Source organism: Lissotriton vulgaris, unplaced genomic scaffold (genome assembly GCF_964263255.1).
Source record: "Lissotriton vulgaris unplaced genomic scaffold, aLisVul1.2 SCAFFOLD_2339, whole genome shotgun sequence".
Classification (NCBI taxonomy): domain Eukaryota; kingdom Metazoa; phylum Chordata; class Amphibia; order Caudata; family Salamandridae; genus Lissotriton; species Lissotriton vulgaris.
Window position 1 is genome coordinate 44024 of NW_028241512.1, and position 144179 is coordinate 188202.

The window sequence follows — 144179 nt, forward strand, 5'->3', positions numbered from 1 at the left end:
TCTGAAATACATAATTTTCAAGTGCTGCTGTAGTTTGACTGACATCCCCAGAGGGCTACACGCCTTCACTGACTGACACAAAATAAACCTATCCATTTTAAACCACACATTATTCACAGCATTTCGCTGTGAGCGTGAATAACAATTTTGCTCACGCCTTTTCTTTAATATTTTATTCGGCATCTTTTCCACTTCGTTCGCAGTCTTGTTTCGCCCCGAAGTTTACGAGGTGAAGGATTAGCACCTGTGTAGGACAACATGTTAAAAACTTCACCCCATATACAAAAAAAGTAATTATGTTCAAAATAATTGGGCACAAAGAACCAGTAATGACAGCAACCAAGTGATGTAAACAGGTATGGGGGGTGTGGCTCGAGAACTTGGCTGGGCTGATTTTATCCCCGAGTCAAAGAAGGATTAGTGGCAAAGAAAAACTTGTATTAATTGCTCAGGGAGAGAGAGCGCGTGCACACCAAGCAACCGAGCGCTCCTGAATCCTGTTAACCAATCCCTGCTTTGTCTGGCCTTGGTGCGCCCTTATAATGTCTAACTCTAAGAGGGTTCAGATATGGCTGTAAGGTGCAATAAAAATAAGGCTAGCGTGAAGGAGGGTGAGAATGTGGCTTAACGGCTAGAGCGGCCGATCTTGAAGCTGGGAAACCAGGTTTGAGCCTGGCAGGAAGCTCTCAAGCATTGTGTGATTCTGGGCAAGTCACTTGATCTCTCCGTGCCTAGAAATGAATGTGTCCGTCTGTAATGCAACTGGTGCTCATGTAAAGCTCTCTGATAGGAGTACAGGGCCCAGCGCTTGGCCTTCTGTCCTCGTTTCTAGCTCTAAGAGAGCAGAGGGTCAAGCTTGGAGAGTTCCTCTCCCCTGCCAAACCAGTGCAATGTGGGGTGCCGCAAGGGTCGGCGTTAAGGCCGACCCTGTTTAACATCTATGTGGCCCCACTTGCTAGGTTAGTAAAATCGCAGGGGATGGAGGTGGTATCATATGCAGATGATACTCGGATCATGGTGTCCTTGGCTCATTCGGTCGATACCGTTGCATTCAGCTTCAGGAACTGCATGCAAGCAGTTTCTGAATGGATGATTCAAAATTCATTAAAGCTAAACGGTGATAAAACCGAGGTGCTGATCTTTGGCAAGGACCGGGATGTGTGGTCTAGTGAGTGGTGGCCCCCTTCATTGGGAGCCTGTCCTACTCCATCGCACTCAGCCAGGAACTTTGGTTTTCATATAGACACTTCGTTGTCTATGAACCTTCAGGTAGATAGAACTGTGGCCACATGCTGGGGAGTCATTAGGATTCTTAAAAGAATCGCTCACTATCTGTCCCCCCAGGCTCGAAAACGGACCGTGGTCGCCCTGGTCTCTTCCCGGGTAGATTATTGCAACGCTTTGTAGGCAAATATCAATAAGGCCCTAATCCAACGCCTGCAGAGTGTTCAGAACGCGGCTGCCAGATTTGTTCTGGACATTCCCATCTCTTCCTCTGCCACGCTAGCCAGGAAGGACCTTCATTGGCTTCCGATCCAGTTTAGAATTTCGTTTAAAATCCATTGTCTGGTTTTCGGAGCCTTATTTACGGGCCCCTCGGAAGCCTTAGGCTCCTTGCTAACGTGTTATATTCCCAGCAGGAACCTCCGCTCCTCCAACATGAATCTTCTGTGCATTCCTCGTATTAGGAAGGTCAGATGGGGAGGAAGGGCTTTTGTTACTGTGGCTCCTCGATTGTGGAATTCCCTGCCTGCGGAGATTAAGGCGCAACCGTCGTTGTCCCTCTTTAAAAAGGCTTTAGAAACTTGGTATTTCGAAGAGGCCTATTAGTAAGCTTTCACCGGGCATAAGACAGGTATTTGGATTAGGCGCCTTGACGCCCATTGGGCTAAGTAGCGCATTATAAAACGCTGTTCATTCATTCATTCATTCATACCTTCGGGTGGAGTTTGTGCTATATAAAACTCCAAGAACAAAAAAAGTGCAGCATCCACAATGGCGAGCTAATGCTGTGAAGTGACTGCGAAGTGACACTTGGCACCCTACAAAAAAATGAGCAAAGGTCAATAAATAAAAGGAAATGGGGTTATTGTTCTTGTCTCCCTGTGTTTAACCGCTTGTTGATGGTATCTTATCTTCAGCTCTGTGGTCCTCCTGGGTGCCAAGTCTGTATTCTGGTTGGTGTGGAACTCCAAAAACCTTCCATTTATCGGGAGCAGGTGGGTTACTCCTTCTTACTTAGCTCCTCGTGGTCATACTACTGTTTCTTGATTTTTATAGACAAAGGGCTCCATTACGATGTCGGGTGGAAGGCCATCCGACAACATCTCGGTGGCGTTCTGCCCGACATTTGAGGTATCAGTCCAACCGCCGTATTGGGATACAGGTAGTCCAACCGATGCCTGCGGGGGGGAATCCGGTCCGCCTACGACCGGCTCAAGGAGCTTGTCGGGCGGATCATAATCCCCAAAATGGAGGTGGTGCCTGCTTGGGCATGACTGTGGGGATTACAAAGCTCGTTTCCTACAGCCTTTCTATGGCGGTCTGGCTGCCATGTAAAGCCTGTCAGAAATTGACTTTGGGGGCCCCTAGCTGGGCCCCGTCTCCCTGCAGCCTTAACTATGAAGCCTGGGACAACTAAACATCCATGCATCAAATTGCAGGCACCGCATGATGCCTGCCACATGGTGCATGGATGCCTAAAAAGTGTAATTTTCCTATTGCGGCGTGTGGTGCAGCCCCCAGCACAAGCCCCAATAGGAAATATGCACCTTACGAACGCTGTGAAGGCAGTCGCATCCTAATTAGGGTAGCGAGACCGCAGACTCCTTGATAGTGGTCCCGTTTCCGGCATGATACCGGTTGGATGCTCGTCCGACTGGCATCGTAATTTGGCCCTAAGTCTTATTTTCCGTTTTGGGAAATGTGTCCATGGATTCCACAACTGTGAAACCGGAAGAGGAGGAGTGCTGTACAGACTTCTGAGATCGACACTTGTCATTAGAGCCAAAAGGCTAAAACTAACTGTTTAATCTCTTTTTAAATTAACCATGAAATGATTCTTTTTAAATCTTTTTAAAAGAAAAAACTGTTTGCATATAAATTCTTGTTTCTTGTACATACCTGCCTTTGTTTTAATTGTACTTATGTATTTCATGTAAAGCTTTTATGATAACTTTTTTATCGAAATAAAGCCTTTTTGACTTTGACACTTGTCTCGCTCTCTTTTTCTCACTTACCATGTTTCACCAAACCCTGGAACCGGAGTGTTACCTTCCATTAAATTTGGGGGTAGGGGCTGGCAGGCGATACCGGCTGGTCCACTCCCTGGTTTTGTAAGCCTCTGACAAGAGCAGAAGGTTGTAGGACAAGTTATCATGGTTGAAATATTGATCTACAGCTATACAGAGCTCATGATATTGATTGAGAAATATTGTCATGGCATATGTGTGCTTCCTATTGTTAACCTTCCTGTGACAGTTCTGAGGTGACATTATTGTTATGATATACATGTAGGTGTTACTTTCGGTGCAACATGAGAGCTGTGGGGCATCCTGACAAACCCAGCCAGCAGTGTTGTGTGATGTCTTCATCCACAGAGTGCTGTGCTCTCCTCCACATATTGCAACATGTTCCACCTCATTTCCCTCAAAACTGTGCAACCTCGTCTTATCTCCCTCAGCCTCTCCCAGTGTGATGAGTTACTGCTCATGCCTGTTTGTCACAACTTCCCAGATACAGTAATTAGTTATAAATAGGAAACCACCGTGTGAGGGAGTGTAGGCTTGTGGGATCAGTATGAAAAAACTTTGCATAGATTGTTTATTAACATGCACCGAGGCAGTGCGTGATGACGTAAGGGAGGGGATAAACGAATGTGTGGGATGTTGCAAACCATGTTAAAATATAGTGGGAGGTACCCTTTTATAGGAAAAGGAATGGGTGGATAAGTTCAAACAACAAAAATTTCCTTTTCCAATCTTTTCTTTAAGGAAGGACGAAAGCTCCTATCTGTATTCAAACAAAGGGGTAAAGACTCGCACAAGTTACCACATTTACAAAACTACTTGTTCAAACATTGAGAGTTCTACTTAAAATTAGCAAGCAGCAGAAGGTGTTGTGTACCTTTTTTTATTGTTCTTGTTATTCAATCACCAGTACATTGAAAAAAATCATCATGTCAATTTAAAAACACATTAATCACATTATTTGTAAAAAAAAAACCTCTGTATATCAGGTCTCACATTAAAAATAATTGCTTGAAGATATATAACAGAAAAAACAATGATATTCTCAAAGAATATCATTGTTTTTTCTGTTATATATCTTCAAGAAATTATTTTTAATGTGAGACCTGATATACAGATTTTTTTTACAAATAATGTGATTAATGTGTTTTTAAAGTGACATGATGATTTTTATTTTTGATTTTAAAGAAAAGATTGGAAAAGGACTTTTTTGTTGTTTAAATGTTGCAAACAAGGCCACTACGCCTGGTCTAAGATACAACATCCATAACTGCCCATATACACAACACTGATTCCTTCCATCCACTGCTTCTCCTGCAAGTTTTTGCAGAGCTTTGCTGCCCTGCCCTTCTATGTTTCTGGACACCCCTATGTATTTTTACACGGTGAGCTCAACGCTCATGTGTGCGGCACAATTATTCTCCCATTTAAAACAACCTTGAGACATCAAAGCAGGGCTTTGATGCCAGGGAATGCCTAAAGTGTCCCAAAGGTATACCTACACCCTACTGCTCCCCTCCCTTATCCAGGGTATTTGTGAGTGACTACCGTGATGAAAGCATATTTTGCATGCAGGGACTCAGAGCTTTTTACCTATACCATTTCGGAGAGTAGGCGATAGACAAAAGTTCTGTTTAGTCATCCGTAACTGGGTCAATTTTCTTTCCCCATGTCCTGGACGACTGTAGCAGGGAATACTGAATCTGCTTTATTGAAGAGTCACAATATCGAGACCACAATATCAAGGGACAAAATGTCGAATAGGTCAGTGCACAGAGGGAGGCAAAAATTTGCTATTTTTACCTCCACAACAGAGTACCTTAAAGATATATATCACCAAAGTGCGTACAAGTGGAGTTAAGTATGGAAAATGTATAGAATTGTACCTTTCGATAGTCTGTCCCTCAATAGTGTGGTCACGATATTGTGACTTGTCGCTATTTCAAATTCGATATTCTCAGCCTGCTGGGTCTTGGTCTGCTATAAAGGGTACCTGCGTTGAATGTTGAGTGTATGAGTTTTCTCTGTGTTTGAGACTAGAGTGCTGAGAGCTATGTTTGCTTGGACTCCTCCTGGGATTTAGAAATGTTCACTGATGGAAGTCCACAGACAAACGCAACCCTCCATTGTCATTCTCACTGTGAAATCCCCTTCTATGATTTCGTTTTTAATTGTTTGCCTGCCCTCCTCACTCCTTTAGTATCTCTCTCTGCTTTTTTTAGGTGACGTCCTTTTCTGGACCTCTTCAGACTGGCCTTTGAAGAGTGACATTTTCTGATGGCTGAATGCGGGCAGATAAAGACCCGGAAACAAATTTGTGATTAGCTTCCGCAGCCAAAACCCATACTGCAAACCACATTTATAATCATTTTGATTTTTTTTCTTTTATGTAAAGGGTGGACACTAACTTTTGATCATTTTTATTTGGTGGGTGCTGTGTATCTTTACTGTTTTTTTTGCTGTTCTCCCTCCCTACACCTCTTGTGCCACATGATGCAATTCCACACAACAGTACAACAACGATATGTCGTGAAGTCAGTGCCTGCAAATCAATATACTCTCCCTATGTGTGTTCTGCACAAGCATCATGTACTCGCCTTCACTGCTATCTTTGGTACTATGGAGAAATCTGGACCTTGACACCTGCAATGGAGTTCTATCTTTTTGGCGGGAGGTCTCCCTGATTCTGGAATTGTTTGAATGCACTTCTTCCCCACTCCGGGTCTGGAGATATTGACGGTTGAAGCTCTAGTTAAGACCTCCTTTGACCAAGCCAATTGCCAGTGTCCAGACCTGAGAATTTCCCTTCCACTGGAGAACCATTATTGAGACCGATGGGTCACAAGGTATAGTCGTCTAGCTCTAAAACACAACATACGGTTTACCTGGAGTATACTGGCCCACTAGCTAGCTACAATCGCCACCTCAGGGCCTAGCTGGGCAACTATAGTCTGAACCACATAGATTTAAGCATCCCTACCCAACCAGCCACTGGTGAATAGATACTATCATGCTTACACCACCCTAAGAATCCGACAATAGTACCTCAAAGAAAACCTGTATATATATATATATATGACACTGCTGGTTTAAGTAGTGGATTTATGGCCACAAAGGAGGCAGTATTCCTCAAAATCCTAAAACAATCATTTCCCACAATCTCTGCCACGGATTAAGAGGGCCCGATCAATCTTGCAACACTGTCACTCAATAGATTGAATTGTGACATCCTTCCTCAGCACCTCTGGACTTTTAAAGATTTTACTCTTTTTGAGTGATGACTATTTTACTTACATGCAATAAAGCCTTTTTTTAAATTTCATAACGTAGTAGAGTTCTGCTGTGCATATACTAAAAGTTATCTAACGTGGTATACTGTTTCTGAATGTCTAACCCCAGACCACCTCCTAGGGCAAGCCTTGACCACTTGACTACTCTACCATGAGTGAGTCAAGTACTAAAATTGAGAGCTTGGCCTTTCGTCTTGAGTGCAAGCATACTGTGGCAAATCAGAATAACCCTAAACATTACTGCTGAGTAACTTTTCATTACCATGGGACCCCGAGAAAGTGCCCCATACTGCAGAACACAGCACAGCCCCTACTACAGCTTCTAACAAGCATTGGTAATGCCAGTAGCTCTGGCTTTAAAGGAATGTTATATAGTAATGTGAAGCATTACAAGTAAATATCATGGGAATTGATACGTATTTGTGTGGAAGCAAAGAACTATAGAAGAATTTAGGAGTAAGTTCAAAGGTCAGATGTCAGTTGCACTGTCAAGTCAGGCCTACAAATTCTTGTGGGTTAATGACTATCCTTCTCCCATCCATGCTGCCGCCAGAGAAAAACAACATCAATGATCTAGTTTTCAAAGACACTTGAATAGGATTGCAATGTTATGTGTGTGCCCCTGAAAGTTCAAGCTCAGCCAACTAGCTAAATAAACAAAATGAACACAATGTGTGGAGGACAGGCACTTTTTTGTGGAAGAACACAACCTCTGCAAAATCAAATCATGTACTCCTGGCACCCAACATGTGTGAAAAGTTAAAGCCCCTCCCCTGGTGATTCTCACATAACTGTCTGGCGGCAGCTGTGCTGTCAAGCCAGACCCTTAAAAGTCCACTGGCGACCGCACATAAAAATGACCTTAGAGCAGTGTTTACGAGTGTCCATGGACACAGAAGCCACCACTGCTACAGAATAAGGCCTAACACTGCATCTAGTGCAGCTCCCGATACTGTCCCTGGGAACAGCACCCAACAGCAATAGAACATTATTCATGAAGAAGGGAAGTAGCTTGGCCCACGGGCATTAGGGCAACAGCAAACAAACAAACTCCAATGTTTCAGGAATGAGGTGTTTTTACATTCCTGCACTTGTTTCAGCTTTTATCACCCCTAGGAGTCACCCCATCTTGTTTTTAACACACACACCCCCCAGGAAAAATAACCTGGTCCATGCACGATGTGCTGCTACATTCCATATTATTTTCTTTGAATTCTGGGAACTGTAGTTTTGTTTATTCCATTATAAAACAGGACTAAAGTCTCAAAATTCAAAGTAAAAAAAAATCGGACTGGTCCAGCACATCACGAATGCACCTGAAAAACTTGGAATCTATGCACTTACCTAATTTACCTGTTTTAAATGAGTTTCTATGCAATAAGTACTAATAAGTGACTGCTCCTGTGCATAGTGATTTGTGTGCAGGAAGCCTACAGGTATAGATAGCAGGTAAAAAGGTCCTAGTTTTTTTTCATAATCAACTTTATTGGCATTTTGTATAAAACAAAATACAACAGTTATAAAAAAAACACTTGTAGCATTGTGACATATGTGACATTTCATTGCATATTAATTTATTATCTCCCCAGCAATAAACCAAAGATTGAAAAAGAAAGAGTCCTTCCTTAGCACAAAGAGCAATCAGTCCAATGTTCCCATCCATTTACCCCACACTCGTTCATATTTATTTGGGCACCCTCTTGCCTTATAAACTGCTTTTTCTTGGATAGCACACCAATCAACTCCCCGCTGCCATTTCAAAATAGAAGGAGACTTTGAATCCTTCCAGGCCACTGCAATGTCTCTTTTAACAATCAGGATGGCTGTACCTAGGAACAACTTGTCGGCTTGGAAGCCATACATTCCTTTCATCACCTCCAGAAGAAGAGCCAGTGGAGAAGAGGGCACATCCCATCCCAACATGCCACTCAGTTCCATTGTGACTGATGCCCAGTAGTTAGCGAAGACAGCTCAGGACCAGACAAAAAGGTTCTGTTTTAACCTGATAACACCACAAGACAGTTTTCAAAGTACAGTAAATATTCTTTGAATGTTTCACAAGTTTGTGGTGGAGAAGATTTAGCGAAATCGCTTTGCTGTTGAAATGAAGGTAGCGTACACAGAATCACACATCCATAAGTTCTTTCCATGCAAGAGTAAGACTAACTAATCCAGTAACATATTTTTCTTTGCACTCTATAACTTGTAGCTCTGGTTTTGTAATAAGTAAACAAGACTGCAAGTCCCAGAATGCACAGAAAAAACCTGGACTTCAGCAACTGCTCGCACATCCCCCAGGGAAACATGGGAGGGTTGCACAGTGGTTCACTCACTGAAGAGTGTGGACAACTACTTTATTGCATTGGAATTGAGAGTGAAGGTTCATAACGTTAGAAAGGAAGCCACAGAAATCCCCTTTACCAGAGCTCGCAGGTTTTAAAGGTCCATGCATGAAGAGCTCATCTAGGTCAGGATTTTACTTTGAATTCTGTGACTTGTAATCCTTAATTCCAATATGAAATTCAGGAAAAGAAGTCCCATGCAAAACACGGGCTGGATGAGCAATTCATGCATGGCCTTGGACTCACCAAAACCAAGCATAGTTTATATTTATATTGCAAACGTTTGCCAAGTGGTATTCCATCATGACGCTTTGTTGTACATTGCTGAACAGTTCCACTTTTCGTTTAACTGGTTGAGGCTATCTACTGATTTAAAACGCATGTCACTACCGCTTAACGGACAACCCGCTGATGTAGTCCCAAAAACTTGCTCATTGTGTTACGTTTCATAACATACCAGCACTTTTTAAAAGGAAAAAAAACAAATAGTAAAATATATCTTTAATAAAAGGTGAACTGTAACACAAAAGAGAGACAAACTGTGTTCTAGGCAATGAATACATAAGCGTAGATTGGGCTTTTGCAATTCCGAGGGAGCCCGAAAACCCTTGGGGTAGGGTGACCTGGTGTCCTGGCTTAGCTCAGAGAGCCCCGGTTTTTCTCCAGTTATCCCGGTAGATTTTGTCAAATTTGACTCATGTCCTGGTTTTCAGTGCGGGTCAGCTCAAAACATTGGGGGGGGGGCAACTTTTTATGTGTTCTAGGGCAAGTAAGCAGTTGTTATTGGACAGCAATTTAATTAAAAGGTAAGATACTTGGTGGCCTTAAAATCTTCATTTCATTTCTTTAGTACCTCATTGTATGCGTTTCTGTTTAAATGAGCGCTGTTATTCTGTACAAGAGGAAAATAGCCGCCAATTAGTTGTTTTTTTAGAGTCTACATAAGCCCGGACGTGCTACTAAGTAGGGCTTTAAACAAAATCTAAAGTATTTATTTGTAACATGACTTTTCAGCCCATGTTTACTTTAATTATTAGTAAGGAATAGCTAACACATCTCTAGAACACATTTACAAGTGTTTTCTATTTGTATTTGTTGTTTGAAGTATGTACAAATAAGGGCTAAAACTACCTCTTTAGGTGATTTTGCTTACTTTTGTGCTGGCTGGGACATTAAAATACCGGTGATGCCTGCAGAAAACTGGCCAGGTGGCAACCCTGCCCTCAACTAGTATAACATCCTAATATTTTTGCAGATGTCCTGGTTTTTGGCTTTCAAAATCTAGTCACCCTTACCATTCGCTTGCCGTGCTCTGATGTAAACTTCTCATTTGCCTAGCTATTCGAATTACGTATGTATTTCTTCATCCATTTATGCGGCAGGACCTGCTCTTTGTGCAGCTGGAGCGCGTGCTCCAGGCACACCTGTAGAACCTGCGCAGGTACGGGGCGTGCCTGCCCTCGCGGGCATTTCTGGATGACGTCATGTCCTGGACGGAATCCTGTGACAGGCGCGAGAACGCACAACAATCTTCCCTACAAGGACGCGCGCGGTCATGCAGCTGCAAGCTTCTGGAACATTCTGCAAGCCTGTGCGCGAGAACTGGGCCCCGGCCAACAAGCAGCAGCAGCTTGGAGTCAGTTGCATCAGTGAACCTTGGAAAAGGATGAAAGGAAAGAGACTGCGAATCCCTTATGCTTCACGTTGAAATTAAAACATTTTCGACAGGATAACGCCATCAGGGGACATACTTGTACTTAGTGCAGCAGGCGCAGTGGCACCGGGGCCTAGTGGGTGACGCGGGCATGGGCCATAGCACTCCCCGGGGGACCAGACTCCCCTCCTAACCTGCACTTAACACCCAAACCCTCCTGCAGCACCCCCTACCGATAATTACCACCTGCAGGGAAATATCAGCGGATTTATCCTTCATTCTTCGAAAATAGGGAACAATGAAATGGCATTTAAGGGTTTACAAGGTTATCCTTATTTTCTGGGGAGAGAATCTTGTAATGGCCTAGTTTCTGGCCTGACAGTCCTTTCTGTCTGGGGACGTGGAGGGGAGTCTCCTGCAATGGAATGGTTAGCTAGGATAAGGGTAATCTGTTTTGAATATCTTTGCACATTTAGTAGAAGCAGAACCATTAGAGAGACCTTTATTTTGGGAAGTGTAGGTGCTGAAACTTAGCGCATCATAAAAATGGGTGCCTTTCGTGAGGCCCAAAGTAAAGTAAGAGGTGGGCCAAAGAGTGGGGCAGGCACCTGTGGAGAAAACAGGAAGGGCAAGAAAGGGTTAAGCATTGGGTTACCAGGAAGAAGGTGGAATTACAATAGGATCGGGTGGAAGCTATTCCCAGACAAACAAGCATTTACAAATGAAGGGGAGTTTGCCTTCATGGATTTTGCAGAGAGGGTTGGGCAAACAGGTACACTTAAATGCATGTTATGTATGTTCACTTGCTCTGGTTAATATCTTTTCGGTGCCTGATTAAACTGGTACGTATTTACAATTGTTTACATTTGTACCTTGTTGTCATTATATGATGGCTACCCCCAATATTCTAGAGATTATCACCAGTAAGCTAGGGCAAGCATTGTTCCAAGCTAGGCAACGTCATCCCACGAATGCGCAAAATATGGCAAGATTACCGCACTGCCAGACCCTCCAATGTACCGCGGAGGCCCAGGTGTTTCTGAAATTACCGCTTTTGTGCCAGGGTGAATATTAGGCCATGAGTGAGTACTGTTGTGCAGCGGATGCCCAGGATATTCCAAAAATCTCCCCCACGCTGCCATGGCTATCATTCTGCAATTGGTGGGACCAACCTTGTTATGGGTGTGCACGTCAAAAATAACCTCTATCCTGTTAGGACGAGCATTATGCTAAAGTTAATAGAAAAAACCTACAAAAAAGGAAAGCATCTTGCATCAAAGGGCCATCAAAAAGTAATTTATAAGCATGCTAACACAGAAAGAAAAATAATTCTTCATATGATTTGTTTCTATTCACAAAAACTATATTTTTGAGTAAATGATCCTAATTTTTAAAAAAGTGATCAAATTCCATATTTACATTGAGGAACTCTTTTAACAAGTCTCATTATTTCTGCAACATCTTAGACATATGCAGTTTGATGTATGTCCATATATATTGAAAATATACTCCAGAAAAGAATTCCTTAGAGTCAACATAAGTAATAAAAAAAAGTGTTCTTGTTATAATATTTCTTTAGGTCAACACAAATTCACAAGTTTGATTATCAAGAAAACATGCTCATAATAGTCATGACACAAATGTAAATAATTCTAAGGAATTCTTGGATGGAGAATATTTTCAGCATATATGGATATACAACAAACTAGAGACACCTAATATGTTGTTGAAAGAATGTGCTTTGTAAATAGAAACCCTAAATGTGAATAACAAAATTGATACGTTTTTGATAAAAATGTAATTGGGATTGTTTGATTTTTTCTTTTTTTAACACATTGGCTGCGGCGCGAATTCTGCCACTGTGCTGGACATTCCATTCTTGGGCGTGGTTCGGATGGCCCCAGGCCGTCGTGCGCACACGCCCACTTTGACTCATGATGACCGGGGGCCGCCATGAGCACGGAAGGGGTTAATATATATTGTGAATAAAAACAAATATTCATAATTATTTTTCTTTCGGTTTTAGCATGCTTATTGATTACCTTTTTGATGGCTTTTTAATACTAGATGCTGCCCCTTTGGAAGTGTTTTCTGTTTGCTATATAAGTCAGCAGGGTTACTGACTTTTAAGGGTCTGGAGCTGAGCACAGGCCTAAGAGGCTTATTAACCCTGAATTGGTGACAACTTGATTATGCTATAGTAAGGCATCATGGCTCAAGGGATAACCACAGTATGGCAGAAATGACCGCTCAGCGTTTTACCACGTATGGGCTTTATGTCATGGATGACCTCAAGCTGCAAAGAATTACCTTCATTGTTCTAAGGCATGTGCTCTGTCAGTGGTGAGATCGTCCCAAAGGCGGCCACAAGCTGTTGAGAATACCACAATTATGGAGAGGCCAGCAATTTACCGGCAGTAGGCCGCATGCCATGGAGACTCACAAGCTGGCAAGATTCACCACCATTGTGCAAGGACCAGAATTTCACCCGGGTGGGGAGGTGTCTATGGACATATTCATACATATGCGTACACATACTGCAGTCAGATTTGTTTTAGCAATATGACCCTTCCTTTGTCAAGCTCCATCTTTACCTCTGTTGGTGCTTGGGACCTTCTCCATTGTCCCTCAGATGGACAGCTGGTGCTCCCCAACCAGCCCTTGAAGTAAGAGATAGACAGGATTGCCTCAGCTATGTGAATGGTGTACGCGGGAGTGCCTTGGGGAAGGATGCAATCAGAAGTGGCTGAGTGGGCAAGCAGGAGTTCTTTATGTGAACTGGAAGGTATGTGGATCAATGTGTCTGGATGTCTAAGGGGATGAAGAAAGTGGACTATAAAGCGGTCGTGGGCTTGTTCAGCAAGGGCTTACGTAGATTTTACTGAGAGAATCTACTCTGACAGCAGCTGCACCCCTGGCATAGGGATCACCTTTTTATCTTCCATGTGGAAAGGCTAGCAGGAGTACTCTTATTTTATTATTTTATTTACGTTTTGCTATTCAGATGTAAGGTGTCAGACAACTGACTGGCAGAGTGGAATTAGCTTTCCACTAGTGGCTTGCTGAAGAGGCCTTTTTCAGGAACATCATTGGATCACTGTGCCACTATTGAGGCTAAACCCAAAAAGGATGGTAGGAAGCTTGAGAATGGTCAATTGAACATGGTAAAGTACAGGAGTGGTGAGTTAGTGCTTGGAAGAGAAAACAAAGGGGAACAAGCTGTACCTAGAGGTCCCTAGTGAGCATCATAAACTTTGACGATATGGTAAATCTACCCTACCCATAATGCATTGCATGCAAGACAGTACCACGAGGACATTGAAATAGCTATGTCCACGTATACAAATAGTAGCTTTGAAATGTGTCAAAATTATTATTATATTAATTCCAGATTAGGTTGTACTCTATGTGGAGCTGATGAAGGAACATTTATAGAAGGTCTAATATAAATGTGAGATTTGCTAGAAAGTAAAATAAGCACTGCCAATCTAGTTTGGGACTAAGTGAGTGTCCTGTCTGAAGGCCTTTAAGAAAGTAGTGCCTTGAGGCTGTAATTAAAACCTAGGGCATAATAACACATGTAACTGGGAGTCCTCACGGAGGTTACAAGAAGAGACAAGGAGGTACTAAGGAGGGACTACAAAGCCTAATGACCAATAAAAAGCCACCATTTACAAAGGACAGGGACATGAGCCATTTAAAAAGATGGGTGGCAAGTAAGTGTAGCTTTAGCCACATATCCTAAATACAGCATGTCTCAAAGAGACAGGGTAAGCGCTGCCTAGGCGAGAACTTAAAAGTGTATTGGCTAAGGTTGGTAGAACTCAGGATTGGGAGAAGAAAGTATGCTATGAGACAAAGAAAGATGTGAACAGCAACTCCAAAAGGTAGGGAACCAGGGGTGTGGAGGACAGAGCAAGACGTTAAGGGAGGGGGGAATTGTAATGTGAAAGGACGCATGTAGGCTCCCGGGGCCAGATGTACGACCATTCAGTTTTACGGGTGGCGAATTGTGATTTTTGCGACTCACAAAACAGAATGTACTAATGTGTCTCAGAGACATTTAGCGATTCCCAATGGGGTCGCAAAGGGCCTGCCTCATCAATATTCAAGAGGCAGGTCGCAATTTGCGACTCACTGGGAATGGGCAATAACACGGGGAATGTGGCCTGCTTGGGACACCAGACCACCAAGCCTGTGTTTGCTTTTTGAAAAAAGCTACTTTTTTTTCAAATGCCGCCCTTTTTCCTTAAAGGAAAGTGGTATGGGTTTAAAAGAAAAAATAAATATACGTTTTCTGTTCATTTTTTAAGGGACCACTGCCTGCTCTCAAAAAATGTTTTTGCTGCCAAACACAAAGGGCATGGGGTCCCCTGTGGACCTCCTTGCGACTGGCTTACCACCAATTTGAAATTAATGGTAACTGCGATTGTTTTGCGGCCTCATTTGTGGTAACAAAACAATCAAACATCCCCCTGCAACTTGCTATTAGGAAGGGATGCCCTTGGTACGCCCCTTTCTAATAGTGTATTGTAATCCCTATTTTGCAAGTTGGTAATAGGTAACCAACTCGCAAAATAGGGTTTGTGCTTGCCACATCTCTTGTTAGCAGTCGCAAACAGCCCAATTTTCCGCTTGCAACCACTAAAAAAGGTCGTACATCAGGCCCCTAGGTCTGATGAGGGTACAACAATGAAGTTGTCATACATGGGAATTACCAAATTGTTAGGTCACAGCAGCTGGGGTAGTGAAAGCTAAATATGCAAAAGATAGTTTAATTATACTTACAAAGGATTTCACAGGGCATTGAAGACAGATGAGAAGTGTCAAAACAAGAGGAATATAAATTAGCGAAGAAGAAGGTGCCAGGCTATGAAGGCTCGGACTTCGTATTTTATCATTTATTCTGGAGTTTTTTGTGAACATTACCACAAATTGTGCATTTTTTAGGTACGTTGATGCCATTTGTAAATAGCAGGTTCATTTTGTTGCCATAGTTGGGTCATGTATGATGAACTCTGGGCCTGGATGACCGAGGAAATGAAAATATGTTGAAGATCATTGGATAGGGACTTTTGGTTTCAGTGGATGGGTCTAACTTTAGCGACTCCCATGACTCACAGAGCAAACAGGTTTTCTGATCAGTATCGCCTCTTTCTAGGGTGTTCCATCTATTTTGGGTGTGGGAGTCGCATCAGGACAACAGTTTCATCCCAGAGGGGCGTGATCATCTTTCAGGAGGGGATATATTAATAGATATTTTATTAAATTTAGACGTAGGTGTTCAAAATGTTTGGCTAAGTAACATGTCACTCAAAATATTGTGGCGTTGAGGGTGGAAGAAATACAGGGGAAACAGGTATAGTGCACCATAGGGCTTCGGTATAAAGCGCAAAAGCCAATTAGACTGGAGGTATTTGCACATTAGATGTCATTTTACCACTTTAAAGAAACAGCAGAAAATTGGTTGAGGGATTTAGACTTGGGTATGTGGGTCCCAGACACAGGTGGGTAGAGAACTTGAAATGATAATCCACAATATTCAGGGCCAAACTAAAGAAGGAAATACCATAAACATTTTAATTGTTGGCAACAGATCACCTGGTGAGGTGCCAAAAAAAAGGCGGATGCAGAGTATCACCTGATTCATCACCTGTCTTGGCAATCAATTACTTATTTTATACTTCATGACAGCCGATTTCCATATTCTGGGGTTGACTAAGCAGTCAGTATTGTGTGGCAGTGAGGGCAGGGTGCAGAGAAGATGAAATGCGACATGAAGTGGATTTTAGACTTCTGCCAGTCCATCCAGATGACTTTTATTAGCTGGGTTCACAGCTCGCTGGTTACATTTTTGCAGAATTAGTATAATGGATGGATTGCTTGAGGTCCTGTGTGTTGTTTGGAAAGATCCACTTGTTTTTGCAGTGGGTTTTCACTACTTCAACAGGCAGTGGTATGGTGACTCACTATCTGGATGTTTTTTTGTGGTTTACAAGCATTGAAATGGCTTTAGAGAGCTTTTCAGAGGTGGGTGGAGGCTTTCGAACGGCTTTGATACCCGAAAAGACACACAGGCCTGGCAGGCAGTCAACCTTCTTGGGCACAGAATCTGATTTTCAAAAGCGAGACGCAAAGTTTCCAAAGGTTAAGTTTGAAGCTTTGATTAAGCTGGCTGACAAAGCACTCACAGTGCAGAAAATGGAGACGAAGAAAGTCTAAGTCCTTTTGCAAAATTTGAATTTTGCTTGTTGGGTTGTATGAGCCGGTAAGACATTCTGTTGCCGGTGGAGTCTCTAGATGGGCAGAAAAGTTTTGCTACCCAGCTGGGGCAATGAAGGTGGATTTGAGAGTATGGGCAGTGCTTTTGAGAAGATTTGCCAATATGACCATGTGGTCACTGGGGAATGAAACAGAGACACATTTTGATTTTTGACAAATACTCTAGGTGCATGGTAATTGATTTTATTTAGACAGGGCAAGTGGTGAGCAAAGAAGTGGTTGGCATAGTGGATAGAGAAGGCAGAACTTTTACGTTGTTGAAATTCTTCACAATGGCAGTGGTTTTGCTGGAGTGGGGACAGGAGATTTTGCCAATAAGATTAAGGTTAATGACGATAATGGAACTGTGGTGGCGATAGTGAATTGGCGGTCAGCAAGCGATGAAAGAATGTTATGCTATGTTAAAAGTTATTGTGTTCAGATGTGTAACACATAATATAATTTTCAGTGCTAGTCCTCAGCCAGGAATAGACACTGTTATTGCTGTTGCTACGTCCCATTCTCAGTGGCACAGAGGTCGCACAGGCCGGCACAGCATACAGACTCAGTTACGGCAACATTGCTGCTGGAACTGTGGGAACTAGGACGATACATGAGGTTTACATTAATAGAGGGATCTGTAATACTTTCCATTACAAACAGGTGAGTTAGACTTTGTAGAGAGTGGGGTGATGAGACGGGTGCTAGGGAGAGGGTAACAGAACAGGAAATCATGGAAATATACATATTGGGATCATTTATAGGGGTTTATCACATATAATGTCAGCAGGGATGGCCTTTATGAGAAACACTGGTTAGGGTACCACACTTCTGGATAAGAGGTGGGGCATAGGATGGTTGAGGGGACAGTCAATAGGCTTTGGAGGGGGCTGGGATGTACCTTTCCCTACTAGATAGGGAACCTTGTTTATTTCTGTACATTGGGGGTTGAGGATTTTTACTCCTCATGCCCCTGAGTTAGACCCACTGTAGATCCTGAGTAACTAGACCAAGTACTGCACCTTTCAGCGCTTGACTCTTAGTGTTCATATGGACTGAGCAGTCCAAAGCTCTTAGAGGGGGCAGTAGGCTCAAGATTCAAAGCACACACAGTAACAGCAATAATATGCAGCCATATAGTTGCTTTTATGAAAAAAGGATGATTTTAATATGATAGCACAAAGCATAGTATCGACACACTATATCATCCTCCCAGCTTCCTACAGCCAGTGTGCTCGCCTGGCTCCTGCAGCTTTTGATAAGTTCCTCTTGTCTCCCTCAGCACAAAGAGACAACCAAGGCAGGCCAAGGGGTGATGTAAGGACACAGTCACTGAACTTTACAAGTTCAGGTAACAAGGCCTGTTCAAGCTACTCGCACTAGGATGCTACCCCCACAGTGCTTGTGTCACTTAACTCCAGGCAAGGGCAGCAGCCCTCTGTGACCATGAGGGTATCGCTTGGAGCCCCGCTGCCGGTCCAACAAGGCCGCATTACCATGAGACAGGCTTAGGTCATGACGCATGTGGCTATTACCAGGGGTCCAGATATCCATGGAGCAGGTGTACACCGGGCATGGGTGCACTTCTGTCATCATGCAGGGGACTTTTCTCCCCCAACAAGGTTATAGTAAGAGGAATTTCAGGTTGGTGGAGGAAATCAAGGTATATCAAACACAGCAATGGTAGGCTTTCTTTTTATGTTGGCGGTGTATAGGCTCATTTGCCTACTTCACACCTGGGGTAATTGTTACAGCTACAGGTTGAAGCTTAAAAAGGTCTTTCTACACACAGAATTTTACAGGTTTCAGGCCCAGAGTGTGTTGTGGTTAGCACTGGCAAGTTGGGCCTTTTGGGATGTCAATATCAAAGGAGGGGCAGAGTTGGGAAATTAGGATAAGGAGATCAGAGTGCAGCAGAGGTGGCTCTGTAGTTGAAGTGTTAAAACGTGTGTATTTCACAGCACACTTTTTTCTCACCCCTTAACTTCACTGGTGCTGAATGCATCTTAGAACCGTCATAAGGGAGAAACCTGGCTATGGATATGTGGGCATTCTGCTGTTGAATATGGGACCAAGGAGGCAGAACTGAGACTTTCAGGGGATAGCTGGGTTTTCATGCAGTTAGTATTCAAGAGCAGTAGTGGGATAAAGGGGTGTGTGGGATAGTGACCGCTTTGGCCGACATTTGCAGGATTACACCAGGGGAAGTGATTGTCCAAACACCGTAATGATTAATTTAGGGGAGAATGACTTGATGATGGGTGGGGGAGAGGGATGATTTTCAAAGAAATTAAAAGAGGCTTGAAATAAATTAAGAGTTTATGGGTTCAGACGTATTATTTGAACAGAGTTAGTTCAAAAGAGGATATGGAGAATACCGATCAACAGAGCCAAAAGGAAAGCAAACAGGGAGAAGGGGATTTTGTGCAATGGATGGTTTTGAAAAAATACAATATAAACAAAATGTAAGGCAAATGAGGCCCGAAGTATTAAAGAATTGTACCCATTCTGTGTGTATGAGAAAATGTGTTCGTAATTATGGCCCATGGTTTATTGGGGGAAGACAGAGTGCATTTATCTTTACCTTTTTGTATCAATACTATGTGATGGACCTAAGAACATGGTGTCACAGATGTGAGGAGAGACTTTATGAGTTTAACACGAGACATAGGATGAGCAATTATAATATAAAACAATACCATAGGATGGGGCAGGAAATGCCAGTGTGTGGGCATCATAGAGGGCCACAAGAGGATTGGCTTCACCGCTGACTGGAAAACACAGCTTGGTGAAAAGAAGCAGTTGCAGATCTGTGACGATTATAGAGGAGTGGGAACTAGAGAGGAGTAAAATGGAGCAAGCAAAATGGGGCAGTGAGGAATAAAGGTGAGGATCGTAGGACAAGTAGATTGAAAAATGGGGTAAAAAGATGGGAAAACATGTATGGATGGGTAGATGGGTGATTACGAAGGCTGATATTAAAAGTGGGGTTGTTCGTTAGTTGTGTGTACTGTTTTAGGGAGGTGGCTGTGATTAGGAGGTAAGGTGTAGCCAAGGATTGTTATGGTCACTGCAAACCTGCCTCTGCTGGTCTGTAGTTACCGGTGTTCCTACCTGGAGGGTACCAAGCCTGGTAGTTCAAGCTGGACTATTAATATTGAAGCAGGACCAAAATTGATTTGCATATCACTCGGCTCTCTCAAGAAGGCTTAATTGGTGAAAAAGAATGGACTACAACGCAGCCACTGGCAGGGATGAATTCGAGCATTTATTCCAACGCTTTTTACAGTGGATGCTCAAAGTGTGCGTCCCCTCCTCACTGTGCGACAGGACTCGCGGTACGCCTCGCTGCTGAGGCCTAAGTGGCCAGACCTGGCTTGGAGCTGCTTATGTTCTCATCTGGGCTGGACATGATTTGGCAGCTTGGATTGGACTGTCACTGTTGGAGCAGGACCCAGATTGATTTGCCTGTGGCAGGTCTCTCTCTAGAGTGGCACAGTGAAAGAACATTCTTGCACTGGGACGACGCCCGAGTGACTGCCAGAGGCCCATATTAATGCAAGAACTGTTGTTGAATAAAGATATACTTCAGTTGTTTGACTAGGTGGAGCAGGTGTTGGACTCCTTTATATTTAATATGTGCAGTCGTGTAGCAATTTATCATCCAGAAGAAAAAACTGTGATTTTAATTTTGATAGTGACTCGGAGAGTGCTAAATGCCTTTAGAATGTCCAGCTCGTCTTGGATGTAGAGAGTGAAAAGCTATCTGCCCGGTTGTTTTTTGCATGGATGTTTACACTTTGAATTGGACGAGATATCTTCTCAGAAATACTGATTGTGTAAATGAAAATGACAGGCTGCAGGCTTCTTCACAGAGCCGGAGATAGTGAAGCGTGTATTTCAGACTCGTCAAACTTAACTTCTGGCATATTCATTCATCATGGGTAGATTTTCGCACACTTTCAGTGACTTTCCTTCCAGTTAAAATACAATCTTTATGGGATGAGAACAGCAACGGGCTGCAACATTGTAAACCAGTGAGTGTTCAATCTTGTCCTTAAACACATTCAAAAGGTCAGAGTCAGCCATGTGACACTTCTGTACATGCTACTTAAACCAAATGCTGCCCCCCATTGACCCCCAAGTCAAATATTACACAGATATAGATAGATTCTGAAACGTTGACCTCTGGACCAATGATACTTTCCATCCTTACCACCAACCTGCCTGCCCGTAGATCTTTTAGTTGGCAGTGAACTTATTTTTCTATGTTTGAATGAACAGTGCATTCAGTGTGTGCAGGAACCCAAGCACGGTTTGCCTCAAGAGATTCTTCAGGAGTAAGAGAGCACCACTCACCTTTAGAAGAAAATCATATGTCCCTCATATCATGTCCCATCATCTGGTTGGCGTTAGAAACATTGAATCCACGAATGCAAAATACACTCCTTAAATGAGTCCACTGTTAATTGGAATATGTCTCGCACATGTTTTGGTAAGTGCAGCCCAGAAAACCTTGACTCGTGTATCAGTGAAAACATGAACACACATACTCAGGTGATACACTAACCTCCACACACAGTTACACTCTCTTTTACGATCACTATCTCACACACACACTCATATTTGCTCTAGCTGACACCAACACTCTCTCACATATGCACTCAGTTACTATCTCTCAAACACACACATTCATACCTACCATAAGAAACTCATATTCACAGGTACATTCTTGTATACAACACACACATTCAACCAAGTAGTCACAGTAAATAACTCTCTCCTACAGTAACCCATAAACACATTAGCAGGGAGGATGTGGCCTTAAGGCCAGAGATGCTGACTTTGGAGCTGGGGAACCAGGTTCGAGTCTTGGCGTTGGCTCAACATCCTGTGATTCTGGGCAACTCACTTAATCCCCCCGTGCCAACCAGAAATGAATGTGTCCTTGTGTGATGTAACTGGTGCTCACGTAAAGCGCTCCAATACCTTCGTGTCGAGTTCGCAATATAAAAATCTGAAGAAAAAAAAACACACACACGTCTAGTATTTTTTTTCTTTCCTCATTCACTCATCCTACTACAGTGCTTTAGGCATCCCCTGTTCCTGCACTATCACCCAGCACATTTGGCTCCCCTATTCCTTTAAGTCTCTATTCAAAGTGTGAAAACAATAACGTGTCTGAGAGCACTGCAGGCCATCTGCGAGCCCTGTAATTTCTAGTGGTGGACTATAATTATAGGTGTTTTGCTTCAGCTATTCTTTGGTGAGAGAGTAATTGCAATGTTTGTGCAAGATTTTACTATTCGGATTATACAGAGATTCCAGCACAGGGTTTCAGCTGAGATGCTTTAATATCTGCTGCTTTCAAAGACAACAAACCTTGCTACACGCCCAGGTCGTGTGAGAGCCGTGGAGAAGGAAGCCTGGTCAGGATGCCATGGATAGTACCTGGGCGACATGAACCTCTGCAGCCTCTTTAGGCATTAAGTGGCCATTACTGGCAAATTCCTATTCCACACTGGCCAAGTGGCCAGGACAGGGCTAAGTGTTTTAGTACCAAGAACATTAAAATCTATTTTCTTAGAATTAGGATTTCCAGGTGCAAGAACATTAAACACTGTGTTTACAATGACCAGTAGTTAAAATAAGTTCTAAGGGACACACACCTAAAGAGTGACTTGTTAAATGTCTGGGATTAAAAGGGAGGGAGCTTTGACACAGACTCTTTTTTTTATTTTTATAGAAGGGCGGTCTCTACTTTTTGGCGAAATGTTGCCATTTCCATTTGCACTGGTTTGAAATCCTTTGCTTCCCATCCCTCACAGATCCGACCTACCACCTGATCTACACATGTGTTCCAAAATGTAAATTAAATTAACTTTTCAGTGAACTTTCTTCTCTTCAAGCCATAGTGGCTATTAAGAAAATTATAGATTTTGATTGTTCTGCTTAATCAAGATCAAGGCCTCATCAACTCCAACAAAAATGTATTTTCCTCAATCAGTTAAGTTTGAAAGTCAAGAATTAGAATTCCAGGGACAACATCACCTATTAGTGAATGGTAGAGCGGATGTCTATCTAGACCTAAGTTTACAGCAGCCCTGCCTGTCCAATTAGCACCCTACATATTGGCCAGGTTAAGGTGATAGGCAGAAATAGATTGGTATTTGAGGAATATGGGAAATCTCCTGGCAGATATGAGCCCATGAAAGGTGGAATTGGGCTTACTCTCCCATCGCCCATGTCAAATGCCACTCTTCCATTGCCCATGTCAAATGCAGGATAACATTTTGGTTGTCTGCATTTCCGACAGCACAGAGATGAAGATTGTTAGAACTGGCTATTTCTGGTAGGCTAAGGCTGACGCCAAAGCCAGGCAGAAACCACCATTCTAGTCAGGGCAAGGAAGTCACACGCCAAGATAACCCCTGCTCACCCCCTTGGTAGCTTGGCACAAGCAGTAAGGCTAAACTCGGAGGCAATGTGTAAAGCATTTGCGCCAGCGCACAACAGCAACAACATACTAGGCACACCACAAAAGGAACTCCACACAAGGTTTGTGTAGGAGAGTAGGGTCTGCTATCCTATGGTCACCCCATTTTTTTGCTTTTTGCTTCACTGGTTTTCGACTTACTGAGGCTGTGGGCCTGCTAATCAGACCACCAGCCTGCTGTTCTCTCTCTAAATTCAAAATACATGTGCTATAGATACCTACCACAATTGGAAATGGACTCCTTGTCAGCCCCTGTACCATGCACTATAGGTGCTCAGGGCATAGGTGCTACCAAGGCCTACCAGGGGCTGCAGCATATCTTTTGCCACCCCTGGCTGGTTCTTAAATTGACACAACTGGCTGATCACTCATCTGGGGCAAGTGGGTGTAATCACCCCTTGCTTAGATATAGTATACCTATATCTGGACACATATAAACCTGTGAGCCACTCCTATGGAAGGCCTTATCAATCCTGGAGGCAGAGTGCATGGTTTAATGTGAGATGGAGCTCTAGCATGAGCTGAGCCTGTCTGCAGCTGTCGGGAACCACTCCCTAAGCTGTTCCGGGATAATGCCATACCATATACTATTAAGTGCCTTATAATCCTCGCGGTTATATAGCAACTTTGGTTTGGCTTTATCAAAACATGTCGTGTAAGGTGTCATACGAATTGGAATACTACCCCCTCGCCAGTTCTGACTACGGGGGTAGCATTCCACCCCTCTAGAGGGAGAAGACATGTTACTTTACTGAAACGCGGTTGATTTTAAAAGAGCCTCAGATCCAAACAATGGATGCCTCTGCCACAGACACGGGTCAGACCTCCTGCTGCTGACCGAAACTCAGCAGAGGGGGCCTGGACAAAGGGTTTCCTGTCGCAGGGCGGTGTTACACTACCCCAGACAGGAGATAGTGGATTGTAGCAGGGAGGTTTGAAAGAAACCAGACACTGCCTGGGCAGCACAAGGCTGCCCCTTGCATAATCCGGCCAAACCGGTTCTGGGGAACACCAGCCCCTGTCCCAGTGCGGCCTGGATCAAAGGAAAGGGGTGTATCAACCCCCTTCCTGGGTCCCACCCATAGGAGGGGACTTAGCAGGTAATCCAGCCCACCAGATTCGAATAAGAGTGGGAGCAGTGCCAATGCAACTCAGATTATCCTGACGAAACATAAGAAACGAAACTCTGGACCCTTTGACATCCTACTCAACGTAGAAGACTGAAGAATCTACCTTGTGGCCAAGGAGTAACCACCCTGTGCAAACAGGCACCATCCAGCACCTCCACCCTTGCTTTGTTGCAGTTCCCGCCGGAACTCGAGCGACAGAGATCGACGAGATCAAGCTTGCCTGCCTTCCTACAGCCGGATCCACAGTCCCTGCAGAGCTGAGACCCGTGGAGGCGACCGGAAGCGCGGGACACGCCATCTTGAAAAGGCCACGAGACGCTGACCGTGCAGCCCACGAGTGACCCTCGAAGCTGTGCACCGGGGTTTGAGAAGCCCCAACCCTGAGCCACTCTTGCACCGAAGCTCACCCCTCTACACTCGACGAGTGCTGCGTGGGGCCCTTCTGCTTGTCTTGGCTCGACGCGTTGGCCCAGTCACTTGCCCGCTGGCTTGTGGCCCCTGTGCCAACGAAAACCTAACACCGACTTGCTTTTATTGTTGCTCCAGATTTGCACCAGCTCCTCTGAAAAGGAGCACCCGCTCTGACCCTCCTGGTCCGAGTGAGAAGCAATCTCCCAGTCCTGCGTGGATTGCTTTTGCCAAGTGTTGTTTGCTCCAATCTTGAAGTCGACTGCGCCGACGGCGAGAGCCTGCGTGGGACAGATTGTGACCTGCTCCTGGACATCGCAGATGCCCCAGAGCCCACATGACAGCGGAGAGAAGCTCCTCAATGACCATCTGATTGCGCCCAACATTGCCTGGTTCCGTCCTGGTTCCACCCTGGTCACTGCTGAGTGACCCAGACTCTGTCCCCTCTGCTTTCAGATACTTCTCGACTCCGATCCACCCTTGGATCACACCGGACACTTCTGCTTCCCATCGCCTGCAGCATCTTCAGCTTCAAGCACCAAGAGCCTGCGTGTCAAAACCCGACGCCACTTCGACCCTATGCACCCGCTTCCTGTGGGTGAGGTAACATTGCAACGCCAGTGTTCCCACACTGGTATACACCTCTAGGGCCTGTGTCTTAAGTTTTGTTCCTCTAGGTTCAGCGGAAGTATCCTTAAACTCTCTTTGTGTAACTTTTACGCACCATTGACATTGCATTGGTGCAAGCCGCACTTTACGTGCTGCACCCGAATCCCGTGGGCTTTTCCCGACTTCAGCATTGCTAGTCCCGACTGCTCCCAGCGATTCCTTAGGCCCTAGGCCTAACCACTGTTCGATTGGTATCTCTTATACCCCTTTTTTAATATATGGTTTGAGTGGCCACCCGCCCTCATCCATAATTGTGCAACTTTGTATGTTATACTGTGCTTTTGATTTAACGCTTGTGCCCCTTTGCTCATAAAGAGTACTGGGGATTATTTTAGAAATAAACACATATATTTTTATAATATATACTTGTGTGGTGTCCTTTCATTTGATATTACAGGATTGTATGTGGTAAAACAGCTCGCTTAACACAACCTCTTAAGTTAAGCCTTTAAGGCTGCTTAGTCCATGCTACCCCTAGGATAGCTTGTCTAACAAGGTTGACTTACAACCAGACACCATAAGGGTTGTTTGGACTGATACAAGGTGGTTCCAGAATTGGAAACATCATATATCAGGCCAACTTCTCACATTGGTGGCAGCGGTGGGATTTGAGCTTGCTGTTGTTTTACCATTGCAATCTTTTTATCAAATTGAAAGATCACATAAAGTACCCTAGGTACATATAAATCAAAAGCTTAGCATATTAAGTTCTACTGAACTTAGTAGTTGTAGATTAAAGGGATTAGCACACCCTGACTACAACTCACTAGCAAGGTACAGTAGGAAAACACTTAGTGTAGGTAAGTGCACCACTTACACCTCACTAGCAGTCATGTCTGACGCAGGTGGAGCTTCAGGCTCTGTCCCTGTGACAGTTGACCCTACCAAGGCAACTTACAGCTATGACAAACTTAGCCACAAAGACTTGAGTGCCTTGTGCACTGCAAGGGGGCTAAAAAGGGGCAGAGCCCCCACCATTCCTTCCCTGATAGCCATCCTGGAAAAGGATGACTTAGATAAAGAGAGTGTAGCTCCCTTAGATGTAGGCGATGGAATAAACCACCCTGAAGATGAGATCACTCCAGAGGATGAAGGAGAGGAGGAAGAGGAGGAGGGCTCAAAAGAAGATGAACCTGAGACTCAGGATCAGCAGGGTAACCAGGTTGTAGTTGCCAGGCTTAACCAGGCCAACTTAAACCTACTTGGGAATGGAGAGGGCCAGCACCTCCCCAGATCCCATCACCTAATTCTCCCAGGCAACAGAAGGGTGAGATCTCCATCTGGGGACTCTCATGTTTCTAGTGTCTCGAGAGGATCTCAAAGGGGAATGACTTCCCCCCAGAGGAAAGAGCATAGGGCCAGGATGAGGGCTGTCCAACTCTAGATAGAGAGGGAAGAGATAGCCTTGGCTCAAGCTAAACTTGCTTTAGCAAGAGAACAAACGTTGTGTGGCTTAGATGCCACTGGTGGCAGCAAAATTCCTAAAGAGAAAGACAGAAGCTATGATAATAGAACCTGACAAAAATTGTGCCCCCCTACAAGGAAGGGGATGACATCCACAAATGAATGACTGCTCTTGAGAGAGCCTGCATGGTACAGCAGGTTCCGCAGGATCAGTGGGCTGCAATTTTATGGTACTCCTTTTCAGAGAAAGGGAGGGATAGGCTCCTCACAGTTAGACCTGAGGATGCCAAAAACTACTCTGTCTTGAAGAGTGCTCTTATTGAAGGGTTTGGCCTAACCACTGAGCAATACAGGTTGTTGTTCAGAGACACCCAAAAAGCACAGACTCAGGACTGGACTGATTTTGTTGATTGTGCCACTAAGGCTCTGGAGGGTTGGCTGCAGGGACGTAAAGTCTCAGACTATACAGGATTGTACAATCTTATAATGAGAGAGCAGATCCTTAATAACTGTCAGAACCAGCTGTTGCATCAATACCTTATTGACTCTGATCTGACCTCTCCCCAAGAATTGGGAAAGAAGGCAGACAAGTGGGTCAGAACAAGGATTAAGCAGAAACCCCAGAACCATGGTGACTAGAAGAAAACAGACCAGAAGGGTGGGAATCAGAAAGATAAAGAAAAGGACCAGAAGTCTTCAGGCCCCCAATCTAGTAATAAGGAGGGTGGTTCCCAAAATGACAAAAAGAAAAAGAAGAATGATGGCCCAAAGAAACCTTGGTGTAATACCTGCAAATCAGTATCACACTGGGGCAGTGAATGCACTAAGAAAAATCCAGTTCCTGCCACTGCAGCTCCTAAAGCAACTGCAACCCCTAGTACAGTCAGCAGTGGTAGTGCACAACCTAAGGCAGAGGTCTTCAAACTTTTGAATGCCGAGACCCCCCTGTCAACATTTTCAGGCGTAAGGACCCCCTCCTGACAAAAATTTCTAAACCTGTAGGCAGGGCTACTGGAAGTATGAGGCAGGTGAGGACCAAATTAAGCGACAGACTTGACTTAATTGTGTGGGTAGAAAATGTAAATAATGTTCTGTGATGCCACGCATTTTGGGATAGCATTGCTTTATTATTTTGAAATTTTTTAAACACAGTAACACTGAGGAAAGATTTCACCCCATCAGTACCAGTTTATACCCAAAATACAGCAATTAACATCAGAAAGAGGTCTAGTCAACCTTTGTGAAGGGCCTACCACTCCGCACGAATACGCGCTGCCACACTAGAAGCTCCCCTGGCCGGGAGCAGTGTGAGTGCATGGTGATCAGTGTGAGTGCATGGTGATTGCTATGAGTGCAGGGTGAGTGGGTGAATGGTGTGAGTGCATGACGATCAGTGTGAGTGCATGACGATCAGTGTGAGTGCATGGTGATCAGTGTGAGTGCATGATGATCAGTGTGAGTGCATGGTGATCAGTGTGAGTGCATGTGATTGCTGTGAGTGCAGGATGGGTCTTGAGCTCAAATGTCCATGAACTCGATAATTCTCGCTTCGGTGCCTGACCTAATCATGGGTTCACACTCTGCAACTCTGGGCATTAAGCTTGCTTAATCTCCACAACGGCCCCCTCCCCCGCGGCGGGATGCCTGGCTTTCACCTTGGGGATGCCCTGTAGGGCCTATCTCACAGGGAAAAGCCAGGACGGGTTCCCAAGGCAAGCGCGGAGATACCCCTTCGGGGGTCGATTCTGGCGCTATATAAGAAACATAATAATAATAATAATAATAATGAATGGGTGAATGGTGTGAGTGCATGGTGATCAGTGTGAGTGCATGGTGATTGCTATGAGTGCATGGTGATCAGCGTGAGTGCATTGTGATCACTGGGAGTGCAGGGTGAGCGTGAAAGTGAAGGCGAGAATGATGAGGGAGTTGTCCGAATGCAGGGTGCATTCCCAGAAACTTGAAGCGTAGGGTTTCAGATAGAAGTTAAACTGTTGCTCTAATGGCATTAATCAGGGATCGAGGGTGGAGGAAATAAATAATGTGCTGATCCTGCAACAAACTTCCAGTCTTATGATTAGGGTTACTAGCTCATTATTTTGATGGCCCAGAAATAAGCAGTCACCTAAAGCTGTACTTTTAGCACTTATCTGTAAATACTTAGAACAGCAAATATAAATAAAAAGCACTTTTAATTGTGTTCTAGGGCTGCCTCAATGCTCCATGACTGAAAATTAAAGAGAACAACGACAGAAAAGTCACATAACTAATTAATACATACTTTTTTATTTATAACTCTATTTAGTGTCAAGAGCAGGTCTCTGCAGGCTCTTTAAACAACACACGGCAGGCATTTTCCTTTTGGCAACTCAACTTTATATTTCTTTTCATTAAATGCATTCTCACACCACAGCAGTAAGTGTAAAAAATCAAATGTAAGGAATAGGCAGAGTTGGGGCCCAGGGGGTACTTGAACCATAAAAAAACGAAGCCTCTGTAACCTTTTAACAAAGGCATGTAAATATGCAAATGGTCTTTAAAGACCTGTGAAAAACTCGGGCGTGTGGAGATAAGACTCCAGACACTGCCCAGCCGAGCCCCCAGCAGCGCGAGCTGCACTACAGCAGCCCGGGCTGAGACGGGAGGAGGGGGGCTGAAGCCCTGGAGGCCAGGGCAGAAGTGTGACTGTGAATGCGCGACCCCCTTAACATCACTCCACGGCCCCCCTGGGGGTCGCGCCCCACAGTTTGAAGACCCCTGACCTAAGGGGATAGTAGGGTTAACCTTGGGTAATGAGATGGAGTCTTGCCTAGTCAGAGTCCCTACTCAGGCTGTTCTGCTCTATGATGTGTGTAGGAGAGTAGGGTCTGCAATCCTATGATCACCCAGATTATTTTGCTTTTGTTTCACTGGTTTACGACTTTCTCTGGCTGTGGGCCTGCCAATCAGACCCACAGCCTAGCTGTTCTCTCGCTAAATTGACATGTGTACCTTAGGTGCATTACCCAATTGGAACTGGGCCACCTTGTCAGACCCTGTAACTCAGGGCATCGGTGTACCCAGGGCCTACCAGGGGCTGAAGCATGTATTATGCCACCCCTGGATGGCCATCTAAATCTGACACAACTGGCTGCACGACAGCTGGGGCCATGTGGCGTACTCGCCCGTTGCTTTAGATATAGTATACCTATATCTAACCCTAACATGGACACCCGCGTTCCTATCAGTCACTCCTATGGCAGGCCTTGACAATCCTGAAGGCAGAGTGCGTGGAATCGTGTGAATGGGCTCTGGCACGAGCCGAGCCCGGTTGCAGCTTGCGGAACCAAGACCCAATGGCTGTTCCATGATAACGCATACCATATTGGTAACTTCGGTATCGCGTTATCAAGACATGTCGAGTAAGGTGTCATACGAATCGGGATGCTGACCCCTCACCAATGCTGGCGACGGAGTTATCATTCCACCCTTCTAGAGGGACACGACATGTACGTAACTGTGAACCCCGGTTAAAGTTAACTGAAGCCTCAGCTCCACAAAATGGATGCTGCCACCACAGACACGAGTCTGACCTCCTGCTGCTGGGAGTCCTTCCAGTGAGGAGAGCTTGGACAAAGGGTTTCCTGTCCGGGGCGGTGCTCGCACCATCCCAGACAGGGTTTTGTGTATCCTGGGTAGGCAGGGCTTTACAGGAAGGTGACTGCGGAGTGGCACCCCGGTGCTCACTACGCATCTGCCGGCTAGAACCAGTTCCAGGGGCACACCAGCCCCTGACCTGGGGAAAGTCCGGCATGGGAGAGGGGTGTAACCACCCCCCTTCCTGGTCCCACCCTAGGGCAGGACCTAGTCGCGTACCCACCCCTTTCTTTAGGATAAAGGCAGGAGCGGGGACCCTTCCAAATCAGATCATCTTTGAATCAAGAATACTTTCTACGAAAGGAACTCTCGACTCTTCTCAAGATTTCTCCCTTGTGGCTAAGGAGTAGTCACCCTGCATCCGCAGGCACCAGCTAAGAACTCTGCGGTTTGCTGCAAGTCCTTCCTCAGGAATCCGACTGCCCAGCTCGACGAGAACCGGCTTCCCTGGCACCTCTGACCTCTACCCACATCGTCAGCTCAGCTGAGACCCGTGGGTGCGACGAGACCTCGAGGGACCGGCCATCTTCAAAACCTGCACGATTTCTTAAACAGCACGACCGCCGAGGGATCCTCTGGTGAGTGCTCTGGGGGCCGAGAAGCCCCCACCCTGAGCAGCTCCAGCACCGAAGTGCAGCCTCCCAGCATCTCCACGATCTGCGTGGGGCCCTTCTGCTCTTTGCTGTTCCGCACGTTGTCTGGTCACTAGCCGCTGGCTTGTGACCTTCTCGACGACGCCCGACAACCAACGCTGCTAGTCTGGTTGCTCCAGACTGGCCTTTGCTCCCTTCCAAGAGAGGAGCACCCCGGACCCTCCTGGTCCACTCAAGACGCCATTTTAGGCCCACCACGTGGCCCTGAAATTTGCCAAGGCTTGTTGCCCCAATCCCGGGCCCAGCGATGCCGACAGCATCAACCTTCGTGGGACAGCTCGCACCTCCATCCTGGTCGCCGACAACGCCTCCTGGTCCGTGAGACTGCAGAGCCTAGCGTCGCCCACTCACCTAGTCGAGGTGACGATCATCCGGTGCCCTCCTGGTACCCTCTGACTACTGGCTAGTAGTTACGAACTTGGTCCCCTCTGATTTCAGGTGTCATCCATCTCTGATCCAGGCTTGGATCTCTACGAACTATCTCCACTGGTCGCCGGCCAGCAACTCCTTCCTTCCGACTCCTGGTTCGTCAGCGAAGACTCCCGACGTCTGTAAAGACTCGTGCAGCCGCAGCCCCTGGGCTAGGTAACTTCGGCATTTCGGTGCCCGCATAACCTCCTTATTGAAGGGTCCCGAGTCCCTATCGCTTCCGACTTGCCTTATCGGGTCCGCCCGAGACCACTAAACTTTCCGTGCCCTCGGGCACTTGTATTGATTGTGCACTTGAAGTATTTTCCTAAGAGTTTCGTTGTGTGCTTAGTACCCTGTCCTCATAAAGAGTACAGGGCTGTTGTGATTCTAATAAATACACTGTTTATTTTCATAACACTTGTGTGGTGTCCTTTCACTTGGTGTTCAAGGGGTATGTCATGGTATAACAGCTGGCTTAACACGCCCTCTAGAGTTTAGCCCGAAGACTGCTCGTATCCACGCTACTAGGATAGCTGGTCTAAGGTTGACTTACAACCAATCACCATAAGGGTCGTTTGGACTGATGCATAGTGATCACTAGAATAGTGAGCACTGCATATCAGGCCAACTTCTCACAATGTGGACTTGACTTTGTCCACTACTGTGAGCCCCAGTAACCTGGGCAAGTATAGACAGACACCTTTAATCAATGAGAAACTGGCTCAGGCCTACAGGGACACTTGTGCCAGTGTCACTATGGTGACACCTGACTTTGTGGACCCTGGTCAGATTGTACTAGGTGAAAGTTACCTAGTGACCAATGCAAGCAACTCCACTACTTCACATAGTGTGGCTGTTGTGAACTTCTCCTGGGGAGGGGTAAATGGCCTAAAGAAAGTTGTGGTAAGTGCAGACCTCCCAGTAGACTGTCTGTTAGGCAATGATCTTGAAAGCTCAGTTTGGTCAGAAGTGGAGTACAGGACTCATGCAGAAATGCTAGGGATTTCAGCTCATGTCCTTGCAGTGACAAGGTCTCAGGCTAAGAAGTGCCTTCCTGAACCAGTGGTGGATCTTGAAACATTAGACCAACCACAACCCAAGAGAAGAAGCAAGAGGGTTAAGGCTGTGCCTTCCCACTTGCCCCAGGTTGAGGATCAGGTTTCACAGGAAACTGATACTGCAGTCCAAGAGGAGACTGTCTCTGAGGAACTTGAGCCTGATCAGGTTGAGTTTCTGGGGACAGGGGGACCCTCAAGGGCAGACCTGGGGCAGGCCCAATTAGATTGCCCTTCACTTGAACCCCTCAGACAGCTAGCTGCTGCTGAGGCTGCAGGGAATGCTCAAGGTGCCCATAAAGTTTATTGAGATGATGGACTCCTTTACTCAGAGGCTAGAGACCCCAAACCTGGTGCCACCAGGAGGTTTGTTATACCTTTGAAGTTTAGGGGTTTCCTTCTCACCTTGGCCCATGATATTTCCCTTGCAGGACACTTAGGCCAGAACAAGACTTGGGAAAGGCTTGTTCCTCACTTTCACTGGCCTCACATGTCAGAAAATGTCAAGGAGTTTTGTCGCTCCTGTGTCACTTGCCAAGCCAGTGGTAAGTCAGGTGGCACAACAAAGGCCCCCCTGATACCACTACCTGTGGTGGGGGTACCCTTTGAAAGAGTTGGAATAGACATTGTGGGTCCCATGGATCCTCAAACAGCATCTGGGCACAGATTTATACTGGTGGTAGTGGATCATGCCACCAGGTATCCAGAGGCAATTCCCCTGAGGACCACCACAGCACCTGTGGTGGCAAAAGCCCTCATTGCAGTTTTCTCAAGAGTGGGCTTTCCAAAGGAGGTTCTTTCAGACAGAGGTACCAACTTCATGTCTGGATACTTAAAAGCAATGTGGAAGGAGTGCGGAGTAAACTACAAGTTTACCACACCCTATCATCATCAGTGCAATGGGCTTGTGGAGAGATTCAACAAGACCCTCAAGGGAATGATAAAAGGATTACCAGAGAAGCTTAGGCGGAAATGGGACACCCTTTTGCCCTGCTTGCTCTTTGCTTACAGAGAGGTCCCACAGAAGGGGGTTGGCTACAGCCCTTTTGAACTTTTGTTTGGCCACCCTGTAAGGGGTCCCCTATGTTTGGTGAAGGAAGGATGGGGGTTACCTCTCAAAAAGCCTAAGCTAGATGTAGTGGACTATGTACTTGGTCTCCGCTCCAGGATGGCTGAGTATATGGAGAGAGTATACAAAAACCTGGAGGCCAGTCAAGAATTATAGAAAGCTTGGCATGACCAAAAGGCTGTTCTGGTTGAGTTCCAGCCAGGGCAGAAGGTGTGGGTGTTGGACCCAGTGGGCCCAGCAGCACTCCAGGACAAATGGACTGGACCCTACCCTATCATTGAGAAAAAGGGAGAAGTCACCTATGTGGTTGGCTTTGGAACCCCTAGGAGCCCCCACAGGGTGCTCCATGTAAACCGTTTGAAAGCATTTATTGACAGGGAGGACATGAGTCTCCTCATGGCCACAGATGGGGATCAGGAGGAAGAGACCTGCTTTCCCAGAACCCTGATGATGGTTCAGTTGATGGAGTAGCCTTGGCAGGCAGCCTCACTGAGCAGCAACAGGTGGACTGCAGACAAGTGTTGCAGGCCCACAGGCATATGTTTTCACTCACACCCAGCCAGACTAACTGGTGCACCCATGAGGTGGACACTGGTGACAGTCTGCCTGTGAAGAATAAGATCTACAGGCAACCTGACCATGTCGGGGATTGTATAAAGGCTGAGGTGCAAAAGATGTTGGAGCTTGGAGTGATTGAGCCATCTGAGAGCCCATGGACTAGCCAAGTGGTCCTTGTGCCAAAACCTCATACCCAAGATGGAAAGAGAAATGAGGTTTTGTGTGGACTACAGAGGTCTCAATGCTGTCACTAGGACAGATGCACATCCCATTCCAAGAGCAGATGAGCTCATTGATAAATTGGCTTCTGCCAAGTTTCTGAGCACATTTGATTTGACAGCTGGCTACTGGCAGATCAGGTTAGATGAAGATTCAAAAGCCAAAACAGCATTCTCTACCCCTAGTGGACATTATCAGTTTGTGGTAATGCCCTTTGGTTTGAAGAATGCACCTGCCACCTTCCAAAGGTTGGTGAATCAAGTCCTTGCTGGGTTGGATGACTTTTGTGCAGCATATCTAGATGATATTGCTGTCTTTAGCTTCACCTGGGAGGATCACCTGATCCACCTGAAGAAGGTTCTGGAGGCCCTGCAAAAAGCAGGCCTGACTATCAAGGCTACCAAGTGCCAGATAGGGCAGAGCAAGGTTGTGTACTTGGGCCACCTAGTAGGTGGGGGTCAAGTTCAACCATTGGAGGGCAAGATCCAGACCATACAGGACTGGGCTCCTCCAACTACCCAGACACAAGTCAGAGCCTTTTTGGGCCTGACTGGGTATTACAGGAAGTTTGTGAAAAACTATGGGTCCATTGTAACACCATTAAATGACTTGACATCTAAGAAGATGCCAAAAAAGGTTCAGTGGACAGTTAGCTGTCAAAAGGCATTTGATGACCTGAAGAAGGCCATGTGCTCTGCACCTATCCTGAAAAGTCCTGACTACTCCAAACAGTTCATTGTACAGACAGTTGCTTCTGAGTTGGGGGTGGGAGCTGTGCTTTCACAACTTAATCAAGATGGTCAAGACCAGCCCATTGCTTTTATTAGCAGAAGGTTGACCCCCAGGGAGAAACGATGGTCAGCTATTGAGAGGGAGGCCTTTGCTGTGGTTTGGGCCCTGAAGAAGTTGAGGCCATACTTGTTTGGTACTCACTTCCTAATTCAGACAGACCATAAGCCCCTCTTGTAGCTAAATCAGATGAAGGGTGAAAATCCCAAACTGCTCAGGTGGTCCATTTCCCTACAGCGGATGGACTTTACAGTGGAGCACCGTCCAGGGACTGACCATGGTAATGCAGATGGTCTTTCCAGGTACTTCCACTTAGAACATGAAGACTTATCTGTTCAAGGTTAAGTTTAATGTCCCTGCGTTTTGGGGGGGGGGGTTGTGTAGGAGAGTAGGGTCTGCTATCCTATGGTCACCCCATTTTTTCGCTTTTTGCTTCACTGGTTTTCGACTTACTGAGGCTGTGGGCCTGCTAATCAGACCCCCAGCCTTCTGTTCTCTCTCTAAATTCAAAATACATGTGCTATAGGTACCTACCACAATTGGAAATGGACTCCTTGTCAGCCCATGTACCATGCACTATAGGTGCTCAGGGCATAGGTGCCACCAAGGCCTACCAGGGGCTGCAGCATATCTTTTGCCACCCCTGGCTGGTTCTTAAATTGACACAACTGGCTGATCACTCAGCTGGGGCAAGTGGGTGTAATCACCCCTTGCTTAGATATAGTATACCTATATCTAAACCTATATCTGGACACATATAAACCTGTGAGCCACTCCTATGGAAGGCCTTATCAATCCTGGAGGCTGAGTGCGTGGTTTAATGTGAGATGGAGCTCTAGCATGAGCTGAGCCTGTCTGCAGCTGTCGGGAACCACTCCCTAAGCTGTTCCGGGCTAATGCCATACCATATACTATTAAGTGCCTTATAATCCTCACGGTTATATAGCAACTTTGGTTTGGCTTTATCAAAACATGTTGTGTAAGGTGTCATACGAATTGGAATGCTACCCCCTCGCCAGTTCTGGCGACGGGGGTAGCATTCCACCCCTCTAGAGGGAGAAGACATGTTACTTTACTGAAACGCGGTTGATTTTAAAAGAGCCTCAGATCCACAAAATGGATGCCTCTGCCACAGACACGGGTCTGACCTCCTGCTGCTGACCGAAACTCAGCAGAGGGGGCCTGGACAAAGAGTTTCCTGTCGCAGGGCGGTGTTACACCCCCCAGACAGGAGATAGTGGATTTGTAGCAGGGAGGTTTGAAAGAAACCAGACACTGCCTGGGGAGCACAAGGCTGCCCCTTGCATAATCCGGCCAAACCGGTTCTGGGGCACACCAGCCCCTGTCCCAGTGCGGCCTGGATCAAATGAAAGGGGTGTATCCACCCCCTTCCTGGGTCCCACCCATAGGAGGGGACCTAGCAGGTAATCCAGCCCACCAGATTCGAATAAGAGTGGGAGCAGTGCCGATGCAACTCAGATTATCCTGACGAAACATAAGAAACAAAACTCTGGACCCTTCGACATCCTACTCAACGTAGAAGACTGAAGAATCTACCTTGTGGCCAAGGAGTGACCACCCTGTGCAAACAGGCACCATCCAGCACCTCAACCCTTGCTTTGTTGCAGTTCCCGCCGGAACTCGAGCAACAGAGATCAACGAGATCAAGCTTGCCTGCCTTCCTACAGCTTGATCCACAGTCCCTGCAGAGCTGAGACCCGTGGAGGCGACCGGAAGCGTGGGGCACGCCATCTTGAAAAGGCCACGAGACGCTGACCGTGCAGCCCACGAGTGACCCGCGAAGCTGTGCACCGGGGTTTGAGAAGCCCCAACCCTGAGCCACTCTTGCACCGAAGCTCACCCCTCTACACTCGACGAGTGCTGCGTGGGGCCCTTCTGCTTGTCTTGGCTTGATGCGTTGGCCCGGTCACTTGCCCGCTGGCTTGTGGCCCCTGTGCCGACGAAAACCTAACACCAACTTGCTTTTCTGGTTGCTCCAGATTTGCATCAGCTCCTCTGAAAAGGAGCACCCGCTCTGACCCTCCTGGTCCGAGTGAGAAGCAATCTCCCAGTCCTGCGTGGATTGCTTTTGCCAAGTGTTGTTTGCTCCAATCTTGAAGCCGACTGCGCCGTCGGCGAGAGCCTGCGTGGGACAGATCGTGACCTGCTCCTGGACGTCGCAGATGCCCCAGAGCCCACGTGACAGCGGAGAGAAGTTCCTCGACGACCATCTGATTGTGCCCCACATTGCCTGGTTCCGTCCTGGTTCCACCCTGGTCACTGCCGAGTGACCCATACTCTGTCCCCTCTGCTTTCAGATACTTCTCGACTCCGATCCACCCTTGGATCACACCGTACACTTCTGCTTCCCATCGCCTGCAGCATCTTCAGCTTCAAGCACCAAGAGCCTGCGTGTCAAAACCCGACGCCACTTCGACCCTATGCACCCGCTTCCTGTGGGTGAGGTAACATTGCAACGCCGGTGTTCCCACACTGGTATACACCTCTAGGGCCTGTGTCTTAAGTTTTGTTCCTCTAGGTTCAGCGGAAGTATCCTTAAACTCTCTTTTTGTAACTTTTACGCACCATTGACATTGCATTGGTGCAAGCCGCACTTTACGTGCTGCACCCGAATCCCGCGGGCTTTTCCCGACTTCAGCATTGCTAGTCCCGACTGCTCCCAGCGATTCCCTAGGCCCTAGGCCTAACCACTGTTCGATTGGTATCTCTTATACCACTTTTTAGGGCTCGCCTGCTGATGCGCTTCTGCGCATCGCTGGCGAAGCTCTATTACGGCTTATCCAGTGTTGATCCACCACTGGCGATTCCAGTGGCGATTTCTTCAAGTGCATGTGCTTTTTAGGTCATTGCGCAAGCGCAAGCCCTAAAAAGTGCGTGCACAATGCCACCAGCCCCCTGCCTGCCTGCCTCGCATTACCAGATCAAAGGCAGCCCAGCCCCCCTCCCACAAGCTTCTCAGCGTGTGCTCTGCCTCAGGCCTGCATTTCTCCTCCCCTCGGGCAAACAGATAGCCGCAATAACACCCTCCCTGCTCAGCTTTTTTTTCTCAATTTCTCCCCGTCTACACTTCCCATTAGGAGCCCTTCCTCCCCCCAGATAATCTATCTCCATAAGAGATAAGCAGCTCTTCCACCATCTCAAACCCGTATTAGTGCTCCTCACTATGCATGTTTTTACTTAGAAAATCAGCACAATGCAGCAGTGTGACATCAAGCCAGGTTCATCGACATCACTGCAAAAGTAAAGTTTTTATTCCCCATTTCCTCTTCAAGAAAGTGACTGCGCATCAGCCTCTACGGATCAGAAAGCGGAGCCCCTCCACTGACCGGGCTGCGAGTCAAATGGCCATGTTTCACAAATTATGGTTTTCGTGGTCTTATTCTGGAGTAGCCCTGTTGGCAAGAGAGGAAAGAGCAAGGCTCTGACAGTCAGTCCTCCTCTGCTTCATAGTATGCCGCGCCACTATAGTAAGTTGAACAAGAGATATTATTTGACAGAAAGAGGCAACCTGCATCTATTCACGGAAATACATTGAGCAGTCTACATTTTTATTTTTTAAAGCTACATACAATGCACCATAACTATTCTAGGTCTACAAATGGAAATACATAACAAGCAATATTTTTATTTATTTTTTAAGAGGTGCATACTTAAAAAAATGATTACAAAAATTAAACATCAACTAGTAATTAAAAAACCTAGCAATTAAGATATGCCACGTCAAATAATAACTTTTGTCGCCAATTAATTATCAGTGTCTGGAATGGATATGGTCACACCCTCACTCACCCTCAACCCCTCACCCTCACTCACCCTCAACCCCTCACCCACACCCTCACTCACCCTCAACACCTCACCCTCAACCCCTCCCTCACGCTCACCCACACTCACCCTCACTCACCCTCAACACCTCACCCTCACTCACCCTCAACCCCTCACCCTCACTCACCCTCAACCCCTCACCCTCACCCTCACTCACCCTCAACCCCTCACCCTCACTCACCCTCAACTCCTCACCCTCAACACCTCACTCACCCCCACGCTCACCCTCACGCTCACCCACCCTCACCCTCAACACCTCACCCTCACTCACCCTCACTCACCCTCAACCCCTCACCCTCAACCCCTCACTCACCCTCACTCTCACTCATCCTCTATCACCCTCAACACCTCACCCTCAACCTCTCACCCTCACTCACCCTCAACCCCTCACCCTCACTCACCCTCAACCCCTCACCCTCAGCCCCTCACCCTCAACCCCTCACCCTCACTCACCCTCACCCTCACCCTCACTCACCCTCAACCCCTCACCCTCACTCACCCACCCTCACTCACCCTCAACACCTCACCCTCACCCTCACTCACCCTCACTCACCCTCAACACCTCACCCTCACTCACCCTCAACCCCTCACCCTCACCCACCCACACTCACCCTCAACCCCTCACCCTCAACCCCTCACCCACACCCTCACTCACCCTCAACACCTCACCCTCAACCCCTCCCTCACGCTCACCCACCCTCACCCTCACTCACCCTCAACACCTCACCCTCACTCACCCTCAACCCCTCACCCTCACTCACCCTCAACCCCTCACCCTCACCCTCACTCACCCTCAACCCCTCACCCTCACTCACCCTCAACCCCTCACCCTCACTCACCCTCAACCCCTCACCCTCAACCCCTCACTCACCCTCACTCTCACTCATCCTCTATCACCCTCAACCCCTCACCCTCAACCTCTCACCCTCACTCACCCTCAACCCCTCACCCTCACTCACCCTCAACCCCTCACCCTCACTCACCCTCAGCCCCTCACCCTCAACCCCTCACCCTCACCCTCACTCACCCTCACCCTCACCCTCACTCACCCTCAACCCCTCACCCTCACTCACCCTCAACACCTCACCCTCACCCTCACTCACCCTCACTCACCCTCAACACCTCACCCTCACTCACCCTCAACCCCTCACCCTCACCCACCCTCACTCACCCTCAACCCCTCACCCTCAACCCCTCACCCACACCCTCACTCACCCTCAACACCTCACCCTCAACCCCTCCCTCACGCTCACCCACCCTCACCCTCACTCACCCTCAACACCTCACCCTCAGTCACCCTCAACCCCTCACCCTCACTCACCCTCAACCCCTCACCCTCACCCTCACTCACCCTCAACCCCTCACCCTCACTCACCCTCAACCCCTCACCCTCACTCACCCTCAACCCCTCACCCTCAACCCCTCACTCACCCTCACTCTCACTCATCCTCTATCACCCTCAACCCCTCACCCTCACTCACCCTCAACCTCTCACCCTCACTCACCCTCAACCCCTCACCCTCACTCACCCTCAACCCCTCACCCTCACTCACCCTCAGCCCCTCACCCTCAACCCCTCACCCTCACTCACCCTCACCCTCACCCTCACTCACCCTCAACCCCTCACCCTCACTCACCCTCACTCACCCTCACCCACCCTCACTCGCCCTCACCCACCCTCACTCACCCTCAACACCTCACCCTCACCCTCACTCACCCTCAACCCCTCACCCTCACTCACCCTCAACTCCTCACCCTCAACACCTCACTCACCCCCACGCTCACCCTCACGCTCACCCACCCTCACCCTCAACACCTCACCCTCACTCACCCTCAACCCCTCACCCTCACTCACCCTCAACCCCTCACCCTCAACCCCTCACTCACCCTCACTCTCACTCATCCTCTATCACCCTCAACCCCTCACCCTCACTCACCCTCAACCCCTCACCCTCACTCACCCTCAACCCCTCACCCTCACTCACCCACAGCCCCTCACCCTCAACCCCTCACCCTCACTCACCCTCACCCTCACCCTCACTCACCCTCAACCCCTCACCCTCACTCACCCTCACTCACCCACCCTCACTCACCCTCAACACCTCACCCTCACTCACCCTCACTCACCCTCAACACCTCACCCTCACTCACCCTCAACCCCTCACCCTCACTCACCCTCAACCCCCTCACCCTCACTCACCCTCAACCCCTCACCCACACCATCACTCACCCTCACTCGCCCTCACTCGCCCTCACTCACCCTCACTCACCCTCACTCACCCTCACTCACCCTCACTCACCCTCACCCTCACTCACCCTCAACACCTCACCCCCACTCACCCTCAATGCCTCACCCTCACTCACCCTCAACACCTCACCCTCAACCCCTCACTCACCCTCACTCTAACTCACCCTCACTCACCCTCAACACCTCACCCACCCTCACCCACCCTCAACCCCTCACCCTAACTCACCCTCACCCACCCTCAACCCCTCACCCTCACTCACCCTCAACCCCTCACCCTCACTCACCCTCAACCCCTCATCCTCACCCTCACTCACCCTCACTCACACTCACCCTCACTCACCCTCACTCACCCTCACCCTCACTCACCCTCAACCTCACTCACCCTCAACCTCACTCACCCTCAACCTCACTCACCCTCACCCACCCTCAACCCCTCATCCTCACTCACCCTCACCCTCACTCACCCTCACTCACCCTCAACCCCTCACCCTCACTCACCCTCAACCCCTCACCCTCACTCACCCTCATCCTCACCCTCACTCACCCTCACTCACATTCACCCTCACCCTCACTCACCCTCACTCACCCTCACCCTCACTCACCCTCACTCACCCTCACCCTCACCCTCACTCACCCTCACTCACATTCACCCTCACCCTCACTCACCCTCACCCTCACCCTCACTCACCCTCACCCTCACCCTCACTCACCCTCACCCTCACTCACCCTCAACCCCTCATCCTCACTCACCCTCATCCTCACTCACCCTCAACCCCTCACCCTCACTCACCCTCAACACCTCACCCTCACTCACCCTCACCCTCACTCACCCTCAACCCCTCACCCTCAACCCCTCACCCTCAATCCCTCACCCTCACTCACCCTCACTCACCCTCACCCTCACTCACCCTCACTCACCCTCAACCCCTCACTCACCCTCACCCACCCTCACCCTCACTCACCCTCACTCACCCTCACTCACCCTCACCCTCTCACCCTCAACACCTCACCCTCACTCACCCTCAACCCCTCACTCACCCTCACTCACCCTCAACCCCTCACCCTCACTCACCCTCACTCACCCTCAACCCCTCAGCCTCACCCTCACCCTCACCCTCACTCACCCTCAACACCTCACCCTCACTCACCCTCACCCTCACTCTCAACCCCTCACCCTCACTCACCCTCACCCTCTCTCACCCTCAACACCTCACCCTCACTCACCCTCAACCCCTCACCCTCACTCACCCTCAACCCCTCACCCTCAACCCCTCACTCACCCTCACTCACCCTCACTCAACCTCAACCCCTCAGCCTCACCCTCACCCTCACCCACCCTCAACACCTCACCCTCACTCACCCTCACTCACTCTCAACCCCTCACCCACCCTCACCCTCACTCACCCTCAACACCTCACCCTCACTCACCCTCAACCCCTCACCCTCCCTCACCCTCAACCCCTCACCCTCCCTCACCCTCAACCCCTCACCCTCGACCCCTCCCCCTTAACCCCTCACCCAGCCTCACTCACCCTCAACAACTCACCCTCACTCACCCTCAACACCTCACCCTCACTCACCCTCAACACCTCACCCTCAACCCCTCACCCTCACCCTCACTCACCCTCACAACACATATTGTGTTACAATAGGTGTCACATTTGCAAAAGATAAAACTATTGGCATTGTAAATAACAAAGCTATTAATTCGCTATTTTCAAAACAAGCACATAAATAAAAAATGTGTCCTTTACAATACCAATAGCTCAAACTTTCCTAATGCAAGACCTATTGCATTGCTGTGCTTCTCTCCCCTGCTGCACTCTCCTGCTCTCTAGAGATGTGGCCTAACGACAAGAGCTGCCATCTAAGTCACTTAAATACAAAATATGTTGCATTCCAAATGCTATAGGTGTCACATTCGCAAAAGTTATAACTATTGGCATTGTAAATGACAAAGCCATCAATTTAGCAATTTTAAAAACCAACAAATAAATAACATATGTCATTTACAATACCAATAACTCCAACTTTTCTAATGCGAGACCTATTGCATTTCCAATGCTTGTTTAATATATGGTTTGAGTGGCCACCCGCCCTCATCCATAATTGTGCAACTTTGTATGTTATACTGTGCTTTTGATTTAACGCTTGTGCCCCTTTGCTCATAAAGAGTACTGGGGATTATTTTAGAAATAAACACATATATTTTTATAATATATACTTGTGTGGTGTCCTTTCATTTGATATTACAGGATTGTATGTGGTAAAACAGCTCGCTTAACACAACCTCTTAAGTTAAGCCTTTAAGGCTGCTTAGTCCATGCTACCCCTAGGATAGCTTGTCTAACAAGGTTGACTTACAACCAGACACCATAAGGGTTGTTTGGACTGATACAAGGTAGTTCCAGAATTGGAAACATCATATATCAGGCCAACTTCTCAGTTATTTATAAAATAACTTTTGTATTGTAAACACACCTCAGATAGTATCACACATGTACATTGTACCAACTGGCACGGGCAACATTCATAAGGGATTATTTACAAGACAGGGCCACAGGGGCCACTGTCAGAATCAACACTTTTAGAAATAGAAATACTTGTCAGAAATTAGAATAAAAGGATATAAAATCACTTCTAGAACTTAGAATAAGTATAGCACAAAATAACAGTTATAAATCACATCCAGTAACTACTGGGAACAGGTACCAGGACCTCACTAGGACCACCTGTACTAAAAAGAACAACCACCTAAGCATAAAATACATTTAGGGGTATAAACAAGAACACATTACCCATGATGCATGAAACACATTCAGCGGAGTAGTAAAGGAAAAACACATGATGCCTAAAACATTCAGAGGTGTAAGGACAACCACCTAAGTATCACACAGCGTTTAGGGGTCTAAGAAGGAACACATTACCCATGATGAATAAATATACATTCAGAGGAGTAGTAAAGAGAAACACATGATGCATAAACCTACACATTCAGCGGTGTTCAGAACAAAGCACATGATGCAATAAACTACATTCAGAGGTGCAGCGCAAGAAGACACATGATGCCTAAAACATTCAGAGGTGCAGCGCAGGGAAAGAAAGGAAGACACATGATGCATAGAAACATTCAGAGGTGCCAGAACAATACAATAGCGCAAAAACATACAGTAGGCAGTTACCATCCTAGACATAGCAGATAACCACATTGCGCACAACTTACATAAGCCACCACCTGTGGTAGTCCCTAGGCCAACTGGCCTTGTTGGGGCAAAGATGCCCTGGGTCCAAATGTCAGGGCGCGCTGCCATGCAGCGCCAGTCTCAAGAAAAGAAAGCCTAAATGTAGCAGCAATGTGCCCCGTGCCCCCTCCGCTATTCCTCAACTCCTCCGGGGCTCCCTCCAGCACACGGGAGCCCCGCCGACCAGGCCGCCATGCTCCTTCCTCTCCTCACACGCGGCGCAGCAGCTCCATGCGTCCCCGGGTGGGGGCGGGACTTCCGGCCGGTCGCGCTAGGATTGGCCGGCCAGCCAACCACTACCGGGTCGCTGCGGGCAGCGCAGCGGCCCCGCTTAGGCAGGCAGGCGGGGAATCCCGATCCGAGGGGTGGCACCCTCGATAAAAAAATATAACGATAAAAGCGCTATTAAGCGCTTGGGGCAAAGTACAGCGCTCCTAGCGCTGTAAGTACAAATAAAGCGCTCTCCAGCGCTTGGGGGCAATAAAGCGCTCCAAAGCGCTAGAAAATAGGCAGAGCACTCCCAAGCGCTAGGAAAGACAAATAAAGCGCTCCTAAGCGCTATTGACCAGAAAAGTCCTCCAGGGGATAGGGAGAAGGTCCACAGGATCCCCGGGCAAAGCAAAGTCCCCCCATCAGGCCAGGCAAGGCAGAGGGGTCCCCCAGAAGTCCTCCAGGCATCCAGGGGCTGGGCAGCGCCCGCCCCTGGTAGATTCAAGTCAGAATCAAGAACACCTTGGAAGGGGACACAGCCCCTTCTTATACACAGAAAAGTCTTTGAAGTCTTTGTGTAGGCAGTGTGAGAACCAGCTAGAACTGGTTATAGGGAAGTCCCTTCAGTATCAGGGACAGAGGTGACAGTCACCCAGCGGGGGGGGGTGGAGCCAGCATTGTGGTCAGGCAGGCACAGCCCTTCACTATCAGGTGCCATCTCCTCCCACTTCCCTGGCAGCAGATGCTGCCTTTCATCCATGGGCTGACTCAGACAACCTCCTGGGGCTCTGCAACCCCTGTCACCCTCAAACCAGACAGTCAATCCACAAGCAGGCCCAGGCACTCCTGGACCAGGCTCACCAGCCAATCACATGCCAGACACAAATTACACAAATATACCAACTTCTAAAAGTGGCACTTCTAGACTAGACATAGTCATGCCGCATATACCATTTCGCAGCATTCAGTCTCACGAGTTCTCTCATACCAAACTCGCCCCTGCACTCCCCACACATCAGGAACTAACATGGGCATACATATTCCCCATTCATTCCTATGGGAGGGCAGGTCACTCACCACACATACACAGAGAGCTCAAGCACTTTACACTGTACCACAGTGAAAAAGTGCGCAGAGGCCTAAAATCACCACCACCAGGTTTCAGAAACAGGCTAGGAAAAAGCAAAAAGTCTTGGGGTGAACCTGCCTAAAGGGCCGGGTCCAACACAGTTGTTTCCACATCTGATTTGGAGGTTAAAAAAAAGTAACTCAAGTAGGTTGTGGTCAAAAAGAATTACCTGATTGAAAGACCTATGTGACACGAGGTAGCAATCTCTGTCTAATTCACCCTGTACTAGTTATCCATGGTATGAGACCAGCATTCTTTTTATGAAGTCCCACAGAGGCCAGGGATTGAACTGCAGTGTTAAAGGTCTTACGTGCTCTCTCAACCACAAGTGTAGGGTTATTGCATGGTGCAGTGCACTAATCTTGGCATAGATTTTCTCTTTAAAATATAAAGTTTTGCTTCCAATCCCTAAAATATCCCAGCTGTTGGAAATTTTGGCCTTGAGAGCTTAGAGCAGAGTGGCATAAAGTGTTGGGGAGTGTTGTAGAGTGAAGTGTTGTGGAGTAGAGTGGAGTGGAACAGGCCTTCGGCAACCAAGGTCTGGTACACCACCATTTGTCTTTGGGACGCAAGGGAAAGTTTGGTACCTGGTGTGAAACATCTTGTGCGTTGTTCACGAATTAGAAAAACTTTTTTCTCACCAGCTTGTGCCATGGTACAAAAGAAAACAATATCTTGGAACGTTTTGCAAATGTTATATTATTTCTTGCCATTTTTGTGTTTAGATGGGTTGGTGGGGGCAAACTTCTTAGAGGAGCAGTTCTTTACTGAGAACCCCATATAGATGTCTCTTTAGGTCTCTGGATTGCTACTCTCGTGAGCTTTAAATCTTGAACCATGTGGTATATCTGCATGTCATATACATGAACCTCAAGACCCGCCCTCATTCGAATCAACAAAAGAATCCAGATTTGAAGCCAAGAATGTCTCTTATTGGAAACCCGAAACAAAACCCATTTGAATTCTAAATTGACTAACTCTTGCTATCACAAACCAATTCCCAATGCATTCATTCGTGTTTTTCCAACAGAAATAGGTTACTTTAATCGAGGCGACGAGAATACCTTTCAACTCGCCATTAATCTGCAGGTATCACTTGTACTCCGTTAAGTACAACTGCACAACCACAAATTTAATGTTTTCACGTGAAATAGACTATAATAAAAGAGGCCAAATTGTGCATGTGGCTGGTGGTGGCTGCCAGCATCAGCATCCACTGATCTGCTTGTTGTATGTGTGTGAGGCAAGGCTATGTCCAGTTTTTACAAAAAGTAAGGGGAAGATGCAGGATTGTTCCTTTTGCCAGTGCTTAGTCATGAAGGCTGAGCTCAGCCCTGCTGACAGGCCTCCTTGTGAGGTGAAACAGCTTTTCGCAGCTGCTGAAGGATCAGCTGTGGAAAGCAATCTTTGTCTCGTCGTTTGTGACGTATATCTTATCTCAGCGATTCCTGACAACCTACTGCTAGCAGCAAGACCCATGGTCCGTATCTTGCACTCTGCTGTTGTGGGAAGGAAAAGAAGGACTACCATGGCACTGCTGCCCGGTGATGGGCTGCCCATCTTTGCGTCTAACTGGGCATTCAGCTCATTAATACAAGGGTGTGAATACAAGAGACAATGAGGCAGGGGATTAAGAGGGAATACTTTTAAAAAACGAATGAAAACTGATGGTAGGCTAGAATGCAGGAGAGACAGCTTCTCTGGCTTCAGGTTCTCCAGTTGGAGTAGGGAAATGCGACAGCAGAGGACAGCGGAAAGAAAAGAAAACAAGCATTGGCAAAGCCAGTAGGTCTAACCTATGCAGGATCTGTTGGCTTTGCCAATGTATTTTAGCCATGTTGTACACCAGCGTGCCTAAAAGTGGCATAGAGAAGAGTGGTGTGGAGTGGAGTGCAGAGCCATAGAGTGGAGTACACAGCAGTAGAGTGGAGTGGCATAAAGTGTTGTGGAGCAGCATAGATTGAGTGTCGTAGAGTAGAGTGGAGTGGTGTAGAGAAGAGTGGCATAGAATGGAGTGATGTAGAGTGGTGTATAGAGTTGTGGAATAGAATGGAGTAGAGTGTTGCAGAGTGGTGTAGAGTGTCATAGAATGGAGGGGCGTAGAGTGGAGCAGTGTTGTAGAGTGTCTCAGAGTGAAGTAGTGTGGAGTAGTGTGGAGTGGCATAAAGTGGAGTACAGTGTTGTAGAGTGGAGTGGCGTTGAGTGGAATGTAGTGGAGTATTGTAGAGTAAAGTGTCGCAGAATGGAGGGGAGGATTGTAGAGTGGAGGGTCGTAGAGTGGTGTACAATGCAGTAAAGTGGCTTAAAGTGGAGTATAGTGGTGTAGACTGTCGTGTAGTAGAGGGTGTGGTAATGCAATGCTATTTCAGACACACATTTTCAATTGAAATTACCATTACATTTACACAGACACACAGTTTAACTGATAAAAACCATAGAGTGTACAAATGACATTGTGTGAAAATTGCATCACCTACTGTTCTGATCAAATTAAAATATTTGTTTCCACCACATTTTTGAATTACATAACAATTTGCTTTGTTAGTACTTTCCTAATTCTGATATATTCAGAAATATTTGCACAGTTCATTTACAGACATTTAAATTGTGTGGTGTGCTAGAAAAAAATAACATCGTACAGCCTTCCTCCAGCACAAACACCCAGTACCAAGTATCATTGTCACATAAATCCTCTCACCTTGAAGTCAGAAAAAGAAAAGTAAACACCAAGCTCCCTCAGAAGACAGAGTCCGACATTTGACCGTTGCTTTTGAATGTACAGTAAATGTGATAATAAAATAATAAAATGTAAAGGCCTGTTTATGGAAAGCTTGCATTTGTGGAACAGTACAATAAACAGGCAATGCCCCACTGGAAGGACAAAGACATATTGAGCACCAAAAACAAATAAAGCCAGCCTATAGAATGCAAACAACTATAAGTTACAAAACACAAAGCCAATGATAAGCAATGGATGTAATGCATTCCCAGGGAAGATTTCTGAATGTCCCCAAGAAGTCTTTGCAAACTAGACAGCTGCGTTTTCTGGTAGACTGCTACCGAAACAGTGAGACCTCCACCTTAAGTGCAGTAGAACCCGTTCTCTCAAATTTCCCAGTACCATATCTTAGTAGGTCAGCCATTACATGGCAGATGTGATGTTTTTCTTTGTATGCTTTGTAGTCTTGTTAATCCCACTATATACTGGAAACTACATAAACTAGGAATCAAAGAAAACCTGGGCAGATCACCTACTTATACGTGGAACTGGAAAAGACAAGAGCTTGGAATGTAACTGTGTGATCTTCCTTGATGAGGGAGGGCAATGCAATGTTAATGCACCATGTTGCACATTTCCGAAAACATTGCTCCTAGGGGATCCCTTCCTGCTCCGTGAAAATAGCTTTTTATTTAATAATAGGTCTGATAACTAATACTGCGCCAATGGCTTTGCACTGTATTTCTCACAATTATTCTATTCAGTTCTTTGAAAGGACTTACCATCTCACCCTGGAAAGTGTCCTTAAACTACTGCTATACAACTTCATGACACAAGGGCAAATATATCCAGCTGACAGTTTTAAACATTTGCATTCTGGTAACTATTGCCTTGTTTTCCCTCAATTGCACAAAATTGACTGTAAGGCTCAAGCCAGTGACTGGATATTGGATGTTTACATGGCAAGGAGACAGTTGATAACGATAATTTAAATGAGCCACTGTTCCAAAACTTCCAACACATGGTCTTTCCTGGTCCATCCATGCCCCACATTTTAATTTGTGACGAACCAACATGAATAAACATAAAAAATGTAATAAGTGGGCAAAAGAAGAGAGAGAAAATAACAATGTCTTTCTAGCCCAATACATATTAGTACTAGCATTTTCAAATAAGTATATCCATATGACCTTGTTTGAGATATGGAAGGTAAGAAGACCAAAGCGAAGATCAATATTAGGGAACATTTCTTTGGAATGGCTTTATAATGGATTGCGTTGGTGGGGAGATAGCTAGCGCGGTCAAAGGTTTTGAAACTTCTACTGCAGATGCACGATTTTGAAAGTAGTGACGGGATTCCAATTCAGCCAGACGACTCCCGAAATTGTTGCATCCCACACAAAACTTCCTCCACTGCAATGCAAGACAATATAACAAATAAAATCTCCCACTTTTTCCTCTAAATAAATCTTACTCTTTCATGATAAAATGTAAAACAAAAAAGTATGTATAGGACAATGCACACATATTTATGAATGACACGGATATGCATGTTTAAGTAGGTAAATATTGATATGTTCATGTACATGTGCCTAAGTACATGAGTTTATGCTTTGTATGAGTATATACATAAAAAAATCTGTTCTATATTTGGCAATAAATGTATGCTTATGCATTACATATACTTGTATGTCGTAGTATACAGATAACATGTACATGAATGTATGTTATATGTGTTTGTGCTTCTTTGTATAAGAATACATATAAGTCAGGGTTTGAAAATATGATTCTAGGTAGGTAGCTGTTCATTTGGATACGTTGTTTGGCATTCTGTAGGAAAAAAAATATTTAGATAATGATAAAAATGAATGACACTACATGTATATTCAAGCATGGCAAAAATATATATGTCTGGGTAAGTAGGAGATGTTGTGTATCTACCTGTGCGTACGTATACAGGTTTATACTGCCTTGTGCAAGGATATTCATATATATATATATATATAGATGTTTCTTTTTAATCAACAATGTGTATAACAGTGTATGTACAATTATGCATTGCATATACCTGTACGTCTTTATATGTTAATATTATATGTATGCACATGTGCAGAAAATCACTGATAACTGAAATAACCATCAATGACAACGCTGTACATGGTGGAGTATGAGTTATAGTTTCTTGAGTCAATGATAACTGGTGAATTTCTTTTTTTAGGTTAAAATGTTGTTTACACTGTTATTTTCCCCTAATCAAAACATCACTTTAACAACCTTTGCCTGTTCAGTAAATTTCTAAGATTGTTTTAATGTCAGGTAAGATATTATCACCATACCCAACTATAACACCACTTTAACCTTTGTTTTTTCAGAGAATATGTAGATTCACTCGAGACCTTCCATACCTACATGCTGGAAATGACATCCTGGTTAAATCAGAACTCATTACAGTTTAATAGCGATAAAACCGAAATAATGTATTGCAAAGTAGGTAGAATCACTAGAAGTCTGCCCACTGACTTTTGGCCTCTGGAGCCAGGGTAGCTACTAACCCCAGTGAAATCAGTGAGGAACCTTGGAGTCAGTTTCAATGACAGTTTGAGTCTAGAGACCAATGTCAATAAGCAGGTGAGCAGTTGTTTCGCCTTAATGCGAGGACTTCGAAAGCTGCTGCCCCTTTTACCAGCACAGGTTAGAGCCACCATAGTCAGGAGCACCATTCTTAGCCGCCTGGATTACTGTAATGCTCTGTTACTGGAATCTCCTGCTTTCCTGATTTCCAGACTTCAGAGCATCCAGGCGGCTGCAGCAAAAATGGCACTTTCCCGAGGGCGAAGATCCTCCACTACCTTCGCACTGGCGGAATTACACTGGCTGCCTGTACACCAGAGGATCCTCTTCAAATCCCTATGCACTGTCTTTAAGGCAGTGCATGGAATGGGCCCCCGACCACTTCAAAATAAATTTAAATGGTATGAACCCACTCGGATCCTTCGATCCTCCTCTACTAACCTCATCAGTATACCCAGGATCAGGAAAGCCACTTATGGTGGCAGAGCCTTCAGTATAGCGGCAGCTCATCTGTGGAATAGACTACCTACTGCCATCAGGAAAACAGATGAACTGATGGCCTTCCGAAAAAAAGTAAAAACATGGCTTTTCCCTAAAATCTAACTGCCCAGAATCAAATGACATCCCTTCTACTCATGATGCACATCGTTTCAGCTATATTCATACAGCGCCAGCAGGCCACAAGTCGTAAAAAAAGAAGTGGGGTGACGCTGTCCCCGGAAGTGACGTCACGACAGGAAGTGACATCACGGAAAGTGCCGAGCTCCTCGTCCCAGAGAGGCCAAAGAGTGAAGTCCAGCTGTTTGGCAGGGGGGACGGTGTCCCCCCGGTAAAATAAGTGGGGGGACGCCATCCACCCGCGTGGACCCCGACTCGAGCCCTGAGCGCCAGGATGCCCGTAGGGTTGCAGAGCGCTTTATAAATACTATAAATAAATAAAATAAATATATATATGGTTTACGCCTTCTATTTATAACTGGGTATAATATGCATACTTTGTATGTTTATATACTTGTATGTATGCGTTACAAACATGTCCAAGTCACCGTTTTACTCTACTCTGTGACTCATCCCAAAGTTTTCAGACTACAAGGGAGTTACATACTTGCTGTCCAGTTCCGCTCTATCTACCTAATCATCCAACTAACAGACGAATATGTTCACCACGCTCTATAACATCTTGCATCTTTTTTGTACTATTCATTTTCAATTACTCCATCCCGATTCATAACACTATAATAAATGCACTCATCTTATATCTATTTACCGCTAACCCTGGGTTCTGGAGTAATGCGTTGCTGTAAAGTACTTGAACATCTCTGTAGTGGTGGTAAGCTTTGTACAATACATGCAATTCTGTAATCCCTGTATAAATGCATGTCTCTAATTTCTTTATAATCAGAGACTAGTGACGTACTCAGTTACTATTATAAGTTACTACAGTAAGTACTGACATCACAATGCCTGCTTCCTTGCGCCGCATTCCCCTATAAGGTTATGGAACTCCTCCATGACTTGCAATATACCTGTAATGAATGGCAGGTGGAGAAGTGTGGCTCACTGGTTAGAGGAGGCAGACCTGGAAGCAGAGGTCAGCCCGGGACCAGGGTTCAATTCCTGGCACGGCGGGGTCTTGAGCCCTAAAATGTCCATGGACTTGACAATTCTCGCTCTGGTGCCTACTCGATTCACGGGTTCACACTCTGAGACTCTGGGCAATAGCTTGCTTAATTTCCACAACGGCCCCTCGCGGCGGGATGCCTGGCTTTCACCTTGCAGATACCCTGCCGGGGTTATCTCACAGGGGAATACCAGGACGGGTTCCCTAAGCAAGCGCTTAGAAACCGCTCGGTGATTTGCGCTATATAAATTTGTGTACATTTACGTTTACATTTACTTTATCCCTTATATAAATGGAATTTACACTAATTCAGGGGGGCAGAGCTACTTACACAACCTCTATCAGTAAGGCACCCTTCCTCCCTATTAAAGATGAGGTACTGAGGAGCTTTTCCTCTCACTGCTGCATGCCTGTCAAGTATCACGCTTCATGTGTGACACTAACGCATTTCAGTGTGGTGTTCCGCATCACCGCACTGAAATACGTTGTCACGCATTTAAATGCCACGGTGTCACTTTGCTGTACCAGTGCTGAAACTGGTTATCAGGCTGCTAGCACACGCACCGGCTCTGCTACTGAGCTCCCTATAGGGACTTGCCAGCAGGCTCAGTAAACAGTTAATAATTTCGAACACATTGTGCTGCTTGCTACAATGTTACTTTTTGCCCTGCTGCCTCTGGCCTTAGAAATTCCCGGTCGCGCCGCGCCTGTTCGGAAGTGAGGTCAGATTCAGGAAAAGGCAGCCGGGGGGCTCGACTCGAGTTGGGTGGTGTGCTGACTGCTGTCCCAGGGACATGGCATAATAAATGGCTGCTGCCTGCGCATATTTAATCCCGGGGCTTCTTTGGACCGGACAGGACGGCAGTTTCAAACACTCATATCATCATGACAGTGCAGGGGTCGAGGCCTCGGGCGTTGCGGGAAGCTGCAGTCAGTGCTGTGCTCACCGTCGCCACTGCACCGAACATGACACTCAGAGTAGACATAGTGACATAGGACTCTGTGGGCTGCAACGTCGCGACTACCAGCCTGCCAGTCAAACTACAGAACAGAGAATAAGTACTTTGGTCAGCCTGAACATAATGCCAACTAAGAGGGTTATGTATTATTCTCAGGATCCCGCAATATAGAAAACTATTATTCATCATGGATTTATAAAATGTAAATTATGATCGAATCCCTTCTTGAGTATCCACAGAGCATTGTGTATTTACCTGTGTTACAGTGCTATTTACTTAAACCCTTTTATGTCTCAATTTTCATCACAATTTGATGCTTCCTTTACTTTTGTGCCCACGCTGAAAATCTATGCCCTGGAGACCACACAAGTTTGGATGCCACACAACGGAGATTTTGTCCGTAGCCACCTTTTTTGCATAAATGAATTTACCTAGAGTTAATTTCAGTTTCACCTTATCCTTTACCCCTAAATGTTGCGATCTGGTTAGTGATTTTACTCACTGCAAGAGCTTAGCTTGCTACTTGCCTGTGGACGTTGCTACCTTTGTTTCATCTAGAAAAGTGCACCAAGGCACGTGGCATGATGTACAAACGTACTCAACGTTCTGATATTGGTTGTGCGATGTATGCTCATCATCTTTATGTTACAGATTGGCATCAGTCACACACTTTTTGAGGGTTGACTATGAGTCTGGCTTGTATGTCCCGTGCTGCTTGATGTTTTTTAAAATAAATATTTTTTTCATTTTCCATTAACATGCGATAGGAAGGATTTATACAAAAAATGTAAAAACAACAGGATAGTTTCCGAAAGCCACGGTGACTCCATTCTTGTGCTTCATAAACATAAAGTCTCAGAGGCACCTGTGCTTTACCAGGCAGCTGCAGCCGATGCCTGCAGGTGTTAGTACTCTAAGGTGACACTGCAGGATGTTTTTAATATCAAATATCTAGATGGTCTTGGCCCCCAGTTACTTATTCGATATTTCTGCTGGAGTTCTTAGTGCACCACCAGGCAGAATGCTTGGCCCACTGCAAATCACTTCAGTTTCATCCTAGACTATTGCTGGATGGATGAACTACCTATGACAACACTTCAGCTGTTGCCAGGGGGGATGTGCTACAAATATCATTTCTAGACTGGATTACCTACAAATGAGTCATTCTGTCTTTATATTGTGTGTGTGATGTAAAGAGCTTTGACACCATGCACTGGCATTAGCAACACTATAAAACAAATGAACAGTTTGTGAGAAAGGGATTGAAAGATGTTAGAGTGCTTAACAAATTAAATAGATGATATAAGGCATATAAATAATACTACAAATGGTTTTGGGCCATTTACGATAGACTAAGAGCATTAAAGTAGAAATTACAGCAGTCACAAATATTGAGTAACAACAAAGACATAGGTCAATTGCAGCAGTTTTAAGATCTTGTTAAAGTTTTTCATTGCTCAAGTGGGTGCGATTTCTGATATTTATATGCTTTTCTCATCTTTATTGCTTGATTTTGCTCGCGAGAAAGTGTCACTCATAGTGATTGAAATGTCACTCATAATTTCACTGAAATTATGAACATGTCACACATAAGCAATCTTAAACCTTGGCAGCTATGCTGCTGCTGTTTTGGGTGGAAACCTCCGGAGTTATCATAAGCAGGAGCCCCCGACCAGGTGTGCAGTGGTTTCAGTGGTGGAGCCGCAGGGCGGAGTTTAGCCGAAACCTCAAAGACAGTATTATTAGCATGTCTTTTCTCACGTAAAGGCGACGGCCATCTTGATAAGTAAAGCTTTTCTGTTCAGTACAGCGAGTTATTGTAAACGTCTACTGAAAAAGTTTGCTTATACAGACAAATTATAAAATTAGCTTATTTGGTGGTCGACAAAATGAAATGTCTAATTTGCTTTGTTAACTAATATACGCGTACATAAAGTGTTAGTTCTATCTAGAATAAAAAGCATATATTTTAAATGAAAGTGCATATATTTATGTTTTACTTTATATTAAATGTGTAAATTTTTCGTATTACATTCGTACATTTAGGCAAAATAATGGCCGACCAAGATGGCCGTTATGTTTTCTATTTTTTAGTATCAACGAAGTCGCTCGCTGTTGGTGTGAGCGTCAGCCAATTGGCGCCCGGGGGCGGGGCGCGAGCTCCTGTCACAACCGCCCTCCTCCTTGCACAGTTGAGTGGGGTGGCCGAGGCTGGTTTGTAGTCGGAGCTGGCAGCGAGGGAAGAGCGGAGCCTGCCCGGATCCCTGGCCGCCTCAGCATCCGCTCCCAGTGCGAAGATGAGTGGCGCCCGCAGCCTGTGCACCCTGCAGCAGCTGAAGCCCGAGGCGGACTCGGTGAGTAGAGTACCCACAAGTGCGGGTTAGTCTGTATTTGGATAACACCACACTCTCATAAACCCTGTGTGCCCAGGTATGGCAAAAAGAAATTACGCACTTTTCTGTTTTTGCTTCGTATCCCTCCCCTTGCAGTTTCTACATATTATTTTCTCTCACTCTGTGGGAGAAAAACCTGAAAGCGCTGTTGTTATATAGTGTCTTTTTTCTGTTGAATTAATGGCGCTGGTATGTTTGTCTTTTACCCACGGTACCGCTACTGCCTGACTCTCTGATAAGATTGTCTTTATTTGTTTATGTGGACTGATAGTGATTAGTATGAAAAATATTTGTACTTTTAAAAGTTATAACTAACCTGTCATGATGGTAGCGGTAAGCCATTAGTGATTTGACATATTGGTATTTTATAATTTACACCCTACAGTAAAGAACACTGTAAATGTACCCCTCTCTTAAGAGGCCAGTTTTTGTACAAGTTTTGAAAAACTTTAGCCTTGGGCGAGTTCTGAATTGGCTGTTGCTTGTAACATTTTAGGTGGAATTTGCTGCTGATGTTAATCGGGTACTATTTGTTATAGATGACGCATTATAACACTTCCTTTATAGTCCTGTGATGGAGGTACAATTTAATTTCACTAGGCCCTGGATGTATTGCTTGCCAGGGTTGTAGACCGAATCGACTTTCTGCCTATTAATGACTAGTGTAGTGAGGTTTCAAGAGGCGCCTCTGGTCACACCGTGATTGCAGAGCTATTTCTGGGGGTGCTCTGCCAGAGACAGCTGGGTTACACTATGATACAGGAGGTGTATTGGCATCATCGTCTTGTATAGGGTTGGGTTACACCAATTGACGCAAGCCACTCAACATACAAGTGTAGAGTTTGTTTGCACCGAAGGCCCTTGCCATTGTCTTAGAATACTTACAGTGTCACGGTAGTGCACGTTTGCATTCAACCGCAGGGATATCGAATTCAATCACATAGTTTGAACCTTGCTTTGACCCAGATAGTTATGGGATATGTCCGTGGGCAGAATTTTGTGTAAAGTAGTGAATTTTCAACCGAAGGGAGGACAGGCGTCCATTGTAGTTTTTAACTGGTGCTTGTGTGCATTCTCGAAGTAAACCTAATATGCGTTTGCAAAGCTCACCATCACTCTTGGGTGCTGCATAATACGTTTATTGTTACCCAGTTCAGTGGTGGTGCTCATCTCATTGACCTGAAGGGTGAAAGGCTGAATGGAACCCCGGGTATCCTATGAGGTCAGATTGATTACTGGAGTGGATGCATTCGCCCTCTGAGCCACCAGACTTGACTGGTCTCCGCAGCACCCCTCCAGCCTACGCTTCGAAGCTGGGTGTGCCGCAGTATGAGGTAGCATTGTGCTAACTCCCTAAATAACAGGTTTAGCATGGAGCAGAGATTTGTAGATGTTACTGAACCGCCTGCGAGTAATTCTGCTAAGGGCTGAATTATATGGCTTACTCTAAGCCGCAGCCTTTGGAAAAAATACACGTTTTATGTCGCTAGAAAATTTCAGCAATCCTCTAATTTTTTAGGTTAGCTCCCGGTTTAAAAAGTATTACTTTAATGTTACCATTCAACAAGCATGGGATGAAAGTAGTTGCTGGCAAATATTAGTCATTGGATATTTAAAGGTCCATCTGGCGAATGATGTAATGCATTTCAAAACTCCAGGTGACATCATCAAATAAATCAACCAACTAGAATGCCTGTTGGTTAGAGATGCAAGACAGGGTAAAGAGTGCAGTGTTTTTTCCTCTACGTTAGATTGCTCTTTAACTCCCACAAAGACGACAGGAGTCCTATTGGTTTATATTTGTAGAATATGGCTGTTTATTATTAATATTGCAAGCTAACTTGTCGTTTTCGGTTGTATTTTGCACTTCGTACGATAGCAGTGCAAGATCTGGGGTTTGTGTTTAAAAACAATTTGTCGCCCATTTTGACTTTCGGGCCTCTGTAACGAGTGGATGACTTGTGATAAAAAAAACTTCTCCCCGAATTGGTCTTCCGGCCAGAGTATGGTAGGGCAGTTTATTTTCCTACAGTATCAAGTCATGCATAGCTGTGACTCTGTGCACTGCATGGGTTTCATGTACTTTGCTTCCATTGAAGGGGCCCCTTACTCACCATCATATGGATACGCACCCTCTGCAAATATCAGTTTCCTTAGAGATGTATTTCTGCCTGTTCTCCACGATTCTTGCTCACACACAAGGTAACTTCACCCATAGGTCAGACAAGTCACAGTTTCAGAAGCACAGCATTGTTTTCTCACACCTTGCTGTGCAGCAAAATGATTGGAGCACCACTCTAACACACAACACCCAAATGTTCTACATAGGCTACACTATAGATCCAAACTCTATAGACCATGCCCATCATACGGGATAACCTAATCCTTGACTGTACAGAAGTATAAGTTGGGGTCAACTGTAGTATTCACCTGCCTATAAATGCTACATTATGATACACTTAAAAAGCATAAAAACTTAATGACATGAGAGATTTTACAAATGACTGCAGCGTAACAATGTGGATGATCCCAGATGCCAGCAAAGGCCTCGTCTTCTCTTAAAACACTACATACACATACTGTATAGCATGCCTGAACACCTTCCATTCATTTGTAAATTTGAGATGTTCTTTCTGCTCATCTGACTGACACATTTTGCTCGCCAGGTACATAAACCTGGGTTTTAGTATTCTTCCTAAGAGTGTGCCGTACATCCATCTCGAAATGTAACACACACTATTACGTCAGAACCGATAAGAGTGCTGATGGCCATACAGGCCTGGCTCCATGCCCGAAGCAAATCTTCATGTAAATAAATTATAATGTGGCGGGCTCTTGTGAAATTGGCAGTTTCGATGTTGACAGCCACACCCGTCTGAGCTAAACAGGGTAATGTAGAGTCCTTGTTAATTCCTTGCCATGCATTGAGGGATGACGCAGCCATGTTTTTCGGATTAGAAGTGCATACCCAAGAGATGGTATTCAGTCGCTTGGTAGCCATTTCGTTTCCCACATTACCAATGCTGTGCTTCCTTTGTCCAGTTTAAATCTGGGAGTGTGGTTGGGAAGGTTTGTTTTTTTTTGGTTGAAGTCTTGCTTGCCTTTCTTACACTTTGTTTTTGGTTTACCTCTTCCTCCTGAAATCGGGCAAATGTGGATACGAGCTGGATTTTCTTTTTCCCCTTTTGGGTGGATCAATTTGTATGCATAAGTAATTCTAAACCTGCGAGGGATTTAGAAAGTACTACAGAGTTCTTGGTCAATGAGGAAACTGCATTTTGTGGAGATACATGTTTGGAAATGCAGAAAATAAGTGTGGCAAAACGTATTGTAAATATTTCGAAAGGCCTACAAAGTAGTGGGAGTATTGCTGTTTACCTCATTTGCATTATATTAGTCCCTGCTACTAAAATTGTCTTGGGAGTGTCCACAGATGCTCTTATAGATACCTCTTATGAATTAGTAAAGTTCAGCCTTGGAACAGTTTCTGGAGGTGTAGGTGGCATTCTAGCTTGTAAAACCGGCTTTGTGATTCACTTATCAGTTTTGCTGGAAGGAGTTTCAGATGTATGCCCTGCATAATCTTGGTGAATAATTGAACTTGTGATAGAAGAAATATTGTTAATAAACTCCATATATTTAACTGTTTTGTAAGGTATCTTGGCGCTGCACAATCAAACTATAAAATAAGACCTATCGATCAAAGCAAATCCCAAAACACTGAATGAGAAAAGTGTGGGGTATAAAAAATGTAAACACTAATAACATTAATCTAAAATATACAAATGTAAAAACAGGCAAATAAATAACATTAAAGGCCACTGCAAATTAATTGTCCATGTAATTTGCAACAGCTTTATGTACCTATGTGTTTTTAAAAAATTTTTTTTTTTTGATAACCGTTAACTTGCGCAACATTGTAGTATCAAAATGAATTCTTGATCTTAACAGGGCAACCTTACCGTCGTTGGCATGAGTTAAAAAAGTGGCTATACTTTTAAAACTGAATAATGGCATTTTTATCTGATCGCATGAGCACATCCTCTTTAAATAGAAGTGCCCTTCAGGACAGGGGCTGCTAGGCCAATGCTTTACTTGCCAGTGCTTTTATAGTTTCGTTTTTTTTTAAAAATCCTTCTGTTTAGTATTTTATTTTTTTAATTGCGTCTTTTGGTTACAGTAATTCAAAGCATATAGTGGATTGTCTTTGCACCAGTAAGAATCCTATTCACCTGTGATGTACATTAAAACTAAAAAGGATTATTTTTGCTTGATATAAGACTACTTTCCAGCTAGCAAGCATCTAATGCATGTTTCTGCTAAAATTTTGTGTAATAGTTAGGTTTTTCCCTTTATTTTTATGAGCACGTGGCTGCCGTATTTTGGGAGTGGCATGGTTTGTTTTTGTGTTGTATGCTTCCCATCAGAAAAAAAGTTGCACTAGTCTAGCCATGGACAGACCTCTTTGGCTTTGCCAATGTTTGTCTTTTTTATGGTGTTGTTTGTGTTTTAGATCGAAGATGGCCAGTGGTGAGAGAACTCTCAGATGTTCATGGTCAAAAAGAAATAAACATGCCCTCAACCAACTTGTGCTGTCTGAGGATTAGGAATGGCCCCATACAATTATTATTAAAGATTTAAATTCAGGCCTGAGAGCTGATTGGTAGATGTTAGCGGAATGAACTGTTATGCTTGTGGACCAATACATATTTAATTGCTATTATCTTGAGATACGGTTAAGATTTAAAATTCCACATTTTACAAACTTCTTTTCAATGCCACCTTGGTGTAGATCTGGCCAGTAGATTAGACGTTCGTTCGATAACTTTTATTTCGGCCACCTCGGGCCATAAAAGTACATTAATACAATCATAAAAAAAAGCACGCAAGTTAATAAATAGGATAAAATAATACAATACATTCATGTAGTCTGCATTTTTTTTTAAAAATTAAAACATTTGGTTTAACCATCCCTGGAATCAAATAAAACAACTTCAAAATTCATTGAAAGATATCGATATTAAAAACTAAGTTAATAGATAATACAGATAACCACGTTGTATGCCTTCATAAATTTCTGTAACAGACAGGCAAACATGGGGCTCAACACGCAATTATTTTAACCCCTTCGCTGCTCATGACTAGCTCAGCTCGTCATGCAGTACACTGGTCGTGTGCTCATGACAAGCTGAGCTCGTCATGAACAATGGGAAATCAGAAAATGCAGCGCCGCGGGGGACAACCTCTAGCAGCCAAGGTGTTAAAAAACTCCTGCGATTTTGCAACATCCCGTTCAGAAAGCTCGAGCCAGCAAAAACAATAGGGGGGTGGGTATCGTACTTTAGGATCCTAAAAGCTTGAAAACGATGTCTAAATCCTAGGTTTATACAGATTGGAGTTATCCATCGTTTGCGAGATACAAGATACGCAGGGCAGAGGAAAAACACATGAATTTTAGACTCTTATATTTACACGCCGGGCATTGTGTATTGCTTTACCCCGTTAGCTGGTGAACGGCCTAAGTGGAAGAGTCCCCCATCTGAATTGAATGTATAGTCTCCTGGTCTGGGGAGGATAGATTACAACTAAAAACTCCTTTTTTTTTTTTTTTTGTATTCGGCCTTCACTTGTAGAAACTCTATTGTCAATCGGCCATGAGTAGAACTTGCTTGGAGGATTGTCAGATTATGGTACCTATAATGTCGCGCCAGATCTACCCTGGTCGTTAACGTGCACGCTGTATCCGGTACCTCCCACAGTTCCTGCCTCCCTATTCTAATGCGAAGAGCCCTTATGTGGCTAAGCCAAGGGATTTTCTTATTACTCGGGATAGGCAAAACCTCCTCGAGTTCGTCTCTGTAACAAGACAGCTCTGGTGTTACCCATAGCCTTCGCCAGTACATGAGGGGCCTTAGAGCGATCTCTTTGTCAATGGGTAGCAGCCCTAAATCCATACGGAGGGGAACTAAAGGTGTACTAGGGGGGAGTACCACCAAATTCTTCATGAAAGAATGCTCTACTTTTATAAGGTTAGAGGGCCTACAGTGTCCCCACAATTCAGCCCCATAAAGGGTGGCCCCCCTAGCCTGTACTTTGTAGATTTTAATAGTAGTGGCTGGCTTAAACGTAGCCAGTCTGTACATTTTCATTATCCCCCGCTGTTTGGGTTAACTTTAGGCTTGCCCTGGCCAGTTGGATATCCCACTCCAGCTGTTCTGATAGAGTGATACCCAAATACTCGTAAGTCTTCACTCTCTCCAGGGGAGTGCCGTCTAACGATTTGTTCGGACGAGTGGTCCTGGGGGGTTTGAAGATCATGAATTTAGTTAAGTTGATCTCCAAGCCTCTCAGGATACAAAAGTCAGCGAAGCCATCCAGAATGCGTTGTATGCCCGTTGATGTTTTGGACAGCAACAAGATGTCATCCGCGAACATAAACGCAGGCACCCTCCCCGAGTCTAAACTTGGAGCATCACTGTCTTTAACACCAAGTAAATGGTCAATAAGCCAGTTGATATAAAGGCAAAATAGAGTGGGGGCCAGGACGCATGCCTGGCGAACCCCCTGCTTCACCGGAAAACGTGCTGACTATTCCCCATGTTTCCCACACCTTACTTGGGCGAAGGTCTCCCTATGCAGCCTCACTAACACATCCAAAAGGTACGGTGGGATCCCAAGATCACCCAGTACTTTCCACAGTTTTTCCCTAGGAACTAGATCAAAGGCAGACCTCAGGTCGACAAAGATGAGGTTGAGGCTGCCACCCTCTACACTCGCCGTCTTCCAGTATAAGACCTGAAGTCTAAATATCTGATCGATGGTTGATGTAATCAACCAGAAGCCTGCCTGATAAGGGCTCAGGATCTCCATCTCCTCTATCACGAAGAGTAAATATTAAATTGTGGGAAGGGGGAATTTGTTTATCTACTCCAGAAATATTTTTTCTCCCTGAATAACTTTGACCACATCTGCACCATGTTCACAAAATATTAAATGGCATTCACTTACTAAAGACCGGATGAAAGAACACGATATATATGCTCCCAAGGCCTTGGTGCTCTTAAGAGAGGTGAATTGCACAAAGTTACTTTGGGACATTTTTTTCGCCTATAGAATGGCATGTGTGCGTTTCAAGGGTTATATTTGTAATATTCTGTCTCCTTTAACTGAAATTAAACTTTCTGTGCTGTCTCCCGCTAACTCTGATAGTTGGAAGAGGCTCAAGTTACTTTATGAATACTTGAAGTCCCTGTTGGTAGTGTGGTTTGTGTGCATTTATTTATGTATGTGTTAAATAATTAAGCAGAATTCCCTTTTAGTTTTGGCTTGAGGCGTTTTGTTGCCACCATAGAATAAACTTCTCCACTAGGTGTTTTGCCGCCTTTGCCTTGTGTTTTTGTTCTGGCTTCCTGCAGTAGCAAATGACAAGTTGTTGAAAAGTGAGGCCTGCCTAGCAACTGCATCTAGAGTGTTTAATGGAAGCCAGAGGTGTACCTGCTCCTACCTCAGTAGAAGGGCATTTCCATCATCCAGATGTAAAAGGTTGAGGACATGGACGTCTTCTCCAATGATTGATTCAGAACTAGAGTTTTTGTAATCCTTCCTGAACACTGTGTCTATACACCAATTAGTTTTTAATAACCTACACCGTGAATGTGTTTGAGGAAAAGGCACTGACCATTCACAGCTCTCTTTAATAAAAACATTTTGGATTAGTATTTACAGTTTTCGAAGACCAACAGCCTCTGTTAATTTACATTTATTTTTCAGTTCTAAATAGCGCAGACTAGGTTTGATGGGTGTCCAAGTGCTCTACATAAGAACAGTCATAAATCCATAAACCCTTTAGTTTTGTTACATGATATATTGGAGGAGACAGCTTTGGGTTGCAATTTATAGTTGGCCTCGGTCTATTACTTTGAAGTAGTTTGGATAGGTTATCCGGTTCAATAATAGTAGCATGTGGGCATCGAGACATATAGCCTGCCCCCCAGCTACGCAGGAGAGCTCACCGCCTAGGGGCCACTACTGGTTCATTCCAAGCTCATCTGGTGCCCCATCTACCAGGTTCAGAGTGATCTAGTCAGGAATTCAGTGTAGTGACATCCCTCGTCTCTCCACTTTCGTTCTGACCTTTGGATGGAAATATTGATAATTGCATTTACATTATCTATTATGGTGAAAAGTATGTATTTCATTATAGTCCCATCTATTAATATGATGATTTAAGAATTGTGGTGCATGGGGGGGGGCAGCCATTTTTTCTTAAAATTCCTGCCGCTGCCCCAGAATAACTTTTTAAGCCAGTAACACAGGGTTGCAAACTAGAACTTGTTGTGTTGCTAGATCCTGCAAACTCAGTTAACCACCTTACCACACAAAGCAAGGCAACACACCCTGCCGCCTCCAAGAGTGATGCCTCCACAGCTGTCAGTCCCAGGTACGGATGCAGCTCGATGCCCACCTAAGTTGCACCTCATTTCAGGCTACTGTTCTGACAGCTGACCGTGATGGTTAGAGCAGCCCCTTCCAAACCTCTCGCACTTTTGTTGTGTTAGGAAAGGTAATGACTTTGGCAGCAGAAAGAGGGTCGTCAGTTTAGCATGTATTATTGCTTTTACGTCGTCCAGAATATAGCATTGTAAAAATACAGATGTGGGACACTTTTCCATGGGTTTGTTAGTTGGAGCCTAGCAGGAATGGTTTTGAAGGTGATTCACAGCAGCATCCTGTGTGAGCTAAATGGCACACAAGGTTGCTGGCAGAGTGATGTTGGAGCAGGAGACGGAGCTGGGAAGTGGAGGTCAACCGATAATCTGTCTTGGTGTCGGGTAAGTGGAAGGCCATCCTGTGTTGAACAGCTGAGATGCAGTCAGATTTTAGCTTGAAGGAGAGAATGGAAGGGTGAGGACCGAGAAGATTCTCTTGTTGGCAAAGAGATGAAAAGAGAAGTCAATGGAGGGAATCTAAGAGTGACCTTTTTATTTTATTCGTAATCGATTTAAGCCAGATCAAATACGTGACAACTATGGACCCTGCTGTTTGTGAAGAACTGCGGGGCTCTGACAAAGTGCCACTGACTGCATCCAGGAACTCCTGTCTAGGAACTGGTGTGAAAACCAATTTGTACTGATCCTTGAAAATGGAACTCTAAAAGAGGCGAGGCAGTGTGAGTCTACTGCCGTCCTCACCGAATGCATTACGACAGCAGAAAACATGTACTCCCCTCAAGCCTGTCAACATGCCACATTTCTTCTGTGCAGCACTTTACTGAAACAGATTGACACCAGAATTAAGCCACATGAAAAAACTGTAGATACAGAAATCTTTAGAGGGAAAATCACCGTATAAAATTGGTGGGTCTATGGAAATACATATTATAAAGGAAGTGTGAGTTTAATTGAGGCTGCAATATCTGTGAAAATGTAGGCAATTATATCTCGCACCTAGGTGCCTCTTCTTTGCGAAATGAGGATAATAATCGTCAATTCCTCTACGATCTGACCCTGGTTCTCGGTCCCTTGCTCAGTATTTTGCTACATTGGTTACTGATTCTGCACCTGGCACCTCATTCTACACCCATTGCCTCCTCTGCAATCTCCTCTGTGCAGCCTCAAGATTCCTGCTCTGACCACCCATCACTTGAACGCCCTGCACAGAAAGTTCTAATGTGCTTGATTGTGTACAACCCTTTCAGCCAGGAAGGTCTGCACCTAGCCTCATCCAATTGACGTCATCAGAACCAAATATGCTGGGAGCTATCAAGGGATCTTTGTCAAAGTGTGTACTGTTTGTTCAGTGGTGTCATTGTGTGTGTGTGTGTGTGTGGCGTGTCCTGCAATGGCCTCCACTATCTCTTTCCACACCTGCGTGGCACGTTGGCTTTTGTTCATTCAAGCAATATATCTGCTTTCCCTTGATTAATGTGCGCCATGTTTGTTCACAGCTCCATAAACTGAAAAACAATTGTCATCGAACATTGTGGCTGCAGAGGTGGTCGATGCCGATAACAGACCAACGTGATGTGAAATGTAAAGGAAATTGAGAGAAAAGCTATGGTTCTCAATGGAGTTTGTTTTTCAGCTGTTTGTTTTCAAGGGGTTAAACATGTATAGATTACTTTTTTGTGGTTGCCCTGTAGGAGCAGACCGTGAAGCTTTTGGTAATTGTGCACCTAATTTCACAGACAAGCCTAATCTGGTTGAGATGCATCATCTGTGATTAAACAACCGTGTTCAGACTAATCAGTCGCTAGGTCCACTTTTTGTTGCTTAACTAAAGTTAAACTAGCAATTGTAAAATGTTGTCTTTGGGCAATGTGTGTCTCGCTGGGAAAGCTGGACTCGGAGGCCTACTGGTGTGAAATAGTCATTTTACAATTGCCTCTCTACTGTATTTAGGGAAGAACATGTTTATTGTTTTAACGGTAACTATTTTACCCCTCTAGAAAAACAAAATGCATCTTTAGTAAAGAGCAATAGACCCTTCAAACTCAAAGACAGTACACAGACTTTTCGGGTCACTATTGAAGCATGAAAACTTCTAGTGTGAACTTCAAGCAAAAGAAGCCTATGGGGAAATGTTAGCCTCCACTGAAATATATTTTCAGCCACCACAAGCAAAAAACCACATTGAAAAAAATATTACAACTGCACATGTGAAGCAGCTGGCCCTCTGTTAAGCCTAGCGCGTGTTCATTGCGGGTGAGGGTGTGGGCGGGCACCTCCCTTTTTAATTTTTTTTATTTAATTTATTTATTTAAAAAAAAAATTAGAGTACATGACTATCCTATCCCTCTGTACTTATTGAAGGATGAAAACATACTAGCAAAGTGATTGAATTCATATAAAGTAAGCCTCAAAACTCTTTACTGTACTTCCGAACTGGTACAGCAGGTCCTGTGAGCAATCGAACAGACGTGACAGGGATTTTCTGCAGTAATCACAGAGTAATCAAACATTCACAAATACAAAAATTGCAGGTTAACAAGATTGGAAAAAATTAAATTCAACAATAAACACCAAAGGGTTCCTCTTGGTTTGCTTTATTGTAGGGTATGTGTGTATATATTAAATACAGTAACAGTGGTTCTGGCGTCTTAAACGCGTTGAGAGATACCGTAAGCATGCAGACATGCTACACAAAGCACGTTTTGTGGCAGTGATAGTGACTCAAAAGTACTGTGCTTCTGAGGGTAAGTGCTGTGAAGTGGTACTTCTTTCCTCCTGGCCCCAGCACCCTTAATGAGACCTCTTTTGTGTTCGGTCATGTTCTATAGTGGTAGCAAATATCAAACCGGTACTACAAGTGTACGCAGGGGTGTGTAGCGATGTAATTAACCAGAAATATCCGTTCATGCCCATTTGCAGTGCCGGGGAAGGTTCCTTGCTATGGAAACCTGTAACCCTGCGATGGGACAACATAGTCTCTGAGGTTGAGACGTCATTCGGATGGTTACTGTTGTGGTAAACAAAGCAAGTGTGGCGGTAAGCCCTCCCCTGGGGTGGACATGTCTAACCGAAGAGTTAAGAAGCAGCCGTCTGCATCACTGAGCGCTCCTTGGGGCTTTACTAAATCAAAACCAAATAATTGAACTCTCAGGTTTGTTTGGTGGTGAAGCCCTGAGCTGGTGAGGAGGTTGCTTGCTATGGCGGTCAGTCATTTAATACAATGCTACATGCATATCACTTGTTTCATTGGGAGACCAGGGCGGTAGTTCTTATCTCTGGTACCCACTTGGTCCTGGCGCAGGGAAATCTGGTCATGATCTGCCCCTGCGACCTTGTTCATCAAGTTAAGGTTAAGGCCTCCTTCAGCAAGACCAATTGCCAGGATGGCTTTCATTCACAGAGGAATGCAAAGTTATGGGTGGAATGCTTGAATTAATCTCAGAGAAAAGTAATTACTTGGTGCCGCATTCCAGTCCATTGTTTTTTTGATCGCTGTATCACTAGAGACGAGACTAGCTTCATTGGTACTGGAACACACTAACCATGGAAGGCGCATCTTCCTATTTACTTCCTTTACCCTGCTTGAGGTGGGCGGTTCTCTAATTCATTAAAACAACCATTTTATTCCAAAGCTTTTTCCTAAAGTGCCTACCTCCCCTGCATGTTCAACCCACAGCCTGTGTTTGAAACGGGTGGCTCGGGGAACTGTCAAAAGCAGTTGCTTATGACCAACCCTGTCGACCTGGTTTAGAATACAACTCTTAAAGATGGCGACATAATCGTCTGTGTGTTCTCTTCTCTTCTGTTTCATCTTTGGTGCAATACTTTGTTGGTCGATTGCCAGGGTTACCTTCATTCCCAGCTCGAAAGGGTTTTTAATCTAATCTTCAAATTGATTATTTTTGGTCCAGTTAAAGCTTCTCTTACAAAGGTAGTGCCACAAGCAATATTTTGTCCGCCCCCCCCCCCCCCTTTTTTTTTAAAGTGTTGCCTAATCTCAGAGCAGTGGTGTAAATGTCCTGTCTTGTAGCCTACAGCGACATTTGGGACAATTGTTTTGAAATGTACTACTAAAGTACGCCTTGGTCTTTGATGTGGTGTGTTTGAATTCTATGACAGAGCTGTAGGGAGTGTGGTTGTGCAGACGGGATATTCAGACGTTTTGCATGCTCACATTATAAAATATGCATTTTATTCATTTAAATATGTAATCAAGTCTATTCCACTATCAGCACCTTTCTTGTGTTTACTGATTTTTTTTTTTTTTTAAATATATTTTTATTGCAGAGTTATAAACCACAGGATACAATCAATCCGCCAGTTCACTCGTGATATCCCCCCATCCATTAAGAAATCCAAATCGTACACAGCCATTCAGCCCGCATCCCGGAGGCCGGGCGGCATATTACTTCGTTCAATAGGAAAACATCACGGTGCACGTCCCGCAGGGACAATGGTGAAATATCGTTTTGCGTATCTGCTTTTACCCCCCACCCACATCACTCCCGTCAGCCATCCCAGTGAGGACCAGCGGTGTCACCCTTATCGGGACCTGCCCTAGGCTCTGAGTCGTCACACCTGACCACCCTCCCCAGCCATTCCATGTTCCACACCACACCCACCATCCTAGTAGGTCCAAGGTGCCCTATTGGGCCTCCATCTAGCGGCTTCCGGCCCACCCCAAACTCCCATTAACCAACCCCCCCAAAGCCCCCCTCCCCCGGCAACTGCTAAGGTGTATGCCCCGTCCTGTCGAATTGGATGGATCCACTACAGTGCGTGGTGCAATATTTTTGTGTTCGCCCCGCGGTGTCCACCGGCCTAGTTTTCACCATCCTCATCCTCTACCAAAGAATCACGCAACGCTTGTACCACTAACTCCCATGCACGCGCCGCATCCAGTGCCTTCTCGTTCCCCATCTTAACAGCCTGCTTCATCCGGAGCACACTCTCGCAGTCAGACCACCGCAGCAATTCATTCTTCCATCTACGAAGTGAGGGTCCCCCCCTGGACTTCCAATGCCACAATATTTCCCTCTGCGCCAGTATTAGACCCAGGTCAATGAATTTGCTTGTCACCTTGGTGTGTTTAGTATGCGGGAACCAGAGCAGCAAGCACGCCGCCATATCGAATTCCACCTCCCTGTCAGTTACTTCGTTCAGGAGTTCCCCTACTTCCGCCCAGTAGGTCCCCAGTTGCGAGCACCCCCAGAACAAATGGTCCATGTCCGCGCCCAAAGATGAACACCGTGGGCATCGGGCCTCCGGCACATGAAAGTACCGCTGTAATTTCTCAGGAGTTAAATAGGCCCTATGAAGCACATAGAAATGCACTTGCTGAAAGCGCGCGTTTCTCGTGCCCTTCCACGTGCGCTGCAGGATATGGCCCCACGCCGTGTCCGGTATAGGCCGGCCCACGCTCTCCTCCCATTTAGCCTTGAGCCCTTGGAGCGGTTCCAGTCCCTCGTTCAGCATCCTATTATGGAGGCACGTCACAGCTTTGAACGTACCTGCCGCCATCACCACATACTGGCACGCCATGGTCGTTGTTGGTTCCATGAGCCCCCCTTTCCAGTGCTTCTGTATGGCAGCCACCACCGCCGCGTGTAGGAGGAACCCCCCATCAGGCAGCCCAAGCTGGTCCCGGAGCGCTTCGAACGGCGCCAAAGCCCCGTCCACGTACAAGTCGCCTACCACCTGCAGTCCCGCCTCTTCCCAATCCAACAACGGGGACCAATTCCCCCCGTGCGGCAAAGCCGTCAGCATTCCGATCGGAATCTCCGGTGCATAAGGCCGCGACGCCTTCGCTCTCCGAAGGCTCCTCTGCCAGCACAGCCGGAGCGTCCGCTCCTCCATGGAGAGGGCCCGCAACTCTAGCCTCTGTTGCATGATGATGTAAGACAGCACGTGTCGCTGTATCCCCCGATCTCGGTCCTCCTCTGGACCCCGAAACACCCTAGCTACGTTCTGAGTAAGGACCTGTAGCTGCGCCGCAAGGTAGTACAGCTCGAAGTCTGGCACAGCCATGCCCCCTTCTAGCTTGGGGCGAAGTAGCGTGCTCAGGGCCACTCTACGGCGGCCATGCCCCCATAGGAAGCCAATAATCATTGACCGCAGGTCTCTAAAGACTCCTTGGGGAATCCAAACAGGCAGCGTTCGAAAGTAATAGAGGAAGCGGGGGAGCGCCACCATTTTCAAAAGTGCAATCCTACCCAGAACCGTCAGCGGGAGGGTCGACCAGAAAGACATGCTGCCCCTCAATGCCCGGACACAGCAACCAATGTTGCCCTCCAGTAAATCCGCCGTCGCGTGGTAGATGCGAACACCTAGATAGGTGAAGCAAGAGGGTTCCCATATCATGCCCAAATCGCTGTCGGGGAGCGGTGAGCCCGCTCGCAGCGGGAACACACAAGTCTTTGCCCAATTGACCTTAAGGCCCGATAGCCGGCCAAACTCAGCCAACAGATCCATCGCTCCGACCAATGCCCCCGAGGTGTCAGCTAGGTATAGGAGCAAGTCATCTGCATATGATATATAATGCCAGTGCCCGCCGCTGGCTACCCCCATGTACTTGTCACCTGACCTCGCATGGACCGCCAAGGGTTCCATCGCTAGAGCAAACAATAGGGGGGAGAGAGAACATCCCTGTCGTGTGCCCCTGCCCACCGGGTACGCCGCAGATACCAGACCACCCAACCGCACTCTCGCCGTTGCCGAGGTATATAAGACCCTCGTCCACCTGCGGAATCCTTCGCCCATGCCAAACCTCTCTAATACTCCATCCAGGAAAGACCATTCCAAACTATCAAAGGCCTTCTCGATGTCCACGGACAGGACCGCCGGAGCTCCCTCGCCGTCCAAGATGGCATCCATTATTCCCGTCAGGCGGCGAATATTCAGCGCCGTGCTCCTCGTGGGGATAAACCCAGCTTGGTCCCTGTGAACCAGGCCCGTCATATGTGGGGCTAACCTGGTGGCTAGGATTCGGCTCAGAATCTTATAGTCTACCGTCAGCATGGACAGCGGGCGATAAGACCTCACATCCGCGGCATCCCGGCCAGGCTTTAGGAGCGGCACAATCAAGGCCTCCCGCATGGACCCGGGCAACGCCCCAGCCTCAAAGGCTTCCGTATACACCACTAGCAGCCTGGGAGCCAAGCTGTCCACATACCGTTGATAAAATTCAATCGGCAGGCCGTCCACCCCGGGTGTCTTGTTGCGGGCCATATGTTTGATGGCCACCCGTATTTCTGTGAGCGTGATCGGGCTACCCAGCTCCTTCGCGTCCTCCTCGTCCAGGACCGGAAGCTGCCTCTCCCCCAGATATTCCGCAATGTCCTGACCCCCCACTCCCAGCTGACTCTGGTACAATTCCTCATAATACCCCCTAAAACGTTCCAATACCGCTGCCTGGGAGTACACCATTTCCCCCTGCGCATTATTAATGCTGAGGATCGGGCAGCCCCTAAGTTCCGGGTTAGCTAGTCTGGCCAAGAGGGTACCCACCTTGTCCCTTTCTGCATGTGCCCTGATGATATACTGCCTGTAGTCATAACACCTTAAACGTTCCACCTCGGTGGCAACCACTTCCTTCGCTTCCAATAACTGGGCCTGTAGATCCGGCCTAGCCGGCCTACGGCGCTCCAAGTCCCTCAAAGTTTCTTCCACTTTCATGAGGTCGTTCAACACAGTCGCGCGAACATTCGAGAACCTACCCAAACACACCCCTCTCACCACCACTTTCATTGCATCCCATTCAATGGACCTGCTCGTGGCCGTGCCCTCATTCACTCCGAAATAGCTATCAATGCCTTGCCGAACCACGTCACCGAACACAGAATCCTCAAGCGTTTCCGGCCGAAGCCGCCATGTTGGTATCACTGAGCGCTCTCTCTGCCACTGGATGTGTACCAATAGGGGGTTATGATCAGAGATAGTCCTAGCCAGGTACTCTGCATGGGAAATCAACGGGGCTAGGGAACCACCGCAGAGCACCGAATCTATCCTGACATGCAGGTCATGGAGGGCAGAGTAAAAGGAATAATCCCTGGCTCCCCTGTGCCGCTCCCTCCAGACATCCAGCAACCCCCATCTATCCTGCCAATCTTTCCTATGCGCGGCCAGCCTGCGCACCGGGGAATCCACCAGGGGGGGATGGGACCTATCTAGAGCCACATCCGTGATCGAATTAAAGTCCCCCCCTAACACTATTGGGCCCGCCAGGAAAGAGGCCAAGGTCCCCGAGAGGCTATCAAAGTATCGAGCTTGTTCTGTGTTCGGTGCATATATACAGCAGAGAACCACGTCCCTTCCATACAACCTCCCCTCCACCGCCACATACCGGCCATCCGGATCCACTACTAGATTCAGCACTTGAAAGGGTTTCCCCGCCCTCATCCAGATCAGCACCCCCCTGGCATAGGCTGAATAAGTGGTGCCAAACACCTGGCCCCGCCATCTTTTCTGCAAGGCAGTGCACTCTTTTTTGGTGAGATGAGTCTCCTGGAGCATAGCAATCTGAACACCCCTACGTACTAGATATGCATGGACTTTGTGACGTTTCATCATAGTTCGTAGCCCCCGGACATTCCACGTCAGGCATTTCAAATTAGGTAATGTCCCCATTCCAACTTCGCACAGTCCGAATCAGAGAACAAAGGATCATTGCCCCCCCAATGCAGTTGCCCCCCCAGAACACACCCAAAACAGAAAAACTTCCCAAACCCCACTCCCCAGGACAGAGCATACGAACCCAATGGCCGCCCCCATCCAAACCTTGAACCAACTTCTCGCACTCTTACCCTGTGGTCTCCACCACAGTCGGCCTTAAGGGCCCAAGGGGGGTGAGTCACCGCCGACCCCAGCAAGCGGAGCCCGCGCCCCGCACCTTCATCCCCTCTGATGCAGTCAACTCCCCCACCCGGCATCCCGTCCCCCATCATCAGGATACCACCCTACCATGAAGTCCAGATATAGTCCCAATTCAACCTCAGCCGCAAAAAATACCATCCGATGTCTGTGGGGTCACTATCGGTCCCTTCGAACTTTCCGCTTCTGAGAGTTCCTCTCCCGTCCTGCTGCCTTCCCCTCCCGAGTCCGTCTCTGCCCGTTCACTGTTCTGTTGCGACCCCGTAATGGCCGCCGTCGCTGCGAGCGCATCCCTCTTCTCCGCCGCCATTTGAGCCTCCCGTTTCTCCCGCTGGCGCCTGTTGCGGGATCTGATGCGTTGTGATTGCCTCACCCGGGGCTGCTTGGGTTGGTCTCGCCTACTTTTGTGCGATCTGTCCGTCCCCGCTCTATACGATTCCAGCCATTGCCAAACTTCATCCGGGGTCTGAAAAAAGTGCGTGGAGCCATCCATAATGATCCGCAGCTTAGCCGGGTAGAGCAAGGAGTACTGGATGCCTTCCTCCCTGAGCTCCTTTTTCACTGCTAGGAACGATGCCCTGTTCTTCTGGACCGTTTGAGTGTAGTCCGGGAAGATCGTAACCTTACTGTTCTCCACCTCATATGGGCCCGACATCCTGGCCCGCTGGATGAGAAGGTCCCGGTCCTTGTAGTGGAGGAGCCGCACCACCATCGGTCGGGGGGGGGGCGGCCAAGCCCTGGCGGGCGTGCAGGTACCCGGTGAGCTCGCTCCAGAGTGAAAAAAGGAGTAAGCCCCTCCGGCGCTACCACAGTGCGGAACCAGTTCTCCATATATGCCACCGCATCCTCCCCCTCAATCCGTTCCGGCAGGCCTACGACCCGCACGTTGTTCCGTCTATTGCGGCCTTCGGCATCCTCCGCCCTCCGCTCCAGCGTGTCCAGTCGGGCCAAGATGTCCGTGATTCTGTGCTCCGCGGTCACCACCGATGGCTTCAGGTCCAGCAACAGTTGGTCATGGTCCTTGACCCTGTCCGCCAGCTTCGCGTGATCCGCGCGCAGCAGCCCCAGGCCCGTGGCCACCTGGGCAATGTCTTGGTGCAATGCCTCTTTAGTTGAGGTAATCGCCTCGAGTATGGCATCCAGACGCCGGTTCAGCCGCTGTTCTTGATCAAGCTCCGGGGAAGGGCTCTCGCTCAGCTGAGTAGATGTCGCCAAGTCCCCCTCAGGGCGTCCTTCGACCATCGGCCCTCCGATCGCCGCCATTATCGGGTGCTGCGTCACAGGTCCAGAAACCCGGTTTGCGTTGGCGCCCGTAGTTCCGTGCCAGTCTCCGGGCACCGGGCAGTGCAATGTCCCTTCCAACGCTCTCAGGAGCAACGGCCAGTTAGACTAGCTCCGTTCCGTCGCCCCCCTCGGCGGCCTGAGGGGGCAAGATGGGTCCTGTGGCGGTGGCCAACGAAGGTCCCCAAGCTTCTGGGTGAATCCGGCCAACGTCCCCTGGTCTCAGGACACAGCACCGCCTATCCTAGTGCCCCGATCAGCCGATTACAGGATCTCTTGCCAATCGGCGACAACTTGGCTCAGGGCTGAAGTTCGGAGCCGTCCGACCTCCTCGCCGCCATTTTCTTCGCGCCCTCGGCAACACCTCGGCCGCCTCTTTTACTCGGTCTTCCCGGGGCCAGCAGTCCCCCAGCGACTCTCCGATTGTGCCCAGCTGTCCCCTTACACTTCAGAGGGCAGGAGCATCGTCTTCGGGTCGCCTAGAGTTCCGAAAACAGGAGAATTAGCGGGATTCCGCGCGGAGCTGCGAGCTCACGCCGCCATCCCGATCGGCGTCCAAGCCACGCCCCTTCTTGTGTTTACTGATGAGAAGCTTCTACATCATTCAGTTCACACCAAGGCAACCCGACAAAACGTACTAAGAGCACATAGGAAATTAAACCCCCATTCTTACAGGCCACTTGTCAGACACTTCTTTCTGAAGCACCTGGTCAAGGTATGAAGTTGAATGGAAATAGAACGACAGTGCAATGTGGTACCCCTTCTCTCATGACCGTGAATTAATTACTTGTGTGGTGTTTCTGTTTATCAAAACTGAAACGAGCGGTCGTCTTTTTAATTATTTTTTATTTTAAGAAAAATGCGCGTAGAAGAACACCCTCCTGTGAAGGATACAATATTTCATTCATCCCTGATCTCATTGGGTTGACGTGTCTCGTGAGATGAGTGTAGACTCCACAATGCGCGCTGCACACAGACCCCTGGTTAAGCTCTTAGGGCGGGCCGTGCTCATCAAGTTGGACATCTGTGTGCTGCATTATTGACTGAGCACTATTGGTACACTCTGTGATAAAAAGCCAAATGTGCCCAGGACCTATGTTGCAGATGAAGACTTCCTGCAAACAGTTTCCCATGTAAAGCAATGCTGTAAAGGATGGGCTCCCGCCAACGTAATTGTATTTGTACAACATGGTTGATGCAACGTCAGTGTTGTACAGAACTTAAATAGTGGCTCAGCCTATGACGAGGCTGCTGTGTTGCAGAAAGGTACGAGTGTTGCACTAGACACGGATGGAAGTTGTTTAAACTGACCATGCCTCTAATACAGCATGGGGGCTCAACAAATTCTTACCAATAGTCAGTGTCCTCATTCAGGTACAGTGACGCTGATTTAATGTTTTCGGAGGACAAGAAAGAGTTGTGTGTTTTGAAGCAATTGTATGCAGACATAGCCCAAAAACGCTGCTGTTGTTGTTGTTGTGCTAACTTCAGCGAACCAGCTGAGAGTTCCTTTCACACACTGGGGTTATAGTCATCTTGTATCCTAAAATTTAACTGGTTTGTCTTTCATGCCAATTAAAAGGATAAGGACAGATGATAGGGTAAAATGTATAGATGGCGCTCTTTTTTTATAGCAGTTTTGTTTGTGGAATTTATTTTACTTTTTATTTTTTTTATTTTAGTTCAGTATAAATTTAAAATAAAACTTCTCGCATGGTGAGATCAACATTAAACTGGGAATTTCCGTAATCGACCACATCACCAGAGAGTTACAGCCTTACATTTTCCCTTGCTGTTTGCCTGCCTCCCATAGTCCACCCTGCTTACCATTTTATTCCTTAGTGATGTGTCGCTGTGTTGCAACCATATGAAGCTCTCATTGCTGTGCTTTGTGAGGCTTTTCCGAGCTTGCTTCTTGGTTCAAAGTTTCCAAAGTTAATCATTGTATATGTCTTGTTAATGAACAATTTTCTCTGTAAACCCATTCCAGATAGTTTTGACATTATCTAACGGCATCATCTTTTATAGCATCGCCATTTCCGTACCCGGGAATCTTCTGTTCACTGCTTGGGGAGTCAGAGCTTGAATCCTTGTCTATGGGCTGTGAAGAAAGTGTTTTTTTCTCTGATCTGTTGATATGGGCTTTATTGGTATGTTTTCTGAGGAACTAACAGCACCGTAAATCTAAAGTGATGGCATTATAGCTCTATATAAATCTGATCTGACACACACTGAAGCAATGCCGGTGAGCTATGATGCTTCTTTCTACGGCACAAGTATTTGTGGACTTCTCCAGGTTGTTTTCTCTTATTCCCCTTACAGCATCCCCAGTACTCGCCCGTCCTGTAATTTAGTTGTGCCCTAAGTGATAAATACATATAAAGATAAGATATTGGAGTTTGAATCTCTGAAGCAATAGTTCTTGAAGGTGTTGGCCTTCATCCACCTCTTCAGTGCTGTTATCTTCTGATGCTCCCACATTTAGCTGGAATTTTAGATGGGTGTGTAGTAATTCCAGGAAAAGCTACACTGAGTTGACCCCCACCACTCGTGTTGTCGAAAGTTGGTGATATGCTGTTTACAGGGTGTCTACGTTTTTCATATTCCCACACTCTGGCCTGAGAGCAAGGTGTAACTGTGGTGTAGCTGTAAATCTGACTTCTGATCAACCATCTTTCAGCTGTTCAAATGACTTGCAGGGACGCTGCTCAGTTACTGGGCTGAGCATTATATTAGACAAGGGCCCAATTTACTCAGTACATTAATATCTCCTCCGTTTTGAAGTTCATGATCCCCTTGATGGTTTCAGTGTTTGACACTGAGGTCCCCACTGGAGTCTCTAGGAGGAGACTACTCCTGAAAACCAGTGTGGTGGCACCCCAGCTTCCCATGCTGTCTCACCCATTGTAGTGATGAGTGACTGCACCTGGGAGGCCTTGTATTCTGCACATTTTGGCATCTCCATACTGAAATGCATACTGTAGCCAACTGTGCTGTTCTCTTGGCCTGTATATACCTCTTAGAATTTGCCACTTTGAAAGGCTTCCTTGGTTTTATCTCAAATAGGGTGCCTCAATCCACTTATGCCGTTTGTGTACAATGCAAGCACAAATGCGTTTTAGCACACTAAAAGACTGCCCTATTGGCTTTGCCAATGATTGCGTAAAAGTGAAAAAAAGTGCTTTCTGTTTAGAGCCCATAAAAAATATGAAGAATTAGAAGTGACAAACTGCCTGATGATATGGCGTACTTTCCAATGGAAGCACTTCCTGGACGATGAAATGGTACCTTGCGCCATTGGCTATTTGGTATAAGAGTCATCTACCTGTGTGTGGATCAGAATACTTCTCTATGCAAGTTAATTTTTATAAAGTGCTGCGCTGTCAAGCCAGGCCTAAAAAGCCAAGAGATGATTCCAGCGTGATAACTCTCATGAAGAACAGGGCAGACTTTTTTTATTTTATGAGTTTATATGAGCTTGGCAAATCTGTAGTGGATGCCAATTTTTTTTTTTTTTTGTGTGTGTTTTCCAACTTTTTGTGTTTGGTGTATCAAGATGGTGTACTATCATTAAAGTGTGGATTTTTTTTACTCTATTCAGTCATTTAAATGTTGGTTGTGCTCCTGAAACTATGCCCAATCCTGTAGTGGCTAACGCTGGTTTTATTGTGGTTGGTCACGGTCTCACATGACCATGGGCTAAAACAGTGGAGAATGCCCTGAGATAATTACCACAGGTTCAGATTGATTGTCATTCCATCCATAATGCTCCTGCGGCCTTAGTCGCCCCAAATGATTTGGGCGTAACCCAATTTGTACCCGAGATGGCTGTGGCATTGTAACCCCAACTGTACCTCGCTGATGAAGCTGAAACGCATGTGGGGTAACTTTCTACCATTCAGGGCGCTTGTATCCTAGCAGTTCAGGCTGTACTGGCCCTTTTAGGAAGTGGTCAAGACTGACTCGAATGCAGCTGGGTGCTGGCTAGAACAGAATAAATAAGATGACAATGATGGAATGGAATGTGCCCTGAATAGTTATCAGTGAATTAGGTTAATTTATGAATTTCATTTAATTGTTTTTATGCTAAGTGCGCCAGACCGTTCATCCTTTCCATGTCTTAATACACTAGGCTCAATCCCCGCCTTGATTTCCTCCGGCACAATTTAATTAGAAGGCACACCTAAGCTGACGCAGGTACAATTTTATTAAATTCTTCTAACGTTTTTTAAATCGTGGCTGCTCATGTTTTTTAACATCAGTGAACCAAGATGCTTTCGAAAGCGCTCTTTAAAGCCGTGCCGCACTCTCCGCTGTACAGAGCATGCTCTCTTCCGATTAGTTAAATTGGATTCACTGGTTGGGGTTGTTTGTTAAGCAAGGGTCTGTATTATGCATGTGATGTGATGTGATAGTTGCGCGGTACAAATGAACTATCGCTCCAAGGAGCATCTAGGCGCCCATAAGTGACCAAGAGATGTAGTATGGTCTAGCTGCTTAGTTTTTGCCAATCCAATTATTACACTAATGCTCTAACAGTGGTATCCTGTAGCTTAAAAATCCAGGTTTTTAATTATTTTCGGAATTCTGTTTCTCTCTCTCTAGGGCCCTTAGATGAGATGGGAGAGTGTTCCATGCTTTCGAGCCCAACACTGACAATGACTTGCCCCCTCGTGTCCTGAGTCTAAAACAGGGGTCTCCAACCTTTCGTGTAGTGAGAGCTACTTCTGAGCAGTGAAAATCGTCGTGAGCTACTGAAGGTCGGGCAACTCGCGCATTTTTTCGAGAGACCCTTCCACGCCCAGTTTCATTGACTTTAAGCCTAATTTCTTCCGAGCCCATACTGTGCTTTGAATAAAAGGGGCCACTCTCCCTCTTCTGAAGCTAGAGACAGCTGAAGGTTGTGCTACCAGCTACCTGAAGCAAAAGCGTGTCTTGCTTAGAAGCATTTCTTGAAAGTGTAATGAAATACTGCAGGATAGAAGCATGTGACCTGCTTTTATCACTAAATTATTCACACACTGCAAAAGTTAAACCTCAACATATATTCCTTACTAAATGTGAATTATTGAAGTCTAGCTTCAATGTGCACACTTGTTTTCCGCTTCACAAACTGAGGATTTAACTAGAATACTCCAGATTTGTCCATGATCCGTAACTCTGCTACCCACAGAAGCTGCTGTAGTGTTGCTGTTAATTGCCACAAGCAATGGGATCAAAGAGGTATTAGGAATGGGCAAAATGGGCTCTGGCCCAGAGCCCCACCCATTCAGGCACCCCGATAGAACCAGCTCTGTTCTGCAGAGAGCCTTGCCCGAATGATCTTTAATCTTTTTGAAACAGTTTGATTTAAATACCATTTTCCTTACATTTATTTCGAATGTGGCTGATGTGCGAGTCTATTACAGAGCATTTGCATAGAAATGTGTTATATTTCATGCAACATCAATAAAAATGTTTCTTTTAATAGATTGAAAAAGAACATCACATGTTAGAAATGGGATGGTGGCACAGAGATTATTTGCAGCAATGTTAGTGACCTACTGCTGTGCTAAATATTGAAAACACACATAACTATCCGTGAATATTAAACACATTTGGAATTTGGCCGAACGTGCATATGCTGTGCATATGCTGTCAATGAAGAAAGAGTTAAAACCGGTTCAGAAATTCAAAGCTGCGCTGAAGAGTGAAAGTTTTCTTTATGGTGTACCTTCCGTAAAGGAAAGTGAAACTTGGCAACACCCTGCTTCTGCTGATATACAGCCCAGAGCTGGAAAGTGGGAAAAAAAACATTTTCGATTTTGACTGTTAGTCATCATTTTGGATGTTCCCAAACTGTCAGGCATTGTTGCTAAATTAAAGGCATCTTTTGGGCCCCTTTCACTCATAAACTACCCGAAATGTAGTTAGCACAATATATTTAGCATTCATAGTTCGGGCGCAGATGGGACATGGGGGGCTCAGACTTGGCTATAAACAACAAGACCCAGTCCATCAAGTGCCCGTGGCATACCAGCGACTGCAGCACGTTTACAGTACAGAACGACTTCAACAAATGTATAATAAAGAATGCAGCCTAACTTCATTATAGGTAATCTGGAGGATGATGCCAGTACTTTTGGGTGTGTTCTGTACAATTAAAATACCAGGTAGTTTGAGCCTGTGTCTCCTACAATGAGACCTAGAACCAAAAATGAACTGTGTGGCCACATTCCCACTCAAATCAATGTTCAGCAATGGCCCTGATGCACCTACGACCCTAAAATTGGTGAAGACAAGCGAGGGTATGTCACAGTAGTGTCCATGTGCAAAATGGTGAGGAACTGCTTAAAAGTAGCACTGTAAAGAAACGACGACCCAGGCACTATAAAGCTAGCACCTCTTATTGATTTTACGAAAAGGCCAAGCGAGATGGGCGGGGGGAGGAAAGAAATCCAGAGCTTGCGAGTTATTTGTTGCCGGACCGGGAGCAATAGTACTATAATAAAAGCCTCATTTACAAGTTAATGGCCTTAATAGACGTGTGAAGTTCTCGGGTGCGGCTGCAATTAGACGCCGCCAGCCGCGAAGCTGTGTCAGCCCGGGCAGACACACACAACGTTTTCAGAAGTACCTTAAAAATATTGAAGTTAACCAACTGTACATCCCACATAACATAAACAAGGAATAAAATCAACGCTCAATAATATTTCAATAAACACAGACCGTCTGGAGAACAGAGCATACTTGGCCAGGCCAGTGCTTACCGATATAATGTGCCATCGGGTGGCGTGGGTTCAATACTGCTTGCACCACCTGCATGCTAGCAGGCTTTCCAAGGACCCGCCGCTCCACTCCAGCCCACCTGCTGCTCTGCTCAGGATCACCCGCTGCTTCGCTCTGGCTCACGTCCTGCATGTTCAAAAGCGCGGTGCCAGGCAGTGAAAGGCAGGTGGCGTGGAGTTCAGGAAACGCGTCATCATCTTTGGCCTGCTCCTCCCCAGCTAAGCTCAGTGAGGCCAATCTGAGCAGTTGGGTTTGGTGAGGGCAGACACCGGCTGTGAAAAAAGGCCTAATAATAATAAAGGACGATAAAAGGCTACATAATTTAGATGCAATGCGCGAGCTACTCACTGTGGTTATGTGAGCTACCGGTAGCTCGCGATCGACCGGTTGGAGACCCCTGGTCTAAAACCTGGGACAACCAACAAATTGGCATTTGAGGAGCGCAGAGTTCGTGTTGGATGGTACCTAGAGAACTTTTTCCGTAGATATGTTGGCCCTGAGGAATGGATTGCTCTAAATGTAATGATCAGTATCTTAAAAAGCACCCTTTTTATTATTGGAAGCCAATGCAAGATTTTTAGTGCCTCCGTTGCAGACTATCTTTTCGGCCATTTCAGCACCAACCTGGCTGCTGCGTGTTGCACCATCTGGAGTCTATGAGTGACCCCTTTATTGGTTCCAGCATACAGACTGTTACAGTAGTCTATCCGTGATGTCACCAGGGCATTGAGAAGAGACCCCCACCACCCGTAATTTTCTTACACTGGTGTGGCCATAATAATTGTCATTGAGACTGGACACATGGATCTGTGCTGTGATACCTTCCTATGCACGAATTGTCAAGTTATTTGTTTTTTTTTGGTCTTGTATTACATTGCACTTTTGTTTTCTTTGTTGTATGTAGCTCTGACGTCCCGTCGCTCACATGCTCAGTGTACAGAATGGAAAAATAGAGCAGGTACCTTGTACCAGAGGGCCTTCTTGCTTCTGAGAGGTGCCGGTACTCTCCACTTAAGAGCATTGTGCCTCTGCTGAGAAGTACAGGTGCTCTCCCTCTCAAAATAGGAAGTGCAGGTACTCTGTACCCGACAGCACAGGCCCATTTAAAGCACTGTACTTGTAGCCCACCTCAACATGATGGTACTCGATCTAGGCTTTGAGGCACTTTTTTATATCATGAGTTTGTGTTTGAGAGCTGTTGTCAGTCCATGGGTGTGCGCTCAGCACTGGAACGCCCAGTTTAGATGCTCTCTTAATCCGTGAAATAGTAGTTTCATTTCCAGGACTGGCATCCCAAATAAAATGGCCGGATTTCATTCACCTCTGTAGTCTTGGGAAAGTAGATTCTGACTGGAGTCTTACCAGCTACAACGTCAAGAGAGAAATGCAACTGGGATAAACCATGCCTACGTTCACAATTGCTCTTTGCTGATTCTTTTGATTTTTGCTGCAACAAAACTTCTTTGCATGGTGTGACTTAAAAGGAGCCGTTTGTGTGCGAAGTGCATGAAATTAGCCTGGACTAGCAGGAAGTTCCACTACATACAATACATTCTTACTTTAGTCTTCGACTTTTTTGTTTATTTGTATTGTTGTGGCCAGATCCCTCTTCCCCTTGGTTGCCCTTTAGCTTTCTAGTAATGTTAGAGAATTATTGCACAACTTGTGGCAGATCTGATGGGCAGTTTAAAATGTGCTCCCTAGTGAATGACCGGCCTACCGGACACTAAGGCGCTGGCAGATGGGCTGGCTTGAAACCGGCAAAGTGTTTTTTTTTTTTTCATCTCCCAATCACGTCTTACACTCTGGCACCGCCTGATGGGCCTGCTTGAAAGGGTCCGAGTGTCTGATAAGCCAGTCCAACACTGCTGGCTGCACCTACTAACTTGACCGCACCCAGCAGATTAGGATTTAAAGGTACCCGGCGCTTTCCTTATATAAGCCTCCTTTCGAATGACTGCTTTTGGAGGAGCTCGTGGTGGGAATCCTGTTGTCACTGCCCCTTTTTAATGTTTTATATTGTTTTGACCGTTTTCTGATCAACTACTCCCTCCTATTTTATCCACTGTGGTACGTTACTCGTATGATGAGTCCATTTTTAATCGCCTCCAAAGGCTAATAGTGTTTTCATCTATGCCTTTTTTTTGGAGTTGGGTAGAGAGGGAGTGTTGGCTGTAAACTAATGGTATAGAAATGTCAACTTAAAGCTTGTAAGGAAATAGTATGACGGCAGCATTGCCCTTCCTAACATATATTACTAGGCATCACAGCTCTGGGTCGTAAATCAATGGCTACATGCGTCCCAAGACGACCCAGCCTACCGCATTGATAGGCATCTCCTGGAAGTGGAGGGGATAATGGGAGCATTATATAACAAATCCAAAAAAACAGCTTTCACTGGTCCAACGGCACATACCGTCAGTCTGGTTTGAGGCACAGCGGGCGCTGGGCTGGGGTAATAACGCTGGCCACGCCCCTGTGGGACACCAAGTGGCTAGGTAAACTACTCAACATTAAAGGATTTCAACAATGGGATTTAATAGGAATCTCAAAGGTGGGAGACGTGTGGAAAAAAGGTGAGGTAGTCCCATTTGCACAGCTGCAGGCCACTTACGAACTAGCACAAACAGAAGCCTTCCATTACATACAGATTAGGCAGGCACTAATGGGAGCAATCTCGCCGGGCACTCAGCTCCCAGTCATCACCACTGGAGGATAGACTCCCAACGGATCCTCTGCATAAAAAAGCTATATCCCAAACGTACAGGAAAATAATAAATAACCAACCGGACCCAATGACGGCCCTTAAAGAAAAATGGGAAACAGAGCTGGGTGAGTTAGACGAGGCAGATTGGCAGGAGGCTCTTTCATCCCCAAAAGAACTAGCGATATCTTCCAAATTTTAATTGATACAGTCGAAAATTCGACACCGCACCGATTACAAACTAACACTTGTATACAAAATAGGTAGGGCGGACACACCGGACTGCCTGAGACTCTGTGGTTCGTTAGGTTCATTCTTTCATACGATTTTGCAATGCCCAGAAATCACGTCTTACTGGGCGGCAATAATGCAGACAATATTGCAGGTCACAGGTGTTGAGGTTCTGTTGGAACCAAAGAGGTGTCTGCTCAACATTTGGGAGCCCACAGATCTCAACCACATGACCCAGAACTGGGTGACACTGGGTATGATACTAGCAAAGCGTAATATAGCTCAGCAGTGGGGGGCACGACAGGCTACGAACCATCATCAATGGTGTCTTGACATGGACAATGTAATGATAATGGAGAAATCGGTATACATTACAGGGGTGGTCCCAAAAAATGGATTCTGATATGGGGCGGCTGGAATGCCTTCCGTGGTAATATCTGTGAGGCCCCACCAGAGGAATCCTTATCAGATGTTAGTGAATAATGAACCTAAAAGAAGAAGCTGTGATATGTAATATAACTCCTGGTCATTGATGTGTATAAAATACGAAACACATTTATATTGAGAAGTGTCTAATATGCAATGTATGTATAATAAGATGGCACGCCATATCTGCACCACAGAATATTGCTGTTCTGTACCAATTAATGTTAATTACAAAAATGCTAATTATGTTTAAAAAAAAATTAAAATGTCAGCTTAAGTCCTTCAAAGTGGCCCCTGGCGCTTCATCTGCTGGTGGTGGTTACCCAGTGGCTTGAAGCACGTATTCAGTATGTACATAATAAGTGGTTGTGGTTGGAAAACTGAATTAATGGCACAATTCAAAAATAAAATCTACTTTGATTTTTCCTTCTATAAGTGCTTTTCTTTGTTTCTCTGTTTCTGTTAGATATTTTTCCAGTGGTTTGGGTGTGTTCCAAGCTATGATAACTTATTTTCAAAAATGTAATGCTATAGCTCCCGGCCGCCCCTCCCTGGATACACATTTTTTTTTTTTTTTACTGGTTCAAACTTGTTGTGTAAATGCAGTTCTACAAAGCAGATTCCGTTTGTAGCTGGAACTGTGATTGAGCGAATATTGACATTCACTTCCACAAGTCGTTCAATCGATGTTACCCTTTGAAGAGGTGAAACCCACTGGTTATCACTTGAGACCAGGAGAGACCCGAATTCCCAGGGATGATGTGTTCCTTGCGTTATTCTAAATTTCAATGAAGTGGAAGGAATCCTGTAAATGTCTGTCACGGTTCAGAGAGATCTCGCGTTTGGGTTCAGTTTCGACTGAATGTAGGGGTCAAGCAAAGAGAATTAAAGTCCCTGAAGCTAACCTATTTCATCAGATGATTGCAGTTCCTGATTTAATGGTTTCAACACAGACCCTCGTCATGACCGCTGGTAGACCACTTTTGTCCCAAAATTCCTGCCAAATAACCTCTTGCAGTTGTACTTCATGGTGATGACCTTACTTTCTGGGGCTTAGAAATGGTGCATTGGTTCCTGCATGGATATGTCCTTAATATGCCCACAAGTTGTCTGTGCTGGATTCCTTGCTGGCCTTGAAGCTTTACTTTTTGGGGCGAACAACTTGCCATGATCTTAGATTGGTCTTAAATGCCCCTGAGTTTTGGCGCATGCTCTGCTGACTAACCTTGCCATTTAATGCTATTACCAAATATCACATTAGCCCAGGTATGTGTTGCGGAGGGATGTGGGGTGATGGAAGTGCCTTCCCTCTGCCCATTAAAGTATGTTCAGTGGTATTTGTCAGTTTGAACTTTGGACTTCGCCATCTTGTTTTTGCTGCAGTTGCTTACTGTACTGTTGATATGAACTTTGTACAAACGTACGTGCAATATCCTCCCTTGTTCTGTTTAGTGTCATCTGACGCATGCTTTATATAAAGTGCCCGATACTGTGTACTTCTGAAAGGAGTGCTGTTCAGTCACTGTTGGCTTTTTGGCTTTAAAAGTAGAAATTTCAGCGTAAATATTTATCTTTCAATATAATCAGGTCACTGTGTTCTGAGAGGTGTCCTTTGAATTAAATCTAGGACTGTGAGCCATGTTTACTCTCAGGTTTGTTGCCTGTGTCCTGAATCTCCCACTTTTCTGGTTTCTCGCTGCAACACTTCCAGTAGTTTCCGCTTTTAGGACTTTGTAGAGATTGCTTTTCACTACAGCGAGCTTTCTCTACTCGCCCCCTGTCTCCAACCCTCCTATTGTGCTCTACTGCTGCCTACGTCTTTGGGTTTCCGTTGTCTTGAAGGGAAGCCACCTTGGCACACAGACCATATGAAGTGCTAAATCTTTGGTCCGTGTGGCTCCATCTGATGCCACTCCTTTGAAGACATCCAGTGGCTCAAATCTCTTCTGCAGCTTTTTGCTCTCCCACCAAATCAACCCCAGGCACCCTACTAGGGCTCCCTACTGGCTAATCCCTGTGCTATGCTTTTAATGAAAGCAGCATTCGAAAAATCCTTCTCCAAAGCCTAAAATAATATCTCTTTGACAGATCTGCAGCCAGGCCAAGCGAGGGAGGTGTTGACTATTATCCTGCCATCGGGGCCTGCAGTTTTCTGTTGTCCTCTTGTTTTTGATTCTCAAGAAGTTCTACATGTGGCACAAAATGACTTCCTGACGTTAAAGTAGTTTTTTTAAAGCAGTTTCAGGAGTCCTCTCGGGACATACGTGTGGGTAGTCTGACTGGTAAGGGGGACATGATTGAGCTTAAAAAATGCAAATTGAGTGAGTAGGAGGCAAATGCTTGTTAGGGTTCAAATGCAGAGCAAGAAGCAATTCAGCCAAAATTAGGGCGAAGCTGGGGCAGGAAGCGCAGGATTTGACAACACTGAGTTTACTCGCAAAAATGGCTCCAACGGGACAGTTGAGGGCAGAAACCTCAATTCCGTCCTAGCATGATCCCTGAAAGAGAGCGCTGATGTTTAAGGCAGGGGCCACCCGCGCAGATGGGGTGTTGTGGTGTGACTGGGCCAGCGCCCCGAGTCCTCCTTCCGCATTCTTGTGCATAGTTGACTTGTTGCCCTGAGTGAAATTAGGAACAAGCAACAAAGCGGTTTAAGGAATGCTTGATTTAATCCCTGCCAGTGGCGATCGCCCAGGACCACTTTCCAGTCCACAGAATTTCACCCATTGTGCCTTCAAATGGGCCTTAGTTCTGCTCCATAGGAACTGCCCCACCTGCACTGCTGTTAACTGGAATGTGCCCTTAATAATTGCCAGTGGCCGAGAATAATTCAGACATTCCACGCCTCACTTTTTTTGTTTTTCTGAGTTCAGTTTGGCCTTTCCGCTGGTATTTCGTGGGGTCGTCGTGGTACTGTTCTTGTGCTCTGTACAGTGAAGCGCTTCCCCATTCCAGCAGCCACAGGCAATGATGCTACACAACCATGTGTGACAGTCTTTTATTTCATTTTTTCTATCACTCTTAGTCGGTGGTCAGCACTTTCTTTACCATGCACCCTTGCTCCAGGCCCGCAAGATTGGAAAGTATTATATATTGTTTTATCTTTGCATTCATAAAGTGCTTCATACCGCTGTTGTGATGTGAAGTGGTCGTTACCGGTACTGGAGGGAGGAGTTTGATTCTTTTTACCTGGAATATTGCATTACAATAGTTTTAATGGGGGTGCTTTCTGAAATCAAAAGTTCCAGTGGCTTCTAAGGGCCAAGATCTGTAAACGATGAGGCCTTGTGGGCGCTGATGCTGCACCCCGAATGGATGGATGGATGGGGAGGGCGGCGGTGCTTTCAGGCTGTGTGAGATGCAGCCCCTTCTTGGCGCTCTTCCACGCTCAGTATGTTCTGGAGCTGTCAGTGTTGTGGTGTTTTTCAGTTTCATTCCTGCGGGTGCGCTGACTTCATGGCTATATCTGAAGTGTGACCTGCTGCCTTCCAGGGGTGTGATGTGTGTGAAATGAATGAATGGAGGCCCCCATCACCGCCCTCGGTGTCTGAGCTCGGCAGTGTGTATCTGGGAGGTCGCCCCCCCCCTGTGATGTGCTTGCACTTCCTTCCCCGCGCCTCGTCTCTGATTTCGCTCTCTTTGCCTCCTCAGGAGCACGTGAAGACGATCCGCCTGACGCTGCAGAATGGCCCCGCCGGAGACCGAGGTGACCCCCTCAAGCAGAAGGTAAGACCCGCATGCAGAGGAGGGGTTCGGATGTGGGGCCCTGCTAAGTGCAGGCCCGGCGGGAATGGAGACTGCTGCTGTTCCTTGACCATACATTGAGTGGCCACAGAGAAGGGAACGCAGTTCTCCGGATATAGCAAAGCTAACAAGAAACAGGGCTGTGTGTATGCACAGGACTTGTGAACAGTGCCGGTACAGGTTTCTACCCTGCAAAAAGTTTTTTCATTCTGCCTGCCCCCACACCCCACTTCCGTCCCTCACCTCCACACCCTCTCTCCACCTGCGCCCCCCCTCTCTATACTCTCCACCTCATCTCCCTCTCTCCACTTCCACACCCTTCCACACTCTCCTATCTACACTCCCGCCCCCCACTCCTCCCACTCTCCCTCTCCACCTCCCCTTCCCACCTCCACCCCTCTCTCCTTCCACCTTCACTCCCCCTCCCTCCATGCTCCCTCTCTTCTTTCACCCCTCCTCTCCCTCCCCATGCACTCCCCGTCAACCTCTACCCCCTCTCCCTGCACCCCCACTCCACTCCGCCCTCCTACAGGATACTTGACTTGTCTATTATTTGGTCTACAAACTTCAAACCAGCCGTCGTCTTCTTTCCTGGCACTCCTAGGGTCTTTCCTTCATGGCCTCCCATGGGTCAGATATCTGTTCGCCCAGCCTTAAGACAGCACTTTACAAAGAGTTAAATGAGCTCATAGCATAACACCAGCAGCTTCAGTGTGCAGTATAGCAGAAGTAATTCATGTACCTAGGTTTAACTCATACTGCACGTCCCACAAACCACCATGGCCTTTTGTTCTGTGTTGCAAATGTGTTGTCATAGAGAATGGCACTGGTTTGTATGGCCAGGTACGGGCGAGTCCCCCTCCTCCCTTAACTCACACCCTTTAATGTTGGCTCCATTTCCCGGTGCTCAAGTTCCTCACCGCCCATCCTCCCCAAGGTGGCAAACCAGTTCATTAACACCAAGATTTGGATTGTGTCGTAAACCCTGGCCGTATTTATTACAAACAATACTCAAACAGTAATATATTTACATTATATACACAATACACAAAGTCAAGTCTGTTACGGTGATGGGTACAGTATGTCTTATTGGCCAACCTTAACATGTTTTCTAATACATAGACATTCCTATCCTAAGCTAAACATTCAACAACAATAACATTATTTGTCTGCATATCACTGTTTGAGCCTACGGCAAGGTCATTGACTGGCCCCAGATCCTGATCAAGCTATGCCCAAAACTCCTACTGGAGTGCCCTTCCGCAGGGGACCCTGTTAACCAGGAGGAACCCTCCGCCGCCCCCCCCCCCCCGAGCACCCCCTACGCCCAGAAGATAATCTCCATAAGGGGCCCATGCAGTTATGCGCAGTTTACTTGCGCCCTTGTGCGGGGTTGCCAACCAGCCTACTGGAAAGCGTAACTCCCCTCCCCCACACCCTCCCAGCCTACCGGCTGTAACTGCCCCTGGAGTTCTGAGAGACCATCTGTCCCTCCCCCTTGGGCGTTCCCATTTTACAATGGTGCCGCCCACTAAGGACCTTAAATTTAAGCTTGCCAATCATGACCTTACCGCTGACCAAGAAATAGCATCTATAAATACGACAAATTTAACTTCTACAATTAATACAATGAAAAACCTGTAAATGAAAAATATTATCTGATATAAAAGAACACCACATAACATTACTCAACAACTTCTGCTTTAGGGGATGGTGGGTGGGTGAATCTGACGGGACCTCCCTGCGAGGTCCTGTCTTGAACTGAGGTCGGCTGTGGGCGCAGCGAGGAAAGTGGACGTCCTCGCTGCTCCCCGGCCTTTTATTGTCCCTTGGCGCCGGTTCTAACCGGCATTCCCGACGTTACTCCAACGAGCGACTCGGAAGCGATTCCAACCGCTTCCGGGCCGCTCGCCGAACTGCCAATTCGAAGGGGAGGCGAGTACTGCGTCACTCTTGTGCGCGGTGCACCCCGACTCCCTGCTGCCTCTGCGGGGGACTGGCACGACCTCCATAGATGCGGCGTGCCCGTTGCCGTCCCCTGCCTCCATATTTTCACCTCTAGAACCCCAGTTTTGCTAACCTTGGCTTGAAGTAAGGAAACCTTGTGAGTGAAGTATTCTCAGTCACTGCCTTATTGGTATTGGTATCCACACAGGAGAATGTTACATCTCTGCAATTTCCTTCTTACTGCGAACTTCCAACATGTGGCTCACGTAACCAGAGTCATTAGTTTGTTTTCACAGCCACTTATAAAACATTTTGGCCCATACTTACCGATTTTCAGCTTTTTTTTATTTTTGTATTTATTTACTTTTCCACCCATCAGCTTTTCTGAACTGTTTGCCATAAAACATGCAAAGCACATCTCTTATGACAGGAGTCTTAGGGATACCCTTATCTGTAACTCTTTGGGACATAAAAATACTTGTTTATTTATTTTCCGCATGTCAGACAGCGCATTCTGAGATGTGAAATGGATCATCATTATTTGGAAAAGTAGACTCCATTGCTTTGGAGAAATCCTCTCACGATGGGAGTAAAAATATTGTATTGTGTATTACTGGTAGCATCTGATTTTTATACCACAGCACTGCTTCTTATGCACATTCAATTGAAGGTTTTTTGTTGGAGTGATTTAAAAAAAAAAAAAAAACACCCACTAAAGCATTTTCCGGGATTATTGCATACGTGTTGAAGAATTTGCGGATCTTTGAATACCCGTGGATACAATGAGGCGTGGCCATCAGGGAAACGGGCAACATATTGAATGACACATTTTTTCCCTCCCTCCCCCTTTCTTTTCCTCCTTGACCTAGCTCGGAAGTGAACAAGAGGTAAAGAGGTGTTGTAAAACAGGGGTTGTGACGTTATTGTATACTAAACTCAGCAAGTGAGGAGGATGAATGAATAATGTAATTGAATTGCTGTAACATGAGATTCTAGTTGTGTAACTGAAAAATTGCTTTACAATGGCGTTTCTGTACTTGGGGAAACTCTTTCTGAAGAAGCTACTTTCTTATGCATTTTTTTTGTTCTCAGCCGGTGGGAAGAGCCTTTGCTGTGGTCTCCTCCAAGCCAGTGAATTACGGACAGTCCCTTGATTCCGAGCTTGTCAAGTCCACAGATGGGGACGAGGAGATCATTAAAGTGAGTGCTACAATATATATTTATATTTTAAATGGACTCATTTATTTATCTTTTATGTTCTACTTTTGCATGATGTGTTTGTTTGCTTCATGACTCGTGGCCAGTAGTTAGACCCTTTAATATGCAAATTCACAGCTTAGGCAGTGAGCCATCTTGATTATCTATTCTGTCAATGGTTATATGGTCAGGAGTCTGAAGAGCTAGTGATAGAATATGCCCACATTTCAGGGCACTTTTGTTAGCAGAAAAGGGTGGGTGCAGTGTTTATGCCCCATCGAACAGCTACACCTCCGTTCCTCTCTCTGTATGACCCTATGGCACTTGGAAATCCGCTACCTGCCAGAATTGTAGTGTGTGTAAAAACTGGCTGTGTAGCTAGTTTGCACAAGTGGGAAGAAGTAGTATTGGACCTTTCCTAAGTCTTGCTAAACATCTCCTCTGGAGCTCCAGTCTCGCTTCCAACATTGTGGACTATTTGACCATGGTCTCTGAGCCGAAAGCCTGTTCTGACTGGTGTCTGCTTCTCTGGCAGTGCCCCTGAGACCATAGCGGACATTCATTAGTAACCCCCCACATGTGAATCCGTAGGATTTATAGACCGATGAACTAGTTGGCACCAGAATTCTCTAAAATAGAGTGGTATCAGGCTGTTGATGTACTCGTGCAATGCCTTTAATCTGACTGGACTGCTCCGGTGGGCGGGGGGTTGATGTGTGGGAGGGGTCGAAAATGGGCTGGTATTGCCAGCAGAAACTGCAATGTTGACTACCATCCAATATGAGTTTGCGTTGGAACTTCTGCAAACAATCCGTCCCTTTCTCCTTGATTTCCAGTGCTGGTGCCCTGCTAAGAGAACAGTAGGGTAAGCCTGTGGCTCATGAGCTGTTAACGTTCCTTTCAGAGACCTGCTCTTTACTGGTGTGGGTTGGGTTTAATACATTGAGGGAAGCTAGAGTGAGGCTCACTCAAGCCAGAGTTGGAACGTAAACTCCACTAAAGAACAGGGCAGAAATTGGTTGAGTGAGTGCCGTGTGCAAGGGTGGGTGGGGTGGTTGTGATAAAAGTAGGAAACTAGTGGTAACAAATGGGATGCTATATTTGAAAAACATACATGTGAATAGTCTTTGAGCTGAGCCGGACATGGCATGGTGCCGAGAAGGAACTTGAACAGTGCTGAATGAACCGCATGAAATAGCACCCCTTGCGCTACAGACTCTTGGAGCAAGAACAGCAAGACCACTTCACCCAATTTTAGAAGTGAGAATAGAAATTGATTACATACAGTACCTTTGCCACCGTCCACGTTGCAACAAAAGATACTGAATGTCTTTCAATCAATCAGAGAATTTGTAAAGCGCACTACTTACCCGCGAGGGTCTCTAGGTGCTGCGGGGAGGGGGGGGGGGGGGGGGGGGTGCTGCTACTGCTACTGATCGAAGAGCCAGGTCTTGAGGAGCCTCCTGAAGGTGAGCAGGTCCTGAGTCTGTCGTAGATGGGTGGGGAGGTTGTTCCAGGTCTTTCTGTATTCCTGTAAGAGTGTGTTATTTGTGCCCCGGTGACTGGTCTGGATTTGCTGTGGGGTGGTTATTCAAGAGGAAGCTCTTAGTGGGTTATGTGGACAGGTAAGTGGGTATATGTGCCCCAGTGTCTTGCAGGGTGAAAAGTGGTTCTGTACATCTCGGACTCCACCTCTGAGTAGATTCAGTTGCTGTGGTAACTGCACTGGCACCTATGGAATTATCCACCCTCTCTAGAGCTGGATGGGTGATGGAGGAGAACTATTTGATCCATCGCTCTGATTGTGGCTGCGTTTCTTGCAGTGCTGGTGAGCAGCTGCCCGGAGTCACTTGGCTTGACTGGAGTGTGGGATGAAGTTTGGTCATTCTGTACATTTCAAGAATAGCAAGTTTGTTTCATTGCTTCCCTTTGGTATTGCCATTCTCCTGTACTGAGATAGCTTTCTAAATCAGTTGCCGGCCTTTCTTTCAGGTGTACCTCAAGGCGAAGGCTCAGGACAAAGCGAACCATGAGTGGAATGTGAGCCAGCTGAAGAATGAGGTTCGTTACATCCAAGAGGTGAATATACTTTCACATACTGTTGCTGACATCTCCTGCAGGCATAATCGGAGTATGTTTCCTCATGTCTTTGACTATCACTCGTGCACTATGGATTTGTTGGGCATTGTACAACAGGTTCTTAAATTTGCTGGTCTCATGAGTGTGGAATGTGGTGTCCCCCAAAGTAAAAGCATGGTTGGCGTAGTAAAAATACGGTTAGCTTTTACATTCCACAGTATGACCTGCCCAGCACATTTTGCCATCAAAACGTGTTTTTTCAAAAATGTGTGTGATTGAAATTGTTCACATTATTTGACGTGTCTTTACTGTTTTAGTACCGTGATAGCTTTTTTTTTTTACCAAAAGATGTCCTGTGCCTCTTAATACCGGATGCATTTTGCTGCCTTTGGAATAAAGAAGGCAAGACCTTGGTATGAGACTTGTTTTGAAATCCTTTCTATTGATTGTGCTTGCCTCTGACCAGGGTACACTGATCTTCTCGCTCAGTAGTATATGAGGAGAACCTAGCCCCAGCAATATGAGACTAACTTAATGAAGAACTCGACTAACCATTACGTCTGCCAGCCTTCAGGAAACCACTGAGGAGTTGTTGATGTTAGACCGCTCAGCTCTGTCCAGGAGTCATTGCAAATAAATGGGATAGTTGTCCTAGTGAGGTCTTTGCTGTATATAAACTTTGAAAAAGAAAAAACCCACAACCCAGTCTACTTCCACTAGGAGGTATTGGGCGCTGCGTAGATATGATAATTATTCCAGCGAAAGAAAACTTAAATATATCTTTACGAACAGCTATCACCGGCATCGGCTTGTTTTTGAATGTAGAACCAGCGTCTGCAACTAAGTGTATATTGCAGATGGTGTGAAGAAGTGCTGAATGTATAAGATTCGGGGATTGGTCAGACGGGTGACCGCTTAGTCAATACTGACCATGCAGACTTTGTGGGACTAAAAGACGTCCAAGGAGTGGTCCATGATGAGGGGGCTATTGAGGCATCCGAAAGCAGCAGTACTCCTGTGTGGTACCTGCCCACTGATCATTGTGCTATTATGTTACGTTATTTTATTTATTTTATTGATTTTATTTTAGAGGTTTTTATACAGCGCTGGCTGGACCCAGGGGTATCGGAGCGCTTTACATTTTTGAGACAGGAAGGCCAATAATACAGGGGACATACATAGCATCAATGTATATAAACAACATAAAAAGTCACCGCCTGACAGATTTCACAATAATAAATATGGGAAATAAGCGCACCAAAATGTGGAAGATACGATAATCAAAAATATCATAAGGCACAAATTGAAAACCGAGCCGGAAAATTGCACAGTCAGGATAGGGAGGTTAGTGGTCTGTTAGGTTGGTAAGGAAGCGAGCGGGAGTGGCAGAAGTGGAGGGGGTTGGAGGGGATGAGGGCTGAGGGTGGACAGGGGAAGGTGGGTGTAGGGAGCAGTGAAGGTGGTAAACAGGGAGGGGGACGTGACTTGGAGGAAGGGCGAGTAAGGGACAGATGTGGCCAGTGGGAAAGAACAGATGGGGATTAGGGTCCCCAGTATTTATTGAGGAGATTTAGTTTTAGTTCTTTTTTGAAGCTAGAGTAGGAGGGGTTGCAGCGAAGGTCAGTTGGAAGGGCTTTCCAAATGCAAGGCGCGTTGCCGGAAAAGGATTGTGACTGGGTGGTTTTCTTTTTTAGAAGGGGGGGGTGATAAGAAGGAGGGTGTTAGTACTTCTCAGGGAACGGAAGCAACCGACTTTAGTGAGTTTGTTAGCGAGGTTGGTCGGTGTGTTCTGATGGAGAATTTTGTGAGTAATACAGGCTGTTTTGTAAGTGGACCTACCTTCAATGGGGAGCCATTTAAGGGTTTTAAGGGCAGGGGAGATGTGGTCGAATCGCTTGCAGTCTGTAGTAAGCCTAGCTGCAAGGTGAAGCACAGATTTAAGAGGTGCTAGGTGGATCTTGGGAATTCCGGTGTGAATGGCATTGCCATAGTCGATGCGAGAAAGAACAAGGGATTGGACTGCTAGTTTGAAATCATCGATGGGGATGAAGGGCTTGATTTTCTTAAGGTGGCGGAGAGTGAAGAGGGCTCCTTTGGCAGAATTGTTGATGTGTACCTTGAGGGTTAGGAGGTTGTCAAGGGAGATCCCTAGTGATTTGACTGAGGACAAAGATAAGGAGCAGTTGAGGGCATTAAGGTCAGAGATCCAATTCTGAATTGGGGAGCTGGTTATTTTTAGGGGAAAAAAGAATTTCAGTGTCTAGGGTCGAGTTTGAGGTGGTTAATGTGGAACCAGGCTTGAATCTTGATGAATGTTGTTGAGGTGAAGGATGTCCGCATGAGTTTTAATCTTATAATAGAGTTGGGTGTCGTTGGCGTAGAGATGGTCGTTGATCCCGGCTTGTTTAACCCCTTCCACGCTCATGACGAGCTGGGCTCGTCATGGCGTAGCCTCCTCGCACGCTGATGACGAGCCCAGCTCGTCACGTAAAGTGTGGTTTTAAAAAACTCAGCACAGGAGCGGAATTGCGCTAGCGCGCATGCGGTAAAGAATGACTGTGAGGGGTTCCATGAAAATGTTAGAGAGGGAGAGAGGATGGATCCTTGTGGAACTCCTAAGGAGATGGAGGTAGGGTTAGATAGGCAATTTTGGATTTTGATTTGTTGAGAACGGTGTTGTAGGTATGAGACAAACCATTTGTGTGTCGTACCATTCAGGCCGAATCGATATCTAAGAACATTGAGTAGAGCAGAGTGGTTAACAGTATCAAATGCTGCAGAGAGATCAAGGAGGATCAGAAGGCTAGATTCGCCATTGTCAAGTGAGTGGTGGATGTCGTCAACCATGTTTAGCATGGCGGTTTCAGTGCTGCATCCTTTCCTAAAGCCAGATTGGACGGGGTCTAGTAAGTAAGCCATATATTGCAGTTTGGGGGGTTACAGAGACCGGTGGGAAATGGGAGTCTGGACGTCTGGGATTTGTTTTACACGCACACCGATGTATATGCAGATATGTAAATATATTGTTAAATAGTCTATCGTTATATAGGGCTGAAGAGGAGGGGGAGATCTGGTGGGGGTGGGTTGAGGTAGTTCATTTTTTGGAGCAGGTTTGGTGTAGCCTCTTTCCTCCGTTCTGCTGATCAGTGGGGTCAGCTTGGTAGGGTGGGTCGGTGGGCCATACAAAACCTAAACCAAAATGTAGATGGTTCAAATTTAGTGGCTGTATTTGTTTTTAGTCTTCAAGTCGTTTGGAACCCTTTGGTAGAGAATAACATATTGGTAGTTACCGATGGACGATTAGGACAGCCCAGTGTTGAATCACCTGAAGTTGCTTTTCCAGCTCTGCTAAAACTTCTGAATATCGGGCAGTGCGGAAGAGGGAATGGGTTGAGACTTGATCGGCAATCTGAAGCCGTGACGCAGAGAAGGCTTGCGCGTCATCGGTGGTCTGCTTCCGTTGTGAAACACCTTAAAGTACCTGTGCTTAAGCTCGAACCAGGTGCTTCCAGAGGGACTCGCAGAAAGGAAGTTTTCACAGAAAAGTTGGCAAATGCAAGCAGCAGCGTTCCTGCTGGAGAGCCTGGGGCAGCATACAGTTCAAAACATTCGGGAGAATTGCAAGGAGGGAGGGAGGGATAGGGGAGGGGCCCGAGTTCTCCTCATTGTTTATACTTTAAATGCCAGCACTATTCGGAAGGTGCCAGATGCAATCCACAATTTGTGTCTCAATTTTTAGGTGAAGGGTGCTATCTAAAGTATTTTTATTACAGTTGACGAGGACAAACTAATGAAAAATATAAAAAATGTGTTTGATATTTCTAAAAAAAAAAAAAAAAACTTCTTGGGGTAGACACATAGCCATTATATAAAAGCAAGAACGAACGCATAGAAATCGGGGGTTTTGAAGGAATGATTGCACTAGGCAAGGCTGCTGGATAGATTGGCCTGGCAGCCCCGCCTTGACATGAATTCAGTTATTTATACAGCGGCAACTGAGGTGCAGAATTAAAGGTATCATTAATTTTGTACATTTGATTAAATAATGCTTAACACTTGTACTGCAGATTATTTCACACAAGACATTTTAATTTTGTGCAGTTCTCAAATAAGCAAAACTGCTGAAAAAGTGGACGTTTTAGGTACATATAAGATTACATTTGATTAAAAAATGTGATTGCCAAACTAAAATAATAAAGCAACTTAAAAATGTTGCAGCATCTGTGTAGCTGCCTCCTGAAAGGATGGCTGGAACTTTCCTGGGCAAGCTCTCATCCTCTAGTTTTAAGATTATTACAAAGAGCCTGCTTCCCAGCAGCAGAAACTCATTTGATGGGAATTCTCGAAGCAGTGTGTTTGGAAGATGTCAGCGACTCCTCGCTGAGGGTGGCATTCCTGAGCTGCCTGCCCATCCCACCCCCACATGCACACATTCCTGCTGTCTAGACCAGGTGGTTAGTCATGCCTTGTGCCAACCGCACACCAAGGGAGCAAACAATTCCACATCAGTGCAAAGCCTCCCTGCAAGGTGTGCTTACTGCTGCAGCATTCCCGCCACTGTTTACTTATTGTCTGTCCCACCCTGGTTCACTTTCCCTCCTTCCTATAACTCAGTGCTGCTGTTCACATGTTTGCTTCTACAATGTGCTGACCTCCGGAATCTTTCTGTCTCACAGGCTCGGACATCCTTGAGCAGACTCAGACAGGACATATCGCAGTCTGTGGGGCGTCAGGCTGAGAATCCGGGCACTTCGCGCAACAAGGTAAGTAGACGGAGAAGGCCCTAGGTCCATGCAGGCGCGGCTCCTCCGCTGTGGCGTAGGAGCGGCGCCCCACTGCTGAAATGCAGGAGACAGAAGAAAAATGAGATGACAATAAAACTATTTAATTGTCTTTTTATTTTTCACTTCCAGTCGGGAGTCCAGGGTGGGGCGGGGCCATGCTGCAGCATCAGCTGCAGACGGAGGAGCGCGCATGTTGGTTTTTTCTGGCTATCTTAGGACTGATGAGGCCAAACCTGCATTCTGTGTTCAATCTATTCACTGTTGTCCTTCAGCTTGATGTGATCAATATTTTTATAGCGCCATATTCCATTCGTATGGAAACAGAGCGCTTTCTTAATCTAGGTGCAGTTTTTGTATTTGTCTGTCGGGCAGTGTGTGTGCAGTAGTTGTCAAATAAGTTGGCCTTTTCTGGCTATATTCGGAGTCCACCAAAGCTTTTTGAGTTAAAGTGAATATATATTGAACTAGTTCTTGCCAGCTATTTAAAAAAAAAAAAATTCTGTGGTGACTGATATAGGGTTCTCCCATATTGTGGTAATTTGAAGGCATAGGCGCAAGGCTCTAAGGGCTGTTCGAGCATAGGCCCGTATAATCAATTTATGGAAGTTGCCACAGACCAGGCCAGAACCTTTCATGTTGTTTCCCCTGGTCATACCTCACTGTGGTGAGAGCGGGCAAGGGCGCAGCACAAAACATAGGAGCTTCATCTCACTGCATTGTATGGCATTGCCGGGGTGCAGCTACCATTGGTGCAGTTGCACTGGAGCCCTGAGTGTGCCCAATGAACCCTTGTAATTGCTGTATTTTACAGCTAATCAGCACTCAAAGGGGCCATTTTTCTCGCATGCACCATTGCTCATGGCATCCTTGCTACGCTACTGTGGTGTCTTTCTTCTGTACACCTGGTATTAGACTGGATGTTGCTGAGAGTTGTAGACGGATAGACCACTTGTGAAGCCTTCTCTCACTTTTCAGAGTATCATAACCAAAGCATTCCAGTTGCAAGGTTTTTACTCCTTGAAAAACATCCCCTTTCCAATGTACCAACTAAGCTTACCCCGCCTAGTTTCAAAATATTGGGTTTTTTGAGTCCTTCATTAGGAAACTGCCTATAAATAGGAGGGTAGTGTGCGCGATTTGTAATGTTTACTGTGAATTATAGATGTCCTTGTAACACTTCTACTTGTGACATAAGTGGTTTTTGTATAGCACTCAACAACCAAGAAGCTTCTTCAAGGCACTAATAAAAACATAACATGATCAAAATCGCATGAGACCGGAGTATGTAAAACTGCACTTATGTCTCATGGCACTCATTCCATAACGTATCATAAATATTTGCATTTGACATGATATGTCATCAATGATCATAATCCATTGAGTTCCAAATACAATGGATATTCGCAGTTTCAGGCTTCTTAAAGCAAATTTAACCTTTTATTTTTGTTGCTGTTGCTTTTCAGGCATTATTAATTGAATACAGATGCCTACGTTATTTTTTTAAATGTATGTTTAGAATTGCATCATACATTAACTGCTTTGCAAAGACAGGTAGATAAACATGAGGTGGGCAATATATGATAAATCATATATTTTCATGCCTATTTGATCACTTTGCAGTTTGCACCTCCGCTGTTACTGCAACGGTGAATATGATATGGTTGCAACAGACCATCCAAAGAGGATAAGACATTGTTGTCTGTAAATTAAATCACCACCTGTTTTTCTAGGATATGTTTCCTGATTTCTAGAGTCAAGGGGGTGCAGCATGCGTCCCTTGCGATTATTTGCTGCTATACAAAATTAATAGACAACAGAATTATTAGACATGGGCTTGGCTGCACCAAAAATTTGGTAAACCTGGTTCCCATATTTGCAGTTTGTCTCTCTTGATCTGCTTTTGCTAACTTCACTGCTTCTGGATTGTGCTGTAACTCTGATAAGCCGCACCCAGCCAGGTTCTGGTACAAAGTCTACTCCTAGGTTATAAGTAAAAGGTGTGCTCTTGAGCTAATACAACTCGCTTTCAATATTCAAATGTAAATGGAAAACGTTGGACAGGATCTCCGCAGAGCTGACATAAAGGGAGGACGCAGTCACCTGGTTGTGGGCTATAGAGTCTGAAGTCTGCTGGCTCATGGCCAGTCACATAAACTAAATTATAGCATGACCTCCTTTAATTGTTGCTTCGTTTCAGGGAGGGTCAAAGGCAGCTGAACAACAACCCGGTGAATCATTTGTTTGTTGCATTCGGAGATTAGATGTGCTGTGTAATCTTTATAATATGGAAAGTACTTGGACCGGGCCCAGTTCCCCATTCGATAGTTATGTACACTACGCTGTTTAGAGATTTTAAAAATGTACCATGGTAACAGCTGGCTATTCCATACTTCTCCAGTATGGGTGTCCATTAAACCATCATTCTAAAGGGTGAAAGCTCTCCATTTTAGGCATCCATGGTGACAATTACTATGCACATTGGACCTTAACCAGTTTACCCTTGAACAGTCACTCTTTTCAGACCTCAAAATTGGTGGTAGTCACTAAACCCATTTCACTGCCTTTAAAATAAATAAAGCATGTATTTGTGACTGTGTACGTTTAAACGTTTTATATTTGCTTTTTACAGGTTTTTCTGGAAAAGCCAAACGGTGTGCGGCAGCATGGAAGTCAGTGGAACGGTGTGCAACAGCATGGAAGTCAGCAGGTCGGTCGCAAACATGGGTGGGGGATCCCCAGTTTGATGTTTGTTTTTGCTGAACCTAATGTTGCTCTGTACCATCCTACAGCAAATGTTAGCTAGTCATAATTTGGTTAAGAAACCTGAGTCTTTACGGTTCAAGTTAAACTTGAAGCCTGGATTATCACATTTGGGGGAAAAACACTGGTATAATTGTGTGGTATAATGGTGTGTGTATACACAAATCTTGAGGGACTGGGCTTTAGGGATGTGGGATAATTTTGTAACATTTCTTTTGTTTCAGCAGGCTTCACGCAGTTATTTTAGTGTTGGGCTGTGCAGAAAGGCTACAGAGATAGGTTTACATTGTTGATTTCTAAAAAAATAAAAGGCGCTCTAGAATTGAGGTGTGTTCCATGGATAGCCCATTGTATTGAACATGGACGGGTTGTTTTATTTTGTGTATTGGATTGAAAGTCCATGCAAAACAAAACTTCTCTGCTTCATTTGAGTCTATCCTACAGTATTGGTGTGAAACATTTACAACCACATCTGTTCAGCAACTCCGAATTTTGTGTCACCTGCCTCCTGACCTGTGTGTTACCAACCTTTTAGGATGAGGACTTCCCTAAAGAGGATGTCGAAAACATCCGCGAGACTGCCAGAAAACTGTTCACAAAACTCCAGGAAGCTGAAAAGCGGCATCAGTCTGACAAGGCGGCTTTTGAGGTTAACAGACTTTTCTTTTTCCAATGCTAATTTACAAAATATACTCTGCTGTAATTGAGACTGTTCTCCATCACCTTAAGTGACTTGTCTTATTTGAAGCTAAACACTTACGGGCTCAACACCCCTGGTTATCCATTTTGAGCATGCATGTGTACAGCTTTTGCTTCTGTGTAGAAATTGTGGTGAAGCTCTTTGGGCTGAGGTGGTATACACATTTTTCTGGTGAATGTTATTCTATTCTAAAATACCCAGTATCGGGGGATTATAAACGTCAGTTCATTGTCATTATATGACATTAGAATGTTTGAATATTCACACATGTAGAGATGTACTGTTTGCTTATGTTCTGCTGGATATACCGAACATGCGTGATTAGATTGGGCCTTCTTTGATGTCCTAGGGACTGTAAAGTTAAACACCCTTCTGATACTCCTGTAGCCACCAGACTTTTAAAATGGATTCACAGGCTAAAAGTTTGCAATGCTGTAGTGCATGATGTTGCCTCCGAATGTGTGGCTGCAGACTTCATAAGTTTCCCAGGTCTTGTTTACTCAAGTATAAAACTGGGATTACAAATCGCAGAATTCTAAGAAACAACCTGCACTGGAGTAGGTCATCTTGATGGATCTGGGAAACATGTGATCCTTGTGGCTGAATAATTTGTGTGTAAATTGTGGCATCTGTGCTGTTAATGGGGATCATGTTTTGAAGGTTTGCAGGGTGCTCCCATGTGGTGGTTAGGTGCCTTCCTGGAAGGCTGTCACATAATGGTCTTTCTAACAATTACAGGTGACTCTTAACCACTATCAGAAGGAGGTGGAGCAAACAAATGTTGCCCTGAAGAAGGCCGAAGATGGAATGGCTCAGAAGGAAGGGGAAGTGGAGGAACTCCATAGGCTCATGTCCGGGATGGAGAAGGTAGGATTAGCTGCTATTCATTTGCATGTTCTCGTTTTGTGGAGGTGAACTCTGCATTGTATTGTAGCAACAGGTAAGTATTGATATGATAGTTGGAGGTCATGGGCAAGTTAGCATCCAGAAACCTGCGTGCTGTTCAATACTAATCCAAGCAGTGCCACATTTATTTTGCACAGTAAAGTGCACACATGAAATGTTTTGCAAAGCAGTGGAGGCGAGAGGTTTGTCTGATCTGCTGCTCCTTGCTGACGTTCTGTGGCGGTTGCAAATGTTTGAGTTCACTTCCTGGCAGGAAGCAACACCAGACTACAGTTGGTTATTTGGGGTTTAGTCTGACTTAAGGGGTTATTGAGGAGGACAACAATGGGTTTGGAGTTCTTCATCTCAACATTTCTGTATGAAAATTGTGCTATTTCCTGACTTAACATTGGTTGATCCCTCTTCCTTGATATAAACTGAATGATTGTAAAAGCAGTATTGCCAGGCCAATACCTCTGCATCACCTAAAACGGTAGTAAACACCCATGTATTGTTTGTATATGAGCGGATGAGGAGGCGGCAGAGGGAGTGGAAAACCCATTCATTTACATCAGACGACAAACAAAGGGGATAACCACAGGTTTCAATTAACTGCTGTCTTTAAGCCGCGACAACTAACAAAACCGGTTTCCCTTCTTCAAGACACAAGCACTATGGGGGGGGGAGATATTGCAAAGAGGAGGAGCGAGTGGTGATTCAGCAGTGTGTAGTATGGCTGGTCGATGATGCGGCCTCTGGCGATTTGGAGTAGTCATATGAATCTGTACTGAAGCGTCCTAAATAAAGGACCAAGGGCCACACATACATTGCTGTTTAAACAAGATTAAATGAGTTCTAGTAAACCACCTTCTTTCTGTGTCTTGTGTAGGCTTATGTTGGCCAGGCAGAGTTTCTCAAGTCCTTAGGCAGACCAGGAAACTGATGCCGGCTGTGTGGAACAGCACTATGTGTGCTTTATCACATACTGTTTTCATGCATCTAGCGCTGCTTTTGTTAACAGTCCTGGTTTGCATGTGTTCATGAGAAGCTTGAAGAAAGAAAGAACAAGAAGGGACACATTTAGGCTATAATAAGACCCTGCAGATACCAGAGACTACTTTGCTTGCACTTCTTGCAGCATTGGTGGGGGGTGAATTGCCCTGTATATAGATGCACTGTATACATGTGTTGCTGCCAAGGCTCTGGTAGTGAGTCGCCACATTCAGACAAGCATTGTTTGACTGGGTCCTGAGCATGTCAATGAATCCTGTATTTTTAAAATGGGAAAACTATTATCGTTCACTACTTGAAAACGAAATTGTTTCTTCTAATTTTGTCCACAGTTCAGACTTCTAAATTCTCCCTCTCCTTCTACTTTGTATGTAATATTTTCAAAATCATACTCATGTTAAACAAGGGTTGGCAAAGCCAATTGTTCTGTTTTTGATCTATTGACTTGGCCAATTCTTTTTGCAGATGCTGTGTTGCAACAGCAAAATAAATTAAGAAAGGCTCTATGCTTTGTCTGCTTCAGGCCGCTGCATCATTGTATAGACATGCACGTCACCAGGCATACATGCACCTAATGAAAGAATCATGCACTTTTTTGTTTATTTACTTATTAATGGCGGTGGGTGTCATTTGGATCGGTGAATAAAAAAACAATAATCATTTATTTGCTTAAAAGCCCTTCATGCGGTGCAGGAAGAAGTACCAGTAAATAGAAGTTGTTGGGCTGTAAAATCAAGTACAGAGGATCGCTTGTGGCGCAATGGAGGAGTGGGTGTTGGAGAAGCAACTGAGAGTAGGTGTGTGGAAACAGAGGCTCATGATGTTGGACCTCAGGGGAGCCTGTACGATGATAATTATGAGAATGTCAGGGTGGGTCTGTGGAAAGGATGAGCTTGGGGAGAGGATGAGGAAGTAACGAGAACTACACAGGAGCAGATGTTTGGGGGGTGGGAAACGGAACACTAGGGATAGTTAAAAAACACTTGTACTTTCAGAGAGGGCTGAAGGATAAGAAAACAGCAGTTCCCTGAACATGAGTAGTTGAAGATTACACAAGTCTTGTGCCATACTCTGAACGTCTCTTGCCAAAATATTACCAAAGGTGATGATCTACATAGATGCAGCTGACGGTGGAGCTCTTCCCTAGTTTGTAGACATTCATCTGCTTTGGCTAACAAAGGCTACGATGGAATGCCGGTGCTTTGTCCACCATCTTATCAAGTACAGGTGGTGACTTGTGGACAAATGCGTTCCTCTTCTCCTGTAATGCAAAAATCCTAATCCTACAAGTGATGACCCTCCTTCAGAGTGATTACGTTGTATGTATTTGTGTTGTATTTCTACGTTGCATACTTGGCCACAAGGCAGTGGAGAGATGACTGACTGTGTGATTGACTATGTGAATGTGCACGTGGATGAACTGTGAAGATCGCCGGTCAGTGATGGAATATGGGAAAATCTGATCACCTTTCCCATGGCCTGGTGCTCAACAGCCTACTGGTTGCTCCGTTAGGTGTAACTTAGCTTAAGAGTGTTTCATGGGCTGAAGTTTTAGGCACCAGTGCTGGCTTTTTCCACTGCATCCCGGCCGTGCTTAAAAGCTTGTTGGCACATCGACAGAGGTTGTCTAACTCCTTGACCATTCAGGCCATTGAACTTCTAAAAGAGGAGTAGCTTTGTCTTGCTATTTCTGCGTAAATGTTTGACACCACTTGTTTGAGCTGCGGTTCCAATGTGTACTCATTTGTCTGGGAAGTAAATGTCGATTATGGACCACAACTTGTATAGTTTGTCTTGCTCCAAAACAGTGTGTTCAAATGTCTTTTACTTCTACAGGAGCACCAAGATTTGCTGAAGAAGATGAAAGATGGTGAAATGGAGCTGGAAAAACTGAGAGCCCTGAAGGAAGCCCCACAGCAGGATCGGTAAGGACTGACCTCGATTCTGTTGTCCTGGAAAAACTGGTGGCAAATTCCTCCTTATTCAGCAGCTTTGTAGGAGGAGCTTTTGTGATTGAGGGCTGCCTGATGAGTGATTTGGGTGTAACTGGAATCATTAAAGCAGTTCAGGGATGGGTGTAGTCTGCACATGTGGCTTTTTGGCAGCTTTGAAAATCTTGCTCGCATTTGTGCATTAATGAGCATCTTGTAACATTAGTGCCTATGGTTACCTGTGAGAAGGGAAACATGTGGGTGTGAAGATGATGTCCTGCATTGGCTTACAACTTTCAGTCTCTTACTTCACTTACAGAAACCTTGAATTACTGAAGATCAGGGGCTGTAAGGGAATGTTTTATTCCCCTACAGTGATTTGTAGAATTGACAATGCTTGTTCCCAGGTTTATGGTCCCTTCCATTTCTTTAAGGTCTGTACAGCTTGAAAAAGAAGTTCAGACGTTGCGTGAAAAGATCCACCATCTTGATGACATGCTGAAAAGCCAGCAGCGAAAGGTCCGCCAGATGATTGAGCAGGTGTGTGTCAAAGATTTGCTATTTGGTGCAACCTACTGTTTTTGTTGAAGCTCTGCTTCCAGTAGAGTTCACTGCAGGTATTGGAAGCCACTAATATGGAAAGGTAGACACGCTGCCGGTTCTTCGAATATGTCCTTTATGGATTCCATACTCCAGTGCAAATCGTGTCTGTGTCCTTTGCTTGCAGTTCCGTTGCTGTAAAATGCATGAAGTGTCACTTCCAACTTGGGTGCATTCACTTCCAGCTGTTCCTTGTGGTTAGTTTTCTTTATGATGTTAGTCGATGGAACCAACCAGTGCTATCTAAGTCCAACTCCTATGCTGGCAGATTTTAGTGTTCCCCATTGAATCGTTAATCTGAATGCGGCATGTTATCTGTATAGCAAGTATGCGGAAAGCGGGCAATTACAAGCATGTATAAGCACTGAGTAATACACATAGATTGTAGCTTATTGCAGTTCAAATTAACTATGCTACGTCTTTGGGGTAAGGCTGTATCATTGGGCTATGGTGGGGGCGTCTGAGTGGAACTGGAGATCGATGAGAACTTTAGAATGTGCAGGAATGGAAATTGTCTCAGGCTGGCAACTTAAGGTACATTATATATGAGAGACCAAATGCAGGCCTCTGTCTGTGTCGCAGACTGATGGCAATGTCCAGTGTGTCTGTTGGGTGTTTTTCTGTAGACCTTGAATGCATGGCATAGCAGCGTAAACATGCCTATTCTTTTACTGTTAACAGCTTCAGAATTCGAGGTATGTGATTGATGAAAAGGACGCGATTATCCAGGATTTGCAGGAAAAGGTGGCCATCCTCAGCGCCGAGGTAGGTGTGGGCTCCTTCTATACCATCCCCCTGTAGTCTGAAGTGCTTTTATACAGCCAAAGGTACAGCAGTGACGTTTGACGCAATCACATTTAAACTAATGCCACAGATCATTCCATAGAACAGATGTTGTCCAAAAACCTTGGTGCTCTTACTGTTCTGGCCGCAGCCGGTATTGTAGTGGCTTCAGATTGTGCACATTTACCTTCTTTGAAACTATATTCGTTGCATTCATTCATTTGAATGTTTTTTTTTTTTTTTGTTGCTTTACTCCTTCTCAAGCTTGGCATCTATATCCAGATCTAGCAACCCCCTTAATCCAGCAAGTACTTCACGAAGATAATATCAGATCTCATCACCCCCTACTCCAATACACCCAATACACATTCTTTGGAGACTCAAACCAAGAAAATGAAAGGCTTCCTTGACGCAATCCTCTACACCCTGGACATCAAGCGACACATCACTGAAAGCACCCAGTCCAAATGCAACACACATGAGCTCATTCTAACATCCGGTCCATCAATCCAATGCAAGTACCCAATTCCTAGACTTCACAGACCACTCCCCATCCTCTTGTCCTGCCATGTCAAGGGATGTGGGGCCAAAAATAGCATTCACAACTTAATAACTTCTCCTCTTCAGTCATGACGTCTCCCCACACTCAACGGTATTAGAACATAGGGTATTGCACTCTCAGTATCTGCATAATTGCTATAAAATATAAATGAAAATATATGTCTGTATTGCTATTCATATAGTGTGAACCTAGCTGTAAAGCAGCGGAGCGCTGCACATTACACTAGGGGTCAGGAGACGATCTACGAGAGTGTATATGTTAAGTGGCCTTTGCACAAATAACTTTTACTCACATTAAGGCACGGGAGATAACGTGATTTGCCCAGGCTCACACAATGTTTTGTCTAGCGGCAAAGCAGTGATTCGAACCATGGCCCCCAGGTTCCAAAGTCAGTAGCTTGAGCCACTAAGCCACCTCTATATCTGTCTATCTATTACCTTTGAATGTGGGGAGGTGCTTTTCACGAGATAAAAGCCTAAAGTGGGCCACAATGCCCCTCCCCACCTCAGTAAGCATTCGAAAAGACAGTAGGTTTGGTTTATGAACTGAAAGTGCCTCTTCAGTCATTGAAGAGGTTAGGTGACATACATGCACTGTCACTCATTTGTGCACTCGTACATCCACCAGCTGATTCATTTTTTCATTCGCCCACTTACCCTTTCGCAGTAAAACAAAAGCTATCTTTAAAAATATGGAAGACAAATTAAAATTATAGCAGTATATAAAAAAAGAAAATATGCCGTAACCTAAACTTGCAGGCATATGCTTGCAATACAAAAACAAAATTAAACATGAAAGTGAACTTCAGCTTTGCAGTGACATTTTACAGTGTATCATTGTTCTAAAGTTCTATCATAGTTAGCACATTTAAAAGCAATGTGTTTTCTTGGAATGTAAAATGACATGCTGAACACAGTACCATGCAAATTGATGGCTCATGAGACCTTGCACTGCACGGCCATCTTTGAAAGCTAGTGTGCTGTGTAATTGTTGTACTGGTCCAAGTTGGGCAACATGATGCTCATAAACATGGAGGCTTTCTCAGAACAGTAAAACTGTGATACACTATGGACTATACCATTGCAAGAGTGTCGTGCAGGTTTTAAATTACTTGCTGCACAAGAGGCAGCACACTACAAATGAAGATAGCTAAACATTCCTCCAAGGCAACCATCAAGCATAGTCATAAAATTAGCAATATGTACAGAATTAGAGGTGGGCATACAACTCCTGCTGTGAGGGCTTGGGAAGGGATTCTCATAGTGCAGATTTTCTACACCCCAAGGTGATCGCAGCGGTACCCAAAAGCAGCCCCTTACCCATTAATCGGTGAGAATCCATGTCATGCTTTACCCCTCAACAGACTTCAACACAGTGCAATAACAATCCACCCTTAAAGGAATATCTACTTTAGCTTACACTTTTCACTATAAATAAGTCAGGCCTACTTTGTCATAAGTTTTGTAATACATTTAAAAACCACTTTGCCTTCAGCCTTGTTGTTTATGATGAACGTGGCACAGGCACACCTTCTCTTTCCTTTATTCCTCTGTTCAAAGTTTAGCCCTGCTTCTAGTCTGCACTTTTCCTTCTATTATAAGAACAGACACGGGGAATTTCCTTTACTTATGTTTCTGGGACAGCATCAAAGGGGTAACCAGCACATAGGCAGTAGAGAAACACCATTGAACTGTGCAGCAAGGGGAAAATGCAGGCAGGCATTAATCTGGACCCCCAGTGAATTTTAAATGCATTTTGTTTTGGCATTGCAGTTTTTGTAATGATGTAGGTCTATTTCAGAACTCTTCATTCCTGCTCAAACTCATGGGAAGAGTCCCACTCAATTAAAAAATGTATTTGTGCACCAGTGCTGAGAAGACAACCCAAGTGTTGTCCAACACTTTTACTATACTTTTCGTTTATATAAAACAAGATTTCTGATTCTACTAGAAAAATGTGCTCTTATTCGTAAATGGAAATCAAAGAACTGTTGACACATTGCAGCATGTTTAAGGGGAAAAACAGTTTGTCTGGGCTTCAAGGCTTGCAGGAAATATATAATATTGCCTTATTAGCCCATGCTTTCTTAATTGGAAGTTCACTGTTTTGAACATGGGCAATAACATTACCTAAAGATGCCGACAACTTTTTCCCCTGACCTTGTCTTAAAATTTGTGGCAAAACTGTTTAACAGATAACCCGGGACTAAGAACGTTTGAATGCTCTTTCATTCAAATGCTTTACTAATATGTTGAAAAATAGCTTGTTGCTAATAGTTTCGAAATAGGCTGTTTGCCAAAATCCGTGGTGGAGACCAGGAACTGGTTGACTATTTGCATTTGGAATCACACACTCTGGAAGCTGACTGGCAAAGATATGCTGTAGGCAGCTTTAAATTGATACAAGGGACGGCATGTAATTTAGAAATGCAATGGTATAACACTGTCAACCCTTTCTGTGTAGTTTATTTTCAACTCCCACTCCTTTCTGGATCTTGTTGCAAATAATGACCCTTGTGTTGGTTTGCAGAATCTAGAGATGCATGACCGCATAGATCACCTCCTGGGGAAACCAGCAGGCCACAGCACGTATGCCTCTAAAAGCTACTCGAAGCCAGATCTTCAGAACGGGTAAGTTGAGATTGTTGGTGACACCAAGTAAGGCTGTTGTATTGATTGATCAAGGTATGGGATGGATGAGCATAAGAGTCTAGATATTTGCCTACTTAGTATTCTTTGCTGTCCTACATTATTCCCTATTTGTGGTTCAGTTGCCTACAGGATGTTGGAAGTGTAATTTCTGATGGATACTTTTATCTGCAGATTCCTCACCATAGAATTCTCTCCAGGTGCCAGGCTGGATCTGGAACTTTTCTCCAGCAGTGCTCCTGCGCAGGGTGGCGCTGTGCAGCTCTGTACTGTTTTCTCCTAAAGGACCGGTTTCAAACTGTACAAAGCAGATACCAGTCAAGTACCCATGTGAGGTGTGTCTGATGTTTGGCATTGGTATACAACTTAGTTGTGCATCAAATGTGCTCTCATGTACTAGGTGATACAGGACCCAATGTGAAGCTGTAGGTTGCTGAATAGAAGAAGCTGCAGTTGTGGACTCTATCTCTCTCTCTCCTGATGCATTTCCTGCAAGAGGTCTTCTTTGCATTTTAAGTCATCTGGTAAGGCCATATCAAAATACAAATGCAAACAAAAAAGCAAAACCGGACTCTACTCCAGGTGGCCACTTTCTATCCAAAGGGAAGGTGCGAGTGTCACAATGTCAGCCAGTCTCCCTAAACTTCCCCATTTGTGGAGCCGATTCTCCATGATTTCGGTGCTCCCAGAGATTTCTGGGCCATCAGCGATGCCACATCAGATTGATGCCTTCAAGGAGGCCATGTTGCATAATTTTGGCATATGTCCTCCTCCTCCTTCTGGTGTTCCTTTTGTGCTTCAAGGAACTGCATGGGGCCTCCAGCCTGCTTAACACTTGCAGATCCCTCCACTGTGCCATCTGGCTCCATGGGACCTGCTCCGGGCCCCATACCAACTCCAGTACAGACATTCAGCAGGGCTCCAAGACCTTTGCTGGGCCCTTCCTTTTCTATGCCAGTACTGGCGCCACTGGTGTTCGAAGAGGATCCAGTGCGGAGTCTGATGTTTGACAACAAACTGACTTTAGCCTGATCTCCACCGATGTGGCTCTACAGTATTACAGAAGTGCAGAAAGTTGTCATACAGCCTGATTCTGAATCCATGACACTTGTCGAAACCCTCTACCTTGGCACCAAGTCGACAGTCTTCTGCTCTCGGCACTGAAAACCTCTTACAAAATGGCACAGAAAGACTGGCTCCTTGGTAGAGCCAATCTTCCTTAACATGAAGGAGAAACTTACTCACCCTTCTGGGTGTATCCTGGCTAAACCAGTGGTCCCAGCACCAGCTCCACTGCCACACCAGTGACAACCCTCCCTACATGGAACTGAACCTAGCGATATGGCATCGGAGGTTGTAGAGTTTGGTTACCTAAACCTCCCACCAGAATGTATGACCATCCTTAAAGACGCCCGTAGACCTGCCACCAGGGCATGCTCTGCAGCCAAAAGGAAAGGTTTTGTCTTTTACTGTCTTAATAATAGTATCCATCCATTTGATGCTGCTATACAAAACATTGTTTACTTGTTGCATTTGCAAAACTGGTTTGGCTTTTGCAACCATAAGTTGCAGCTTACCGTCAAAATATCTGACCTTCAAAATAGGTACCAGTAATCTGAGCCTTTATGGAGGGCTTCAAAAGAGTGGTTTCTCCTGAGATTCCACCAGCACCAACGAGGAATGTTAAATGTTGTTTTAATAAGACTTATGGGCCCGCCATTTGAAATATTGCATAATTGTACTCTACAGTTTCTGTCATGGAAAGTAGCTTTCCTTATAGCCATCACTTCACTTGGACGGGTTGGAGAACCATGCCTCAACCTTAGAAGAACCGTTCTTCCCGTCAAACCCGAAGTTCCTTCCTAAGGTGGTTTATCACTTACGCCGTATTCAATTTTCCCCTCACCCAGACACAGAAGTAGAAAGAGTGCTCCATACACTAGATGTAAAAAGAGCTTTTTTTGTATTATATTGTCAAAACACTTTCGGAAATCAGAACAACTTTTTGTTGACTTTTCATCCCATACAAGAGAACTCCTATCCAAGTCAGGCATTGCTTGCTGGATAGTAAAATGCATTCAGACATGCTTTTCTAAAGCCAAAAGGACTATACGCATGCCCCCCAGAGCACATGCTACTCATAAGCAAAGGGCTTCAATGGCTTTTCTAGGTAGCATCCCAATAGCTGATGTTTGCAAAGCAGCTACATGGCCTACACCACACACCTCCACTAAACATTATTGTGTGGATGTTTTCGACCGCCAACAAGCTAAAGTAGGACAGGCAGTGATAAAACACTCTTTCAAACAATTGCAACACCCACAGGCTAGCCACCACTTTTAGAGGGCACTGCTTTACAGTCTGTGAAAAGCATGTGTATCTAAAGCCACACATGCCTCGAAATGATTGTCACTTACCCTATAAGCATCTGTTCTTTGAGTGTAGTGCTGTAGATTCACATGCACCTTCCCTCTAACCCGGACCCCTACGGTCATTGCAATCTATTCTCATCTTTATTTTATGTGCATGGACAACTCTTTCTCTATACTCCATTCCCTCCCGTCTGCGGGGAAACAGAAAATGGGGTCGATGCCCATGCACAGTATTCCCAAGAGGTGGGGGTAATGTACCTCATGATTGAAAACACTTCAAAGAAAAAAGTAACTGCACACATCTGGACCCAACACTAGATGGCGGAAGTATGCAAAGCATGTAAGTCTACAGCACTACATGTCAAGAACAGATTCTTACAGGTTAAGTAACCAAATCCTTATTTGGAAGTTCTAGAGGCCCGTGGGCTTGGTGCCTTCTCTGAACAAGGTTTAAAACTCCACTTGGAACACCAATTGTAGAGAGTGCATAATTTGCAGTAATGGTCCATCGGTCAGATGGCGTCCTGAATTTGAAGCTCCCTTCAGTTGCAGCCGGTGCCAGCCTTGTCTTGGCTCATACTCTCCTTTAATGAGGCCCTCACCATTACCTTGATGGGCCCACTGGATAGGGAGTCCCAGAGGATTGATCTGTGGAAAATGTTTTCTTCTGCTAGCCTGGCATTGAGGTTGTTCAATGCTGTTTGTTTATGCGATCACTACAAACATACTCTCTGGGACATGGTCAGTGAAATCTTGCCATTGGTACTGGAAGACCTTGGGCCTCTCTGGCTCAGACAAGACATGGCCAGATGTGATTCTTGCTAGCCTGAAAATTACCAGTGGAGGGTGGTTGGCACCAGTATTCTGGGTGGGGGGAGTGCTTTGTGTGTGTTTGTTGATATTATCTGGACGTGTGTAAGCATCTCTCATGTATATGCCTATAGAAAATGTACCACTTTTCAGTGAAAAAGCAGATTCTAGCTTGGACCGCTTCTGAGCTAGTGGAGTCACGGTGCTCTACCCCAGACTGCATTCTCACAGACCTTACCTGCAGTTCAGGTACACCAGGAGCGCCTTCAGTTTACTGGTCTCCCCTTCAGTCTCCCCTTCAGTCTCCCTTAGTGCCCCTTGGGTGTTCACAATCCGAGTTCATTGTCAAAAGTTTTGCTAGTTGGCTTTGCCTTGAACACTCACTAGGAGATGAATTGCATTTGGAATGGAACACTGGACTTCTGTACGCTTTGCCACCTTTGTTCCTCCTTCCCTGAGTTTTGAATAAGATGAGGAACAACTAGGCCCAAATCACCCTAGTGGCTCCAGATTGACTGAAGAGAGCGCAGTACCTGGAACTTTTGGGCATGGGCATCTGCCCTCCAAGCAGGCAACCACTTTGTGAGGATCTTCTTTTGCAGCAGTAGGGCAGAGTCTTCTACCTGAATCTGGGCAATCTACCTCTGCAGTTGACTGCAGGCGATTGCTGGAGAAAATTCTCCTGATCCAATCTGGTGCTTGCTGAGTATTTGAAGGTGAGGACTTGCAGTTAGAGCATCCACTGTAAAGAACATTACCAAAGGTAAGTAACTTGTTCATTTGTGGGGTTTTCTAAAAAGGTGATGGAGTTTGAAGGAGGAATGGGGTTGGGTTAGCTTCCATTTGGTTCCAAATGGAGACAGTGCATTAACAGACTACTGCTGATGAGTTATGGGAGGTTTTCGGTTGCAGAGGACTGTTGTAGACATTGAGTATTTTTGCTGAAGTGATAGAAGGGAAGTGTTATATGTGCATTTTTAGGTAAAAGGCATTTTAAAGGTTATTTTGATGTATACAGGAGAACCACTGCAATTTTGGCACATCAGCTATTGGTACTTTTGTTTGTAGATTGGCAAAAAAAACTTGTGCATTGTTTTTCACCTTCTGAGTCTTTCCAGCTGGTACTTTAGACGGGGCAGAGCATTGAAAGGTAGAGTTTTCTTTTTACTAGGAGGGTTGCTTTTGCTCGTTGAATGTCTGAGAAAAAGCAGGAGAGAAATAGCTGGGAAAAAGGCTTACTTGAACACCACAAATGTGGTGTTGAATGAAGACTGCCAAACCCACACTTAACTAGCTTCTTTAGTGCAAATTAACCTTGCTCCCTAAAGGACATCACTCGTTTGTGTCGCTCTGCAAAAATATGATCGAAGATGAAAGAAATTGGACAGTGACTAGGGAAAGAAAGAAGATAGTAAACCTCTTCCCCTCCTGTCATTCATTACCTAATGATTCTGCCTCTCGTAAAGAGGTTCATTGTTTGCAAGCCAGTTAATGATTATTAAAGGTTATTTTGGTATTCCTGGCTCAAAATAATGTCAAAATATGTTAATTGTCATATATTGAATCATATTTTCTTGTATTTGTCAGAGCAGAGGATTGCTATTGCTCTTTTGTTTTTAATATGAGGTTTGCTTGGCACCCACTGTGAAAAATGATTTAAATAGCACGTTGGTTACCAGTAAAGCTAGGTGACACGTTGCAGCTCACAGGACTTTCGTTCATTAAAACATTTTCCTACAAAAATGAGGAAAGTGACTGCCATGCTTCCCGTAAATCTTTTTGTCCGTGATGGAATCATTCTAGTATTCGTGATCTTAGAAATATTCTTTGTGTACTGAGATGTTCCCAGAGTCGAAGAAATATTGTAACTTCTATCGGTGTTAAAGATCTACTGCTGTCATAGGTAAATTGCTCTCCCGCTGGGGACTACCTAAATTGAGAAGTACATTGCTGTAACAAATAATATTTTATGAGACCGGAGTATGGTACGAAAACTAAATTACGTTTTCTCTTTTATTGTTTTTTTGCCTTTGCAGTAGACGGCAGTACACGCAACCTGGACCTCCCAAGCCACTCCCACTTATTCGAGTTTTGGAAACATGAGTTCGGAAAGACTGAAGAAAGAGTACAGGAGCTGTGACTGAAACTGTCCTCTTATTTGCCCTCCTCCCCATCCCCTTAAAACTAATTCTAGTTCTAGTCTCCCTGCTGTCCTGACTTGTGCTGGACCTGTTCAGAACTATCCTGCAACACCTGAAGATGAATTTGCTGGTGTTGTCAACTGTGGATGAGGACACATTTTTTTCAGAAGACGAGGACTTCTCAGAAGCGGTCACTTTGTTATTGCGTAACCCATTGAGATGGCAAAAGTTGGACGTACGTATACGCGACTATGGGAGACTGCTGGCCTTCTTTCTTCTGAAGAGCACCCTCCGAGTACCTATCATAGCACTGTGCCGGATTTTGGGGAATCCGTCAAATAGTGACAGTCCGGTCCCATGATACGCCTACGGTAGTTGCATGCCTTGTTGGTCACCTTGCAATAGAAGAGGCATACACAAGAAGACTCTATCCCAGGGTCTGTGCTCACCTATGCATCATTACGCTTGTAAAAGAAGTCCGGCTATCCAGTTGATAAACGATCATGTTAGCGTTGGCTGTTGCTGTAACCAATCACATTTAGCGTAAGCAATTGTTTCGAAATGTGGGATCTAGAGATTTCCTTCTTAGGACCGCGTCATCTAGACCGTGATATTCTGTGCTCCAGGATTGGTGCTACAAAGCACTTATCGCATGCCATGTGCGAGGGATACAGCACTGATCATCCTGACAACATTCTGTATCCTTGTCCTTTCCAAAGTCTCAAGATGTTTGGATAGTTGGTCATTGGTGTTGCAAAATTTTGGCCTACCAAATAGATTTGTTTTAGTAAGAAAATATAGGAACGTCGTGGTACCCAGAGTAAGCACTGTAAAATAGTGCATGGATGGTGGCAAGCTTGAGCACTCGTGTTTTGGAGCATTTTGTAATTGTAATTTATTAATGTTCTTCCAAAGTCATGGGACATGAACATTACAAGGCCTGTTTGTTACTCCCATTTCATGACCTGCTATGGAACCAATGTGACCGGTCTCGCTGTCTGAGAAGGAAAGAAGTGATGGGTGGAATTTGTTGTGCCCAGGAGGTATTTGATAGTAGCACAGTTTGCAAAAAGGTGATGGACTGGAATGTGACCCAGAGTAATACCAGTGGCTGAGATTTATTCAAGCGTTTCAGATACAAATCAATGTACTTTTTAGTCTCAAACAGTACCGTGGATATCCCCAGTGGCGTAGCTAGAATGATAGTCTCCCATTGTGGCGCCTGGGATTGCTGCCTCGCATGTAAGGGTGGTGGGGGCTGCTCCCCAACACTCATGCTGCCCGGGCCGGACAGCCCTCCCCCCTTGCTACGCCACTGGATGTCCCTAATTGTTTACGATAACAGGGTTTTGACTTATTCCTTTACAAGTTATTTTACATTTACTGTTTTTCCACGCTCCATCTATAGATGTACCTCCGTAACCATTGTCAAGAAGAGACCACACAGTTGAAACCAAGCCACTGAGTGAGCCTTCTTTCTTGGTGTCTATCACCAGGCACGTGCTGGGCTGGTACCCAGCGGACGCAAGGGTAGAATTTGATGCGAGTGGCATGAATCGTTCTGCGAGACTGTAGGCTGAAGCCCAAACTTGGAAATGAATCCCATCTCATTCTACTTTATTGATCCTAAATGTTCAGATCTCTTATTGCTTTACAACTTAATTGGGTGGACGAGGTGGCACTACATCAGTGTCGACTCTCCTCCTTTCGTATCCTTCTTACCCAGATCTGGGCAGAGAAGAGTATCTGGCGTATTTAAGAGTTTGAATTCTATGATTAATGGCAGTCGTATCCCTGACTACTTGTTCTGCCTCCAAACGATCTTTAGGGTACTTTTAGCACAGTGGGGCAATGGCAATATTATTGCAGACTTGCCCCTAATAAAACATTTCCCACAAACCATCGCATGCCATGAAGTATCCTCCATATTCTTTTTTTTTTTTTTTTTTTTTTTTTTTTTTCTCCCACAAAACACGCATTGTGGTGGTCTGTGCTGATACATTGTGATTCAACACAAATCTGCACTATTATCAACCTTCATAAAGATTTAATGCCCATCTGTTATCCTCGTAAATATGTTGAATGAGTTTAATGTTCTCAGCCACACTCCTGGTGGTTGTGTTGTATCTATGTACTAATACATCCCTGCACATAAAAACTCTGCCACGTCTGGGAAAGAGGTGAAGGAATACTGGGTCTGGCAGTGCACTTCCTGCTTTCCTTACCTTATAGTTGGGTACCCTCTGCATTTAAGGCAACACATGTAATACACGCATGCAGGGTCGGTTGCCATTGATGCCAGGAGAGTGAAAAAGCCTCACATTGAGGGACTGTGAAAAAGTCTGGCTTAATGTCATTGAGTGACATTTAGGATATGCAGTTTCCCCACTCTCTGGCTTCTATTTAATGAGCACAAACTTCATACAAGCTCCATGAGACATTACAAAAAAAATATCTTTCTAAGCAAAAGTCTACCTAAGAATATCCTGAAAAATGTAAAAATAAACTTAATGTCCCGTAAATGTTGTAGATGTTGGTTAACTTTAAAAAAAGATGCCGCATTGTGTGCTTCAATGACTGGAGGCTGTAAACCAGGGCAGGTATTGCATTCCTTACTTGGGTTAAAACCTATTTGTAATTGAAAGTGTCTTTTTGTCTACGTTCTCTTTGATTGCACATAGGATTCTCTAGAGTGTTAAGAGGGCTATGTCCAATTAATGTGTTATCTTCTGACACAGTCCCCTGTGTGCTTTACTGTTACCAGAGTTGTCAGAGGGAGGAGTAAGCCAAGTTGTTTGCCAACAAAAAAACTGACTTAAATGTGATTTTTTAAATTTTTTTTTGTTTTCTTTAAAAAAAAAATACTTTCCTGTGTCTAGTTTATTCCTTAGGCAGCAGAGCTGTACTTACCTACTGAGGGCTTATTACAAAGGCTGCCTTCCTACCTCTGCTTACAGGTGCTTTAATGGCCTCCTATTGATACTCAATTTTTATACACCGCAATATTCTGCTCAGTGGACATAGTCTTCCTGTCCGCTTCCGCACTACAATGCCCTCCAGCGCTATAGAGCGTGCCTTACCATAGCTGTAGAATCTTGACTGATATGCAAATATTTAAACTTGAAGGGCTTCAGGTCATGTGCCTGTTTTCTCCTGGGCATATGATCAGCATCATTTTGTTCCAGTGCCTAACCTGATTTCCTCAGTGTACCCTGTCTCCTTATTGTAAGGACGATGTATACACCGGATCTGCGCAGTATAATTCGGGTTTGTAGCGAGTTAAGTTGTAACTATTTATTTTTGTAATTTATTGGTGTATTGGATTCAGTTGACACTGGTTCAACTACCAATTGTATCTTTGTAGTTTTTTTTTTATAGATTTATTTTCAATAAAGTATATGTGATACAAGGCAGTGTGTTGCAGTCTGTTCATTTTGGATATTCCGGTCTCAATTGATACCTACAGTGGATCGAGGGCTTGGTTTTATGGATACCGCCATTCGAGACCTATCTGCACTCAACTTCTCACTTTTTGCTTCTCCGGTGCTGGTGCTCCTTCTCTGGCCAACGGCGCCCTTAGGATTGCCATGCAGTGTTCCACAGTTGTTACTGCTGTTCCTTAGCTTCATGGAATCTTCACTTTCTCTACTTTTTGCAAAGTGTTGTCTGGTGAGGACAGTTTGGGGCTTCTCTTCAATGCAATAAGGTGCTAGGACAGCTCAAAGTTATTAAATTTGATTCGATAAAACCTAATCCCAAACATTGTTTAGCTTTTTCACAAATTTGTCTGCTTGTGGGTCGCAAAAGTAAAACTGCTGAGTTAGTAGTGTATTTAGAACCTTAACCTAAAACATATCTAACGTGTATGGGACTAAATATAGAACAAACTAAGTGGCGTAAACCCCAACCAACCACGTGCTTACAACAACAAATAAAGTAGTTATACAAGTAAAGCATGCATGCTCCGTTTGAAGGGGGGGGTGCTTGAGTGAGTAGTCAGTCCAAGATCTCTCTTGAACCTTTCTCTGATCTGTTGATGCCTAGATCGCCTCCAGATGGACCAAAACGCAGGGTTTGGCATAAGCTGCTACTCCACGCCTAGAATGTGCATTTCGTGTTGAAGAGACAAGGGTACCCCTGCTCACAAGCAGCCAGGGTATTTAAATTGAAACAAGGAAAATATTAAGTATTTTAAACCACCACCAAGCACCCATTCCAGGCATGATCCAGAGCATCTGTGAAAAATCTTTGATGCTCAAACTCTGGCACACACGCACTTGCATGCAGTCTAACACACTCACTTTTTCTCTCACACGCACACACTCACAATCTCTCTCACATGCACTCTCTCTCAAATTATTTTTTTGTTTAGACTCCCCTCACCTTACGCAATGCTTGTGTGGCAAAAATAGATGCTGCATAAAAATTGAACACTATAGAAAACCAAGTGCCCCATACGGAATGAGAATGGGAAGTGTGCTAGCCTGGTGATTCAGGATCCCACTGCGGCTATGGCAGGAGACTGAGAGTGAAAGGCCCCTAGGGTGAGGGTTTATACCTCAGACTTCCACAGTCATGGACATAACAGGTAAGAGTTGTCAACTTCTGGCTGACGCAACCTGAAATCTCCATGAACTAAACTCTACATGGAGTGATTGAAGTGCACCTGTGGCCATTTTTGGGCTCCTTTAAAAGCCTCTTCACCTCCTATGTCTGTCCCCGTTGTAAGTACCAATTTAATCTGCAGGTATACATGTTAAAAAAACATTCTTCCATTTTTACATCGTTTGCAAACTCTACCTGCCATTATGGTAGTCCCAATACATATATCTTCCAATAGCTGCTCAGGACAGCTAAATTGAACTACAGATCTTCCAGGGTATACCCCAGAATTAAACAATGGCCCTCTTGTCACTTTGTCACAGATGATTCACGCCACAGCTTTTCAATACGCTTTACACTTCCGAATTCATCATAGGCCTCGTACCTCTTCTCAGCCTCTGTTTTCGGACCTTCCTCCCTGAGTACTTCTCATGAGCCAGTACTATGAAGCTGCACTGTAATGTCCTCTCTGGGACCAACATCCACCACTAGTGGCATCCTCATCGTCACTTGAGGGAAAGAACTCATGGAGTGGTTGAAGTTAAAGCCGAACTGCTAGGCACCCTATAGTACAACCGGCCCCTCTGTTGCTCACAGCCAATTTCCAGTGTATTTATTTATTTTGTTTTGGAACTCCTACGGAGGTTCACAAAAACACCAATAATTTAAAGACAAACATTGCATACAGTACAAAATTCCTTCCTTATACCTTAATCTAACATTATATGAAACATAGTGAGAAATGTGCAAACAATGCTATAATACGTAAACCAATCACATGACCGACCGATAAAATTTCTTATATACATACTAAGAAATGTGCAAATGATGCTATGAATACATGGAGCAAAGAAATAGCCAAGCAATTGGTATTAAATCGGAACTAGAATACCACTGTTAGACAAAATTCTAATAAATAGGCAAAAATGTTATAAAAAATGGTATATCTTAAAACAAACCATTTCATTCGGGGGGGGGGGGGGAGAAACAGAGAATGTGCATCCTGAGCAGAGTGAATATTGGATCTGATAAAAACTGTTTTTTAAAAACACTCGCCTGGCACTTTGCAGCTTTGAACATACAAATAAGACTGCATCACACCAGCCCACCTAACTGGCTGCAGTGTTAAAACTAGTTCTTAATTTGTGCTGGTGGTTGCAGGGGGTTGGTACCGCCACTCATTTTTGGGAACTGCTACTTAATTTCATCATGAGACTTTGATGCCAAGGGGAGATGGCAGAAAATTGAAAAAAGGAAGAAGAAAGAGCAAAGAAAGAGGTACAAAGCGAGAACGCAGCAGTGAAAGAGGCAGGAAGTTTAGGTACTGGAAGAAGGAGGGATGGTGTGGAATCAAGAGTAGGTAGCCCTGTTCAGCAACCCTGGCCTTCGGCAGTGCTGCAGCAGCTCCTCAGAAGAAGCATTTATGAAGCGAATAGGTCTCGCCTTTGCAAGAGCCATTGGCATTGCCAATATCTTTTATCCATGTTGTACAACAGCATGGTTGAAAGTTAGTGGTGTAGAGGAGAGTGGCGTTGAGTGCCATAGTGATGTAGTGTGGAGTGCCAGAGAGTGTTGTGTACTGGAGTGGCATAGTGTGGGGTCATGTACAGTGGAAAACACTGGAGTGGCATAGAGTGGACTGATGTAGAGTATATTAGCATAGTGTTTCAAGGTAGAGTGCAGTGGCACCGAGTACAGCGGCATAGAATGCAGTGTTGTAGAATAGTGGTGCAGAGTGGTATAGGGTAGAGTGGAGTGGCTTAGAATTGAGTGACGCAAAGGGCAGTGGCGTGGAGTGGCATAAAGTGCAGTGGTGCACAGTTGACTAGTGGCATAGAGTAGCATAGTGGTGCGGAGTAGAGTTCAGTGGCAGAGAGTGGAGTGTTGCAGGGTAATCTCAGAGTTCCGTGGAATAGAGTGGTGTAGAGAGCAGTGATGCAGAGTACAGTGTAGAGTAGACTGTTTCAGAGTGGAGTGGTGCATGGTAGAGTGCTGTGGCATAGAGTGTAATATAAAGTGGTGTAAAGTGAATTGGCGTAGAGTGCATGGCCATAGAGTTGAGTGTTGCAGAATGGCGCAGAGTACCGTTGTGCAGAGTTGATTGGTGTGGCCTAGATTTGAGAGGTGTAGAGTTGAGTAGTGTGGTACTGGGTAGACTAGAGTAGTGCAATGGAGTGGTGTAGAGTGGAGAATGCATGATGTGGTAGTGCACTGCCATTACAGACAACATATTTTCAATTGAAATGACCATTACATTTGCACATACATAGTTTTACTAATAAAGCTGTAACAAAAAATGTGCTTCATATGTGTTCCTGATTCTATGTTCTGAAATACTTCCACAATTCATTTAAATGTTATCACATGCTAGAAAAAAAACCTTCCTACCCCTAGTATCCAGCAAGATTGTCACACAAATCCTCCCACTTTCAAGTCTGAGAAAGGAAAGCCGGGGCGGCTGGTGACATTTGAAAGTGGTGAGGCGTAAACTAATTTGCATATTGCACCGCAGCGATCGAGCGCAGTGAGCGAGCCCGAACCACCTTGCATCCATCCATACATCATTCATGCATCCACCCATCCTTCATACATCATTCATTCATACATCCACCCATCCATCATGCATCCGCCCATCATGCATGCATGCATACATCATTCATGCATCCACCCAACCATCCTGCATCCATACATCATTCATGCACCCACCCACCCATCCATCATGCATTAATCCATTATGCATGCATCCATCCATACATCATTCATCCACCCATCCATCATGCATCCACCCATCCATCCTGTATCCATACATCATTCATTCATGCACCCACCCATCCATCCATCATGCATGCATCCACCCATCATGCAAGCATCCATCCATCCATCCACCCACCCATCAATCCATCATTCATGCATCCACCCATTCATCTATCATGCATCCACCCATTCATCCATCATGCATCCACCCATCATGCATGCATACATCATTCATGCATCCACCCAACCATCCTGCATCCATACATCATTCATGCACCCATTCATCCACCCATCATGCATCCACCCATCATGCATCCATACATCATTCATTCATGCACCCATCCATCCATCCATCCATCCATCCATCCATCCATCATGCATCCACCCATCATGCATCCATACATCATTCATCCACCCATCCATCATGCATCCACCCATCCACCATGCATCCACCCATCCACCCATCCACCCATCCATCCTGCACCCATCATGCATGCATCCATCCACCCATCATGCATGCATCCATCCACCCATCATGCATGCATTCATCCATGCACCGAACAATCATTAATGCACCCACCCTGCATCCATCCATCATTCATGTATTTACACATTTCTGCAGCAGATGCTTTAACACACTGAACTATTGCAAGTCATTTGTGCAAGCTAAACACCGAAAAACACACTCTTACCTTGCTGCCGGTCCCGCACACGTCACAGGCTCACAGCGCCCCTGGCCAATCCTGGCGCCAGGGGCACAGGTACCCTCTCGCCCGCAGCACGCCCATTAGGGCTCCTGATGGGCATGCGCAACGCCGCCAAAACATAAGTGCGCATGCGTGGGCACGGGTAAAAATTCACCCTCCGTGCCCACGCATGCGTACTTGTGTTGCCGTCTGTACAATCATGTCAATGAATCAACATGACGCCCGCCCGGCGGTCTGACGTCATGTTGATTCATTGACATGATTGTCATGAGGGAGCTGCGGGCGGCGTTGGGCAGGGGGGGCTACGCCCCCACGCCCCAATGGACGAACCGCGCCTGCTCATTTATGAATGACTTAAGAGTTTTGGCATCTAAGTGCAATTATTCAGGATAGTAAACAAGCTCACTCAGAAGAAAGCACCTGACATCTGTCCTCGGTCTGTGAATGCACAGCAAATGTGACGAGATAAGAACAAGGTTTACAGTTCAGTTAACCGAAAGGGAACACTCGGAAGCATACTGTAAATAAGGCGTGGGCAACGGGAGGGGACAAACTGAACCTTGAGAGCCTACAGCAAATGGAAAGCAAGAAACTGAGTTACAAACCGCAAAGCCAATGGTAAGCAGGGTGGAATACATTCCCAGGTCAACTTTCTGGAACTCCCCAAGATATCTTTAGAAACCCGACATCTACGACCTTAAAAGCCAGGAAGCGTTCCCACAGAAGCCTTGCATGTAAATGTACAGGTAATCTAGTGCCTGGAAGTATGTCTCCGGCCTTTCTACCTGCATCTGTGTGGAGAGGGCGTCTACTGGCTCTGCTTTCTGACGGTCTTGCCAGTCCTACATAACAGGGGTCCCCGGCCTCTCCATCTGTGCATTGCATGTTATCAGCAGGTTTCTCAAAGGGGACAGTGAATGGTGGTGTCTATTTTGGGTACAATGAGGCTGCTGCACAGGTTGGGCCTCTTTCTAGATTCATGTGTCCTCTTGTTGGTGTGACAAATGTCATGCTCCATCCCCCGGAGACCCTCTGGAAAACTGTTATGACGAGCTGTTGGGAGACCTCTCTGCTGCCTAGAGGAGGTTTCTCCTTGGTAGAGAGAAGCCCACCCTCCCCTGTTACTGCTTTGCAGGTGGTCGTCGGGCACAGTTGGCCTTCTTTTCTTGTTGTGAATCTGCCTCCATGCATTTACCACATTCTGTAACACGCATTCTTCATAGTAGAATCTGGGGGAATGCTGCCACCTTGTGGTCAGTCCCAGATACTTGCGTCACTAATGGATTACTACACCATTATTACATCGTGGATTGATTAGTCATTCCGCCCAGGGTGGATTGTGTGATTTGTGTCCTCCCACTGGACTACACTCGCCTGTAGAATTCTAGGCCCTTGATGCTTTCTGCATAATCAAGAAGAGAAAGAGGATGACCTAAACCTATTGTCAGTTTGCAGCACGTAATTATTTGGCTGTAATTATCAAAAAATATTTTTTTGATCAGGTTTTTATTAACCCTTATTACTTTATGAAAAGTTATTTAGTTTTTAAACAATACATTCCAGTATGAAAAAGACACCTCATCGTATCAAGAAGATCCTATACAGTGATCAAAAATACATTCAACAAACATTCACATAATGAAAAGAATGTAAACAAATTAAGAACACAACACTACAAAAATCACAACAAAGACAATTATTTTTGCAAGAATTCAGAGATTGTGCATATTTTAAGTGTTTAAATAGTCAAGAATCAAACTAGGGTTCTAATCAAAGGGAACAGCATTTTATGTAAGAACGAGGGGGAATTCTATTCAAATCACTCGACATCAAACCAAACTCCATCATAAGTTCCTCAATGAACGAACAATGCCGACCCGTTTCTGATCCTAGTCCACCAGGTACTAATCGTTTGACATTCAGAGTGAGTCAGCGAGCAGGGTGATTATTTCGAGAGGCTGTTATAAATCACAGCAACATGTGACGGGAACAATTTGGACGTCTTTTAGCAAGCCAGTGTGCAATCTACACGAGCGCTGCTTCAGCTGAGAGAACACAATACGAGGAAATCGAGGCACTATCCAAGTTTTTTTCTGAGACTTTCCTTCACCTGTTTGAATTCTTTTAAGATGTGGAGTGAGTAGAAGTCAAGGCAAGAATGCTGGAGTTACCAGGCTAAGTAATTTACTCCTGACTATCCCTGCAATTGCCAACCTGCGTCTCCTGCCACCTAGGGTGGCATCAGATGGTTGGCACAGATTGTGCTGGACCAGTCTCACATCCATCGCTTTGGTACCACGGGACCTCTGTCCCCTTTCGCCATAGATTTCTTGTGTTTTCAACTACTTTTTTCTTTGCTAAGCCCCAAAGATCGGAATAACATCCATGGTCCGCAGGGGGTCTGCTCAGCGGACTCCCCTTTTTAGGTTTTGCCTAGCCAATGCGTACGAAGTACGCATGTGCTAGGAAAAACCTGATGACATCTGTGTGTGGGGACTGGAACGTCCACAGTCTCTCATTGGCTAGCTCCATAAATGGAGGCTAGCCATTGGGAGAGGGCTCTGTCTGTCAATGCCGGACCGGATTCGGGGGCATTCCCGAGAATTTTTGGCTTTTGGCGACGTCACGCTACGTCAGCCAAAAGCCAGGAACGCCCCCGAATCTGGTCCGGCATGGTCACCCTGCCTGCCAGACGCTGCTCCCTCATTCCTCGCTCTGCTCGCAGCCCTCCGTGCCCACGCCTCATTGCTGCAAGCTGGCGTAGCTCGGCTGTCGTCGTCTGCAGCCTCGCCCTGACTCAGGCCAGCTTCCAGTGGAGGCCCGGCTCTCTGGTGGTCGGCAGTGCTTGCTCTTTGCTGGAATGCCCCATCCCTCGGACGGAAGTGCCCGGCGCTAGGACCCCGCGGCTCTCCCTCCCTCTCATCGGCCCGGGCTCAGCAGCTCTAGCGCAGCGCTGTCCCCAGCATTTCAGAGGCTCTGGTGTATTTCAGTAGTCTGCAACTTGTTTACACCAACACAAGCTCCTCGCGTCGGTGCTAACTGCTTATGTATTCCTTTGCACATTTTATACACACACGCACGTGCGCTTTTCGAACCTTTCACGAGTCTGTGGACTCTTTGGTCTTCACGCACTTCTTGAACTTAGTCACATTTTCACAAAGTGTAACATCCACGCTAAGGCCAGTCTTTCATTTGATCACGGTGATATTTTGTTTCCGAATGCTAGTAGCGCGTGCAGTGATATCTTACACAGAGAATAGCCATCAAGTGTTCCATTCAGTCATCTTCGGCAGCGGGGACGCCTTTCTTGTTTCCAACCCTGTGGTTCGTTCTGGGTGGGACTGCTACACACGCCGAGGGAACGAGTTACTTTGTAGATTTATATAGCGCAGTTTATCAAATCACCTCTGGGGTGTCTAAGCGCTGTCCATGTTCACAGGGAGATTAAGTGATTTGCCGAGAATCACGGGAGGCTGGGCCGACGCCAAGACTCGAACCGGATCCCCGGCTGCTCTGGCGCTGCGCCACACCCACACCCTACATTACAGGCATTATTCCTTCGTAATGAAGGGTTCGTTTAGAACCTAAACATTAAATATACAGCGCTCAACAGGACACTGGGAGAGGTTGGAAGTTTCACACAGGAAGACTGTGTTCTGACAGGGGGCACTTTTGGGTGCATTTAATGAGCACCTCTGTGTATGAGTAGGCGTTGAGCGTGAAATTAGCTGAGAAACAACAGAGCACTGTACAAAAAAAGCAAGTGGAGAACAATCACCAGTCCAAGTAATAATAACAATTTCCAAGTGCTATAAATAACCGGTATAAAACTACCTTCTTTATCGCACTGAATTTACTGACCTCGGAAGGTCTGAACGCTGAGTTCTCGTGAGAGCTCAAACTGGGGTCCTATTCATCAGTGCCTGCCACACACGTTAAACTCACGCAGCCACCCTGCTTGCCTGGTTCGTGAAAAAGCGTGTCTTTTATCACCTGGCATCAACGGGGAGGCCACAGAGGTGTATTTTCTTATACCAGATGAATCGCCCAGTCTAAGAGAAACATAAAATGGGGGTAAAAAATATTCGGAAGGATGAAAAGACGTAAAAGTCAGAGGCTCTTAGAAGCCTCACATCTTGTGATGATATCACTTAGTGATAACATCGAACCAACCAGCGTAAAATCGGCAGAATGAACACATACATGTTTATCTGAGTAAGTAGGTTTTGGAGTCAGCTAAGGTGGTCACAGGCTTTGATGGAATTGTTACCTGGTTCAGGGTCGGACAGTCTTGGCAGTGCCAGAAGTCCTGGTTTGATAGGCCAGTATTTGGACTGTTTTTTGGTGTATGTGGACCTTTGTTTTGGTTTGGTGAACGTTTTTTACAGTTGATGTCTCTGATATTACCACAAACATTGTCTGCAGCAAGCACAACTGCCTGCAATCTCCTGTGCTTGCCATTTAACTACTCAGAGTGCCATTACTAATTCAAAACTACCCTGAATTGCAATTGAGTAACACTTTTTAGGTTTTGCCTAGCCAATGCCTACGAAGTACGCATGTGCTAGGAAAAACCTGATGACATCTGTGTGTGGGGACTGGAACGTCCCCAGTCTCTCATTGGCTAGCTCCATAAATGGAGGCTAGCCATTGGGAGAGGGCTCTGTCCGTCAATGCCGGACCGGATTCGGGGGCGTTCCCGAGAATTTTTGGCTTTTGGCGACGTCACGCTACGTCAGCCAAAAGCCAGGAACGCCCCCGAATCTGGTCCGGCAAGGTCACCCTGCCTGCCAAACGCTGCTCCCTCATTCCTCGCTCTGCTCGCAGCCCTCCGTGCCCACGCCTCATTGCTGCAGGCTGGCATAGCTCAGCTGTTGTCGTCTGCAGCCTCGCCCGACTCAGGCCAGCTTCCAGTGGAGGCCCGACTCTCAGGTGGATGGAGTGGCCTGCCGCACTGCTTTTACACTCCACTCGTTACAGTGCCGGTGCTTGTGGCTTCGAAGGGGACCCCTTCCCGCCAGTCACCCGGAGGACGGCCCTCAGCAGGGCTCAGCCCATGGCTTGCTCCTGGGCCGCAACGCAGGACAGGCTGCTATGTATTCAGTATCACCTTGCAGCAGGTACATCGGGTGCGTCTGCACATGTTTGTGTTGTCCAGGGCTGCTTTACAGACATTTGCCGGCCCTCTGGTGAAACCGGAGTCTGTATAACTGTCTCACCCTCAGCTATAATCGAAGCCACGGGAGGGCACTGGCAGTGCTGGGTGTTGGTGTTAAGCATGCAGCGAGCTACGAGCGCACAATGACTCATAGTGCAGGCTGAGTTGTCTCCAAATGCTTACATAGATTAATGCCACCCACCTTCTCTTTGGTACCTATTTCGTGGACAGAAAGATGACAGTAAAGCTTTTGGGTTCCAAACCCTGTTGGTGGGACCAGTCCTGGTAGAGACATGAAACGTGGCAACGGCAATGGTACATTGTCAATTATAGGAAGCATTATAGTAGCAGGAAGATGATAAAATGATGCGTGCCTGTCTTAAATGATATGGCAGCCGGTATTGCTGCACTGGTATCACATATATCGACAGTTATTTATCTGTGCAGCGCCAGAGATGCAGGGCGGTGGCTGGGCTGTGGCAATCTTCTGTGGGTATTGATGCAGCTCATGTTAGTGTGTGTAGAGTAGGGCTGTGTGCGGGGCATCCGACCCCGACACACAACGGATTGTGTAGTTTTAAGATGTATGTATGGTGCTGTGTGGATGTAAGTACTGGAATGACATAGAATGTTGAAGGGTGTTGCTCTATGTTGGAAATGGGATTTGCGCAGCTTGAAGCATTCATTGCTGGCTAAGATTATACACCTTGGGATTGCCTGTCTAACTACCGCTGAAGCAGGTTGTTGTGCCGGTCAAGATTGATGTTCTTGTTTCCCAACAGAGTGCACAACTTCTCTGTGGTTTGGTATGGTGGTGCGCCAGCAGAGAGCTGTTTCCAGCACAAAGAACTCCGCAAAGTGCTGTATGTAAGAAGTGGGTACGCGGGCAGAGTACCAGTACTGGAAGTTCAGGAGAATGCCACGCTTTGGTTGAGCACACTATCAGACGAGTGTGCCTGTGGTGTTTTATAAAGGATGGACTGTGTTTTTACTCCATCAGCCGCCACCTAGGTTTTCTGGCACAGTACTTATGAATCTGGATGGTCAGTTCAAAAAATCCCTTTCAGGGAAGGGAGAATACTGCCTTCTTTCCTATGGTCCATTAGAAGTATTCTAGGGGTCCTGGACTTCACAGAATACCCCCTTTCCTCGCCTGAGGTGGAGGTGAAACAGAGGTGTTTTTAAGATCCAAGGGTTTGATGGTTGAGTTTTTTTGTGTCCTGTATCGTGGACTTATGCCCGCCAAGGGCAAGCCAGGTGTTGAAGACTAGCCTGCAATCATAATGATGTTGTTTGACATTCCAGACTGGTATTATATGAAACTTTCTTGAAGACTGACATAAAGTTGTGAATTGATCGCAGCGTCACCACTGGCTATGTGTTTTGATCAGAAATGTAGGACATGAATTGTTTTGAAGGTCAGAAGTTAAAAGCAGCTTATATAATCGAGGCAGCAAGTTGGACATTTTTATGTCAGAAAAAACTGCCCCCTACCTCTGTGAAGTACTCTGACTCTGCTCCCTACCCTCCCTTGGCGCCTAAAACTGTCCCCTGCCATGCAGCCTACAAAGCCTCGACGTAGTAAACTGTCCCTTCTCTGTGTGATTCGAGGCGGTAAAATGTAAGCCTAGGCACAAATGGATGGTTGGATTTGTGGGGTAAAGTTTTATTTAATGTGATTTTATGTAGCGCGAACTTTACCCGAAGGTGTCAGAGCGCTTTACATAAGAACCAGTTGCCAAACCTAAGGACTTTGATTTACATGCGTTAAGTAAAAGATACAAACAGGAAAACAATTGAAATGTACTAGATGTAGTTACACAAAGAAGACTGTTGATTCTCGTTATATTTCTATATATATATATATATATGGAAGGGATATGAATAGATGTACTGCAAGAGTCACATACGAATGTTAGAATAGAAAGGTCTACTGCATATACTAGTGAATACAGTCCTCTCTATATACAGAAAAAATGAGTTATATTTAGAGGGGTCGGAGTGGGACACAGTGGGTGGATAGATGCATGATGGATGGATGTATGCATGATGTATGGGTGGATGCATGGATGGGTTGTTGGTTGGATGGGTTGGTGGATTGCATACATTGTTGAGGGATTGGCTGTATATATGCATATATCCATCCACCCATCCATGCATCTATCCATACACCCATCCATGCATGCACCCACCAACTCATCCATGCAAGCATTACAACAAGAGCCAGCAGCTCTCCGTCTCTCCTCGCCCCCTTCCCTGAGCCCGCAGCTCTCTTTCGTCTCTCCTCGCCCCCCTTCCCTGTGCCCTGCTATTGTAAATGACAATGCCATTTATTTATGTTACAAAAAAAAACAAATAAAAATAATGTCAAGAGCAATGCCAATAGCTCTAACTTTAACAAAGGCAAAACCATTGCATTGTAAATGCTTGTTCTGTGGGTCATTCCTGGTGAGCAAACATTTGTGGTGCACAGCACTACATATGTCTAACCACTGAGTTAGTCTTTAAGGAGGTCTCATGGATGCCAGTGTATTTGTTTCTAGGAATGCCCGGTTCATTCAACCATGGCCACTGCGCCCTCCAGACGGTAAAGCCTTATCCACCCACTTCATAAGGAGGACAAATGCCTCAAAATATTGAAAAACATATCACTCGGTTTCTCTCTCGCTCACTGGCAGTTGCCAATGTGAACACGGTGAGCTACATCTTTTAGTAGGAAGTTGTCTGCTCTTTGAAGCCCATACATGTGAAGGAGTAATGTATATTTATTCTCAACTTTGGCAAATCTGCCAGTAGGCCCATATCCAGTTGTATATGAAAGCCTTGCGGTTTCACCTGGGTCAGCTATTCCAACCTGCCGATACGCAACTGGCCGAACCACCTGGACACACTCAAATCCAAGCCGGTAGCCATCGACTTTACTACATCCCCAAGGATCACACTAGACAAAAACCTGAACATGCAAGCCCAAATCGGCACAGCTACATAAAAAATGCATGCTTCCCACTGAACCGATTTAAGAAGCTGAAATCTATCAACCCCCTGCCCCCCCCCGAACTTCAAGAAAGTAGCCAAGCTCTGTCGTAACCAGAGCAGACTGGCATTACCACCCTAATTGGGACACCAAAAGCTCACCTTACCCCTCTCAAGGCAATACCCACTGCAGCAGCAAGGCTACCCATCAAAGCCAGAATCTTGCTCAAAATGTCTGGCCTGACGCATATGGCGGTATAGTAGGCACACCAAAATATCCAGCACGCTCCCTCACTATGCAGCACATGGTCCCTCCTACTCAAACTCCTGAGATTCAAGAAAACCAGGACCTATGCTCAAGGCTCCTTAGGAGCAGCCCCCAGAATCTGGAACTCCCTACAACCTGAAATGCACACAAATCCATCGACTGCTACTGTCAAGAAGGTGATAAAAACAACACTGATGATAAAATTCTGTACATTAAGCACTTGCGACCGGTCGACACTGGGACAGCCATAACAACAGATAAAGTCCATGCCCCACACCCCCAGTGTAACCTACTGAAGGATGTCTGTGAGACACCTGAGAATATGCGATCACCAAGCAAATCCGCGGAACCACCCCTGCCCGGCACAAAAAGATCTCGCAATGACCACACCACAAGAGAATCCACCACACCACACCTGGTTCTAACTACACCTGTTGCAAGACTACAGAACTGAATAAATATCCCCAAGGCAGCCTCTGTAATTATGAAACAATACCCAGCAAACTTCGCCACTGGCAGACCATTGTAAGGCATATAGCGTTGACGCTCGGAATATTCAGATGATCGCCAAGACTCTTCTAGTCATGAAACAAGCACCTGTAAATGGTTCCATGTGTAGACCTTTGTATTAGTGAAACGAATAGCGTGTAGAACGTCTCGATACCCTGTGGTCATGTTTGCGCTCTAGAAAACTCTAAATAAAATAAATAAATAAAACCTGTTCTGGTCCATCTGTCTCCGGTTCTATCTCAAAGGTGGTGGAGGCATGCACCCAGCCTGCTGCACGGCTTCTTCAGCTTCAACTGCAGAATTGTTTGAAGAGGTACGAATGGCCGCTCTCCAGGGGCCTCCCACTAAGACTTCTACTGGACAGTTTTCACAAATGTCTGCACATAAAATTGTTGAAGTTACTGGTGACCATCCTGGCCTGAGCGGTGATTCACATCGACAACACCACAGGCTTCTCTTGCATCACTCGACACAATGTTGCCGGCTGGTGATGGATCTGTGGACTGGGTCATTTCCCAAGATCTGTTTCCTCTGGATTGAACGTGTGTGACTTAATAGACAACCCAAGCAGGTGTCACCCATGACTTGCGAGCTCACAATAACAGCCCTCCACTCCATCTTTGGGGCATTGTACAGACCAGACATCGAGGGTTTTGCGATGATCGTAATGCAAAATGCTGTAACTTTGGTTCATTGAAGTGCTAAGCTACTTTGGTATTGTCAGAAATATACTATGTTGATCAATGGTCATACAACACATTAAAATACAATATACCAATTGAAATACAATTAAATCATTCTCGACTATTATTCTAAACTTAATGCAAAAACTCAGACTTTATACTGTATGAGATGCCTTTAAAACCCTCAGCAAAACTTACTGCATGCAATTGGCAAATAAATTCTCTGAAAACAAAACAGACTGAGAATCTTATAAACCGCAAGATCATCGGCAGCGATGGGCCCTGATGAGATTCGAAAAAGTGATCAAGAATGAGCTGGAAATATGGAGTAAATTCCTCACCCTCCTCTTTGCATATTGTTAAGCTACTGTGCAAATTCCATGCTCCTGGACAGGGAGCATCATTATTCCAATACATAAAAAGGCCTAGCATTTATTGCCAAATTTCTCCTCTGGACACCTCTGGGAAGATCTTGGCGTCCAGTATTCTGGAACCTCTTGAGGATCACTCAGTGACGGACAATATTGGAATAGTTGACTCTCATTGATAAATATGTGGTGTCTAAATCTCAGATCTTTTTATTCTATATTTGTTGACTTCTCAACAGCATACGACAGAGTGGATGGGCCAATCCTTTGGAAGAAATTGGATAGAATGGGGATACCCTTTAACTTATTAAGATTAATGATAGCGCTTTATTCGTCCACTTGGTGTAAAGTCCTAATTGGGGGAGGGACATGGGGTGTTCCCCAAAGATTCTAACACAGAATGGACTGAAGCAGGTTGTCTCCTGGGGACACTTTTGTTTTCAGTTTATCTATGTGATCTATCCGCCCATTTTGTTAATATTAAAAAAAAATCTCTCTTGAATTATGCATCAAGATTTGCATGTTTTATTGTAAACTGATGATGTAGTAATAATTGATCTTACGCCAATTAGCCTGGAGCATAATTTAGATGCTCTATTTAAATATGCGAGGGATAATTATATGATGATAAACGTCAGTAAGCCCAAGGTGATGCCATTGAGAGGAAAGAAGCAGTACCGCCTTTTTAACTGGAATCTAGGTGGAACCCCTTTAGATACTGTAAAACCGTACACAATCATTGGAAGAGTTTTTTTTCTCAATCCTTGGAATATAGGTCACACCTATCACACATATCACACATAAGTATTAAGGCATTTGCCCATACTGGCGCTTTAAGTACGTTTTACTGTGCCTCTGTTATGTGGCATTCTAAAGCTCTTGAGATCTATTGAGTAAAGATTTCTCCCATCTTGTCCTACGCTCTTGAGTACATCTCCCTCCGTAATCGGTCACTCACAAATAAGTAGGAAGGCGAGCTTAGTCGGAAGCTATCTTCTTTATCAGACAATCCCCACCCAGGTTTTATGGCTGGAATTTGCTCGTACCAGTACTTATTCCAAATCAATGGTAAATATAATTAGATGGGCCTACAATTTATTATATGCTTTTGTGGGCACCCTAAGATATTTTTATAAACATAACTGCACCTTTAATAATAATCTCCGTGTTGCTTTCACTCAATTGCAATGTACAATTGTCCACTTAAGTTGTTTAAAAACAAAATCTGTTATTAGACTAAGCCATACTAGCGACATTACCCATTGTTTATCTTTAAAAACATATACGGCCTATTGGGATAGTATGCATTTCAAGCAAACCCAACGCAATAATATTTATCGTTCTCATTTGGAACAAAATGTCAGATGGCTAATAATCATGTTAAGATTGGGTATTTTACCATTGAATTATTTTAAAAGATGCTGGCCCAGTAAAGAAACCTCGTTTGGAATATGATGTTTGTAATGGGTGGGGGGAGGATCTAAAACAAGTACTCTTTCTGTGTCCGAATGCAATAGTGGCGGAAGTCAGAAATCGATTTATGAAACCTTTTGTATTTCAAATGAATTTTTTAAAATTGATAAGTTGATTACTTTGGTAAACTCTCCTCCAAATGAGTTAGTTTGCTATAATCCTTTAACATTTTTAAAATCCTTTTTAAAAATCTAACAATTGCGGAGGATATGACTCGTGATTGATGGTATTTAAATTCTTACATTTTGGATCTCGGATGAATCACCAAACATAAGACTTAAAATAAGAAAGAAGCTGTCACATCCTGGAGCCTAAAGCTGCAGTCCAGTTTCAACATAAGAATTGTATTACGCAATTCATATCATAAAATACATACCATAGCAAAGATCATAGCAATCCCAATGGTGCATTGCAGTTTAATCGAGGCTGTCTCTAATCTTCATAACTGCCCTGAGAGATTTAGAAACTGCACAACTTAATAAAGGGGAATTTAGTGTCATTAGCTTCACAAAAGTAGCTCTACAAATAGTTATCCCCTTTGATTTCAGGTTTCAAATATCTGTCTGGGAAAGAAAGCACCAACCAAATAAAGTCTACTCCAGTTTGATCGTGAAGGGAATTGCAAGATAATCCTTGGGTGATGCTTTTATCCCTCAAACCCCTTTCCGCATTCTCAGGGGCCTTCAAAGAAAAGGTATCTATACCGTACCTCTGTTTCCCCTACCCCCTTACCCTTCTCACTCCATTTTCCTTTTCTTCTATGCTCCTTAAATGTTTTTACTGGTATCATTGGTAACATGTAACTGATGTAAGTTTGCAACTATGTGGTTCCTTATGTAAAGCGCTCTGATACCTTCGGGTCTAGCCAGCGCTATATAAAACTCTTTAAATAAATAAAATACTTGCTTGAGTGCCCAGTGAAACTGGTAGTTCCTACATGAGATTGTCAACCCTGGTTTTTTGGGGTTAAGAAAAGAAGTATCCCGCTTCCCTCAAGGCAAAAGTCTTTACCGTGGCTGGAGGAAGGATCTCACGCCCATCCACACAAATGATTGAACTTGAAGGGCTGGTTCTTGAGGAGCCCGCCTCTGCTCATCTAGGCTTCTCCTTTGGTGAACATCTGAATGTCCGCGGGCAGGCCCATCACTTGTTACCAGGATAAGTGAAGTCGGGGGAAGTGTTGCCAATGGGCTCGTCCACAGGGTATCCAGCCATTTGCTTGCGCTGTAGAGAACATCATGTTTTCCACCAGGTATCTACTATCACTAGGTGTCCAGGTGTACACTTGTTTGTTATCCTCTCCTCTGAGGCCATTATCGTGACATTTGTGTCATCTGTTGAACTAGTAATCCAACAATGGCAGAGTAAGTGGAAACGAGGTTGGAGATGCCGGCCCTGAACCACACAGTCTTCGTCAGGGACGGGTTTGTTTTACATTCTCACCCATCCTTCATCCCAATAATGTTGACTGAAATTTATTTGAAGGACTTTTATTCCTTTTTGTTCTTTCTTCACTATTACACCAACTCGCCACATGAGGTACATTATCTCTGTGGTTATGAGCACCCCCAGTTTCTATCTGGATAGCACCTGAGATTAGCAGACTTGTGACAACTTCTTTGCCTATTTATGTGGCTTGGATACACAAAAGACTGCCTTTCTTCATCATTGTATTTCCTAGTGGCTGACTTCATCTTACACCCATTAATATTCCACGGTTCTGTAAGAAAATATAGACTTCAAATATTTTGGTCTTGCATAAATAAATCAGAGCAAAATATTCAACCAGTATCAAATTCCCACCCAAATTAGTAGTCCCATTCCTGTTACATTATTTACCTTATTTTTTTTTTATATCGCTCTTGAATGTGGGGAAGAGTTGCCTCTTATTGCAGATGTGGGACTGTGAGCTGGAAGTGATTCTGGCCTCTGTTGCCTGCCTTCTTTCTTTTTATTGGCTGTCCATTGCTTACCATTGATTGGCTTTACTGTCTCTCATTTCCTTGCTTCTCATTGATCAGCACATGTCCGCTTCACTTCCTCCTCGTATGTTTGTCCCTACTCTGGAGCATGGCCCAAGTACTGATTCCTCGCCAAGTGTTATTCCACTGTTTGTGCTTTCCGAGCTACTTTTTTCGTGTAGTTGCAACACTCCATAATAATGTATGTCTTTGCAGGTCGTTCCCACAACCCACATTTGGCTCTGCGTTGCATTTAAAAAAAATATATATATATATATATATAGCACAATATCAGTCCAAGGACATTGGAACGTTTAATGTGAGCACAAGATTGTTACACAAGTTCAGGTTATTATTTTCTTTTTAATACAGCGTGAAATTGGCCCAAGGGCATTGGAGTTCTTTCATGAGCACTATATTATGTTACACAAGGTATGATAATTTTTTTGTTGTTGCTTGTCCCCTCCTCATCCATGTGGTTGCTTGCCCCCTCCCACCACATGTTCTTTTGCTTGACCCTGTTGTTACTTGCCCCTCTCAGCCCACATTGTTGCTTGCCCGCATTATGTTGCTTCACTCTTCCACTGAAAGCATTATATTACTTGGCCCCCTCCCACTCTTCCATCTTTGCTTGCCCCCTTCCATCATTACTTGCACTGTGCAGACAGTGTTTACTTTTTAAATTGTTTTTATCTGGTGTTTTATATAGCGCGAACATGACCCTGATTAGGGTGTCAGAGCGCTTTACATTTTCAGTTCCAAAAACAGTTATGTTACCAAGTCATTGTTGTACAATTATTTAGAGCAAAACATTAAGATTAATGTACATATACACAAACCACAAAAAGGTTAATATTCAAAAAAAGGTAGCGTGCAACTGATCAGGCAGGATCCATGGTGCTGGCGAGCCTGTTGAGATCATTGGAGGTATTTACTCATATAAAAGGAGTTAGCTTAGTTTTTGAATGCAGAGATGGACGGGATTTTTCTAATGTTGGGAGGGAGAGCGTTCCAGATTCGAGGAGCAGCGCCAGAGAATGCTCGGTCAAAAGTTCTTTTCTAACGAAAACTGGCCGGTTTCAGTAGTAGATCCCCCTGGTTCCTAGAGGTACGGCATTCTCCAGAAAGAGTGATTTCTGGGCTAGGTACACAGGTGTTTGGTAATGTACTCCCTTGTGAGTGATGCATGCCAACTTAAATTGTACTCTTGCTTCGTAGGGTAACCAGTTGAGAGCTTTCAAATGTGGGGTGATGTGGTCGAATTTTTTGGATCCCGTTATAAGTCTTGTGGCCGCATTAAGACAAGCTTTCAGTGGGGCTGTTGAGATCTTGGGAAGACCAGCCAGCGTTGTGCATTCATACTCTACCCACATCCTGCCAGAAAAAAAGTTGCAAAGGCAATAGATCTTCCCTAGGCTGTCTATTGGCTTTGTTAGTGTTTTTTGCCATGTTTCACAGCAACATTGCTGTAAGGTTTTTAAAAAAATTCATGTATTGGTCACTAGAGGGTGTCTAGGAAGCAGTTACACACTCCTGTTGCATACCCTCTCTCCCTCAGGTGTTTTAAGGAAAAACGTTTAGCCATGCTGCACAGCATTTGCGTTGCAACATTATAAAACATTGACAAAGGCAATAGCTTGCATAAGCGAGTCCTATTGGCGTTGCCAATTCTTGTTTTTTTAACAAAGATTGCACTCCCTCACTCCTAAAATCTCCTTTCCTTCTTTACTTTAATGTGCAACGCAATGTATCACACGGTCAAAAGGCTGAATACTGTGTGCAAAGGTTGTTGCACTAATCTAACTTGAGTAGTAATAGCATATTAGGCGGCTTGTAGAGGTGGGTGGACCATGGAAAGATGGAGCCAGACTCGAGCCAGGTGCCAGGTTCTGGCTCGCCTTGATGTACACCTGGACTCTCAAGCCCAAAACGAGCCGAGCTTTAATGTGACTTCTGCCCCCACCCACACTCTAACCTAATGTGCCAAGAACTAAAAAAGGAATAGAGAAATACTTTAACCTTTTGTGGTAAACCAGTAGAGGGAAATAGATACCCATCTATTGGCTGAAAGGCACAAACGAGATGAAATGAGAAAACCGGCTTCCACCTTGACCAAACTGTGTGATCCTAGGCATATATTTTACTTTAATGTGCTTCTTTGTTCCTTATTGCATTTGAGGGCACCATGAAATACATGAGTTCATGGTATGTGCTGTAGAGGCACTTTTCTGGTGTCTGATTTAAATAGACTGTAATGTTACTCCCTGTGAGAGTCTAGGCCATGTACAGAAGTGCACGACTAACCGTGTAGTAAATTGAAACGCTTCTGCATGTTAAAGAAAAGCACTTTTTAGAATTTTGAAGTCTTCATCATATTTCAATATGGTGTTTGGTGCACAGTTTACGTGCCAAACATTTTCAGGGATCGGATTGTGAACATGCTCTTAGAGCCCAGCCAGACCTTAAGCCCTGCTCTCCCTATTAATGTGTTGGCTCAATCAACTTGATTCTGCCTGACAGTGGTTTAGACTGTCAGTTTCACATGGGAAGCATTCCATCAGAGCCAGGGGCCTTTCATTGCAACCTTTAGACCAGGTCATGTGAGAGAGATCTATAGAACAGCTGCTTGGCTCTCCGCACGTGCATTTTGCATGACCTAACCTCTTGTACCATTTGCAATTTAACCAAGACATTTTAAGAACTTTGTTTGCATAAGTTATTGAATGCATTTCTTCTCCTGCCTGCATTCTATAAACTTGTTGTAGAATTTAGTCACATATTGGAAATAGGAGAGCCTGTTTGTAGAAGTTTTTTTTCTCCAGTTTTATATAGTGCTAACTCAACCTATAGGTATTGGAGCGCTTTACACGAGAACCAGTTACATTACACAAGGACACATTTAGTTTTTGTGTGTTTTTAGGTTCGGGAAGTTTGAGTGATTTGCCCACAAGATGTTGACCCGACACAAATACTCGAACCTGGTTCCCTGCTGTGTTTAATTTGAGCTGGTTGTTTACCATGCTCCACACCGGCACCTAATTGTCAACACCGGCACTTATGACCGTGTGCCACATGGTGGCGCTGTCTGCCTAATTTAGAGATGAGCACAACAACAGTTGTTAATTAATTCAATATATATTAAAAATGGCTACTACCCACCCCCAAAAACATTCTTATAGCATTTTTAGGGACCCAAAAAATTCTGAATTGTCACACGTGTAGGAGCGTGATGGTTAGTAGTTGTGATCGTACTGTAATTGGCAGCGCTAGCAGGGGCAATGGGTGGTGGAAGCTGCAATGGCCTTGGGCACTTATTTGTTTCAAATTAGGCACTGGCTTTCCCAGTTCTACAGTCAGCAGCTCTGATTGTTAGCCCCCCCCTCCTGAAGTTACTGTTAAGCTGCCAATTTTACTTCTAATCCTTAGGCTCCCTCATATTCCCTCTACCCTCCCACCCACCATGCATCACAATTATCATACTGAAACACTTATTTTGTCATCACAACTCTTGCATAAGAATGAACATACATCTTTCCTGATCACTAGTAGTATAATGGCGCCCTCTTGTGGCAAGAAAGTATGTGCTGAAAAATCATTTCAGATTTATAACTTTCCCTTTTACTAACTAGTGTGCTGTAGGCACCTCACCCTCTCTAAAGATTGGATTGAAAAGCATACCTTTTTAACATGTTCGTACATCTGTGTTTTAACACCAGCTCCCTGCAGGCCGAAGGCGTTTTATTCTGTATTCATACAGTAGGTCTGCTACAACCAACTCCTTCTTGGAATCAGGACTTCCACATATTCAGCTTCCAGGCTGCAATGAGAGTCTCGCATGTTTTGCTGGAAAGATCAACACAACACTAACCCTGGGAGGAGTTTGCATAGTCGCGCTACGTGGAATTCTGCAAAGTCACAAAAAAACTGAGCTACGAGGAGTTCCGCAAGCATGTCCTGCCCATTCGCGATGCTTTTTTCATGTTCCGGATCGCGTATTACGTGCTCGGGACGCTTTTTGCGTGCTCGGGACGCTTTTTGCGTGCTCGGGTGAAATATCGCTCAAACTTCACCACGCGGTCGTCAATGAGTGCAGCCATCTTGTTTTCTCACTTTTTGCTATGGTTCTGGGCCTGTTTTTCTATCCTCCCTATATCTTTTCAATACTTTGTTTCTAGAAACCTTTATTGATCTTTTTCATTTATTATCTGTCCCTCTCTCTTCCTGATTGTATATTTTGCGTTTTTTCCTTTTTGTGTGTTTTTAGTGCGTTTTCCATTCTTTTTCTATCATTTGCTTTTTTCATTTCTTTTACTTACTTCCTACCTTTTTCTTTTCCGCCCGCCTACCCAGAACCATGGCAAAGAGCCTTAAGAAAACCAAGGACCAGGGGAAGAGGAGAGACACGACCACCTTCCTTGCAAGGGGTGCAGCCACAGGCTTTATTCAGTGAGGCCGAGGTGGCCGCACTGTTTTTTTTGTCCAGCGCCACCTCCTCTTAACCCTGGTTGCAGGTGGCAGGCCTGGATCCTGGTACGGGCTCCGACCGCATCACCGGTGGTGGGAGAGGGTGCGCCAGCCAGTGTTTCACTGCTCTGGGGTCTTGCGCACCCGTAACCAATTTACGCACCAGTGGTCCGACATCCTGGACCGGGAGCGGGACCTGCTAGGTGTTTAGGTCCCGGGGATTGGTGAAAGTCTGGAATATGCGGGCTAGGTATGTTTAGGATTCAGGAATCGGAATTGACTCTGGAATAATAATAATGATCAGATGGTACTTGACTGCGATACATACTAGTCGACTACTACTAGTCGAATAAGTCTATTTTAGGTCAATGTTATTGCAATTGCCATTTCCTCTCTAAAAATATTTTTAGAGCAATTATATTTATTATATTTGACACAAATCATTTTTTGTCTCTTTTAATTATGTCTTACATGATCAGCATCCAGGGGCAAGAAGAAGTCTGGGTCCGCTGGCAGTGCGGCAGGAGCTGGAGGGACCTCCCTGGAGCAGCAGGAAGCGGCCTCAGGTGCAGATGGCTCTGCTGCTGGCCCCAGTAAGTCTTCCTGGTGTTGTTCTATATATATTAATATTTCCCTAACCTTTAACGCTCTATTATTTCCAATTTCTAATTAGAATTTTTCCAAAGTCCTCTTCAATCTACCTGTTTCAAAATTCTTATTTTTGCTCCATTACCAACTACTAAGTACTAGTAATACTAACATTGATTTGATGTTAAAAAAACACTAGTAACAAACTGCATCTGGCTAATCTCTGCTCCGACTCTGCATTAGTCTGTCTGTAGCTTGCTTTCTTTTTGTTTTCACTCAGCTTTCCCGCTCCCCTTATATGTGGATTGCCTCGTAGTGGTACTGCAAGACTCGGAGAACCCATTGGTCCTAGGCTACTACTATTACTAGTTAGGACTCCTTACTACTACTAGTATCACTAATCTGCTGAGCAGATTGCATGCCCATGTAAGGTATTCTCTGCAGGTTTGTAAGAGGAGAACGCTTTAGCTTTTTTTACTGTCTCCTCACGCTGAATCCGCAATGGTGGTCACTCACGTTGGACAGGACACCTCAAAGTGGTGTATTTTACTTTTTCTAATCCAGGTCTAGTACTTTTTCTAGTGGAAGCAGTTGATGGTGAACACTGATCAACTGATCACCATGCACCGTGGCTGGAAGGAAGTATGAGGAGTAGGAGGACGGAACCATTATTTTCCAACTAAGAGAGACCTCATGTCCGCCCAGTCGGCCACTCTTTCTTCTTTTCAAAAAATGAGATGCACCAATAGCTCTAGTCACAGAGTCCAATTCTTTGGGTTGTCCTCTTCTTATGAGGCTTTTAGAAAATTACCACCAACAAAATGCCCAACCGGATATTGTTATTTGATAGGAAATACGGTCTACTCGACTCTAGTATCCGAATTGTAGATAGTGATGTGTGTGGTGTATGTATTATTAATTATGTATTTTCAATCTTGCTAATGAAAAAAATAAGTAGGGGAGGTGTGTGTATATATGTATGTGTATATATATATATATATATATATATATATATATATATATATATATATATCTATATATATATCTCTATATATCTATCTATCTATATATCTATCTATATATCTATATATCTATCCAAAAACGCCCAGAAGCTTGAGGACGCACAGGACTGCAGGTGAGTAACAACTCTATTTAAACCAAGCAGGCAGCTTAACATCCCTTTGAAGTCCATGGCCTGATAAGTTTTGATGCCGCTGTTTGCATCTCCTCGGAGGCTGTGTCAGCGGAGGTGATTAGTGGCTACCGCATCTCCCCTGCGTGTTTCCGTAATAGGGGGCTTTCAGTGCTCCTCCTTTGGTGGCAGTTCATTTTTAAATGCACGCTGGGATTTGAGGTCTCATTTGACCAATTAACGCCCTCTAGTGGGTTACCTCCGCTGCAGCTAATTATGGACAATTTTTCTCAGCCCTGGTGGAAACGCGTCATGCTGCCGGAGTGAAAGAGGAATAAAAAGCACTTTAAAAAACGTACTCTGAGTGGTGCGTGCCTGTTTGCTGTCGGAGGATTCGACTTCAGGATTCTTTCTTGATATATATATATATATATATATATCTATCTAAAAAAATGTGAAATGTTTTTTCCAGGCGTACTGACCACCAGTTCCGGGGCCAGCGGTGAGGGCCATGCTACTCCGGAGTGAGCGGAGTATGCAGCAGGTGCAGGGGTGAGCCAGCAGCAGTGGAGGGCGGTGGTAAGTCATATTCCTTACTTATTGAGAATGATGAATACATACACACGCTG

The 144179-nt window shown here is 45.3% G+C and overlaps 1 protein-coding gene across 2 annotated transcripts; it reads left to right on the forward strand.

Annotated features, from left to right (window-relative positions):
* Nucleotides 1-56002: 56002 nt before the first annotated feature.
* On the forward strand, nucleotides 56003-119318 carry TUFT1 (tuftelin 1). 2 transcript variants are annotated; one of them, XM_086948105.1, is made up of 13 exons: nucleotides 56003-56188; nucleotides 88607-88681; nucleotides 91739-91846; nucleotides 93836-93922; nucleotides 98599-98685; nucleotides 101336-101413; nucleotides 102002-102115; nucleotides 102905-103033; nucleotides 105899-105987; nucleotides 106428-106533; nucleotides 107275-107358; nucleotides 110468-110568; nucleotides 115805-119318. In XM_086948105.1, the coding sequence occupies exons 1-13, from the start codon at nucleotides 56132-56134 to the stop codon at nucleotides 115869-115871; spliced, it is 1182 nt and encodes a 393-aa protein (XP_086804231.1). In that variant the 5' UTR covers nucleotides 56003-56131; the 3' UTR covers nucleotides 115872-119318. The 2 variants fall into 2 exon arrangements, with proteins under 2 accessions (XP_086804231.1, XP_086804232.1); XM_086948106.1 differs by having other exon boundaries at nucleotides 56023-56188; nucleotides 93836-93904.
* The last annotated feature ends 24861 nt before the right edge of the window (nucleotides 119319-144179 follow it).

Coding starts and splice junctions, on each gene's coding strand:
- TUFT1 (XM_086948105.1), top strand. CDS start 56,132: ATGAGTGGCGCCCGCAGCCTGTGCACCCTGCAGCAGCTGAAGCCCGAG. Junction 102,116..102,904: donor CTGACAAGGCGGCTTTTGAG/GTTAACAGACTT, acceptor TAACAATTACAG/GTGACTCTTAACCACTATCA. Junction 110,569..115,804: donor AAGCCAGATCTTCAGAACGG/GTAAGTTGAGAT, acceptor TTGCCTTTGCAG/TAGACGGCAGTACACGCAAC.